The sequence below is a fragment of the Athene noctua genome, chromosome 12 (assembly GCF_965140245.1).
Source record: "Athene noctua chromosome 12, bAthNoc1.hap1.1, whole genome shotgun sequence".
Taxonomy (NCBI): Eukaryota; Metazoa; Chordata; class Aves; order Strigiformes; family Strigidae; genus Athene; species Athene noctua.
In genome coordinates this window covers 20,466,076-20,608,257 of record NC_134048.1, presented here as the reverse complement: position 1 = coordinate 20,608,257, position 142,182 = coordinate 20,466,076, and the positions used below count along the sequence as shown (strand labels likewise).

Here is a 142,182-nt window from a genome sequence, read left to right as displayed (position 1 = left end):
GACTACTGGAAAAGGCAAAACAGGGGAACACTGTGGGCACACAAAGAAAGAAAAATCCTGGAAAAAATTATGGCAACGAACAAATCTTCTGGTACCTATTAAAAGGTAATAATTCCAACCAAAGGAAGGGGGATTTTCCCATTGTGAAATGAAATAAGCATTTGTAAATGATTTGTGTGTGCGTTTAAATTTAAATTTAGAATTTTATTAAGTAAATTGTTCAAAGGCCCTTTTCTTCCCAGGGTAGTTTGGTTACGATCTTCTTTTAAGAAAGAAAAAAATCTCTGCAAAGAACACAGCCTCTGAAGCTCGCTTTGCTCTGCCCTCACCATGCAAATAACACCACGCTGTGATATTTGGCAGCAGATCTTTCACTCTTTTAATTACTGCTGTGGTCCTGGTTAGATGCACAGCATCTCAGAGTAGAGTTTTGAGAGTTTCTGTCACAGGTTTGTGCCACAAATAACTATGGATAGTCGTGGGGCAGGTGAGGGAGATCCCTGCCCGATGCCCTGCCATGGGGCTGGGGGATTTCCAGGTCGGAGGATGCTCAGCATCCACCTTTCAGACCAGTTTTCCATTCCAAATGATGCCGCAGCTCTCCTGGCTTTGTCATTTTGAGGCTGATTTGAGTCTTCCGAGGGTGCTGTAAGCAGCCATGTGAATGCCCAACCTGCACCACGCCAGCAGCAGAGCTGGAGTGACACCAGCTCGCCCTGCCCTGTCTCCTGGGGTGCTCAGGCAGTCCCTGTGCTTTGCTGAGTTTTTTTTCCCTGTCTAAACCATATTATTGCAAATGAAGTGCCCAAGGGCTTTTCATTTAAGCCTAAATCCAAAAACTTCTGTGATGTATTCCTCTTAGGAGGTAGGATCTCAGACAAAGCTGTCTGTATGGCAGCACTTAAGCTGGATACAGGTTTTTGAAATAGCCACAGCATTTTTTTGTCCAACAGTATTTAAGAAGCTATTGCAAGCTAGTTATTTATGAAAGACAAGCTAGCACATAGACACGGTCTTTTATGTTGCTTGCTCCTTGATTAAAAAAGGTACTTTTGTCCATCTTGAAATGCTTTCCTGAGTAGAGAGGAACTTACACCAAAACACGTGTGTGTCGTGCTTTGAGGCAGTAAGGCTGCGGTCCCTGCAATTAAAAAGAAAGTACCATTTGTTAAAATGTTTGCTTTTGCTGAGCACAATGAAGACTCTGTGCTGTTATTAGACTGGCAAAAGTAGCCATTAATATTATCCTGGCCTCACTCCAAGAGTAAAATCAGCTGAAGTCTGTGTCGCTAACTCAATAACTTTGTCATCAGAGTAATTGCTAGGATCTCAGTTTTTTTCCTATTCTGCACAAATCTCTGAGTTTTAATATTCAGGTACATTAGGCTGCAATTTCCTATTGATTTTTACACTGGGAAGGTGAAGAGATGTAATTTTAAGAAGTGTTTTCAGTTATTTGTTTAAATTAATTGCTCCCCTTCGCATACAGTAGTCACATAATATCCTTAATTTGACAGTAGCGTGAAGGTGTTGTCTGTATTTTTGAACTCTGCTTGCCTGCATGGTGTGTCCTCACCCTTCCCCTCTCAGAAGTGTGGTGGCTGTTCTGTAAGAGGTGGTGGGGATGTGGAGGCCAGCTTTCATTTAGGCTGTGAGGATTAAACATTTACTCTTCGCAGAGGAATTAAGTGGTAAAATGAAAGCCAGACAGCAAACCAGCTCCTGTTCATTGACTCTTTCGGAATGAATAACATCTTTCCATAAAATCTGTGTAGGCATCTGGGTTCTACTGGGTCTAGTAGTGCTGGTTTTATTGGCAGACCTGACTTACTGGGTAACTTGGTGCTCAGAACAAAGTGCTCTGCAGCCTTGGGCACATCTTCAGGAAAAAAAAATAAAAAAATTTTAAAAAAAGGGCAAATTCCTAGTTGTTTGCTCTTGCTAGCACATGCCTGTGCAGCTCTTCCAATTCTCCCTCCATGAAGGATTTCTTAAGGCATTTGTTAATGTCAAATGTCCTGAATGTTGGGATTAGTATAATGTGCTAAGAAGCCTGGTGGAGTAACACTTGTCCTGTCCCTAATTAGCTCATTTAGTTGCTTGATTGAAAAATTGCAGAGCACTTTCTGCCTTCTGCAAACAGATTAAAGCATTTTTTTCTGCAAAAGCAGTCACGTAAAATGTTTTCCTGAAATAAGTTCAAAAATAAGTTACTCTTTAATAAAACGAATAGAAACTATTCTTTATTGAAAACAGCTAGTGCTGCATAACTTACCTTGAGCATTTTTCATCCACATATTTCAAGGTGCTTTGGAAAAAAAATGAAAGATTATGTGGGGGAAGATCATGCAATGATTTGTGGAGTTGTTCTCAAGGCACTGATAGCACAGGGAACAGATCCTAAACGTCACAAGGTCTAGTCCAAATTCCTATTGACAACGTTCCTGCCTGTGGTCCATACTCCAGTGGACCCGTTGGAGACTTCTTCCACTGAACAACACAGTATTTTAATCATACATGAGCTTTCATCTCTTTAGATAGCCCCATTAATAATGCAGTTTCTCTCTTTATTTCCTCCATAGATTCGCTGTGCTGACAGGGAAGAATCTGAGTTACCTTCGCCTATAAACTCCTTTGGCACGTGGACTCGCATCAAGTTCACTCATGTGAAATCCCCCTGGAAATTCCAGCTGGGGGGGCTGGCAGCGTAACCGTGGTCCCAGCCCTCTGCGGACAACCATCTCGTGTCATCTGAAATGCAATGTAACCTCAGAAATGAAAGCTTGGCCCCACTGATCAGGATCCAGATGGGTAAATTCAAGCTGGGGGCCCAGTTTTGACCCATGTCTGATTTAAATGCAAAGTATCATAAATTGTTTAAAGCCATTCCCGCATGTGTTTAAGCTTACCCATGCAAGCAGTCCCATTGAAGTCAATTATGAACAATGGCATTTCTTTCCTCTTTATTCACTGCTGATTTCTGGTACAGGGTGTAAATGAGTCTTTTATTGCCTTTGACACCAAAGTCCCTTAGCCAGCCACTAAAGAGGCATCATACTAATTGATAAATGCGGCTTGATTGGAGGGCGTTTAATTTTATAATCCTATTAAAAATGATAGATATGTCAAATCTTTGTGCCTAATGGACAGAACATATTATATTGCTCTAAGGTTTCCAGTTTAATTTTTTTGTAAGCAATTGGGCAGAACCGCTGATGTAAGACAAACAGATGCTCTTCAGCTGTACTTTTCCATAAATGATTTTGTTCTGTTGGTTTTTTTTGTTTTTTTTTTTTGTTCCCCTACCAGGCATATCAAGTTCAAAAGAAAATGTTGCCTCTCACTAATGAGAAGATTAATCGCATTCACATATGCAGCAGACTTTGACAATTCTGTTGAAAGTTTGATGACCTTTAAGAGACAAAGTTTTAGTGTGCCCAAAATAAATAATTCATCCTTCACAGATTTGCCCTCTGTATCCATCTGCTTAAATCTGAAGCATGCTGATTAAAGTGCCTGAGTGCAATTATCTTCAAAACTCATTGAGATAAAAATCTCTATTTTCCTATTGTACTTCAAAGCACAATTGCTCTTTTAAAGATATCAACAATCTGATATACGTGGGGTCCTTTTTTGTTCTGATTTATGTCCAGCTCTCCATAGCATCCTTCAAAAATCTCACAAAAAGCTCTGAATTTCTCTTTTCCATACAAGTTCCTTTTTCCAGCACTGAAAGCTGAAATGTGTAACTAATCCTCTTGCAAAATCTCTGAAATTGTCATCTTCAAACGCAACCGGGAAATTCATCTTTGTTCTCACGTACAGGGAGAAAAATGTCATCTAGGCAAGTGGCAAGATGTGATTTACTTTGATTAGTGCAATTATTGACACCGCCAGGCTCCTTCCATCTATGAAGGCTGCAGGCAGCTAATTGCCAAGAAAACCCGTTGCCCCCTTCTCTCCCCCTTGCAATGTCCACTTAGCTGATTTCTCCCCCACCTGTTGCCCTTTTGGGTCTCAGCCCAGCGTTATTTGCAATTGCATCATTGCAAATAATGATGCGTGCAAATAACATCAGCTGCGAGCGCAGCCGAAGGGACTACTCATGGGGTGGAACACGCAGGGTGGATGCTGGTCCTCGTCCCAAAGAGCACGAGGACATCGCGGCTCCCCTCCAGCCATCGGCTTCAGGGGGCATGTTTGAAGCCTCCTGCAGTGACCACATGCAGATAAAGAAGCTGATTATAAAATAGCCAAGCAGATGGTCTCTTTTGTTGCTACCTGTGAAAATAAGTACGTTCCCTCTATTTCCCTGGGAGGAAGGAAACAACTCAGCAGACATCATGCAGCTCTTAGTTTATTTAGGACACTCTCCGAAGGAAATGGTGAATGAATATTGCAGCCGTTTAAATGAATCTTTCCTGGCCTCACATGAAATTTGACTGAACTGGCACCATGTCACCTTGTTACTAGAGAGAACAAATATTCCTCTTGGAAAAAATCCTACTTCAGGCTTGAAAAAATGTGGTTTTTTTCATGCAGAAATTGAAATCGGTCTTAAATGCTCTCTGGATTTAACGTTGCTTGTTATAGATGAAGCAATGAAAATGAAAGAGAAAATAATAAGGGATTGTTGGGTTTTTAAAGGTGATTTACAGACGAAAGGAAATCCTAGAGATTAGGAAGTTGTTTAAATACCAGCAACAGTCAAATATGGAAACATTCCAAAATCATAGATTAGGAAAAAAAAAAAAAAAAAAAAGATATGAACTGCAAAGAACAAAGCCATGAAGGAAGGGCAGGTATATTCAAAAAGAAAGAAAAAAAAAATCCAGACAAAGGAAAACAAAAAGCCTCTTAAACCCAGAAACAAAACACCTGCTTTTCTGGCAGTTACCAGCAGCAAGGAGGACTCCACCTGCCAAACCCAATTTTTAACATCGGTAAATCACCATGTGGATAAAGTAACAGGATGTTGGAAAGGAAATTATCTCCACTAATTAGCGTATCGGATACCACCACCACACACTCAGCACTCACACTGTTGAGCAAGAACTCAGCGTTTGCTCCGACTTGGTGGGGAAAACCTCTTTTCTGGGTCAAATGGCACACGTGCCGTTGCCTGGAGGTTGCAGGGTGGGGTTGGATCCCATGGGGAGGGAGTGGGATGCAGTTGCCCATGAACCAGTGTGACTTTCTGGGACCCTCCACCTTGGCTATCAGCTGAGGGACCGGTGTGAGCACTGCATCAGTGACAGCACAGGGAAAGCTGGATGAGAAGAAGGGTCTTGAGATGCTGAAGCCTGTCCTTTCTCAGCAGTGAAAAGGAAATTTTAAATATTGGAGAAGGAGTAATCAAATCTGTTGAAAAAAAAAAAAAAAAAGAGCAGTTTGGTTGTACAAAGACCAGTGCTATTAGCATATCATATAAACTCATGCTCTAAAATATTTAACAGCTGAGCGCAGAGTGTATATGAACTGAAACTCAACAGGACATTAATGGAGTTATGCTACGGGGGAATATGTCATAAAATAAATCACCTAAATTGAAAGCTGAATTTTGGGCCTCTGGATCATCTTAAAGTCTGTGATGTGTGTGGAGAGTCGGTCTCATGGCTTCTGTTAAATTTAGTGGGAGTGTTATAGCTGAAATCCCTTACACTGCCTTGGAAATGCATCTCATGGTGTCAAGGTTGTTTCATGGAAACAATTGATGCTCAGTGGTTTTGTTTTTAACATCACAAAAATACTATTTGGTACACTTTTGGCCTGTGATATTTGCTTGCGTGATGTGGAGAAATAACCCAGAGGCTGTGGCAAACTCTAGGATTTTGGAAGGAGGGCAGGAGACCCCTTAGTTTTGCAATCTTTGAGTATCTGAATTGTTTGCCAGCATTGAGTTAATTTATGAAAAGCAAGATTAGATGAAATAGAACCTAATCACAGTCACGTGCTAATGTTATGTGGATGTAAATTTGGTGAAGGTGCCTAGTGAGAATTATAACTGAAATCTGTGGTTAAGATACCCTTCAAATAAATGCATAAAAAATGAAGTAGATCTCAAAAGTATGTGTAAGGGAATGGCTCTCTGAATGATTATTTCTGGACACGATACTGTCCTTCTCTGATAGCCCATGTCGGGATGAACCAGGCAGAGAGCCAAGGTCTTTTGCTTTTAGTGATAAGTGACACTAACCTCACCACACAGTTCTTGCCTCAGTGAACTTGTGCCTTGATGTTTTAATTGACTCATCAGAGCCAAGCCTCGGAGAGGTATCAAGGGCCCTCTGTCTCTTTGATCAGGGATCAGGATCCCCTCAATGTATGTCATTCCTGTATATCATCAGAGTTATAGTAAAGACCATATGAAAACTATAGCCCAGTTAATACATATTAAATAGTGTTTCTTTAATACATGGGAAACCATAAACTATTTCCTAAGGTCCATAAACAAAAAGAGCATTTTGCAGCTTTGACATCTTAATAGGGTATGATGAATAGTTTGGCATCATGATAATATCTTTGTCAAGACAGGGAGCTTTGAGATGTAATTGCTCTTTGAAAGAGTTATTTAGTAGCTTTCCTATCTGAGGCTATATTATATGGTTTATGGAGGACAGTGGAAGGTCTTGTTAGGGAAGTTTATCTGACTTGGCTCTTGGGGCTTTATCCTGTTACCAAGATCATTACCATGATACCTTTCATGTGATTCAACTTTGTTCTTCTATTTTTTCATACAAAACCAATGTCTGACTCATATCCCACAAATAACATCAGGACAACAGGGGAAGGGTTTAGCTGTGTGGTGGAGAAAAGACCTGTTAGCTTCTTTTATATTGGTTAAGTTGTTTTCTGTAATACCAATCTGGTAAAGTGTAACTACCTGGGGAAAAAAAAAAAAAAAAAAAAAAAAAAGGTTGTAATTGCCTACTGTTCACCAATAATTGCTTAAAATCAGTGTCAAGAATAAATCTTTGAAAATGAGGCTCTACATATGTATATGATTACTCCTATGCCTGTTTGCAGGCTGCAACTGAAATAAGCAGTGATTCATCACGAATGAAGTTTGAATTAATTAGAGAATCCCTGGTTTGTGATGGCCACCCTGTTTTCTCTAGACGTTCGATGGTTTTGGAAATATAATGGCTATTGGCACATACAATGGTGCAATAGACCCATAACCAGGTTTTTCCACTTTCCCTAGAGACGAACACTGTGTTGCAACACCGCAGAGTGTCGTAATACGGAGAAGCCCCAAGAATGTGGATGGGATGTTTTTAATAATGCAGTTTCCATCCTGCCATCTTTCAGTTATTAATTGCAATTTTCAGTGTAAACAGAGATATATATGGACCAAGGCTTGGCACAGTTTGGCTGCTTACATCTTGTATCTCAGCAAATTAAAAAAAAAAAAAACAAAACAGCCCCAGAAAGCTCAACGGGGCTGCAGGTGGTGGCAAGCAGAGGCGGGTGTTCAGTGGCCTAAATGAGATACCGTATACATGTCTGTAGGGATGCTCAGGACCACAGTTAAGCAGAAGAAGGTCAATGGCCTTAATCAAGCATGATCAGAGCTCAGAGCCTGCCCATACCCTGCTCCTCCATGTAACATCAAGCAGATACAGTCCCTCCTGGGAAGGGGAAAGCAGAAAACAAGAAATAGTCATGCGGCTCAGGCTTTAGGTACCATTCCCCTGTGCATCCATAATAATCCTTGAAACTTCTGTCTTGGTAATAATCTAGCAATTAAAGGAAAATATTGGTATTTAATTAAACTTGTCAATCAGCGAGAAATGAGTTTTTCTTATCGAGAGGAGCTGGATTTGATTTTGCCACTTGGAAACGGACGTTAAAGACTCTTGTAGAGTAAAACTTTAATTAAGAAAATAGATTTGGATTAACATGTGAGGCAGAGAGAGAATGAAAGGTCCTTGAAAATCATCTGAGTATGATTCACAGGAGGAGAGGAACCTAAATATGGGAACAGATTTTTTTTTTTTTTTTAAGAAAAGAAAAGCTATATGGTGTTAAAGCTCATGGGTAGAAGAGGAACAGGAGGAATTTTTATGAGGCTAGGATGTCTCTATTCAATCTACTTTCCTGCTCTTGATATTTAGTCATTTCAGATCTTCAAAGTCTGGTCAGAAAGTGTGTACACTGTGGGGCATTAGCAAATCCTAGGGGTTTCATAAATCTAGATAGCAGAGGAACAAATGGCTCTTTTGGAAGCTTTGAAAAATCCACTTTTGGTCACTTTTTGGCTTTGCTGGTGACACGGAGGATGCTGCTCACCTGTATCTCCTGCCTAAGCCCACAGAGCCCTTGTCCTGCCCTGGTACATCCATGCCAGGAACTGCCCTGAGTGCCCAGGACTGTCCCCTAATAAATCTCAACATGCTAAACTCAATGTTCAGCCCTGCATTTATTTATTTTTTTTTTTCAGATACATTCTCAAGAAACATTGATTTTTCTGGCATTGACTCTTTATCCTTGGATGGCTTCTTCATTCCGACTCAGGTAGGTCTCCAAAGGTTGGTGTCTTGGGGATTTGCAGTAAAATCACTTTGCATTTTTATTTTCTTTTAGGTATTGCACAAAAGCCAGCCTGTTCTAAAGGTGTCTGAACCATTTCAGCTGAAACTAAAAAAAAAAAAAAAAAAAAGTCACCAAGGCTCAGGCATACAACACAGAAAATGTTCAGCACAAAAATGAAAGTTGGGAAATCAGATAGATAACAAACAAAGGGCATGGCCATGGAGGTCAGTTCATGAGAGCTTTCTCCTGACATCTGCTGACTTTGGATCGGGCCCTCAGAAAGGAAGTTTGTGGTGAGAGTAATTTCATCATTTCTCCAATAAAAAAGATCCCAAAATCTGAAGTCTTTGCTGTAAGCAACCACTTGGGCAGACTCCATTTTACAGGCTGCTGTCTCCTATCTCAAGCCTAATTTAAGAATTCGTCCTGTTCCTGCTCCCCAGTCACTAATGAGATTTATAGGTGAGGGACTGGGGAGGAGATAGCCTTGCTACAGCAACCTTGAGGGAAGGATCTGTTAATTTTCATCCAAATGAAGTTTGAGAAAGGTTTAGTTTGTGTAGTTACGATTTTTTGACATGCAAAAAAATACCACTGAGGAATTTCTGGTCTTTTCCCTTAAGAAGAAGGTAGTTTTTTCTGTTTCTTTGACTCATATGTGTAAGTTACTGAAGTTGACTTAAATGAAGCCTTGACTCTCCACCCCAAACCCCACTTGTAGGTGCTTGAACACTTTGGTGTTTCATTACCTGTCTGCATAAGTACTGGTGAACAGACAGAAAAGGATGAAATGATTTTAGTTGGATACATCACTTGTGACAGTCGTAATCCAGTTTAAACACAGACACCCAGGTTCATCACCGGCCTTAGTCTTTGAGGAGAAATTTTTATTTGGCGAGGGAGGGTGCCTGAGCAAACGCCAGGAACGAGGTATTTGGAGAAATGATGAACGGCACTTAAAAGTTGTTTTTCTTTCATGAGTGAAAATTATTGGTTTCCCTGTAAGCCACCACTGAAGTGAGTCCAGGCTCTGGAAATTTCAGTGAATTAGGCACTGGTGGTCTAATAGAACACAGGGCTTGTTGGAGGGATACAAGCTGTGACGCCCAGAACCACTGGGCTGGATAGGGAAATGGGACCAGATGCTGGACATCTGGGAATACTCCTTCTCTGATGCTGCTCCAGTCTGCGACTTCCTTACAACACCACTTGTTTCAGGGGAAATCGGAAAATGTTGAAAATAGACTCAAGAGAAATCAGAATTTGTGAGACTATGCTCTGCTCTGTGCAGTAACTCAGAACAGCAGGGGTTTCCAGTAGGTAAAAGATAAAATAAATTGTATTAGCATAAAGAAGGTGCAATCCAACCATGATTTTTATTTTATTTTTTTTTTTTTAAGTTTGATTCTGCTAAATAACTTCCCACCCAGTTTAGGTTAGTCTGCATCTGATGTGCTCTGTGGCAATCTGAGTTTGGATCCCGGGTGAGTATCTGTCTTGTGCCCTCACAAGCATCAGACTTGATGCACAGAAATGCAGGATTACACCTGGGCTGGCTTTCAGCTCCAGTGTTTGATGTTGTGTCAGAAACAGCCTCAAGCTGGACGTAGGGAGATGTTGGCTGTAGGAGGGCGATTCAGCTCACCGCGTAGACTGGAAAACAGATCTGCTGTCACTCCAAAATTCTTCCAGTTAGTGGATGTTGAAATCTATGTTCTGAATTCTTGGATATTTCTAACAGCCTGCCCAAAAATATAGTTTTCCATGGAGCAAACTTGCAAATATCACAAGGCAAACCAAAATTTCATAAGAATGTACTGAATGGCCAACATCAATGGAAAAGTACTTTATAGATTGCCAGAGATATTTTGGGGCAGAAATAAAGAAAAAGAAGAAAATATCCCAACTTCCCAACCAAATAATTTCCTATCCACTTATAGTTTCTTAATGCTTCCCTCTGAAAAATTACAGGAATCGAAATGAACGGATATAATTAAACCCATATCAGTAATATGGGAAAATGCTGCCGGAGCAGGCAGTGGTCGATGTACGACCCAGCCCACTGAACAGCGTGAAGCTGGGCTGTGAGGTTTCTGCTAGTTTGAGAACCTGCTTTTAAACTTTCTTCTTGCAGTATTCTTGTGCTCAGTAGTTGGTTTCTCCACTGAGTGACTTCCCCCCACAAAAATCACATTTTTTCCTCATCTGTCTGCCTGGACATGTTTCTGGATATTGTATCACCAGTGATCGGTACAAAATTTGCCCATCAAAAATCTACGTGAAATATTCGGCTTTATAGCTGAGAAAAATGTTTGTCATTCGCTGTGATCGAACCTGGAAGAAGGAATTTTTCCCTGCAGAAATTGCACTTTAAAGTCTGTCACAATATTTTGATGGGGTTTGTGGAGACCTTAGCCCAGACCTTAGCCCAGTTTGTGGAGTGCCTTAGCCCAGCACTCATGCAGGGGATACAGCCTGCTCCTTAATTCCCTCCACACCAGAGACCTCTGGCTTGAGGAACAGACACTTGATTTTTTTTTTTTTTTTGGTTATGGTGCTCACAATTTACCTTGCTGCTGGCAGTTTTTACAATGTACCAAGACACAGGAGGGCTGTGGGGTTGGCTTTTCGAAGCTCGAGGCACTTCGCTCTGGTTCACCAGCCAACAAAGTGGGGTTGTGGGAAGCTCTCCCAGGCTAGAGGGAACAGCAGCTTCTCTCTGTCTTCAGCAGGAGAAGCAACACTCAACACTCCCTTTGTGGCCACTTGTACGTTCAGCTCTGTTCCTCTTGTTAGGTGTTGCTTTGTCAGATGCAAAATCTGGAAGTTAATCGCAGAGCCTAGACCAGCCAGCCATCAGTCTGCAGGCACATATAGACTTTCCTTCTCAGGTCACATGTTGTTTTATTTTGATAATCGTTTTAGATGCATCTGTGTTTGCTTTAGGACCCAGATCAGAGCTATGTACTCTTCAGCAGACACTGGGGCTTATCCTGAGGTCTTCCATGTGTTGTTTTCATTAGCATCCGGGTTGTATCCTAGAGAGAAAAACAATCCAGTGTTGGAAATACCATGTGGCCAACAGGATCGTACATTTGTATTATACAACCCAACAGCGGGGTTCCCCTTTTCTGGGAATTCTTTGTTCTGGAAAAGTAGCGCCAAGGCAGTGAGATTGATTTATGTCACCAAGAGAAACCAAACACTCATCGCAGCATTTCACAAACAGAGAACAGCTCCAAGGGCTTTGGTATGGAGGTGACTAATGCTGCGGTCCTCGCGCCCCACAGCTCCCTCCCTCTGCGACTGGCCACAGGGAACCAAGCCTGGACGTGCTGTGCTGCCCTACACGGGGTTAGTTACCAGGTTGGGCTGGTTATCCTACCTGTGAGTCACCCTTCTGAGCACACTGGTGCCCCAAGATGTTTTTAGGAAGCAGAGGAACACAACAGAGCAACAGATGATGGAGTTTTAAAATAAAATAATTAAAAAATACCCTGCCTGCAAGCTGGGAAAGTAAACCAGGGGGTCATGCACTCACCTTGTTCCTTCAGTCTGGTCTCTGTGGTCCGAGACGTGTGGTGTTGGCCACAGCTGACCACAGGCTCCCAGGGTAGTTAAATCTTCAGTCTGGCCCACTGTAGCCTTTCCTATACTTTTACATTAATCCATTTGTCTTACTGCCAGCTGAGATACATTTTCCCCATCCTGGTTCTCCTCATCCTGGCTGTTCAGTCTTCAGAGTCCTGTATAGTCCCTATTTTCTTTACCTATATGAAGGGACTTCATGCAAGACTTGGTGTTTTCACCTCCTGCCATCTATCCCAATCCACATGCATGGGAAAAAACTTTGCAAGTCTAAAGTGCCTGCACATATATCGCAGCAAATGGCTCTGCACCACGAGAGAGGATCATATCAAAGTTCACATCCTGCTCCAGGAGGCTCCTTCCCAACTTGCTGCTCGTATAGACACTGTGTATAGACACTGAGCCCTACCTAATTCCATCAAGATGTGGTGTCTGCATCATGCATCTCTGAGAACACCACATGTGTTTGTTTTGTTTAATACGGTCACATCTTAACTTAACAATATTAGGGATCAAAATAGTCTAGGTGATCACAGAGCAGCAAGAAGAAGCTGTTTACTCACTGGTTTCCGTTCCCTCTGCTGAGCGGCGTCTGTTGTGCGGCCAGGTCTGACATCCGCGCTCCCCAGAGCCTCAGCTCCGCAGATGAAAGGGGCAGGCAGGGCTGTCTGCAACCCGGCATCAGCCAGATCAAAGCCCCACGCACATCTGCTGGGGGCGGGGGGGGGGTGGGTGTCAGCACAGCCCCCCTCTTCCAGGCACCAGCGCTCGGCCAAGGTGCGAGCTCCGTCTGCCACGACGGAAGGCAGCCGCAAACCCGGCCGCGCATTTCAGGCATCAGGAAGATATTCCTGAGATGAAAAACATAAGGATTAAGCAACAGGTGTTCACTGGGGAAGCATTATACAAGCAAAACTTCAGAACACAAAGAAGTATCTTTCCTTTGTCGGTACTTAGATTTCAACTTATTTTTTGAGATCTGAAATTAAAGCAAAATTTTCTACTGGAAACACAGTGGTGAAAGAACAGCACCTAAATAATCAATTTTGTTTGCTATCCTGACATAGAGGTTGAGGAAGTGTCATAACATGATCTAACTCACTGGATGGTGTGACTGCCGTGACTATAATAATTATTATATAATGCCAGCAGTGGATGTAAGTTATTAACAACGCCAAGGTAGGAAATCCAGGGATCATGAGTTAAGTGACTGTATTAAACATTTTATTTAAGGTTCAGATGTCACATGGAAGAACACAGAGCCTTGAAATGAGATCCAGACCATCTGGTGACACCAGTTTGCACGCTCCTAGAACCAGACTGATTTGCACCAACGGGGAACCTGGCACATACAGATGTGGTTGCAGGAAAGGAAAATAGCTGTTGCAAGAGATGCATATTCAGCATTTCTGGTCAGAACAGTGTGAAAAGAACAGATTTCTTCTTACACACCCGCCTCAAAAGAGCTAAAGTGGCTTTTGCAAAATGCTCAACCAAGAAGCCTGCAGAGAGAAATCCAGCTCGAGAGAAAATCGACAGAGGAAAATCATGACCCAGTAAAGGGAAACAGGTAGTAAAAAGAAGGTGTACTCGAGCACCATTCACTTCTAATGGGGGTGGCAATGTTGCACCCTCGTGTGCCAGAGGCTTTTCTTCATTTCTGAATCAGCAAAAGGAGTTTTCGCATCCTCTGACACTAGTTGAAAATGTATCAGTGGCTGAAAGCAACGTTAGCTCTGGGTCTTGAGACATTTCCTCTGCCTCAAATGTAATTGTAATAAAAACTGAAACACTGAAATAGATGTTAGACCATTTAAAAATCATAAAGCCTTCCCCGTTTCTACTTTTCTTCTGTAATAAATTAAATCATGACAAATTTCACCCAAAGACACAAACATTATGAAATCGTTTGGCAAATTACTTTTTTTTCAAGCCTGGCATCTCTAGCCTGGGGAGAGCTTTGGAAAGGTCACAGAAATTTGTCCCATGAATGGCCTCTCTTCAAGCCTAGGGGGGGTAAATCTGTGGATCTGGGGCACCATGATGCTGGCCTGAGGAGGACAAGATGCCAGCTTTTAGGGAACTTGATTATTTGCCAGGTGAACTGTGCCACTTCCTCACCATCATCGTGTGCATAGATATCTTTGCTCAAGGAGGCACCTGAGCGTGTGTTTAAGTCTCATTTCAAAGGAGTCTGAGTCCTTTCCTAGAGATGCTTTCCTGGACGGCGGCCAGAAGAGGTGACATAAGTTATTATATTGACTTGGGTAGAGACACGAGCACACCATGAGCTCCAGGAAGCCTGATATTGCCAGCAAGTCTGGACCCTCAGGCTCTCGTGCTTTGAGGATGGACAGACTCTGCCCAGCAGGTCAGAAGGAGGCAGCAGGTTTTGCACTCTGCCTTCTCGGCGTACAACCCACAGATCACAGCGTCAGCCTTGGCAAGTTCCCCTTCAGCAGGAGAAATTGGGATATGCAGAACAGACAAGAACCAAGATGTTCAAACCTCACATTTGGCATGCTGCATGGAGATTGTAGAGCTCATCTTTAGGCGCCTGAGTTTATAAAAACCCGACAATTCTGTGTGTACAATAATTTCTTCTGAGAAGCAGAAGGTCTCTCCCATTTCAGTCCATATGCTCTGTGTCAGAGGGATCTGTGCAGCTCCTGCATCTTTGTGCCTCTAAATTGTTTCTCTCTCGCAATATAAGTAGGGAATGCAGCAATATACACATTTTTATCTTTATTTCTTACAGGTGCCAAGCCAAGGACCCAAGAGTGCTGTGGTTCATGCAAGATCAAGTGTTGCAGTGCAAGGAATCAAGTACCCAACCCTAATACATTGCTTATTGCCCGCTTCTTGTTGCTGGCTCTTTATTGTTGTTGCCAGACATTAAAATGCTGCTGTATTTCTACCCTATTCAGAATTGGTATCCCTCAGTTAGAGTCCTAAAGGCATGTGGAGTTCCCTGTGTTGAGTGAATTTTTTTTTAATGGGCAAAGTATTAAGAAAAAGTATTATGTGTCCAGCCACCAGAAAGAATATTATATGCCCATAATGAAAAAAGCAACCATTTCAAAGAAACATTTACCAAACTTTGTATCATCCACAAAGCCACACATTCTCTGTGGGATGAGGGTGAAACCATAATCCCCCTGTGAATGACAAGTATGGCCTTCCCATGGCATGCAAACATGGGCCCAAGTTTCCTAAAAGCTGTCTGTTTTGCCATTTGTGGCTTAATGTGAGCTAGAAAAAATGTTGTAACAAGCAGTTTTCATCCCTGTGGACAGTGCCTTGCTCTACCACGTGCCTTGGGAGGAGGACCCCTGCGAGGCTGGGGCTGGGAGCCAGGGGGTGGCACCAGGGCTGCCCGTGGTGGCCACCAAGCAAAGCAGCAAGGTGGAAAATCTTCCTGTAACCACCAAGCTTTGAGGACTTTTTTCTTTTTTTTTTTTTTTTTCCCCCCAGGGAGGAGCTGCAAGTCTCAGCATCACACTGGGTGCAACACACTGAAACGTCCTCCCCAGCAGACAAGGTGCAGGGTGATCCAGTCCAGATGTGATGTGGGCTTTGAACCCTCATTGCTTAGGATGAAGGATGACCTCCCTTGTTGCCTAAACAGAACAAAACCAAGCAAAACCAGTGAGTTTCCATCTGGGCAGAAAACCCCTGGTCCCCACTGCAGGTGGAAGTGTTACCGTCCCACGAGACATTGCAGAAAACAGACAGCACCTTTCAGGTCCAAAAATGCCTTTTATTTTGTGGTGGAGCAAGATGGAACCGAGTGTCTGTGCAACAGGAGAGTGAAATGATGTTTCAGCACAAGCTAGTTTTATATCCATTCACACTAAAGATTCAAGTTCAGCCAAGGTCATCTTCTGGCTCTCTAACAGGGAGATTTCCACTCAGGGAGAACAAATAGGCCTTTGCTCATCGTAAGAAGAATCATGGCTCTGTCTTTTCTTGAGTGACTTTGCCACAAATGAGCCAGAGGGAGAGAGCTAAAGCTTGCGATGGAGATAACTCTCATCAAGAACAAGTGCTCAAGGGGCTTAGAAATGTGATTTTATTAACTTTCTGTCAATGTTCAGTGTAGGATAAATGTCTTTTTAAGAGCATTAGCGATGCATTCCCTCAGAAGAAACATTTGCAGGACCTATCCCTTCCCAATCTTCTCACCAGCTGCTCAACTCTCTTTGAAAGGGCGAAAGAATGAGCAGTTGGAAGGGCTCTGAAAGGATGCAAGTGGAGGCAACACGCACAAAACCCGTCAAAGGCTGCAGTTCAGCTCCTTCTGCACAGAGTCTGCAGCAGCCAACACTCGGAGCAGGAAGAGGAACAGCGGTTGGAGGACTGTGAAACGTCCCAGTGACGAACAGGTACTTCCTTGACATTCCAAATTATTTGTTTTGAAAAGGAAGTGAATGTCTTCCTCTGACCCTCTGCTCCTGTGGCGGCAGGAGCCTTGTTTGTACACCAGGGATGCAGCATCCCGCGAACAGGAGTGCAGATTTTGGCACAGCACAGAGACAGCTCCTGCAGTAACAAGAGCCATGTGTGATGAAAAAATGCTTTTAACAGGCTAAGCTTAACACTGCTTAGTTAGAGCATGCGTTGAAGCTCACTGAGAGTCTTTCTGAATGCTGGTAGATAGGGAGAGTCTGTTCCATGTTGTGTATGTAATCGATTCATTTCCTGGCTGAAGATATATCAAAATGGGACCTGGACCCCTCTTGGGGCTTCTGGGTGCTGTAACTGACCTCAGCATTCAGGACTGTCAGCGTGAAGACTGTGACATCCGTCTGTAAAATTTACAGGCAAGGGGACATGATGGTGGCCTGGGCAAGGGTGAAACGTCTCCTGGGCAAAGGTGAAATGTCTCCTTGCAGCATCTTTTGAGGCAGGATCTGGAAGACCTTGTCGAAGCACCTGGTGGCCTCCCATCCCACAGTCAGTGCGTCAGGAGGTCTTCTCTTGGCACTGACTTCATAGCCCCAACTCCTCTCAGCAGCAGAGGTTTTGTTTTCCTAGATGTCCCTGTAGGATATACATCTTTGCTAAATTCCCAGTGTCCAGCAGCCAGCAAGGAAGAGCTTTAGTTCCTAATGCCAGAGCACAGAGAAATACGGGAACATGCTGTGTCAAGCCATGAAATCTTTTAAGATCCCTTCAGAGACTGCAGGAGAAGTGTGTGTCCCTGAGCCCACCACGATGGGAGCACCGGCGCTGTGGGGAGAGGACGAGCCGTGGTCCCATCTGTCCCCACACAGGGACCACAGTGCAGAGGGGAGGGAGGGCTGTAACCCTCCAAACTCCCTTCTGCCCTGCTAAAACACCCTGCTTTTGAAACACTTTTCTGACGTTCACACCCCTTCATCTGTTTGTTTTTAACAGCTAACATTTTCTAAACTTAAATGTCAGCTCAGCTGTATTCCCAGGGCTTCATTCATTCTGGTCCCATAACCATTCTTCTATGCTTACAGCATATATTTTGAATTAGCTAAATTAGATTTCACTCTGTTGTCATGATGCTTTTGACTTTCAGTTGCAAAATGCATGCAGGTTCGAGAGGCAGCACAGTAATCTGATGTTTGAAGCATGAATTCGACTTTTAATAGACAACAAAAAATGCTAGGAAGATGGGACTTATAAATGACTTTAGACATGCGGCCATAATTATTACATGCATTTGATTTCTGTATACATATATAGGGATTTTTAGGAGGCTGGTTGCTGTGGTAACTTCTTTACTGCATGGTCCATATGTTGCTTCTGAGATTCTTTTTCCTTAATGGAAAATTACATCCATGGACACGGATGGCATTTGTAAATCTCCTAAAAAATCAACAGTTTTCCTTTTCTTACTAAATGTCATCAGCTGTGCAACGGAAGCCTTTGAAGTTCGATGCTCCCCCTTGTCAGTTCACCAAGCAAGAGACGTGAACTGCATCCAAACCTTCCCTTCTCTGCCTCCAAACCTTTCCTTTGCCTTGCCAGAAACCTGCCTTATAGGAAATGCCCTGACTTTTTCATGGGACGGGGTCAGAAAAAGCGTTAAAAAATCACTGTGTCCCCAGGTGACAGCTGGAAGTGTAGGCAGGTTAGCAAGAGAGGAGAGCTTGGATGCCCATCCCAGTGTGAACTCCGTTCTCAGGCTGTGAATGCATTTGGATTTTCTGTCTACAAATCAAACCAGATGATTGAATGTTTGGTTTTGTTTGATTTTGTTGTTTGGTTTTTTTTTTTTTACTTTTCCTAGGGAGAAAAAGAAAAAAATTGCAGGTTGCAAAAGGCCTTTTATGAGCACACACATCAACGCTGCAACTGTAGCACTGAAAGAAAGGCCCGTGGTTTCCACAGTGAGGTTCCATACCTCTCCTTTGGGACCAGGGCTCGCTGGCTCTGCTCCATCTCACCGCAGAGAGGAGGAACTAGGGTGAGTTCCTGACTCTGAACCATTCCTGGACCGTCTCCATCCCCCGGTTTGCCAAAGCAAGTGACCAGTGCATGCTGTGCTGCGTGGCTCCTTGGGACAGGCAGGTTGGCTGCTGCTCCCCGCCGTGGTGGTTACATCATTGCCAGGGACTTAGGAGGACCAGTTTTCCCACGTTCTGCCTGAATAAGGGTGAAAGGAAAGTAGTATTTTTGAATGCAGAACAAAAAGGGGTTCAAAAAATTGCCGCGGAGCAGAATTATTGTCTTCCATGTGTCTCAGTATGATGTCACTTGTACAAAAACCAAATGAAAAGCTGAAAAGCAGAATAAGCTCAGCTCCAGGTGTGTGCACAGCTGGGAACACGGTGGGCTTTTGGCTGCTGCACCATTCTCCACGCTCGGGGTGGACAGGACAGCAAATTAGAGCTATCCATAGGCACACTGCTATTCTGATGCGGGTTTTGGTGGCTTTTAACCTCTAAACAGCTCTTTTGAGGCAGTGGCCTTTCTTTATTCACCTACTGGGGCTGGGGGAAAAAAAAACCAAACCCAACTACCTGCACTGGTGCAATCAATTGCTTTGCCTGGTCTGTTTATGAAGTTTAAGACAAGGGATTAGAAATCCACAATGGAAAACTTCAGCACTGGGGCTGATGGAGCAATTCCATGAGCCGAGAGCCAGGCTGGACTGTCTGGCATATCCATGCTCATACTGCACCTCAGCATTTCATTGCTGCCATCAGCCATGAAGATATGTAAAATATGGATTTCAGTGAGGCTGGATTAGGGCTTGATTTAACTCTGTGTGTCTGAAGTTTACGAAAAACCCTGAACAATTTAAATATATTTTTTTACCTTATTTTTTCCCAGCAGTTTTTATTAATGGCTGTGGCTTGGAAGGAACCACCTTTATGTACCTAAGGAATCTGTGAATGTTGGCTTTTCAGAAACCTTTCTCGGCGCCTTACACAGCTGCACTTCTGTTTTACATTGGAAAGGTTTGACACCTTAGCAGTATAAAGTTATAGGTTTTATCCCTAAAACTTCCCAAATGCAGTTTCCATTATTAACACAATTGTGACAGCTATAGTTTGTTTATATTACTTCACCTGGGGCACATAAACTTAAAGGACTGAAAATACCTCCATGCCATAAAAGAATTTTATATAATTGCTACCTCTTGCTGTAAGGGACAGCTGGCCTTTGAAAGTTGGGAACTCATTTACGTCATTGAAGTAAAATGTAAGCCTGGGGTTTAAATGACTCTAATTTATGTTTCTGAAGCTCAAAACACAAATATGGCTGTCCAAAGGGCAAATACCTTTCCAAACAAATACTCATAATTCAACTTGCAGAGTATGTATGTCTATGGTCCCGTGATAGGAGGCTGTCAGGGGCTGTCCAGCATTGCTGCTTTCTTCTGATAGTATTCTTTTATTATCTCTGGTTTGTTAACCCAAATTTTAAATTTTCTATGGACAGCTTCCTAATTTAAATGGTTCCCAGTCTGCTGTGCAAGGCTGTGCCACATCCCTGTGCAGTCATCGGGGACATCCCGAAGCTGCCACCCGCTGTCACTGGGGGCTCTGAGGGGTCCAGCCCACCATGCAGATGTGGCAGTGGCTGTGCCATCGAAGCATCTCTCATCACTGAGAATGGCTAATTCCTTGTGCCTGGAAAAAATCAGCATCCTGCGAGCAGAATAGCTAGAAATCACCCTGCAGCTCTTGCGCTGAGCATTTTCTTGTCACTGGCTCTAAGCATACGTCTGAACACCATTTATATACTTTGGGTTTAGGGCCCAGTTCCAAACAGCTGTTGCTTGTTTAGCTTTTTAACTTTTTTTTTTTTTTTTTTTAGTTTTTAATTTATAGCACTGAAAATCTCTCTGGAATGGGCTGACACCCAAAATGTTTGTTCTAGCTCTCGGATGAAAGCACCCACCCGTGGTCCATGCTTTTATGATTTGCAAATTCACCAACACTTATTATGGCGTAGCAAAACAACAGTGACAAAAAGAAATTCAACCACAGCTCCCTCGGAGCAAATTCCAGGCTCAGAGCTCTGCTATAAGTTTGCAAGCCCATCATCAGAGGGCAGCCTGGATCGAGTTAGATGGTATATTTCCAAATTTCACTTCTCGCATGGTATTGCTCTGCCTTGGCTCCCTCCAACATTTGTCACTTGCTTTTAATATATATGCAGATGTTTCTGTGACTTGAAAATAATTAATCTCATTTTCGTAATTTTCAAAAGTTCGGTTGTGCTGCCCAGTATAGCTCAGCGGAGAAGAGTGAATGGCAGATTTTCTTATTCTTGGATTGTGTAAGCGTGAATATTGAAACCAGGTTTCACAAGAAGACCATGGAAAGAGAATTCAAATTCCACCTGTGTAGGTGAACTCCGATTCCTTCCCTTAAAGCACCTCTTTGTGCAAAAGTGAGCATAACTTTGGACAGAGCATATCCAGCTCAAATGAGGGTGGGTATTCAGGTCCTGCTCTACCTGCCCTCCTTGCCGTAGTGACCACGAACGTGCTGAGAAGGTGAGGACACAGCCCGGTGGGTGTCCTGCTGATCCACATCACCCCCTTTCCATCTCGGGTGGGCTGGGACAGCGGGAGGTTGAAGCTGGGCACATCCTCCTTCCATGTTACTGGAGTTTTATTTAATGTGTCAGCCTAGTGTCTGGGAGTGCCGTGGCTCACTGGGGTCCCCATGTTAGCTGCTGTGGGACAAAATATCCCTTCTTTTCCCCCGACACGGGCAGATGTGGGCACACACACATGGAGGGAGTGAGGCAGGGGGGGACCCTGGCTGTGCCACGAGCTCTTGGCAGTTTGCAGGCTAAACCATGGCTTATGGGTTATTTTTCCTTCAGAATCACAGTGGAAGTATTGAGAAGGGAATTTGGGAAAAACACAAAGTGGCTTTAGAAAATGTGTTCGGACTCCTGCTCCCGAGAGAGAAGAGGAGCCTGAAAGCAAGCCCAGTCCTTCCTTCCCAGCACAAGTGCAGCCCCCGGGCCCCCGGGATGTGCCGTCATGTCCCGGGAATGTGTTTCCTGGACATGCTGCATCCACCTTCCTCCACTTGCCCGTCCTGCCGAGACGGGCCTCCCTCGCTCCTCTGGCCACTGGGGACCAGGGGAGTCACAGAAGGACCAGTACCAAAGGGCAGGACCTTCTTTTCACCCATTTTTTGGAGGAGCACAGCTGCCTGCAGCTGCAGTAAATAGTGAGTATGGATCAGACACCCGCGTTAAAAACCCACAGCGTGAAACTATCTCGGACTGCACCAAGGGCAGTTGTGGACCTGCTTTCCAGCTGCACCATCGAAAGTTTGCCAGAGGCAAACCAGCTGAAGCTTGAGCGAATGCAAAGCTGGAGAGCTGCTGCACCCATGAGTCGCTCCCTGGTAGGAAAGAGTCTCAGATGCCAAATGAAGAATATATTCCCTAAAACAAACTGAATCGTGAACTGGATCATCAGGTATGAACTACCGGTCACTGCCACGTGTGTGTGGAGGTGGCAGTGGGGCTGGCAACTCAAAGAGCATTTTCCTTTTTCCTCCCCTTTCAGGGCTGGATGTCACAGGATGGAAATTTAACGTGTTTCTAAGAGGACACTATAATGAGGAGGTTTGCTGCCAAGCAGGGGCTCATCCCTTCCTGGGCTCTGATGGAGGTGATTGCTGTGGTCAAGGACTCCTCTCAGGGTCCAGTCAATTCTTTCCAGTCCTACCCCTGTGTCATTGGTACCTTTTCTTCTCTACCTGCTCAGAAACAGCTGCAGAGCTGAGAATTTAAAGCCTAGTCCTTAAGATCTATCATGGCTGAAATGTCTATAAACACCTTGAGTCTCTTTAGAGATCGCTGTTCTTGCCAAACTCTGCAGCTTACTAGTATGTCTCATTATACGTGGTGCTTTTCCCCCTCCCGCAGCCTGTGATTAGGTGAGAACTGCAGGAAAAATGAGTTTAAAGACTTCAGTACATCCTCGATGCCTAAACTGAAAAAGTAGATGAAGAAACTCTAAATTAGTTAAAAAGTTAAAAAACTGTTAATAGTATTTAAGATGACCTCAAGACTTGGAGCCTGTCTGCAGCTTTTTTTTTTTTTTTTTTTTTTTCCCCAGCATTGGCAGTTATCAATATTGAAATACTATCAGAAAAAGTTTTCCCCTTTTTTTAAAATGTATTAACCTAACATCACATATTGCTCAGCTGAAATCTGCTAAATATTAATCACCAGATTCTGTGTTTTGTGGCTGAAATAAATCTGATTAGAAAACAGCACAAAAAATCAGTAAAGCTAGTGGCATGACTTGCCCTACCCTCGCTGACTGAAATAGGTTGCTTACAGAAGTCAGATTTTGTTTTCAAGGATTTTGACTGTAAGAGAAGCTGCATTTTCTCTTCCTTTTCAGGGCTGGGAATCATGCAGTATGGTTTGGGGGGTGCAGAGCTTGCATGGCATCATCCATCACAGGATTGCATTGAGCTGTACCCACATATATTTCCATAAGGGTTGTCATCAGGATCAGAAATTTTGAAGCAAATATCCCAACCATCTCCATTTATGGCAGTTCAGTTTGCTCTGTGGAGGAGTGAACTGGATGGCTTTTGGAGGACGTGAGGCCAGATGATGTGCTCCAGCTCACCTAAACTCAGTACCAGGACCAATCCCCTGCTGCAAACCCTTAGTATGAACACTTGCTTCTCATACCTGCCTGCCAAAGCTAATGCAGATGTAGCACTAACCAGCAGTAACCAGTCCCCAGCTCACGGTGATCCTGTTCACCTTCCTAGAGTGAGGTTATTCCCATCAATACTGAACAAGAAGAGACATTTATCACTTTAGGGACTTTCCACCATTTATCTTCCCATCCCCTCTCTCCTCCCCACAGGTGCACACTTTATAGAGTCACTTTTCTTCAGGGAAAGAACCTGATTTTGTGGCAAATAGGAATGCTGACCCACTTGCCTTCTGTTGCAAGCATCCATCAAACCCAGCCTCTCTGTCCCCTGGAGTCTTAATTTTCCTCTTGACAGCAAAGACAAATGACTCCCCCAGGGCTGTTTGCTCACGTCTACTCAAGGTTTCTAAGATGTTTCTTGAAAATGACCCGATTTTTAAACACACAATTAGTTTTCTTTCCGCTGCCGCCACCTACCAGTGCGAAGGCAGAGATAGATCTGTTTTAAGAAAATGTTATGGTGTCAATTCCTCACACATCCTCCCTCTCTGCTCTAGGCTTCTGGTTCCTAGATGCTGCTAGCTGTAATAATTTCCCCCCATTTGGGGTTGTCCTGCACAGATATGGCGATGTTTTTATTTGAGGTGGAACAACCAAAAGAAAATAGAATTTCCAGTGTTTTTCTGATCCACCATTTTTCCAATCCACCATTTCTCCAGTTCACTGTGAAATCTCCCAAATAGTGGGAATATTCCCCATAGGAAAATTCTTCTATCTCTGGAATTATCCCCACACTGACCACCACTGATACTCCAGGAATCTGCAGCTTGAGAGGCTGGGAGCTGCTGTTCGAATCATCAGCCCGAAGGAAAGGAATCATTTGTGTGTTGCTTAGGATGATGGTTTCACTGGGTTGTGAAACAGTGCCTTGAAAACAGTTCTCCTCCTCTCCAGCCACACGGAATGAACCTGAACTCTGCACGCCACGGCTTGCTGCAGACCTGGGCAGGCAGGCAGGCAATGCAAGGAAACAGGAGCTGGTCTTGTTATTAAAATCTGCACGATGAGGCACGGAGAGAAATAGTGACAAAGCAACTTCAGTTCCTCAGTTTTCTAATTTTGGAGAGTTTGTCTTTGCCTTATAGCTTTTTAATTACATCCTTGGCAAAAATGTCCTTCCGTTTATTTCCCTCCTACCAGAATACACAAACCCACCCTGCAGTATCATATGCAGAGTAGCCTGGTCTTGCACTGGGAAATACCAAACACCCTTATTTGTAAGGAACGCTGCCAGCCTTGGCTATGATTAAACCCCCATAAAAACGGAGGAACTTTCTAATCAGATTCATCTGGGTGTTGAAAGAGAAAGAATGTGGTTGCCACTTTCCAGTTTCCCTTGGCACGAGGATTTTCCAGTCAGCCAGGACATCCCAAGGATGGGAAACGGCGCCGGACCACCTGCGTGCTGGCTGTGCTCCGCGGCCAGCGAGTCCCTCCGCCCACCAGTGTTTCCATGCACAGCAGAGCAGCCCTGAGGTTACACAAAATCTTTTTTGATCCCACTTCAGTGAGCCCAGGGCTACAAATGTTGCTGCAGGACCTTCTTCTGCACTGGAACGAGCTCCTTGTTCACATGAAAACCATGCAACACAAACCCTCCTTGGCCACCGAATGCAAGAATCCCGTACTAGATATTATAAATTACTGTGCAAAGGGGAAAGGCCTTTCTGAAACCTGCTGCTTTGACCTTTTATCACTTGTGTATGTAGCTGCTTAATATATATTGAATAATTTAAACAATCCACATGCCTTAACATGCCCCCAAATGCTGAGCTGAGTGTCCCCAAATTTGTTTTGCATGTTTATCCTTCCATTCGTTAGGAACGTAAATGTTCTTTGACTTTGCCCTGTGCCTTTCAGCATTATTTTATGGAAATTCCAATTTCCTGCCCTGAAAGAAACCCTGATGATAATGAGAGGCTTGAAGCTTTTCAAACAAAAAAAGCAGTTTGAGTCAATTCTGCATTTTGTTCTTAATCAAAACTAGTTGTGCGCATTTGCATCGACAATGAGCTCAGCACACAATGCCCCATATGGGCTTGGCTGCTGGCATTCAGTGAATGGCAGGAGCCACTGAAAAAGCTCCCTGGTTTTCAAACGTTTGGGGATGACCTTGCAAAAGTGTCATTTGTCACTGCCTTGCCCAGAATTGCTCGAAAAATCCCTGGAAACACGCTATGGAATCACAGAGTCCAACTCTTGCATTGACAAAGCAGCACTTACCTACAGAGAGACAGTGAGAAATAAGAAACTGGAAGATTTTAAGGGAGCCCCAAAAGATTTTTGTCTTGATGGATATTTGTCTTCCACTTCAGATGTTATTCATTTTTCAGACACACTATTTCAACACAGTTTATACCGAGTCTACAATAAATATGAACGCAAACAAGTTACGGTCCATTAATCTGGACACCTATTTGCAATTCTGAAGCGTCTAAACCACTTGGAAACAGCCCACAAACTTTTACTGTTCCCCAGCTCAGACTTGATCTCTCAGAACCCCCTTCACACTAATTCCAGTTGAGTTACACCCAGGAGGGGGTATCCATGTACGTGCAATTTTAGGAGCAGGTCCCCATTTTTGAGCACATTAATAGCACCCAGAAGGGCCGTGGCACACAGACTTTGAGGGTCTGTTCTGCAGAGCATGAACAATTAAGAGAAATAGGGATGGCGAGTCGCACAAGCATCCCTGGATGTGCTGTTGTGAGTGGCTGGACAAGTTCTGCTCAGAAAGGATTTATTTCCACTCATTTTGGTCTTGCGGCTGTGAGAGGCTTGCAAAACCTTTCACCTTCTTTCCCTGGAGTCATATATATTTTATGAGAAATTTAAGAATTACCTCTTATTAAAATGGGGATAGTGTAATTACCAATAAAAAGCAGATGTTATGGCATGACTAATGCTTGAAAATGCATATGAAGCAAGCACAGCATACCAGCACATCCAGGCTTTTCAGTAAGATAATAAAAGTTGTCTTTGTTGAAACTAACTGGCCAAGTCGCAGAGGTCTGAAAGGATTACAGAAAATGCTGAAAGGCTCCACGAAAGGGCAGCTTTGCTTCCACCTATCTCAGCAGCAAAAATGTAACTCCAGAAGGTTGAAATGGAAAAGGATGTCCCTGTTCACCTTGTCCACATCAGGAAGTGTCTGAAAAGGTGTCCTGCTAAAGCTCCCTGCCTCGCCGTGCTGAGAGCATCCTTCCCCTACAAGCCATTAATGAGCTGTAATTAGTGAACTCCCTGACACCTCCGGCACCTCTCGGGGGGTCCATAACCCACCTGCAAGAGTCAAGATCATTCCCTTGGATCAGTCCCAAGTATTTTGGCAAGGCGTATCTGGAGCGATCCGCGTAGGTTGATTTTTGAAAGAGGAATGCACAAACATCATGTAAATGGGGTTGTTCAGCAAATCTGCTCAGGCAGTCCCGGGGTTCACAAACTTCATCTGCGGTTGCAAATTCCTCTCCCTTCCTTCCTGGAAAATTGCATTTATCACTTTTCACCACAAAAGCATCTTTAAAGCAACACTCAGTTTTGCAAAAGAGCACTTGCAGCTTGGAGAGAGGGTCTGGTCTTCTGGGTGCGGGTATGAATTTGGGGGCATAGGGAGGATTTGGGCCTCGGGGCAGAAGGGCTGGGACACCTCAGCAGCCATGGGCTGGTGCTCAGCCTTGCCTTCTGTCTTCAAAGCCCAGGTCTTTGAGTCCTTCTCTGGCCCAAACCCTATGCCTTGCCTAAAGCCTGGTAATTTGGGGTGCCTTGGAGGCAGCAGAGACCTCCCCGTCTTTTCCTTAAGACGCTCCCATACTCCGTCATTATTTCCTCTGCACATAAATGCCACATTTCAATTAAAAAAAAAAAAAAAAAAAAAATCCAAATTCTCAGACTATTCTTGGCCCTGCAGGAGTGTCAGCTCATTGGAGAAACCTCCTGCAATGTGCTGGGGTGTGTTATAGGCTGGAGGGTTTTTTATGTTGGTTGGTTTGAACCAGCATTAGCTCTGTCATTTTGTGAAATGAAACTAAGACATATGCATAAGCAGCCTTGACAGCAATTAGTTCTGGCAGAATCTTTGTAGTAATGAATTTCAATGAAGCTGGGGTTTTGGGTGCCTGAACACTTCATTAGCTGCCGGTATATCATACTGATGCAGTTGAGAAATCACATTATAATAAACCACTTTTTTACTGCAGGCAGCAACCAGGATAATAAATGGGATGAATAATAATATAGTCCATTCAAAATCATTCCTGTGCTTTAGAGCTCTGGAATTTCAGTAAATAGATCAAATACTACGCAGGACTGAATCTTATTCTGAATTTCTCTGTTACCTAGGTATTTATGAGCATTTAAAATGTATTGTCAGGGGAGCTGCTTCAGTTACGCTTACTAGTTATACACTGAAATACATATATGTTGAAGCATCTGTCATTTAGAAAGAAATATTTTAAGCCCGAATGGAGGAAAATAGTTGAAAACTATTTCAATGTGAAATATCAGGAAGTCTTTGTCTGTTTCTATATATTTACAGCATAAATTCTTTTTTTTTTAAATTATGGAAATACATGGCTTTGAAAATGCCTTAAAAGGCACAACCGAGGCATTCCCGTGCTTTCTTCTATGTTTATAAACCAGAGAGAGATCCATTATTATGTCACGGTAAAGTGAAATTTTTACTTATCCCTGTCTTTGGAGCCGTTAGTATGAAAATGAAAAAAATGCATTAATCTGTTGCTACTTCTGTTGAAATTTTTCCTTTTGAATTTGTCACTTTGGCTGCTGGTTGCTTGGTTGGGAGTCCATCCAACAGGCTCTTCCGTGCCAGTGAAGAACAAGGTGGAGGAAGGGGTTGGCTGGTTTATTAGGGGTTACCTCAGTAGTTCGTTACCTCACTGACAGGCTGTGAGCATCCCAGTAAACCCAGGATGTCCACAAGTCCATACTGGGGAGGAGGAAGGGAGTGGCTCTGCCAGCAGGGAGCTGAGGGGGTGGGAGGGGTGTCCCCCTCCTTTGTGACGTCGCCCTGGAACCCCGTCACCAAGGGAGACAGGACTCGGCAGCACAGGGATGATGCACTCCTCACTGGTTTCCCCTTCTGGGATGCTTCTTGGGGACTTGGTAACTACAAAAATATCCTTTTTCTCACCCCGGTGAACAGATGGGTTGCAGTTATGTTACCCGATGTGTAGGTTCAGGCGGATTTGAATGAGATATTTGTAAGATATCCTTAAAATGCAAAAAACCTTTTTGATAAGAAAAAAGCAGAATGGACGGGGAATTAACAGCACCAGAGTAGCAAACAGCCAAGGGGCAGACAATTCTTCTAGTAACAAAATATATGTGTGTGTTTATCTGTAACAGCATGATGACCTCTTTTTTTTTTTTTTTTTTTTTTCCAATGAAACAGTATCTTATAATAGTGGTGATCTGATAAATTTCAAATAAAGACAGAGATAAAACTGGAGTTGAATTGAAACGTCAAGTACAAACTCTTTTAAAGACTTGAAATGCATATGCTAGTTTTGGTTGTATAGAAAACTCAAAAAAGAAAATATCTGGAGGAGAAGAGGGTTCTACAGACTTTTGTTTTTTTTCAGGCTCTACCCAAATTTTTACGTTCTTCAATTTCCAGACTGCTCACAAGCACCTCTGATCTACCAAGATTTTCAGGATGCCATAAATTGCCCTAAGCAGCCCAAGACTACGTGAGTCCCGTTTCTTTGGAATTGGAATTCTTGGCTTGGAATCTGCCAAGACAGCTCATGCAGTCAGATGTAAGTTCAACCTCGAATCAGGTACAAACACTGTCTCTGCGGACCATGGTTTCATACAGTGACAAACAGTAGTTTCTAAAAAATCAGGTAGCAGGGCACGGAGACTGGGGTTTTATTTCTGAGGGCTGGTTATTGCTGCTCTTCATCAACACATGGAAAACATGAAATTTCATATTTTTCCTGTGAACTACTGAAGATTGCTTGAGAGCATAGGAACTAACTTGGGATTTAAATATAAATGAAAACCCTGCATGAGAAACCATTTCAAATCTCAGAAAGAAAGAGCTGAAAGATAATGTCAAATCCTTACAATCCTCAGTCATCTAACTGGCCTCATTATCTCTTTGCAGCGGCCAAAGTGCCATGCCCTGGGTGGAGAGCAGAACCGATTAACATTGGTGACTGATATTTTACTGGCTCTGGCCCATTGATAGCATAATTTTATCATATTTGATTTTTTTCAGGAGCTTCCAGGAGATCTGGAGGCAGGGGATAAAGCCACTCCCCCACTGCCCAGCCCGGGCGTCTTGGAGCATGTCCTGCTGACCAGGGACAGCCCTGAAGACTTGCAAACCAAACTCCTGCTTTGCAGTGACCAGTCGTTCCCAGATGACCCAGCGTTTGCTCTTGTGCACCCGCCCTACTACAGAACATCTCACGGCTTTACCAGCCCATCGTCCCTTGCTGCATCACACACCAGCACAGAAGCAGAAGAAAGGTTCGGTGAAGGCAGGGTTAACACTAAGCAGGATGAGAAAGTGAGTTATTCAGCTGTCTCCACAGGATATTTTCCATATTACAGAACATATGAAGAGCTGCTTGGCCAGCCACTCACATGTGGATTAAATGCAGAGGGAAGAAAAGCCTGATAATGATGGGAAAGATGAAAGTGAAGGAGATGTTGAGGCAGTTAAGTTGCAAGGGTAATTGCTAAATTACTCCTGAGATTGCACAGTCAGAGAACGCTCCGTCTGCCAAGAGTGGGAGCACCGACACCACCAGCCTTGGTGCCTCCCGCTTGCGCTGGGGCTTTGCTGGTCCTTGCCCTGGCATGTGGAGACGTGCTTGGCCCAAGTATTGCCACTGCGCTTCCCTTTAGCTGAGGTCATGCCCAAAGAAATGCAGAATTCGTGCAGACAGTGCCTTGGCATGAGCACGTATATTCAGGGCAGGAGGAGACTTAACCGGGGAAAAAAGCAAATAAACTAAGCCCAAGGTGAGCGTGGGAGCCCTTGCAGCTGCCTTTAGGTGTGTGCAGTGGGATGTCCCTCCTGCACCTTGGCTCCCTCTATCATTAAGCTGCCTCTTAGGAGTGCTTGTCACCCTGCACAGACTCTTTCAAAGCCTACCTGGTTAAAATGGGTTTAACCACCTGCAAATTAGGTGAGGTGAAACTCACCTTTAAAGATTCTGAAAGGGGTAGGAATGGAGGAAGAGAGGTGGGTACATCTCACACCATGCTGTTCCCCAGAATTAGGCCCTTAAGAACAAAATAATGAATTGTGCTCTGAAAATAGAATGCAGGAGCAGAGGTATCTGCAAGGAGGAGATGCCTGAGGCAGCCCTGGCCAGGCCCCTCTCCTCTGAAACAACCTCATGGACACTGGACTCCTTTCTGTGTGGGCACGCTGTTGGCTCTGGACGAGATCTGTCCCACTGCTGGGGGGGCTGCTGTGTCCCCAAAGGCAGTGCAGTTTCCAATGTGTCATCCACGCTTTTTTATGCAGTTGAGACCTTAGCTTTTGGTCCTGTACATGTTGTTTTTCAGACAACCCCACCAAGTTTAGAGCTGGACAAGAGGGCACTTTCTTCTACAACCGATGAAGAGCCACCAGCCCACCAGCTCCTAAGAGACAGCGCCCCTGAACGCCGCCTGTCTAAAATCTCCCTCCCCAGTGGGCTTCTGGGTCTGAACCAGCCCTTTTCCTCCAGTGGGTACTTTCCTTACTACAGGACAGAAGGAGAGCTCTGCATTGGCCCAGGTCTAGGAGACAAGTTCTTCACTGAGAAAGAAGGTTTGGAGAGCAAAGAGGAAGGACAAGGGAGAGAAACAAGTATTTTCAGCCTCAGCGCCAGCTGCTTGGTGTGCTGAGAACAAAGGAGGGGGGTTGTCTTTGTCAGCAAAATATTAAGTCAACACAGGCATGAATGAGAACTTTTTAAACCCTACAGCAACGTGAAAATCTGCATTAATATGGAGTAAAAATACTCCTCCGCTCAAATAAAACAACAAGTGATAACTCAGACTGTGTAATGAGAGCAGAAAGCAGCAGAGAGGGAAATGCCTGATTTGGAGGAATCCAGATAAACTTGCTCTAGAAAACATCCCAAAGGAGGAGGGTGAGGAAGAGACCTGTGTTTTACTGTGGCTAATCCCAAAGCCTAGACGTACAGTTGAGGGATGTGCAGCTATGGGAAATGACCAATGGGAAAAAAAATAAGAATTATTTCAATCTAAGCTGCTTGGAGGAATTAAGCAGAGACATAATTTCCAGTAGGGATTGGGAAATACATTTCCTCTCCCCTCCACTACAATCCTTCCATTGTATTAATGGCATCTGTTAGACCTGGTTACTGTGCACAAGTCATACACAGGAGAGAAAAAAGAAAAAAGACATTTTTATTTAAATTCTTCATCAATAAAATTTTTTGAACACATTTCCATTATGTCTGTCTTCATTTCACTTGCACAGTCAGTAATGAAAATACTCCTGATTACTTTAATATGTGCAACTATGAGCTTCTAAAAAACACCAGTTTTTGACTCTGGAAAACCGGGCAACAGCATCCAGGAACAACTTGACTTTGGTGAATCTTGACCAATTTACACCACATGAGGATCTGACCAAAAAAAAAGTCATCTCGGTGTTTCCTTTGCAATTGTGAAATCTTGCAACACACTCTCCTTACTGCCAACGGCGTCACCTCTTTGAGACACCACACAAGTCGATGAAACATGGCTCTTTCCCATTCCTGCTCTGTGCGTAGACACTTTCTGTTCAAAATAGATGTGTTTACTCCCACCATTTAGCTAATCTTTGAGTGCTTCTCGAAGGTTACACGTTGGTACTGATAGCCTGCAGCTAAATGTACCAGTGTTACCTATTTTAGCGATCGCAGAAGCAAAACGCATCATATTTAGATAGTTCACATCTCCATAGTTAGAGCAGTTTTTCCTGTGGGTAAGCGTGACAGTGAGACCAGGAAGGCTACAGCCATCTAAAGTACATGAAGATTTGGATAATGATTTCAGGCCACACTACACTTAAGTGTTTTTGACTAGAGGGTCAAAACCTTAGGGAAGGGTTTTTGGCTAGATGCTGGCACTCAGCAGAGGACAGGAGCTTTGATCACGCTCTTCTTGCTAGGAACTGCTGAGGATGAAGTGATGCATCACCCCCTGTTTCAGGAAACTTAGTTTCAGCCAAGATGGTGAAAATTCATCCCAACGTCCACGTGCAGCTGCCCTGGCTGGAAACAGGAATGTGATTAGAGCAGCCGAGGTGCCTTCTGCATCCCCGCGGGCACCTCAGTGTCATTCTGCCACCTTCTCACTGAAAAACAAGATGAATCAGACTCTGGATGAACTGAGTCAGGCTGTATGAACTGCTGATTTTAAGCATGAAGAAGGCCTATGTTTTGGGCACGTTGAAAGAAAGCCATGCAAAATATAGTGAGATTATCCAAACTCAAGGGATCAGGCCAGAGGAGGGAGGGAGTTCTGTCTGAAAAGCAGGTGTGATTTGTTCTGAGAATATTAATTTCAGCATTTCCATAAATTCAGCATATTAAAATAGTTTAAACTACATAGTATCAAATGCACAAATCTGCCTCATTTTCACTAGGTAGAAATTAGCTGCTTTCTATTGGCTGTGCTTGATAATTTATGGGAATAATGAACGTCAGAAATCAAGGATTTGGGAGATGAGAATATTACAAGCTTTACCCTTATGGATGTGAAAAGCCTGATTTTAATGAAAACCCAGCAAATATCATATCATATGTTGCCATCTGGAAATTGGAGCTGAAGAAAACTCATGATTTTAATATATTTTCCATACAGTCTTGCTCAGAGGTAAAAAGGAAAGGATGGAAGGTGGAGCTGGAAGCTTCTGTGTTTCTCTTGAAGGCTTACGCTGCTATATTACTTTTCCACATAGTTACCATCCTGTACACAGACAGCAAATGATTTTTCTCAAACTTCTCCGTGGATCAGATTGCTACCTTAGAGAGGACATCATGTACCTTTACCCCAAGAGAGGTCCCAGTCAGCTGGAAATAACAAACAGTTCAGTTCAGCCTCGTGTACTGATAATGTATTTCCTTTCATCTCTCTATTTGAAAAATTCATAATTATTGCTCTAAACCCTTAGTACTTCAGTACTAGTGGTCCTCTGGAGTTTGAAAAACAATCTGCAATTACTTTGATGCATGCTGTGTAGTCTTCATTGATCCCATTTAAGCTTTTAATCTCATGAATTCACAAACTTTATTCATAAAACAAACCAAACAAACCACAGCAAAATATGCCCTTTAATAACAAAAGAGGTGATGACCATCACTGTCTTCAGGGATTTCTTATAATGCAGGTTCTTCTTGCTCAAGGGCTGATGTTAGATTTCATTAAGATATGGAGGAAAAGGATTTAGTCATAATATTTGTTAATCTGTGCTCCCCTAGGGAAAAACCTACTTCAAAGTTGATAGAAAGGTTCACACAGACATTGCAGGGCATGGAATTTAGTAGAGTAATCCAGGCCTTAAGATCTAGACCCCAAACACCCTAAAAATCAAGAAGAAAACTCCCTCAGCCTCAGCAAGGCTGGGTTTGGGCCTCCAGTCTCCCCATCTGGTGCAGAGCAGAAGGCTGAAATCCTCCCTCACTACAAACCTGAACCTCACCAAATGCTGTTTTGGGGAGAAAATCAGCTCACACAAATTTAGCTGTACTGGTGACAACCCACCCCAAGGACTGTGATTAGCTAAGTTCTCCTTTCTCTCCCAAATCCTGATTACGTTGACGTATATGACTTAATAACTTTGAACACCGTCAGAAACGAAGCTTTTGGCAAGTAGCACTTATCGCGGAGGAGCAGAACCCAGCGTTAAACAAAGACGCTTAAGCAGGTCCCTTCCCCACAGTGTGACAGGGAGGAAAGGAAGAGATTCATTAATATGAAACGACCTGGCTTCCATTCAGAACCGTGTGTGCAGTGAGTGATTAGATACCTTAAATATACCCCCCCACACACAAATACTGGCACACGCGCACGGCCGGGTAAGCCCACTGACGGGGAACCACACATCCTCCTCCTGAGACAGGCTGCTTCGTTTTGCCACTGCAATTTAGGAACCACATCAGACATCAGGAACCGTGTTTGGCAGAGCAGGGATAGGTTGAAGGTAGCGCCTGAGGGCTGTGCTGAACGCTGATCACCAGCAGGAATAAATGGAAATACGAAGGAATGAAGAAGTGAGGGATACGAGCTCCCTGATCTACGTGGAAGCTGGTGCATCAGGAGAGGAAGCAGCTGTGCTCCCCATCACACCTGGACCAGAGTTGATTAGTCTATCCTGACACACAGATGTATATCTGAATCTACCCAGAGCTATATCTTAATTCTCACCAGAACAAATGTGTGTGGAACCCAAGTGAAGTATCTGCCCAGAGCAAGCATTGCCCAAAACACAAAGAAAAAAGCTGGGCTGGGATGAAGGCACAGGCTGGAACTGTCTGTAATCCTTTCTCAGTTAATAAAACAGGTGGGAACGGATGATGAAAAAGCAAATAGCCCACTGACCTACATAATCCCCCGTAAATCAATATCTGTCCCTATCCCAGCGCTACCAGTTCTCATTAAGTCCCTCCAGGCTGCTGCGGGCACTTTTGCTTTTCCCCGGGATGGGAGCTGATGGGATTTGCAGGTGTGGGGGTAAGGCAGAAATGCTAGCACCTGATCCAGGCTATGTAGTCTTTATTCGGACTTCTGCAGCAAGCATTAGAGCCTCACATGTGGAAAAATGCATGTGCTGTATATTTTAGTTAGCAGTCTTTTATCAAGGCTGGTGTCCTTGGGCTAGTTTCTGCTACTGGTAAAAATAAATGGAGAAACAAATTCCCCACGACAGCCTTACAGCAGGATCACCTGAGCTGTGGGACTCCTCCAAGCTAATGTTTGAAAGATATATATTGTGTAGGGGAAGGACTGTCTTTCCAGCTCTGCTTCTCTGAGCACCTACCACGGTGTTATTGTGCATCAGCTGTTGCATGGGGCACAGCACCCTGCCTGGTGACTGCTTGCTGTCCGGGGTGTGGGGAGGAAACTGGGGCACCTTCTCGTGCTATTAGCTGAGAAAAAAATCCTGCCCAAGACTAGAGGTGGTGTGAAACTGCTTCTGTTGCAATAGCATAAAGGAACAAGCACACTGGGATGGCTTAATACTGAGCAAAATTATCAAATGCAAGCAGCTAAACTGGAAATTCTTGCTGGAGCAGGATCTGAATTCAGTGGGCAACACGTGTAATGCAAAAGCCGCGTGGCGGAGCGTGAGGAGTTAAGCTGAACAGGGGGCTGTGAAAATAGACACCAACCTGGCTGGGATCAGCACGGAGGATGCAGTGGCCTCTCTTTCCCACTCGAAAGCTCTGCAATGGCTGAGACATCAAAAACCCCAACACAATATAAACCTGAACAACGGAGCTCTGACAGCTGCAGAGTGTTTGAACAACACGTCAGAGAGGAAAGTTTGTGAAATCTTCTATATCCCACCGGAGCATGGGAGCTGCAGCTTTTCCTGGTTTCTCTGACTGTATTTTCCTTAGAGAGCGGAATTACGGGCAGCGTGTGGGGTGAGCACGGGTGCTGTCAGCAGAGGGGAAAGCAGCGGGCATCACCCCGGCAGTGCGGGGACCACGGCTGCGGTGACGCTGCCTTAAACCAAAGGTCGTGCCCCAGGTCCTCCCCTGTCCCACCACATCCGGGGACCCAACGCACACCCACAGCCACCGAGAGTTGGATTTGCTCCCCCAGTACGTCTCCTCTCGCAGCAATGTGCTTATTGCTTCCTTTGAAGACCTCATTTTCTTACGGCATCCTCACAAATGTGTGTGCTGGGTCAAGGTGACGGCATCTGGCTCCAAGCAGCTGCCCCGTTAGCACCTGATGCTGGATAATAATAATGATTAATGAATCTTAATCTTTCTGTCGCAATTCCCTTTCATTAATATTTATATCTGGCAGATGTACCCCCAAGGGGGAGCTTAAATTGCTAAGTATTAGTCTGCTATGTACAGCCGGTATTTTCTGCAGCAACTTTGAGGACATTCTTCTAAACAGCTTATTATGTGCGATTTTATTTTCAACTCCTTGTTAATGCCGTCACGTGTCAGCCTAGAGAAGGATGTTTATTTTAGGCCCCCTCATCTGATTAAGTAAAAAACCCCCTTAAATACCAATATTTTCAGGAAAAAGGATCTGATGTGAAAGAATGATTACACGCTTAAACAACTGGCATTATCACAGAGGTCAAGCTCAGCTATGGATACACCACTGAGCCTCCTAATTACAACAGAGCGTAATTTAAGGCATCTTTAGCAGCCAGTGATTTTAAACGTGTGCCATTTTCCAGTTAGAGATATGTGTTCAGCTGCTAAAAAAGTCTTGTGCAGCACTTTTGGAAGAATAAACATTCAATTAAATGATCTAGTCGGGTCCTTATAATTGGGCTGAAGTCTGTTTATGACTAATTCATAATACAGAGTCATTACACAAATGATTAATTGGTAATTACGCTATGAAAACAAATTAATCACTGCCTCCCAAACCACTCTCGTCTATCTACAGCATTGCAAACCATTTGGCTCAGGTCTATGATTGTCTTGATTTATTTCTAGTTATCTATTTGAGTCCTGGCTTTTAAATTTGGAGTAATCTCCTCCCGGCTTTAAGTAATGCACTGTCAGCTGCAGCAACAGGCAGCATGAAAAACATTTTCTATTTTTTTAAACTATTTTTTTACCCTCCCCAGACATGCCTGAACCCCTGACAGATGGATGGATGTGATTTCTTTGATTGTGCTCTCACTTGACAGTAGGAACATGAATCTTGTGATTATGTTCAGAAAATCTGCAGGTGAAGATGTAAAATATGGTCAGACTTTGTGCCTGAAACAGCCCTTGTACCTGCAAAGACTTCAACCTTACGGTCAGACTTTCCAAAAGAAGTTGTTAAACCATGTGGGCACAGAGGAAGCACAAGCAGGTTATATGTAAAAAAAAAAAAAAAAAAAAAAAAAAAAGCTGTGTGCACTGTCATGGGTGTTTTTGGGAATTAATTGATGGAAATGCCCCAGTGTATGGAAAAAGGTGGCTAACCACATCCAGCTCAGGGAAATGGTGAGAGGGGACACCTGAGTTCACCTACCACCAGCATCTGCAGCAGCCAGCAACAAGTCTGCTGTGGACAGCAATGGCATGGAAGGAGCTTAACAGTCAAAACAACCTCAAAATAGAAGATTACAGATGGAAAAATAAATCTTCAAATGGGCATTAAATGCCTTTATCTCTGCCCGTTCCCAGAAAGAGAAGGAAAATCAAAAAGGCTTTAAGAGAAAAAGGGTTGGCAGAAAGAGGAGGTGAGCTCTTGGGGAGAGTGCTGGTCATCTGGAGAAGAACAAGCCCCACAGGGCATCAGCAGGTAGCACAGAAAACCTGAAGCCCACCAAAATTGAGGGTCACTCTGAATTTCCCAGGTAAAGATTGCAAACGGTGTACTTAAGCAACCACGGCAGGCAGAGAGGGGGGGTGTAAAATCACCCATAGGAGGTGGTTGGCTCCGGGGGATGTCAGGGCTTGGGTCCAATGGAGATGTACCCCACCAGTCCCACACTGAGCCTGTGGTCCCTGAAAAGCACCGTGGCCGAGATTAACCACAGCTGGCAAATCACTGCTGTCTGATGGGTAATTTGCCAAAGAGCCCCCAATTTACCAAAATCAGATCGACCGGAAGCCCCTTGACAATAAGTCAGGTTTTTATCCTCGATTTGTTCCAGCTTTTGAGAAAACCTCAAGCTAAGCTGATTGCTGGAGTAGCCAGAAATTGGGTACAAAGCCCCTCTCTCTGGGTGGTGACCCTACGATAGCACTTCACTGGGTAATTTTTATTAAAAAGGAAGCTGACATTTACAGAAGACACCAGCTTCTTCATGCTCTAGGTATGATTCATAGCAGCTTTAGTATTTTAACAGAGTAAGTAGCTTCAGTGATGTGTTAGAAACAAGGGTCGAGCCTGTTTTTCAGCTCGGATACCCCAGGGACCCTGTGCCGATTGCCAGATTGCTTCCTGGATGAGAGCGTGACTCGGCCATCAAACATTTGTTTTACCCTTTGTATTCAGCTTTATGTACCCAAAGCTGCTCCTAATGGGGTGCAGATGTTTCTCAGACTGAGTTATCACAGAAAATGGACAGGAGAAGGAACTACTGAAAACTCTGGAGGAGCCGAAGGGAAATCACGGCACTCTTGAATCACCAGCAAGGAAGTAGTTGGGTAGAAAACTACAAATGGTCGTTTCCTTGAGCAATAACTGCTGCTGTCTCATGGGGGAATGAAGGGATGGAGATAAGGATGATGCTTCTCATGGATCCTCAAGGAACTCTGAAGATTAATTAAACATAAAAACACGTATAAGGAAACAGAAAGGAGACAACACAAGCGGGGAGCCCAGCGGCAGGTCCGTGCTGGAGATGAGTTGTCAGGAAGCAGCAGCAGCTCAGGTGGCTCAGTCCTGGCCCCAGCACTAACACTGCTAATTGCACTAATTGCACTAAACTCTGTGACTTTGGAGCTCGCAGCATGAGGCCGCAGCACTACCTGTGGCAGCTTTTTCCCTCCAGGCTCCCCAGGACCTTCACTGCTGGAACAGCTCTGCTGATGGAGCTGGGACACCTGAGGAGTGATGGGGATGAAGTCAAAGCACATCCAGACACGGTGCCTACGGGTGCAGATTTGAGGGTTAGGTCACACAGACTAAAGAAAACACCGTGCGGCAGCAAGGAGTTATGGGGTAGTAAAACAAACTGAGGGTTTCTGTTTGCTTTCATGCACAGCAGTTCTGGACTAGTGTTGTATACGATTTCTCACTTGTTTTTCCACTGAGTGGATGGATGATCTTGGGATAATTTGGGAACTAGTTTTCTGATATTTCCTGTAAGTCCCTCACTGGGAGCGTTTTTCTCCCTCTTATCTTTCTTCTCTACCTTTTTACAGCCAAAATGCCTGTGGTTTGAGAGGCAGGGCTGAGCAGGCTGGGTACTACATGCCCTGTCTGAGGGGTGCTGAGGCTGGAAACAGGAGTTTTCTGTCTCCTCCCCACACAGCCCCAGCCTCCCCTTGGGAGGATCTTCACTCTCCAGTGTCTATTCCTCCCCTCATCCTCACGTAGCAGCAGTGACAAAAATTCAATCAGCTTCGGACTGACTCCTCTGACATCCCTCTTCCTGATAGGGATAGGCAGGAAGCCAGAGAAATGATGATGAAACAATTATTTAAAAAAAAAAAAAAAGAAAGAAAACCAACCGCAAAATAAACCAGAAAACCTGAGAAGGTAACAATATTCCATATGTAAAAATGTCACAGTCCCAACTTGAAAGGGCACTCACCACCCTTGGCCCGTTCAGACCAGTCTGTCGGCTGCATCTGCTAGCTGGCACCTGTGTGTACTCACTGAACGGAAAATAATTGTGTAGGTGGCGAGCCAAACGCTGAAAATCACGGTCCTCAAGGTGGTCTGCGGCAGAGCGGAGGCATGGGAGAGCTGCAGCCACCTTTGCTAGAGCAGCAGGACTAGAGGAAACCCAAGAGCAACCAGGAGCAAAACCATGGCAGGATTTTTCAGGGAAAAAAATAACCCCAGCTTTTTAAACCATCGCGTAGTTGATGATGAGCAAGGCATATGCATTTAATGCTGAAATGAAATGGATTTAAAAGCCATCATGAAAAAATGATCTCAGCTGCTGACTCCTGTGAAAGTTCCTCCAGGACGTTTGGAGGCGGGAGAGGGTTCAGGGCCCCCACCATCACCTGCCACCCACATCTGTGTCCTCACCCCTGCCCGGTCCTGGTGCCCCCCTCCCAGGCACCGCAGCAAAACCTCACTCTCAGCCTCTGAAGTAGGGAAAAAACAAAGGAAAGGGGAGAAGGCAGCGTTTGGTAGTGGGAGCGCAGCCTGGTTTAATCATTACTTAGGGTAAGAAGATGCCTTTGAAAACAGAAAATGGAGTTTTGAATCATACCAAAGGGCGAAATACTTTTTACTGCCTCCTGAGATGTGACGCTGCAGGAAAGCTCCTTCTCTCAGCCCTGAGGATACAACTGACACAGCCCAACTGTGCCTGGACCGTTCTGCAGGAACAAATGGGGCAGTTTCAGGTTGATAAAATAAGTAAAAACTGGGCATCGGCAATGAATTTCAGATGTTAGGAAGGGACAAGGATCCTTAGGATGGTGATAAAGGACTATTTTTATACTTCAGCAGTGCAGGGAGGCCAAGCCATGGTTTCCTCATCATCAGATTAAAAAGAAATATGGATACACATCCTCCCCCACCAGCAAAGAAAATACAACTTGTGGGAAGCTCAGTGATCCTTTCTGCTCTGCTCCAAGCAATTACCCTGGTCCCACCGAAGCCAGCTTTATTCCCCTCAAACACACCAGTCTGGGGACACCCAGGGTGTGCCAAGACTCAGCAGGGAGCTGCAAGATCCAGCTACACTCAACAGCAAAACAGAGAACAAGGATTTTCCACACTACGTACTCCAGGCAGCTGGATGGGATGTGCCAACAGGACCCGGCCTTTCGCTGTTGTATTCAGTTAAAGTCTTCAGGTGGGGTTGTAGCAGACAGGTCTGGGCAGAGCCTGAATTGACATCCTAACAGTAAAATTCTTTAATATCCCCCCCCTGGAAGCACACACCGCCTGCAGCAGTCAGCAGGGTCTGTCCTGCTCGGTGGAGTCCCCATTTCAGTGCTGGTGTATGCAGGTTAACAGCACCCTCTGCAGCCACCCTGGCAGTGAAAGCCGGGAAAAAAACAGCCTCAGAGAAGCATTTTAATCCATCTTCCCACATAACTGACTTTGGTTTCTCATTAATTTAAGAGCAACTTGCAGTTGTGGTATCAGCTTGATGTAAAGCACATCGGATGTGAAGTCCCTCATCCCTGTCCGGCAGCTCCAGCTCCAGGCAAACTCTAATATGTTTAATTTCTTGTTGGTAGCACCAGCTTTGAAACAAAACGAGAAAAGTTTTCCACAGAGTTAATCACAAGCAAATAAAGTGTTATTTTGCAGGATATAGGGGAACATGTTACCTAAAAACTCAAAGAATAAGAGTTCTCCATGTGTTGCAATTTAGCAGCCAAGCAAGTTTTTAAGATTGTGCTGTAAAGGGCCGCAAAAATCTTTAGCTGCCAGGCTAAAAAGAAACTCACCCTTAGCTGAACGCCTGAAACACTCATTTCTCAACCCCGGTGCCTCAGGAGGGCTGTGTGTGTTTCTGATGGAGACGGATGCAGGAAGCACCGTTGGAGGAGCTGATGGGGGACCAAAGCAGGGGGCTGTGGAGGGAGTGTAGTCATGGCAACTGCTCGAAAAGCACCCGGCCAAAGGCATTTTTAGGCTGGGTAGTTTATCGCGTTTCCTTTTGGTGGCACTGTCTGCCCAAATATTATCAAATCATCAGCTGCTGTTTGAGGTAGAAATCCTTCCTTGGGGGTTTGGCTTCCTCCAGGTACCAAAACGTGGTTCTTGCTGCTGGGGGAAATATATTGCAGCAAATAGTTTCTGTTGCTTCCACAGGTTTTGGAGGAAAGGTGTTGATCCTTGCAATTAGGTAATCAGCATTGCAACAGCAATAAATATCTGCTAGGCAAACGATGACCAGGCTGGACCTGGAGTTTTTGTGCATGACTTCCTTTCGGTAGTGGTCACACCCACGGGGACTCGGGAGTGACAGCAAGGACACACAGTAATGAGTCATTTGCAAAAATAATACATTTTGAAGGATAAGCACTTCCTTGAGCTTTGGATAGATCCTGCAAAAGCACCACTGGACCACATCTGGGCTCTGAACCATGTACTTCTAAAGGGAAAAGCAGCCACACAAAGAGCCAGCCCCTGCTCTAAGGCCCATCAGCCTTACAAAAGTGGAGCCCAGTGCGGGGACACAAGCGCTGAGACAGCCCCGAGACCCGTGGCAGCACCGAGAAGCAGCAGGAGATGCTGTCCTGCAGGGACGTGACCCTTCACAGCGCCCAGGCCCAGAGACCCAACTGCCGGGATGCGAATGCGACCGTGTGTGACGAGCAATTGGATTTGCCAGCATTACCTTGACTTTATTTTTTTTTCTTTGAAATACTTGTTACAGCTTCACTCTGTTAAAGCTCAGCAGAAGTTCTGGCTCTTTGCTCCAGCATATTTGTTTTCCCTGTTTATCCAGGCAGATGGAGATGGGCAGCTCTTACTTAATCGCCTCTCCCTGAGTGCCAGGGCAGGTCCCACGCGTGTCCAAGGAAAAGGGGTCACATCCAGGCATCAGCGTTTGCAGCATTTCTTGTCTTTGATATCTCATGGATCCAAAATGCACAAGGACACATCCAGCCCCAGCTAAAGGTGGCAGCATTCTTCCCTGCCTTACTGGCCTTTGAGGAGCCTCCAGCGGGACCTTCTAGGAGTCCTGATTTATAAGGTCGGATAATTGTCATGAAGAAGTTTGCAAAAGGTGAATTCCTGGCTCTGGCACAACTATCAGGATTTGTTCAGCAAACCCAAGGCTCCACTCCTCATTTTCCAGTTTTCACTCTGCTGATCTTTCATATTCTCAGCTGCTGTCTTGATTTTCCCTTTCACTAGCCGTGATGCTGCGAGTCCTTCCAGCCAGGATGAGCACAAATTCTTCCTATAGGCTCCACAGTGAATTAATGGAGCTTAAATAGGACATTGTGAGCAGGGAATCAGTGGGACTGAACATGAACAAAGGAAGCTTCTCCATTAACACAAATGAGAAACTGTCTCACTGGGCTTGTTTAATCAAATCCTTGCCCACAAAGAAGTGGTGTTTGCTTCTCTCATGTAAATTTTCCTGCAGCTTTCAAGCACTCTGGTTAGTATTTGCAACTTCGAAGATCTCAGTTTAACTCTCGTTTGCCATTCTTCTTCCCGATGTTATTGATTGCAGAGATGTTTCCATGCAAATAGGAGTGTTTACCTTATAAAATTAGCCTGATCCTCTTTCCCTGATGAGGAGCTTCTACCCCAGCCCAGCTGGGCTTGGCAACCTAACAAAATCCCTTTCCTACAAGAGAATAATAGAAAAAAGGGTGGAAGGAGAGGTAAACATGAAGGAAACTATTTAGCTGAAGACAATCATACACGCACACACCAAAACCCAGTTAAACTAAATTTGAGGACTAAATAATTTCTCAAAATTACTGAAATTTTCAAGGCGATTTACAAAAGCCAAGCTCCAAATTGCCATTTCTTTTTCTAGAGAGTTAGACATCCAGCTTCTACAACCTGAAAAAAAATGGTTTATTCTAATTTTTAGTTGCCATTGGGGTTTGTGTGAGGAACTGTGCATCCACGTGCTGCTATTACAGATGTATTTGGGTTATGAACACAAGAAGGAGGGTTTTGATCACATGATGCTGGAGCTCAAACAGAACTCATCTCACCCGGTGAGTCTCTGTCTCATGTCTGAGTTGATACAAGACCTGAAAGCCAAGAGTGGGAATTATTTTACCTAAAAGTGGATTTTTGTAGTGGAAACGTGTACATCTGAGCTTAGGTTCCCACTGGATCACAAGCCACAGCTCGTCTTAGATGCCTAAGGCTGCTGAGGTGACCAGCTGAGGCAGACAACTGAAAAAGGAAATGCAAAATTCAGAGGGACAAATCCTGTCCCAGATGTTGAGAAGATTCCTCTCCACCATCACCCCTTTCTCCGGGACCTTTTCCCTGCTCAGCCGTGCAGACCTGTGCCTGCCTCCCACCCCAGCCTCCTCTCTGCTCCCCTTTTCTTCTGCTCCTGCTTTGGCTCCAGTCCTCTCAGCTCTCCTCCACTCTCAGAGAGGGCAGGACAACCAGCACAGCTGACAAACACCTCTTAGGGCTAGGACACTTCTTTCAAAGCTTTTTCTGTGTTTCTCCTGTTGTTTTTCAGTAAAAACTGGCTGAGGCTCAGCTTTTCTCATGCATGTGTTTGAGCAAAATTACTTGGTTTTCTGCTTGAAACATTAACCATTGTCCAAGGAATGAAAACACAGAGAGCCTGGGGAATTTCCAAGGGCATTTTAGAAGAACTCTTGTCCATCAGGAGACTGCTGTCAAGGGAGTAACGTATGATGGTCATATCTGAAGTGTTTTGGGGTTTAGAGAGAGACTTTGGGCCGCCTGGGCAGGGCTTTGCCTCTCAATCACAGGCAGGCTGGAGGGCAGCAAATGCACGATCTCTCCTGCAGCTCCTGGAAAAGTGCTCTGAGGTGGCTCTTGCAGATGCCTGGCTGATGGAGCGTGGAGCTCCCTGAGCTTGCAACTTGATTGTAGACTCCGGAGATATTCCTGTCTCTAACCTTGGAGAAAACCTCCTCCTTGCTCAACCGCTTTTTCTACATGCTCCAATTCCCTTTGTGAGAGTGTGGAGGGTCTGGCGTGTAGGAGAACAGGTCATGGGAGTCACCATTTCCTAGAGAGATCTGGGAAAGTATTTTTCCCATGACCGTCACATTGCTATTACACGCAGCACAGCCTGTGCTGTTAAATTCTGCTCTGGTTGAATATCAACCCGTCCCTTGATCTCCTCTTTGGCAGCTCTCTCTCTTCTCTGCCTCTAATAACACTTATATAATGGTGGTGGTGGTGAAAGTGTCCCTTTGACCATGAAGTGTGGTGGGGATGAGTTGAGCACCGCGAACAGGCGGCTGTTGATACACTCCAAGCTTGGAAACTTGTTCATGCCTTTGAGCAAAGTGCTCCACTTAGGCTCATTAGCAGTATAACCACACGTTGCCCTCCCAGTCGCCTCTGCCAGGGAAACTTCCTGCTCTTTCAAGGTCTTATCAATAGCTGCTGTGTCGAAAATGAACCCGGGGGATGGGAGCAGGGAGCATGAGTCACAGCTGGCTGTCTCCTCCTGACAGGACGGAGAAAAATGCCTTTTCTTCCATACTGTGGCCGCCTGTTGCAGCATTGCTCTGCTCTCGGCTTCAAGCTTGTCCCTACCAAGCTGGCTCATCTCAGCCAAAACCTCCTTGGCTTGCAGAAGCATCAGCCTTGTCTGGGTGGGAGTGTGGCTGCAGCTCGCCAGGCTCCAGATGCTGCTGCTTCTCCTGCTCTCCAGAAATTGTGGCAGAGGAAGACCTCGGTACGCCGGAGAGGGCTGCTCATGGCCCTCAAGTGAAGAGGTAGGATGGTGCTAGGGGGCTGCTCATGGAACACTTGCCCTGACTGTTGGGTGGTGCTCAGCCAGGCTGTGATCTGGAGGGATATGTTGGATGCAACTGGGAAATGTCGCAGTCCCTCTAGGCTGAGGGCAGCCTGTCCCGGGAGATCTGCTCCAGCATTATGCAATTGCATCGGTTGAGTCTTGTCTGTAGGTCTGGAGACATATCTTCTCATGGGGCATCAGCTACTTCGGGCTCTTGTCAGAGGTGTTCTCTGTATAAAAGCATAAGCAAATGGGTGATGGGAAGGATTCCCCTCACTGTCTAATTCTTCCTGGGACACTGCTCCTCCAGTAAAACCTACCCATGTTCTGGGCAAGGAAGGGCAAAGAGGACTTTGCATCTGTTCATAGTGGGGCCCCCCATGCCTGTTTCTGGTGTCGTAGTCCCTAATCCATCTTCCACCCACATTCCTGCAGAGAAAGCACTCACATTTTGCTGCTCACAGAAACTAGCTCGTTTGGTAGCTCCTGGAGGGGATAACTATTTCTGCTATGTGGCCCCTGACACGTCTTCCCGCTGCCTGGATCTGTCTGATTGCTGTAGCCCATGAAGCTGTCCTCTTATCACTGCTTGCACATTGCTTCAGGGGGGGTGTGTACGTTGCTTTTTAATTTACTGGCCTCTGCTCATGGGACCCAGCCCCTCAAAGAGACACCAAGCATTGGACCCTGATGGCCCAGTGACTCTGGATGCACAGCAAGGTTTAATGTTGTTTTACTTGTACCTTGCCCAGCAGCTTAAGCCATTATATGTTATTAATAGGTTAATATTTAAAGAGAATTTTTCCCTGGATCAGCTGTATTTTCAGTGAAATGCATTCTAGCCCAGAAATCTTTTACAGCTGGACAAGAAATTTATAATCCCTTTTCATCTCTAGCATACTCTGTCCCTGCCAAGTCATTTCTTTAATTCCCAGAGTGGTTAATTGTGAATCTACCATGAGTTACTGAGTCTGTCCCAGTCCCTGCACTGCAGTGCTCGCCCAGAGAAAATATCCCGGTATGGTGGTGGGATATTTCTTCCCTTTTATCAGTAGCATTATAAGCTGGTCAAAAGAGCATGGTATGGTGAAAAACAAAGCGTTTGTGCTTGAGGAGGAGGCAGAATCGAGAGTGTTCAGGATGACACAATCTCCCTGTTCCTTGTCTTGGCAGGAGGAAGAGGATTCCTCATCCCTAATCGGAACCACACTCCACTCCCTCTGACCAGCACTTGTGAGTGGCTACAAGCCCAGGCTGGGATTCAGAGCAGCAGAACGGATGGATCCCTTCCCAGTTCTCTGCACAGCACTGCTGCCTGGAATGAGGAAAAGGAGATCCTCGTCAGCTGGAGGTGGTGTACGCGCAGGTCCCAACAACCAGCAGTGTATCTGACGCTGCCGGCTGAAGATAAGAGCCACGAGCTTCCCAGCCCATGGGCAGGACTTGGCAGCACACTGGAAAGTATTTTTGAATGCAAAGACACCCCTGCTAGTGCCACTGCCCAAAGCAGGGCAGTTCTGCTTTGCTTTAATGGGTCCCAGTTCACTCCAGTATAACATCAGTTTGGCAAATTCTCCCAGACAGACCAGCAGTGGCACAGGTTTACTTGTGAAGAACTGCTGAGAGGTGCTGCAGTCTGCGTGGAAACGGCTCATCTGCTCACAATCCGGAGCCGACAGTTATGATAAAGTCTCTTTTTAAGTTGCAGCTGCTTCACTTCAGGGGCAAACACACCCCCACAAACCACAGAGGAGCAGGGCACCGAGCGGCCAAACGAGTATGAACCCCTCTGAGGTTGTGTGCAGGTCTCTGCCCGCACCAGGGGTTATTTGTGGGTCTGTGGGCATTGCTAACAGCCGAGGGCAAGAGCCGTAAGCGTCCTGCAGCCCTGCGTGCTGCTGGGGTGAGTGTGCCCACAGGTACAGGGGTGAGTGTGCCCACAGGTACAGCTGCATCTCGGCTCACCTCCTGTGTCCATCCTACCTTCTCTGCCTTCCTCTTCCAGGATAACGAGTTGAGTTCTTTACAATGAAGTCTCCATAACATTTGGTTTCAACTCTTTATTTCAACGTTGCACAAAGACTATTTCCAGTATTTTCCCTGAGTTAGCAGATGTTCTGATTTTGGCGTGGAAATGTGTTACTCACAGTTAAAGAGAATTCATATGATTAATGATTAATGCTGCTATCCGAAAATTACCTCATTGAGCCAGCTTTTCGTTTGGCTTTGCGAGAAAATGTGCATGAAAAACGAGGACAAATCCCCTTTCTGTATTACTGTATGTATGAAATCACGTTTCTTCTAAAAACAAGAAAGCATATTTATTTGAAAAAACAAATAACTGACAAATTTCCACAGCGCCTGTACACACATGTTATCTGCAACATTTACCCAGGACCACAGCCCCCCTGAAACCCACTCTGCACCATTAGAGACCTGATGCTTGAGGAAAAACCCTTCTCATGGAGAACGTGCATTGTTATATACATTGAAAAATCTAGAGTTTCAGGCGTAGATTATCTGAGCTGATAACCATGCACCTCATATCAAATTTCTATAGGCAGTTTCTAGACAAAAGCTCCCTTCAGCCAACTCGGTGATAAGGTTTCTTGTGTGTATGTGCATGCACATAAGGGGACATTGTTTTAAGGTCTTTTTGTGGAAAATATGCAATTATCAATGGAAATTAAATTACTAATTATTTAAGCAACATTTTAACGTATCTATATTTTCAGCCAGTATTTTAGTGTTCAGGATTTCTTGTTTGCGAACTTATTCTGTAGTCACCACAATATGTAGATAAAATACACTTCAGCAAAACTCAGTCTAGTATTCCAGGAAGGCAACGTAGCAAACCTGATGCCAATCTTTTTAGAAAGCCTCCAAAACTGATCCAAGGAACTGTTATCTGCAGAAATCTGACCTCTGTAGAACAAAATTCCCTTTGGGCTGTAGTAAACCGGAGCCAGATGAGACAGATGTGTATGTACGGCAGTGAAGGACCATCGCATCTTTAGCAGAGCAAAGTTATACCCCTGAAGTCCAAGAGGAGTTTTCTGGTGGAGTCGGTGAGCGCAAGGATATCGGTGACCTGGAGAAGGACCAGAAGGGTGTCCTCCTGTTGAGTGGCTGGGTGCTGTTCAGGTATAAAACATTAGATTTACTAATTGAAAGTGCCGCACAGGAGACACAACAGTCTGGGCACAAAATCAGGTATTTACCGTTTGAGAAAGAGAGCTCAGTCTCCAGCATCGATCAGAGAGGCATGTTAGGAATTGCCAGAAAAGAGTTTGAGATCAAAACAGAAAATACCTTTATGCTGCTGAGTGTCTGGTTCATCCCTATCACTTGCGGTTCTGGTTGCCCAGTTCAAAGGCTTAAAAAACCAAAGTGAGTGAGGAGGGTGAAAAGGAGCATCTTGCATGAAAGGGGAACTAAACAGACCTGGGTTTGTGACTCTGGGCAAGACAGGACTGAGGGAGAAGCAGGTAGCAGAGGTATAAGAAAATTTTGAACGCTATGGAGAAGGAAGGGGGTAGGGAGCAATTGTTCATTGCTTGCCGAAGTATAGAAATTGAGGGTATCTCCTGAAGAGATAACACTGAAATTGAGGGTATCTCCTGAAAAGAGAATACAGCAGTTGGGGATATCTCCTGAAAAGATAATGCAGAAGTTGGGGGTATCTCCTCATAAGAGATAATACAGAAATTGAAGGTATTTCCTGAAAAGAAAATCCAGAAACTGGGGATATCTCCACAAAAGTTAATATGGAAATTGGGGGTATCTCTGGAAAAGAGAACCAGAAATTGGGGATATCTCCTCATAAGAGATAATACAGAAATTGAAGGTATCTCCTGAAAAGCGAATGCAGAAGTTGGGGGTATCTCCAGAAGAGATAACACAGAAATGGGGGCTGTGTCCTCCTAAGAGAATACAGAAATTAAATCGATCTCCTGAAAAGATGAGGCAGTGTAATTTCAATGAGTTACACACTTCCATCTTTAATTTAAGCGCTCATAGCATTCTTCCCCCCAGATCCCTGCTTCCCCCCTCACAGAGAGCCCCCCATGCCCTGCTGCTGCCCCTCCCGCTGCCCCCTGCGCCCACCCCCGGCGCCCTGCCCCGACCCCCGCTGCCTGACCGCCGCCGTCAGCACCCGCGCTGTCCCCGCCGTCACCCCCCGCCTGACCGGGACATCCCCCCCACACCCCCCTCCCCGGGCCCGGGTGTCTCCCCGCCGCCGGCCCCTGTGCGGCGCCTTTAAGCCCCGGTGCGTGATGTCAGCGCGGCCGGGAGAGGCTGCGGCGGGCGGCGGGGCTGCGCGGGGAGCGGGGCCCGGCGGGGACCCCCCTGCTCGGTGGGGACCCCCTGCCCGTTGGGGACCCCCCCCTTTTCCCGTGGGGACCCCCCTTTTCCCTCGAGGATCCTCTTCCCGTTGAGGATCGCTGCCCCGTGGGGACCCCCTGCCCCGCGGGGACCCCCTTTTCCCGTGGGAACTCCCTTTCCCGTGGGAACCCCCTTTCCCGTGGGAACCCCCTTTCCCGTGGGGGACCCCCTGCCCTGCCGGCGGGACAAGGTGACGGCTCATCATGGGCAGCCTCCAGCTGCAGGACTTCGCGGCGGGCTGGGTGGGCGGTAAGTGGCGGTGCCGTGGGTTAAGGGGGGTGGGAGGGTGGGAAAAGGCAGCGAAGGGGGGACAGGAGCGTGCGTGGGAAAAAAAAATCCTCGGTGTCACCTACGGTGTGTGCCTCCCGCCGGCGTGGTCGTACCGGCGGACGTGCCGGTGGCTTCGCTTTGGCTCAGAAGTGCAGTTTAATCCCGTTTCCACGGGCGGGATACTTAAAATTGAAGTATCGGCGGGTGTGATGCTGCCGTGAGCCCAGGGAGGGGAGAGGGGGTGTGTGGGGGGGTGGCTGCCAGAGCTCCCCCGCACACCCCCGGCTCTCCCTTCCCTGCTCCCACGGCTGGAAGCACCGCTGGGCTCGCAGGGGAGTAGCTGGGGCTCGCAGTAGCCAACCCGGGATCCCCCGGCCGCGCACACCCCCGGGGTGAGGCACCGCTTGGCCTTGACCCCGCGATCCCGACATGGCAAACAGGCTGATGGCCAGGGCGGCGATGCTGGGCAGAGGGGGGTATTGACCCGCTCTGCTGAAAACGCTGATCGCAAACTCCAGGAACAGAGATACCGTGATGGAAAAGGCAAGGGGAGCGCCTGTAGAGGTGCCAGGAATACAGTACAGTCTTACAAAACTGAAAGTTCCCCCTGGGTTTAACAGCTGACGGGGTGCACGGTGAAGCTGCCCCACTGCCAGGGGGGGCTGCAGGGCCACAGGGGCAACCGTGGTGCTGGCCACCGCAGAGCAGAGCTCTGCCCAGGCTGCTGCTCAGGCCAGGCTCAGGAAGGGGCTGTGAGATGGGTCACGGACCCTGACCGGCCAGACGAGGTTGATAGGTTAGGTGACTAAAAAACCCAGACCCTCTGCCGAAAGGTGACACGAGCAGCTGGGTTTTGGATGGTTGCAGCCTGCGGAGGCTGTGCTGGACGCAGTCTCTCCCCGCTGACCCTGTGCTACCGCCGCACACCCCCGGGAGCGGGGCAGGACGTCTGGGGGTGAACAGCCACCAGCACTCGGTGGCAGCGGCCAGTTCTCGTGCATAGCACTGGACCACCGGTCTTGGGTTAAGGTCCAGGGGGAGAAGGGATATTTTATAGTACATTTCTGAGTGAAGTCTTGACGTCTTCATCAAGGACACGATGGTTTTATCATCCCTAATCCACTCCAAGTGAGAAATCCCATGTAGTCTCTAAAGCACTTGGGGATACCAGTTTGCACGGAGACTTGCAGATGGGGAAGCAGCACAAATTGTCTCCACAAACACCCTAAAAACTGCCAGTGTTGTTTGCAACAAGCATGTAAAACCATATCCTGGCCATGGCACGTGGGTCACTGCTCCCCAGAGAAGGGAGAAACCGAGCCGTGCTCTGCCTTGCCACGGGGGCTTCTGTCAGTGAGTGGCATGGGCAGGATGGTCACGGGGAATGGGCTGGTTTCTTCCAGAAAGCCACAGGGAATGAGGCTGGATGGGGCTGTAGAGATTGATACAGAGCAGGATCCTCTTTATCAGAATCATCCCTGGCAGTATCTCTATAAACTGCTCATAAAATGGCAAAGGATGGAGGTTCACAGTTCCCACCAGCAGTCATCTCTAGGGCCTCTCTGTCTGACCCAGGAGAAAGCATTTCCTTGTGTCTAACCTGAGTCTCATAATTTTGAGGCTAAAAGATTTTATGAGCTTACAAGAGAGCAAGAGGGGTTGTTCATGGACAGGACATACAAATACAACACCTCCTCCTCTTGCTCAGATGTAACGTTGATGGACTTCAGGAGAGTATTCAAGGAAAGATGTCCAAGCATTTCTGCCCAGCTTCTACCTGGCTCTGGCTGGGCCCAGTACAACTGCTTCTATGGAAATGTCTCCCCGCCCCCCCAAACCCATTTCTTCCTGTCCCATCACAAAAGCTTCTTCGATGTTTTGTGTAATACTTTGCTTTCATCCCCAGGAGCTGCCAGCGTGGTTGTGGGCCACCCCCTGGACACGATCAAGGTAAAACATTTTGAACCATGCTCCCACCTCACCACCCAAAACCCACCGACGGGGAGGTGGCCTCTCTCTAGATGATGTTTCAAAGGACCTTCAGTTCTCCTGTCACCCCAAGGGGGAATTTAGCCTGGGTAGAAATGTTTTCATAGACCTTCTTCCTGTCCAATGCTAATTTTGAATGAGAAACTAAAAGAACTGGCTGATACATGGGAGTTCCTCCAGTGAGGATTAATGCTGAAAATTAAACCTGTCTTTACTTAATGTATGGTTTACCAAACAGTTGTGCCGATGTTTTATTGAACTTTGCCACAGACAAGTATTCAAAGGGCAGCAGAGGAACTATATTTGTTTTGTTGCAGGTACATTTTTATGTGTCTTCCTAGTGTTGGCAATGTGGAAGGGCAGTGTGCAGAAATTGTTATCCCAGGGCCATGTGATGCAATATTTACTGTTCCTTCAAGACAATTATTCCTCAGAATGAAGGTTTTAGAGATGTAAGAAGATATTTGCTAGCATGATGCAGACAAGCCCATGCACAGACCAGTACAGCCCAAACCACCAATTTGCCCATCCCTACAGATGCAGAGATACAGAGGAAGATCCGGTTCCCTTCTCTTTTTGTAGTGTGAAAGGCTTCTCTGGCCAGCTTTCACTGCTTCAACCACTCTGCCCACGTGCTCTGGTCTGGTCCAAGGGCGATGGGGAGGAGGCAGGGTCCAGCGTGGCTCACACCACATCCCTTCCCCAGCCATCCTCTTGCCCACAGCTGGCTCTGCGGGGATCAGGAGATGGGCTGACAGCCCTATCCTTTCTGAGCTGCTACAGAGACGGCGGCCCCGGGAGCATCTCCACCGAGGATGGGTGCAGACCCCAGGCGGGAGGAGCTGCAAGGCTGCCCGCAGCATCCCGGCGATGGGCAGGGCCAGGGCACAGGCAGCACAGGCAGGCTCTGCCCAGGTTGCCAAGGCAATCCCCATCTCAGGCCGGCCATCGGGGCGTCATTGCCAGATTGGGGGGAGTTTGGCAACAACCGAGAGAGGATCCTGCTGGGAAGCATCGAGTTTCTGGGTGCCAAGAAAGAGTGAGCCCATCCTTCAGTGCTTACAAAGACAACTGTCAGGCTGACCCCTCTGTTGCCCTTGGCTTTGGACACTGCCTGGGAATACCAAGTAGGCAGACTTGTTACCTTTGCAAATTTAGGGGAAGGGAAGTGGAGAGGAGAGTTTTTATGCAGCACTAAGCCATCAAAGGGGCAGCTCAGCAGCATTTGCAGCGTTCAGAGGACAGGGGATCCTTCCCCACCTGGAGGAGGAGGCAGGACGGAATGTGAGGTTGGATGGGGTATGTGGTGTCCACACCACAGTTCCCATCGAGCAGACCCTCTCCTTCAGCTGGTGCCTTCCCAGCATCGCAGCTTCCATCAGACCCAAGCATCTGTTTTTACCATGGCCTTGTAAAACTAAATAGTTTTACTCACCTTTCATCCTCTACATTGCATTTATTTCCTCAGAACTTTCTTCAGTTTCTGGGTGTCACGCGAGAGCCCTGTTGTACTAATTAAAATGTAACAGAAAGAAGTTTCCTGAGGAATATCCATACTGGTAACAGTTGACAGAGATGCCAGAAGGGATTTCAGTGCCGGGGGTTAACAGCTTAGCTAAGGGGCATGTGTGCAAGAAGCAGTTTGTGAGGACACTCGGTTGCCCTCAGTTACTCAAAAAATGTATTAACTTGAACCTCTGAATACCTGGTTACTGTGTAAAAGAAAAAAAAACAAGCCCATGGAGGCAAAATGGAAATGTCTGAGCTAAGCGTTCAGCTGAAGCCAGGAGGGAACACAGGTCTGTGCACCGCAGTGTCCCTGTCCCGGGGTGCCCAGGGTGCAGGCAGCCTCCCTGCCAGTCCCCCCAGTCCGGGTACCCCCAGTGTGAGTCACGGGGAGCACCGCTCTGCACCCACGGCCCGGGCCTGCCTGCGTTGCACAATGGGTGCTGCGTGAGCCGTAGCCAGCATCTTCACGTACCAGCTTGTTTATAGTAAATATTCTGCTTTTGCTGCCGCCTTCCCCATGGCCTTCAGCCAGGTGTGGAGCGGTGCTCGGTGCACAGAGCAGCCCCGGGGTGAGGGGTGAGCCCAGGCTTCGGTCCTTCTCGCTCCCCAGCCAGGGTCCTGCAGGGACACCCCACTGGAGGGGCTCTTGCAGAGCCCTGGGCCAAAAGATTGTGCCACTCCACCTGCTGTTTTCTGCCCAAAATCCCTCCCCAGGCACGAACTCTGGAGAACATTCACTGCTTTGGGCTTTAATTCCCAAATAAATTTCTTGCTTCACCCTAGTGTAAGTCAGGGCTGAGCACTGGAGGGGACTGGGCACTGTCCCTCCAGCACAGGTTGGCATTGTCCCTCCAAGCTTCATTTTGTCATTCCTACTAGCGGCAATGCTGATGGATATGACCAAAAATACTGTCCCTGTTCCCTAAAACTTCCCCCATAGAGCACGTGTGAGTGTCTTCCTATAAAAAATCATCTCTGGCCTCAGCCAAGATCAGTTGCTGAAGCCCCAGGTCCTGTGAAGCCAAGAGGGGGTCCACTTCCTCACACACCTCTAAGCCCCAAAAATGCATCACTTGTTAGGATTTTTTTATTACAAACCTGTGAGCAGCTTGAGTGAAAGATGATCTAAATATCTGTGTGCATATATATATATATATTTATATAGAGATATGTGAGAGGGGGAAAGCATGTTGAATCATACGGACTTTGTCATGACTTACACGCCATCTCTCACAACTGTTGTAGGCATTTTTTGGAAGATGTATAACCCTTGCTTTCCAGAAACAAAATGTCTTTGCTGGAAATAATGTAAAAATGTATTTTTGAGTGAAGCATGGAGAATTTCTGAGATGGAGCTGAATCATTTTGGGTCCTTTTAGTATTTCTGTCTTAAAATCCACCTTGGATCAGAAGGTCTGGAAGCCTCCTAGGGGACCTCTCCTCTCCATCCTTCAGCAACGCGTCCCAACCTCCCCTGAGATCCCCAAACAGAGGAGACCAGAGCACTCTCCAATTTCCACATAAATCATGAACTTGCCAATGACAACACCGCACACCAGCAGTCCGCTGTGACGCTGTGCTGGGCCAGGGTAGCTGGTTGGGGCTCGAGAGCAATTCGACAGCCATCGATTCCAGATGTTGCAGAAAGCCTCAGACCTCTGAGGTCCCGTTTAGGCCTGCTTCTGGCAAAGTGCAAGGAGGGTGGATCATATATATCTTACTTTATTGCTCTGTTTTCTTTAGAACTAAGGAAGGATTCACTCTCAAAGCAAAGCACACATTGTTGACGTAGCCTGAGCTTTCACTGTGCTGGAAGCATGGGATTTTAATTGCATTTCACGAATGTATTTTGCAGACCCGTTTGCAGGCTGGACAAGGGTATGGAAATACACTCAACTGTGTTCTTACTGTGTACAGAAATGAGTCTGTAAGTACTTTCTTTATCTTACTTAAAATGCGCTGGTAGAAAATGCCAATGGATAAATAGATAAACACATAAAGCAATTCTACAAGATCACTGTTGGCACTAGCAGTTCTATGAAGACCAATAAAGCTGGTGCAATTGAGCCTGCAAATACCTACAACCTTCTCTTGCTTAACTCTAGGTAACTCTCGTGGTTACTTCTATAGGGAAAAGACAGATCCCTGTCACGGAGTGATAAACGACACTGCCCATGTCTGCACATGGGACAGGGTGTTACATCCACAGTGGCTCTTCTGCCCCTGCCTGCTGGCAAAGGTCTCCTGGAGGTATTTTGCTGACTTTGGTGATGCCAGGACAGAAGCTGGCCATAAGAGGGACTTTTATGTGGGTTCCTATGTTTTCAGCATATCCTGCCTTCTGCACAATCTCTAAAAGTCTTTAGTGGCATGAATTAATTTTCATTTCCTCAGCATATGTGAACGGTTGGGTCCAGGAAACATCTGGTACTTGGATTTGTATTTCTGGCCTGATGGACAAGTTGGGGTTTATGCTGCTCAGTCCTACTCACTCTCTTAACTCCAGCTCCCTTCCCCGGGTAGGTGGCTGGCTTCTTCAAAGGCATGTCCTTCCCGCTGGCCAGCATCGCCGTCTACAGCTCCGTGGTGTTCGGCGTCTTCAGCAACACGCAGCGGCTGCTCAGCCAGCTCCGCCACGGAGACCCAGCCCGTGCGCCGGCCCTTGCCGACGTGGCTCTGGCCAGCGTGGTGGCAGGGTTCGTCTCCGTGGGCATCGGCTCCCCCGTGGACCTGGTAAAGATAAGGCTACAGATGCAAACACAGCCATACATCAAAGGTAGGAAGCAAGAGTTTCTTTTTCCTTTCTCTGCCAGTCCTCGGTGTTTACTGAGGGCTTTAGGACAACTTTGCTTCAAGGCCCAGCTCTCTGCTGCCTTGGGCCGCTGCAGTTCCCCAACATTGGACACTTAAGATTCAGCTGGACAGGGTCAAGATTCAGCTGGGCCATTTTGTCTAGACCATGCTTTTGCCAAAACAGGTTGGACCGAATGATCCCTGAGGTCCCTTCCAGCCTGGTATGCTGTGATTCTATGGTATGAATTGAGCTAAAAATGTTTCCTTCTGCCTCAGGATGGACCCCATCCTGCTCAGTTCAAGAGGGGGGAAGGAGTTTATCAGTGACATTGATCAAATCTCTGCTGGCATTTCCAGCTGATTGGGATCTGTAATGAGCACAGGGGCAGGTCTGCTCAGGACCAGGAACCGCAGGAGTCACCTTGCCCACATGGCTGTGGGGCAGGAGCAGCGAGTCCCCAGGGTGTCGGGTCCCCTGGAGATCCCACCCTCAGCACCACAGCTGCCAGCAGTAATGCCAGCTCCCCATCTACTGCTGCACGCTCTCAGTCCCACATGTATTTGCCCATAAATCCCTCTCTGTTGTTCCACCCTCTGTTCAAAAGCAAAAATTTCACACGTACCTTTGAAAACCACTGGCTTATTCGGGGCAGGGCTACAGGGACTCGGGTGCAGGCAGGCTGGGTCAGGAGGGGATGCTGGCAGGATGGCAGTGGGCAGCTGTAACCTCTCCAGAAGCCGTGGGCAGAAGGAGCTGCTTCTGTTCAAGACAACAACTGAACTTCCTCGCAGGCTGCCAGCATGGAGCAAACCCCGCCGGAGCACGGGCAGAGCCAGCGGAGGAGACGGCGCAGGTTCAGAGCTGAACAGCTTGGATTTCAGCAGTTCAACACCTTCCTCATGATTACAGTTGTGGTGTTTAACTGTGAAATATTGACATTTTTATATTGCTTTGATTAAAACAGCATTATGTCCATTTTTAAAAAGCCTCCATGCAGCTTAGCAACCTAATGCCATTTCCAAAAGCAACTTGGTCTACGTGGAAAGGGCCAGACGCTGAAGATGTCAAGGCTTGGCACTAGATGTGGTTAGAATCCATTAAAATTGGGCACAGAGCCTTAAACTCGGTTGGAAATCTCACTGAGCACATACCTATTAGGCGGCATGCAATGCATCTAAGAAAAAACTCTCCTGAAGTGTTTTAACGTCTTTTAAAAATGGATCTAAGTCCTCTTTCTTAGAACTTTTATTTCCCATGCTACAGACTGATCTCAGCAAAAGAAAATGGATGGCAGTGATTTCTGTTCCATGGCAGCGGGCTTTTGAGAGGAGTTCTGTAGCAATATAGCTATTATAACGATTGGTTTTTTTTTTTTTTTTGCAGCCAACATTAAACTACAGCCCGCAGTTCCTGGATTTCCTGTGTACCGAGGCCCAATTCACTGCTTTAGGACAGTGCTAAAGAAAGAGGGTATAGCAGGGATGTACCGAGGCGCAGGAGCAATGCTTCTGAGAGATGTTCCTGGGTACTGCCTCTATTTCATCCCTTACACATTTTTCTGTGGCTGGATTACCCCAGATGGATGCATTTCCCCTAATCCCTCCTCCGTCTGGCTGGCAGGGGGTGTAGCAGGTAAGCACCTTTTTTTTTTCCCCACAACACTGGTAAAACAAGCACAGGATGGTTCCCAGGGCAGATTACGGGGGTGGCTCAGGGGTCACCACATCCTCCTGGTCACCAGGAGAGGTTGTGGGGCTGAATGACCTTCCTCCCCCGGGGCCAGTCCTCTGGCACCACGGCTGCGCTTTATGACTTGACAAACTTAATGGAAGTCGTGTTATCAGATCTTCATCGGGCTCAATGTCAGCGAGAAGGAAAGCAGCCAGCACCTTCCTCTCCCGGGATGTCTCACAGCAGCCTGTGTATCACACAGCCAGTGATACACGGGGCCAAGAATGCCTCCAGAGGAGGACTTCAACCTGTTGGCTGCCCACCAGGAGGGTGTGCACCTTACTCGCACGCAGCAGACGCAGAGTTGACTGTTCTTCTTCTTTTTTTTTCCCTGTGTACACCTGCCTGTAAGCCTGGCACATGCGTCCCCCACCATCCCTACACGTGTCACCCCTACACCCGCTGGCCATTTCTAAATTGCAGACCCCTAAATGCAGATCAATCCTTAGCTCAGGTAATGATTACAAAACGCTCTCTCCATTTCTTCTGCAAATAAAAGAGAGCCCTGCTCCACCTGGACAGCTTCTCTAGCATGCCCCAACACACACAGGTCCAGACAAACTCTCGTCTGTCCAACTGGGCCATGTATCTCGGTCGCATGCTGACCTTTCCAGAAAAGCAAACCACCCCACTCAGCTTCGGGCTAATCAATGTAAATAGACAGGTTTTTTTTTTTATAGGAATTATGATGTATTCAGCTGCGTGGAACCTAATCCTGGCTGCATGAGATGAACTTGCCTCTTATTTGCATTCTCAGCTCAGACTTTGCTTTTCAACAGAATTATCTGAGGACTCCGGTTTTTCTGATATCGCCCAAAGCAGCAGCTCCCTGCAGCTCGGGCTCTTCCCACAGCATGTCCAGGCTCCACCAGAAGCACGGCAGAAGATGTATCTGCACCTGGGGGAGCACCTCCGGGGCTGCCTGCATTTGATTACCAGCGTAACCCCCAAAATCTCAATACTTCTTCCAGAAACAGGGAACTTTGCTCCCAGAAATACCGTTGCTGTGCCTCAGCAGGGTGAATGCCCTGAAACGACAGTCCCATGAATGTGATGTGGTAGATGAGAAGTGAATTTCTGAGTTCACTGACCTGCAGCCAAGGAAATATAGAGAAGAAATTGTTCAAATACTTCTACATTTTTCTAGGAGTCATTTCCTGGGGGACTGCTACTCCAATGGATGTTGTGAAAAGTCGACTTCAGGCAGATGGAGTTTATTTAAACAAGTACAAAGGGACCCTTGACTGTATCTTGCAGAGCTACCAGAACGAGGGCTTAAAAGTAAGTGTTATTTGAAGTAAAATCTGGGTATTAGGCATTTAATTTTCCACTGGGAAATACAATGGCTGTTACAAACCTATCTGCAGGATTGAGAGACAGCTAAAGCCAGTTCCTGCTAAATTATAATAATGACAGTAGGTAATTATAGTGCAGATTCTTTCTAAATCTTAATAGTGAGAGTAATAGTGTGCCATACAGCAATGAAAAAAATGAATGACTGGGGGTCACCGTCTGCTGGTGTAATTAACTTAAAATAACACTTCATGTCAGTACATTTAATTGTGAATACGATTTGACTTCTCATAAATCAAAGGCAGAAAATCTTGCCTCTGTGATTGCTTCTACAAAATGCAGAGGTCAAACGTTTCTCATTGACACCGAAATCAATGGGAACTGATTCCAGGGGCCGTGCTGGCACCCTGGGTGCTTTTAGTTGCCTTGAGCAATGCTTTGGTGGAACCGATGCTGCATTTCACACTGCCCACCCTCGTTCTGCACCCAGATAGAGTTGATTGAAAACGTTCTTAAATCAGAATTGCACTGGTATCAAACGTGAATAAGGGCTGTGCGCCAAAAAAAACCCCTTATCTCCTTTTTCTGACTTTGTCAATTAGTGTAATAAAAAATGTTTGTTCTACCTGCAAACTTTGCCTCAGTTAAATGTGAATGGCAGAGGACCAGGGTTTGCAGCTTTATTGCATTGCCAACGCATGGTTATGAGAAGTGACGTCTTCCAATATCTCAATAAATCTGTATTTAAGTTGTCATCAAAACATCATGGGGGCTCTTAGCTCCAAAGTGTTAATTTGCACATTCTGAGGGAAAAGTAACAAGTTATGAAAAGAAGAATAACCTGCAAAATCACAAGTCAGTGTGATTTAAATGTTTGCCAACATGCCACTCTGTTATGCCAGCCGCCTTCGGTTTTTGTCACTGAGTGAAGAAAGCCACATCCACAGGAAGCACAGGCACCTGGAGAGATGCTGAAGACCACGCTCAGATGGTCAGAAGAGAGTCAGGGTGCCCCATACTCTATGTGGGCTACCTGCCCCTTGTGTTTGGCAAGCAGTTTCACACTAAAACACGAGGCAGCTGAAAAGGGAATTTCCATGTGTTGTCCCTTCTCTCCTCATCCTCATCCTCACCCCCTACCCTCCTTGTCCTGCCTGAATATTAACAACTAATTCAGGCAGTTGGGTTTTTTTTTCGTTTGAGGTCCGAGCTGCTTGCAGTTTTTCTGCTGTCGTGCCTGGCACCCGGACCAAAGCAGGCAATAGGATTGAGTAATAGTTGATAAGACTGGATCCTTCTCTCGTAAAGAAAATCTTTTTGTATCTTGGGAGACACACAACTGATAAACGCCAAACCCAGGTCCGGATGTTTGAATTCTGGGACAAAGGAACGGCATTTGCAGTGCTGAAAATAATTGCCCGAGGTACACACACACAAAAAAGTAAATATAGCCTTCTTCTTTCTGCATAGTCAGGTGTGTTCATTCTGATGAGAAAAATTTATACCTCCAGGCTTTTTTTTTCGTAAATCACTATTTAACTTGGCTCTCTTGTGTTACTTTACGGATACTGCAAAAATCTGAATTTCCTCCCAGAAAATTCCATCTTTCCTAACAAAATAAAACACCCCAATAAATCAAGTAATATCCTAAATAGCTCAATATTGCAATTTCACATTGCAAACTCCATCCTAAATTAGGTTGACATAGTTTGATTCTGTCTTGTACAAGACAGCACCATGGACTGGATTTACTGGATACAAGATACAGTGATGTTTAGCAGAGCTCAGTATTTCAGGGGAAATACTGGTTAGGCACTTCAATCTATGGGCTTCTGGTCTTGGAGCTGAGATCTTCTGTGCTTTCTTACAGTAGCTGTGGGAGCTTTGCCTTTGTAAAGCCTGGAAGGGGGCTTGCTTCGCTGATGTTACTTTTCATGTCTATTCTGAACTCCTGGTGTTTAGATTAGTGACCGCAGTGATTAGCCTGGGTGGTTAACGGAGTGATTTTATGAAAAACAGGCCAGCCGAGATACTCCCTCCAACCATCATTTTGTAAATAAGCTCAGCCCAGAGCGAGTGGTTTGTGCACACCCTTGCACATACCAGGAACAGTGTTTGTAGCACTTGGGGGGGGTCAAAGGGGGACAAGCCAACGCCAGAAGCGAGAAGGGCCCCTCTCCACTTCCCAGAAAGCACTCTACTGTTCAAGCACTTAAAAGCCACAGGGTCTTTCACTCTTCTAAGTGCCAGCATCTTTTCAAAAAATATATATTGAGCAAAATGAGGAAGCCTGGCTGTGGGTATTTATTATCTTAATGAAAGAAAATGCTGGGATACATAAGGGCACCAAAGCTTGAACTTAGGAACCCACATGTGAATATATTCTTATGAAATATTTTTTCCCAAAGCTGGTGGTGAGACCTAGTTCTCAGCAAGGTACAGAGTAACTCTAGTTTTCCATTGATTGAGAAATTCTCTCTGTGCTCAAAGGTGAAACCTGCAAAATAGTCCACATGGCACAGTGCCCACATCGGCTGGGGTGGCTCGCGGCCACGCTGCTCCCTCTCTGCTTCCCAAATGTCTTCTGCACCCATAGACCCACCCTGAGGAGTCAGAGAATTTGCTGTATGAAAGCAACAGCCAGTTGTGCCCTGGGGTCTGCACAACCCCCATACGTTCCTGTCTGCAAAGGGAAGGAGGGACCATAGCTAGGTAGGGCAACACTGGAAGACATTTTATGTTTCTTGCTTTCTGCTCTACACCAGTGCCATGAGACCATTTTTTTACCCATTACCTCTTGCAGCTCTTGCTGGCAGACACAGATGGAGGTTCACGGGGAGCATGGAGCACAGTGATACCAAACCAGTGATTTTTTGCGATTGCGTTTCCGTTCTCCAGCACAGACTTCAGCAAAGACCAGCAGTGAGAGGGTATCTTCTGAGCAAACCAAGATCTGGTTCTTCAGAATCCCACCATAACTTCATTCAATGTTTTCTTCTTCTTCTAATAGCCAGTTTATTCCTATGCTCTAACCTTTCTCCATCCCCAACAGGTCTTTTTTAGGGGCATCACGGTCAATGCAGTGCGAGGATTCCCAGTGAGTTCAGCCATGTTTCTTGGCTATGAACTTTCCCTCAAAGCAATGAAAAGAGACCAAACTGAGACCAATCCTTAACTTCCAGGTCAGCTCATAAAGACCCTCTAGCTTTATTAAAATTTGAGAATTAATCTTTGAATCAAATGGAGTTGCAATTGTATAGATCTTCTGAAAGTCAGATAACTTACATGGGTACCTGCATCTGAATAGTCAAACACTTTCCAAATTTGGGTCTGTGGGATTTGGAGCAGAAAATAGATGTGCTGATGGATTTTTGGTTTCATTCCAGATCTCCTGGAATTTCACTGCAATCTGTTGCGATTGTTTTGATTAGTATGAATCAGAAAAGAAAAACCGAGAGTATTCTCTAACATTTTATAAGTTTTGAAACACCATTCTCACTAAAATCCCTGCACAGTATCCTTTCCTCCCTTGATCCATCCACAAAGACCTGAAATTAAACCCTTCCAAAGTGTCTTGACTATCAACTCACAGTTTTACTCTTTCACTCATAAACCTAGGGTTGCATAAAGGAGCAGCATTAAAAATACCTGATTAAAGAAACTTTTTTAGCAGTTAAATACTCAAGAATATTCTTGGCAGTCTTTGCTGTTTTCTGCAGTACTTCATAAACCTCCTTCCTTCTTATTTCAAAAGCGTCGCCAGGAAGACCTGAAAGTCTCCTACTTTCCTGAGCCAAATCAGCAGTGTGGTGTTGGTGAGGGCTCCGCTGCTCTGACCGAAGACTCCAGTCCTGCACCCACAGCATCTGCTTTCTCTTCTGCCACAGACTTAGTCCCTGGAGGACTCAAAAAACTGCACCAGCTCAATCAAATCCAAAGACCATTTTCTTATCAAATCTCTGTTGTCTAAGAGCACCTTAATAATTCCCATGGCAGTGTTGGGCTTTTTCACCGATGACGTTTTTCCCATTGAGCCGAGAGAACAACTTACTTCCCTCACCCACACGGGTGAGATCATACCCAAACGCAGCCCACCCGACATCAGCCAAGGGAGCGTCTTTTGTACAACGCTGTGTCTAATGCTCCTCTTTTTTGTGAGCAAGGAAAGGAGGAGGTGTGGTGGGTATGCGGGTGCTTTTCGTGTAGAAAGGTCGGGACGCCCACAAAATCCTAGCTTGCTCTCAGGATCAAAGACATAGATGACTCCACCTGTACAGATACTCGTGTTTTACATCACAGAACTCTCCTGTTTGCCACAATTCATCACGCTATCATGAAAAAAAAAAATAATGCGAAGGGCTTCAACAACTTCAGTTTGTTATCCGAGTTATAAGTTAAATTGGGAAAGAAGACAATGTTAAATTCAGAGACTAAACTGCTCTTTTTCTTCAAAAAACAATAAAGCAAGTCTGCACTGCATATAGATGGCTGCCTACTCACCTTGTGTAGCCCTCCAGGGACCTGCTAGCGGTATCTCGTTAGACCTTCTGATCTCCCTGGCTTGCCAACTGCCAAATCCTGCAGACATCACTTTGCAGCCTTGAGAGACCATCACCAAAGGATGTCTCTTTAAGGGATGCAGAGTTTAAGCCAAAATATTCTCTAAACTACACGAGCCAGCTTCAGACCCCCAGCTCTTTGCTGCAATCCCACTGAGACAAGTGGGGCAGACCCAGGTCTCTCTTTGCTCTACCTCAGCCTTTCAATTATTCCAAGATCTTTTACATTGTGATTATTTGTTTATGCTTTTAAGTATCTCCACGCTTTATTTTCTAAGCGTGGAGCTTCTGATGCCAAAACCCAAGAAGAACCAGCTCTGCTGGGACAAGAGGACTCTTGTGGCACCGTCAGGAGAGGCTGAGAGATAACAGCCCATGTGACATGGGGGACAGTCTGGGACAACACTGTCCTCTGATTCATGTGTGGTTACCCCCATCTTCACCTGGAGAAAAAAAAGCCCAGCAACAGCAGTTTTAGCAGATGGCCTTAACAGAAGTTTCTGAAGGCAACCAGGAGCAGCTGTGCAGCCTTCCTCCATAAAAGGAGAAGGAAAGAGAAACTCCTGTGTCTTCTTCCCTGAATGAATGGAGGAATTGGTGATAAAACTTGAAGACCTCAGTAGAAAGTGCCTAAAAACTTGGGTCTGGAGCAGCACTCAGAAATGGGGTCCCCAACCTTGGGCTCCTCTTCACTGGGGCCCAAATTAAGAACAGAAGTGTGGCTTCCCCCAGAACTGGCCTTAAAAAGTGGGAGAAACAGCTGGTGTTACTTCATCTCAGGACTTGCAGGTGAGGAGGCTCACAGTGCCTTTGAGCTTGGAAAGAACACAGGGAACCGTTTCTGATAAACAGTATGGCTAGAATTGATGAGCCTTCACACAAGTATTTGTTGCTGGCTGCATTTAAGGATTCATCCTTTCCATGTTGTCTGTTTTAATACATATACGTCAAACATGTTCTTTAGATGCGTAATATCATATGTCTCCAGGGATAATACTGGGGGAGACTCATTTTTCAGTGCAAATAAATGATGTTGCTTATCTGCCTGCATTATGTAAAATGCACCATGAATTAATTAAACTGATAAGGTTTGCAACAAGCTGTGTATCTGAATGATCCTGCCCTCACAGTGCCCAGGTTTGGTCTGTTTAGTGCTCCCCGGGGCATAAAGCCCTGAGATCCATGTAGGAGTTTCGTGGTGATTTTTTTTCTGAGGTTCTTCATCCAGTTAAACCAGTTTTGAGATGGATGCCCAGGATTTACTTGCATAAAACTCTTGTGTAACGCACACCTGCCAGAAGGAGCTGTCGGGGAGAGCTGTGGACTACCTGGTGGTAGAAAGGGAGCAGAGGACAGGAAGTTTTTAATATAAAAACATGAAAAGTGGGAAGTAAATAAAAAGCTTTGGCCACATGATGGCATCCTTGTCCGTGGCAGGGCATGGCCATGTGCTGCTCGCTGGAGCTGCCAGACAATTTCTTTCTGTCTTGCTCCATTCAACGCCGAGTCCAGGTTTGCTGCCAGACCAGCACATGCTCCCTTCCCAACAGCAGCCCCACGCTGGGCAGCGTGCAGGGGATTTTGGGGTACCCCTGCCTGGCAGAGTGGGAGGCAAGCCCTGGATGCACTGGCTCATCAGTGTATCACCCCGTCAGCATTCATGGACAAACCACGAGCGAGGCAAAGCAACGCTGGGCTGGAGCACGAGGGTTTCGTGGGTGACAGCAGCCCTGGCTGCTGTGCAGGTCGGGCTGATGCTGGGTCGGGCACAGCAGGGCTGGGTAACGCGGGTTTTGGGGCACAGCACTTTGTGTTACGGTTGTACTCGTTGCTGTGATTGATCACAGTGGATCCCTGCACGCAGAGCCCGATAAATAATTTAGTCTTGTTTTTGAAGTAGTGAGCGAGTGGCTGCGTCACCGAGGAACGAGGCCCAGTGGTGGGGTTGGGTGATGCTGCAGGGGTCAGCCCCATGTCTTAGAGATGAGGGATGGCAATTACAATTTATGCACAGAGAGACATGACAGGTCTATGTCTTCTGAATGATTTTCTTTATGATACATCAAATGCATCAATTTTCAGAGATACTATCAGTATCACTATTCATTGACAGACGTTAAGATCTCTAAGGGATTCTCTTTGGGCACCTGGTGATGGGAGTTTAAAACACTGCCTTGCCCGGCAGGCAAACAGCTTGATTCAAAAATACAGCTGATTCAAATCCCTTCTATAGGGCACTGATTGCACATGTTGGTGATTTTGTCCCTGAATTACAAAAAAGAAAAATCCTCCATGTCAACAGAACTCAGGATACAGACCTGCTCCTCTGTCGGTGCTGTGGCCGTAGTGACCTGCCATCAGTGGCACATTCCCCAGCACCATGCACACTGGAGTGGAAGAAGCCATCTGCTTGATAGCTTCTCTACAGATGCCCACAGAGCCCCACATTTCTAAGATAATTGCAGGAAATCCTGAAATTGGTAACAAATGCAAAGGGAGACCAGAAGGACCAGGGATACCTACTTCTACGTTATTCTTGCCTGGAATATGAAAGCATAGATCAGACCTGTCATGCCTCAAGTAAGTCTGTAATTGCTTGATTCTCATGTTGCTGATGGTGTTCCAGCTCTTACAACACCCCATATTACTTAATGAGGCTGTGCAGCTGTTTTTCCCTGTTTATACACAGTGAAGTGCTATGGAAGGAAAAAAAGATAACAGTAGCTTATTTCCCCATTTGGAAAAAAAAAAAAAAAAAAAAAAAAAGAACAAACGGGAATCAATTTTCCAGTGAAAAGCTATTTTTCTGGAAAACAGCCCTGACCTGGAGGAAGGTCTTTGATGCTGGGAGAAGCTTTGTGATGCCCATGGGGTGTGAGGTGGGAGCAGGCTGGGAGTGCCCTCTGGCCAGGAGGCAAGGAGAGGGCTACCTCACCTCCCTGCTTCTGCATCCCCGCTGCTGCTGGGCACCCATAATGTCCCTGAGTCCTTCTCCCAGGCAGGGTGCAGCTGCCATCCTGTGCAGGAGCTCACTCCCAGCAGCCTGAGTGCCTGCTGACGCCCTGCCCATGATGGCTCCGGGCCAGGCTGACATTTTCTCACGCCTTGGGAATCCCTGCCTGGTGTGTCCACGTCTTGGGGAAGGTGAGATCACCCATCTCGGTTTCTCTTTTTCTGTTGTACTCTAAGACAGAGGAGTAGGTGATGCCCTTGCAGACATTAAGATATGTATCTTATTGGTTTATCTAAAGCTCACTGTTTTATTATAGTAGAGATTTCTCTCCTAGACATTGCATTCATGTAAGCCAAGAAGGCCAATGCCAGTCTTGTACCTGTGAACAAAAAGGTGGAGTCAGAAGAGATGGTGAGATCCAAGGAGACAAGTGGGAAGAAGTTTGAGTTGCTAAATTGAATATAAACTGCACAAGAATAGCTTCCTTTAAAGTCATCTTCTTCCTATATATGCTCTTATAATGATTCATAGACAGATCACTGCCAACTTAGTTAAGTAGCGTGTAAAGTTTCCTTCCAGAGCTAAGGAATTAAGCTATGCAGTGAGGGGAAATTTAAGTAGTCAGTGCTTTTCAAAGCAGTTTTCCTAAACTGTAGATCCTGTGAGCTCCAGAATCAGACACTAGTGGAACAACCGACCTGTTAAGAGCCATACATGCAGCAGAAGGAAAGGATCTTTTTAAGGGGGTATCAGAGGTCGCGTATGAGGTTTCACTGTAAGATATAAAATGCTGGATATATCAAGAAATCTTTTCTTAGTATAGGTGGAATACTATGGCTACTGGACTGTAGAACACCAAATCTCTGCAGAGAATATGAAGACTCTCTTGAGTGATGGAGGAAGCAATGGATAACCTTGGGTCACAAGGAGAAACATCTGGAGAAAGAAGAACCTTGCAGCTGGGGAAGCACAGGCTGAGACTGCCCTGCTACCAACACCCGGTGCTTCAGCACTGGCACCTACATGGCTTCGCCTGCTGTAAAAGCACCAGGACTTATGTTGTTCATCTTCACAGATTGGACCGGCTCAGGGTCTATTCCCCATGTCTCATAACATTTTAGCACGAGCGTAGCCTACTTTACACATCGCATAGATAATCCTGCCAACTCTTATGGAAGAGGGCCAACCATTCTTACTCATGCAACTAGGTGTGAACCAATATCCGTGCTTATTTTGTTATTAAATTGTGATTACCATCTTCCAATCAAGCAGTCTGCAGGTGGTTTTTCAATGCTTACAGCATGGAAAACAAGCCGCAGCGCGGGTCTGGCTGGTGGAGGGCACTAACGCAGCCACGGAGTGAATGCCTTGCGCCGTCTGTCTGTCCTGCATGCCCAACCTTCCTCTGTGTGCTGTGCTGCGAGGGAAACCTCACAGTGGGATAAGCAAGGCAGGGTGAGTGGGCTTATGATCTGAGAGCTCTGTAACGTGTCTCTTTTCCTGTGTGCAAGCGGTCAGGCTCACAGAAGAGGATGTTGAAGTGAAAGCAATGGCATCAGGAAAACCTTAAAATACAAGAGAACTGGTGACCTTTGTGGACAATTCCCATTTTCTTCTGCTTACTTCTGGGGACTGTTGGTACTAAGACGCACTTGCAATATGTGGAACACCCAGCATGGCTGGCATGTTGCTGTCAGGGCTTTTTGCTTTTAGATGCCGCAGCTCTTGCTAAATATCATTGCAACACGGAAAGCTTGGCTCCCCTGCTAGAAAACCCAGGAAAGCTCTGGTGACTGTACTGTTGCATGAAACAAGGATGACTTGCAGCTCTGAAGGTCCCTCTCAGACGTGCTCCCCCATCTCACAGCTCCTGAGCACCACTAGTTGGCTAGTTTAAATTAAATTAAAACTCTTCAGAAAGTAGTAGGAGCTCCATTACCTAGAGGAGCTGACATGAGTCCTGAGGACATCCCGTGGTCCATCTGCTAGGACAGAGCAGAGCACGCAGCTGTTAGGAGGTGCCGTTGCCCTCTTCAAGCTGTCACGTGAAACGTTCCCTCTGTTCATCTGGATTTTACAGCTTTCTGTCATAGGCAATCTCGCTATTACTATGCAGTGGTCTACCCTTCTGTGAAGGAATGAGAATGACCCTATTTTCCTTTATTTTACACTAGCGTATGTCATCTTTATCTAAAAGAAAGGGGAAAAAAAATACTCCAAGCCATCTTATCTCTGGAAAATTAAACTACCAATAGCATCTCTTCATTTGTGGTTTTGCAAGCCCTTACATCTTGATCTATACAGCACATGTAAAACAAGCTGATATGTTATCTTGGTGTTTCTCTTCTACAGGGAGTCTTTCTTCCTACATTAAAAAAACCCCAAACCGTACAAAGTTTCTTGGAAACACTACAGTGAGATGCAAATTCTCTCAATGAGAATGCAGATTCTCTCATGAGAACTCAGAAGATCTGGAGGTTTATGCTAACCGGGTTAAAATACTGATGTGGAAATTGGATGTTTGTGAAGCATTTTCAATCAAACTATCATCAGAATGGGTGCATTAGAAGAGAATATATCCCAAAGTATTTACACATAAACCAAAAACGTACAGGATATTCGATGAGGATTTCCAGAGGAGCCAGAGGGAACTGCCTGTAGGAGACTACAGAAATATACCGGGAGAGGGTTTTTTTGTGTTCACCTTTTCTAAATACCTGTTCTGGGCTGTAATCTTACAATTCTGTCACTTGAAATTGTGATGTTGAACCCGGCACACCCAAGGGATGTGCTGCCCTGGTGTTGGCAGTACCCCTGGCTGATGGAACTCTCTGCCTCCTTCCGTCCTCTGCTCATCCACTGCACCCTTTAGCGTGTAGAAAGTGATAGGAAGAGCGGGGACATACGATCTGCTGAAGTATGGTCCATGCCCAGGCCGACCACAGGCAGTTTCCCCACTCAGGTTTCCCAACGGCAATGTAGGGGATGTTTCTATGGGTTCATGCAGCCGCTACCTTTCAGCTTGGCGACCTGTATTAAAAATCCTGGGTTTCAGTTCTTTGTTTTGTGTCTGATTTTTCCAGCCAGAAATCTTTAAAGGGAACAAAAAAACCCTCAGAAAGACCAGACTTAGCATTGGTGGCTCTCCACTTTGACAGTCAGCCTTATGATGCTTGAGGGTTTGTGACCTCAGAGGGAAGTGAACTCACACAGTTGCCTTCCTACCTACTGCCATTTGGCTACTGAATTTATTATTAATTTATTTCAGGGTTTTTTTGAGTGATGGTTGAAGAACCTCTATGTCCTTTCTACATTTTGGCCTGCGTTGCTTTAAGGGAAAAGAACAAAGGGAGATCAGATACCTAGACATGAGGACAAAAAATAAACTGCTGATTGCATTTAACACACAAATGACAACGTATCTGTGAAAATATCTTGCTGCAGCTGGTCTTTTATATAAATTACATTAAATTAAGACTTTTAAAATATCAAAACTAAGTATTTAAAGATTATATAAAAAAGCTGGTCTTTTTGCTGGGATGGCAGCAAATATTAATTCTCATGGTCTCTGGATCAGCCTCTAAATGCCAGAATAGAGCCTAAACTCTCCAAAGAGAAGCCATAACCGGTGCCACTCACTTCTGTGCCCGATCCACTGCTGCTCTAACCAATACATGGAAAGTTCTTTCTCTGGCAGTTTGATTTCTGGTGATATCTGATTCACTGTAAACTGAATAGAGCTTCTCCGGTGACCTACTTGCCCTGGAGCAACAACAACATTAGACAGATCTCATTAAGCAATCAAATAGAAATTAAAAGACATAGAGATAGTGCTGGCACCCCTGGCAGATAGAGACTGCGAGGAGGAACCACAGGCTCGGGGAGCAGCTCTGGAAGCTCTGCTATTCTGATTTTCAACTCGTAACAAAAATACAGCTCTTGTCCCTTTGGGCTATAGGCCTGGGAAGAAGTTACCTGCTCTGTTCACTGTCCAGTGAACATAATTACATCTCATGCATGGAAATGTCCTAATTATGTATCTTGCATACAATTTATGCCACCAATCGCTTTCGCTTACAGAACACAGCAGCTGCATTGAGACATCATTCCTTAGGTGAAGAGGCCCTAGAGACCCTGTTAAGGTTATCAGATTCTGTAAAATCCTTGCAAAGTCATAGCGTAGCAGCTATTGGGCAAAATGGGATTCCTAATGAACCTATTTTTCTTAAAAACAAGAAGCAGCAGAAACTCCTGGCTGTCACGAAAACGTCCCCATGGCACATTACCACATTTCTTGCACAACCTTGGCTAAATCAAAGACACTTGTGAATTCTTTCCCTTTAAAGCCATGCAAAATAATTTTTTTCAAGCATCGGAGAAACCAAGCTTCCCATAGATGTTACAGATCATTTATTTCCTTCAGGAATTTATGCTTCGAACCAATTGTTCTAGTTCTTGCTGTGGGGCTTTGCTGGCTGAAGAAACAGAGAGTAGCACACCCATTGCTTTGCTTGAGCACAAAGCTGTTTCCTCAAGGGAGACCTACCTGTCATGGAAGTCTCTTTATTGCTTTTTAGGGAATCTTAGGCTCTTGATCACAAATCAATGATTTTAGCCCTTCTCTAACCGCCCAGAGCCTTGGAAGATGCCACTGCCTGGCTCATGAACACCATCCCTCCCCACAGCATGCTTTTGTGCATCTGTTGATCATAATGTAGCCTGCTGCCAGCTTTAACTTGCCAAGGGAGGATCTCTGGCTTTTTCTAGGTGTTCCCTGGGGCCTGCGTCAAAGCTGTATCTGTCTAATGGGATGTACACTCCTCACACTAAATCAACCAGGGACAAACCTCAAAGAAAAAGCAGGGAGCATCCGCCCCAGCCCCGAGCTGGTGCTCGGTGTGCAGGCAGCGAGGCAGGGGCAGGAGCAGCAGGCAGGTCCTCCTCTGCTCCCCTTGGCGTGCGGGCAGGCAGGGGAGCTGCACTCAGCCAGATAAATCCCTTGGTGGTAGGCAAATGCCAGAGAAAAAACAGCAAATTGAAACCTGATGTTTTCTCTTTTCAGGACAGTTTCCAGCAGGATTGCACTCATCCTTCAGCCAGGCTGACCAGCAGAAGGCTCAAGCTTCTGGAGAAGATCTTGGAGGCATAACAGGATTTGAGGTGTAACAGGAGGGAAGCCTAAAAGTCAACACTGGGGATCTAAAAGAAATCTGAGGGGCTGCCACTTGCTCTGCCAAGGTGTGCAACTTGAAAAGAAGGAAACCTCTGTGGCCAGAGAAAGCTCTAGCAGACATTCAACCCAATTTGGAGACTCCATCTGAGAGCATTTCCAAGTCAATACCATTTTGGTCACCTAGGACTGCTTTTGCATCCTCTTTTTTTCTGCTTAGAAGGGGACGAGGTGTGACATTGCAGTCAGTGTTTGCAGCCGGAGGGCCCAATCTGAGCCTGCACCTGCACTCGGCAGAGGTGGGATCACAGTCAAGGACTATGGGATCACTCTCTGGATGCAACAGCTGTAATTCAGCATGACAGCTTCTCCAGGCAACTCCGTCCGTTTGTCTGTCTGCTCACCAAACCCCTGCAACCTTACTGTCTTTCCTTGAGAAAAGTCCTGCTTTGAATCCAAGGGGAAGCCACTTTGCAGCCTGTCAGTGTGTTTTCTCAGGAGTTTTGGCAATGCTGAACATTATTGTCTCTTTGCTTTCATGGAACTATAATTTACATAAGCACAGGAGACAAACGCCACATCTGAAAAAAAAATGCTTTCGTAGATTTTTAACCATTGTTTCCTGTTGGGGTGTAATATCATAATGTTCAAATTAATCACTTCTGAGGAGCAGTTGTGAATTTCCGCAGTACCAAAGAAAAGTCACTGCAGTAGGTGACTCAATTCCACGTTTGATTTCTCTAAAATGCTGTCCAAGCTAGTGGGAAAAAATAGTGGGCACCCGGTATCAGTTTTATAATTGGGTTTTTCCATATTAGAATGGGAATTTTGTGAAGACTCAATTAAAAGGAGTGTCCTCCTATTCTTCTGTCACCCATCAGACTGAGTTGTACATGAATGCCAGCATGCTGTCATACATTCTCTTCTCTTGTTTGCTGCTCTCTGTGCAAGCACAGAATTGCAGCGTCCGTGAAATTATCCGGCATACAGAACGTCTGCTTGTAAGTGGCTGTTTAGCACTTTAATTCTGTAAAAATGCATGCTTATAAATCATGAATACTGATTTCTCACTTGTTATTCTTTCAGATGGAAAGTTCTGTAAGTTGTCCATGTAGGGAGACAGCTGTCAGTGTGAGTACACCAATTTTGAGAATATGATGAAACTAAACAGAAATGTACTTGTGTGTTGAATGCTAACAATGCTGGATTTTAACGCTCACTCTTTTCATTTTCAGTCATGTTCATGTCTTCCCATTGCTGAGGTAATTTTTTTTTTTTTTTTTAAGCTATTGTAGGTGTTAAAGAAGTTTGGTATTAACTGAGTTTAAGTTTGTTCATTTTGTTCCTTATCTAACTTTTGCTTTCGGTTATGAAGAAGATTTCAATACACTAGCAGCAGCAAAACTGATCTTGATGAATAGTGATGGGGAGGGAAGCAGAAGTCCTCCCATTATCAGTGCAATCAGAAGCAAGCCTGGAGTCAGACAAAAGTCCTCTGTGGGCTTGCCTTACAAATCAAAAGATACAGGTTCTTGCTTTGAAAATCTCTGCAAGACCTTGTTTTATGATTGGGTACCTAAATACTGAGTGAACCCGGGCCGGAGATGTCAGGTCTCGGCTGCTTAGCTCTAGCTGTATCCAACACTATTTAATTTTTGTAAGTCTCCTCAGATATGGTGAAATCCAGCTTTAGCTGAAAGTATACTTCAGAGAGGTTATTTTTACAGTTTGAGGTTTTCTGAGAGATGTGACAGGTGTTTCTTATGGCATATATGATGATTGAGTGTTTTACAACCCTACCCCCAAATTCTTCTACCAGTGTTCAGTAGAATCCAAAATGTTACATTTAACTGTGACATGCTGCCACGTTTAGGAATACCTATTTCTTCTTTCTGTAGATAAACACAAAATGAACTCTAGCTTTTTCTCACGCCTTCTTCGTTTAACAGCCTGGCCACGAATTGGCGTGCTTTGTGGAAGGAACTGAACACATGCTGAAGAACAACGTATCTTCAAACACAGTAATCGAAAGGCTTAATCGAACCTTTCAGACTCAACTGGATAGAAACCTCTGCAAAGTAAGATCTTCCTTACTTTAGATCTGTCTTTCACAAAAGAAAGGATTTTTATATATATATATAATTTAAACGCTTTTAGATGTCTCATTAATTTTGAATGTGTTTTAAATACTCGTTTTCTGCAGGAGCCAGATATGATAGCTGCCACGTGCGTGAGGCAATGGAAAGCTATTAGAACTGGCAGAGGGAGCAGGGACACGGGTTCTGCCCCACTGTGCCCTTGCCCTTCTCCAAACCCCTTTAGCATGAGGACCTTTAAACACAGATCTCTGAGAGAGGAGCTTTACTTAAATTGCTTTTCTATTGTCCTTTCTCAAAATGTGTTTCTACATTCAATCGGAATGGTATAAAACCAGAGAGTAGATGTGCGGAAGCTTCCTGGCTGGGGACAAGCAGGCAGAGGCATCCTTCTCTCCTGCAGCATTAATTCTACTTAAGCTGCAGTTTCTTCAAGGATGCCTGGGCATGAAATACTGCTGTGACCTGCAGCATCTTCAGACTTGAGATGATGCTCAGGAAGACTCCTGGATCCCCGGATGCCTTTGCTGAGGCAGTGAAACATCCTAGAATGGCACTGCAACACCGGGCAGACCCACTGCACTAGTCTTACCCCGCTTCTCAAACTGCTCTGCCCGCCCTGTTTTCCATGTTGGAACAGCCTAGTTTAAATTACTTCAGCTGTAACAATATGACAGTCCACTTGTCACCTTCTTAGTCAGCATGAAAAACCACTTTGACACTCACTGCTCGAGGAATGGTTCTTTAGGAATTGTTTTTGAAATCTCTGCTTAGCTCCAAAGAATGTGTATTTTAACTGTTTTGTCTAAGTCATTTCTTTTTATAAAATCCGTGCTAACCCCATCTTTGTTCTTTCTTCCATCACAGAGCCTGGCACGTGGGAAGCAGTGCCAATACAAGACCAAGGGAAATGTGATGGAATTTTTGAATAAAATCCTGAGAACCTATCAAGCAATCAATAAACTTAGAGCTTAAAAAAACCCCCATAAATTAAAAAGCTTTAAAAAAACCCCAAAACTCTTCAATAAGAAGGGGGAACAGAAAAGTTATTTATTGTATTTATTATCCATCTGAAGTATAAAAAGTAGGAATAACAACTACTAAACCAATAAAACTATAATTTACCTGAGCATCAAAAGTATTCAAGAGTCTTTATTTTGTATGTTCTGTACTTGGTGAAAGGGTTGAACATCCTGTTTTCATACCAGTGGGTGTGCAAAGCTGCATTCCAACAATTTCATTCACATGAGATGCTACAGCAAAATGCATAATCTGACCACTGTATAGCAGTAGAAATATTTGTGGATTTGAGAGTCAAACAGAAATTCTGTCTTTTCTTTCTGCATCACATTTATTTTTTAATATCTACACACTATGAGTAAGTCACTTAGGTTCTTTCTTGCAAGGCTGCAGATTTTCCTGCCCAAAACCTCATTAACATCTTAACATACAAAAGCAAGACCATACCTAGGGTTAATTACAAATTCTTAATGGGCTTGTGTATTTGGAACATGTTGTGGACGGCTGTTTCTTTCTCAGGACGTATTTAACAGTGGGTTTGAAGAACACCTTTCTGTAGTGCCATGAGCTCGGATATGCTTCTCTATCACCCCTCCACTCAGCTCAACAGAAAGAAAAGAGACAAAAAAGGAGCTTTGCTGGAAAAAATAAAACATATAAGGGGAGAGGCTTATCTCAGCCACCTATTCCAGCCTTACTAGTGTCTTCTTAGATCTCTTCACACAAGGGAAATTCCCGAACAGGTGAGAGGTCAGATTTCACCTCCTTTGTGCCTCAGACAGGAACAAAAGAGATGAGGCACTGTATCAGGGCTGGCCTTTGAGATGGAGGATCTTAAACGACCTCCAATGACATCATTTCTCCACCACCTCCACTGGAGCATGGTGGATTTTTCAGACTTCAAGGAACAGACACGGGCATCTGATTTCCTTTCTTTTTTAAGCATCAAGTGTGATATTGATGGGATGAACACATTTCTAGGATCAAAAGCATGATGGAAACATTCATCAACTCTATGATTGATCAACTTGATTCATCAACTCTCAACTCTTATTATTCTTAAGGTTTCCATTAGTATGGGCTTGCGGGAAAAGACAGAACTAGACTGTAGAAAATGCACCTGATACAACTATATAAAAGGAGTTAAACTTATGTAATATTTATCGCATCAAATGCATTTTCTTGATGTGAGTCTGCCACCTGCTTCAAATACAATCAAAAGATAATAACTATTAAAATACAAAAGACTATTTCTGTGGTAACACCTACGCAAATGAAACCAAGAAGTAAAACAACTACTTTGCCTTTCTCACATTTTCATATCTTCCTACATTTTCTACTCCAAGTTCAGCTCAGGCAGCTTTCTCCTAAATAACCATTTTTCTTGGATTTCAGTGCAAAGAAAAATCATCCACATTGCTGACCAATCAGTAGAATGCTTATGCATGCTCCTGGCCTTGAACAGAAGAAAAAGGCTCATTAACATCCACAGATCTTATTGCATCTACGATGTCAGATCTCAAATTTCCAAATATCACCTCACCAAATACTGATATTCAATCTTGTTAATATTTACCAGGTGTAACTCCAAGCTATTTCGTTGTTTCCATGATGCTTTGCTTTTCCTGTCTTTGTGTGTGCAGCTCACCAGCATTGTGTCTAGTCATTATCTGTAGTAAGCATAAAATGTGAAAAATGTTGATTCATTTTTTTAGATGAGCAAAAGACTTCCCAGGTCCTAGGACTGCAGACAGCTGTTCTAACTTGTGATTTCAGCAGCTGCAAGGAAAAAGAAAATTCTTTGTTTAATACTTTTACCCTCCAAACAACTTAATTAGATTTATGAAATAGATATAATAATTGTGAAATCGTGGCACAAGCAAAAGACAATAAATTCAGTTCTACCTAACATAAGCTGGCAGGAGTCAAATGCAGTCAGCCAGCTTCCAGTTAAATAACTTCTGCAAGACAGTAATAGGAAACTTGAACAGACTTTGAAAAAAAAACAACCAAACTTACTAAACTGCAGAAGATACATCTGCAAAATATCTACTCATCTGATGCCTCGGTTCGGAATCCGTGTGAGAGAAATGACTGTTGTGTGCTTAAAGCATTCAGTGCAGAACTGTGCAAGCTGAAATCGGTGTCTCCACTGTTGTCTGTCATTGTACACGTACCCCTTGCATCTGTGAGCTGATGGCAAGTGTTTTCTTGCTCTGGTGACCTCCCCCAAGCCCCCTTCGATCCAGAGTCCAAGAAAGGTGGTAGTCCTCCATCCTCGAGGATTTTAGCCCTCTGCCCCCCCACAGGGGTATTCAGATCTTCTGTGTGAGACTCGAACAACCTGTGAGGCTTTGCAATCCCCAGGGCACTCCTGGTGGGAAAGGCTGGATGTCCCTTGGTGGGAGCAAACACCCCTTCAGCCAGCCCTGGGCCACCCCTGAGCAGATGTGGGACCCAGCGGCTCATGGGACTCTTCATTCTCTCTGGAGTGTGGTTCACAATAGAACTGTAAAACTGCCAGATGAAAACAAAAGGAAACTAATCCACTGAGTTACTTACTGTGACAATTACCTTTTTCTTTTATCTCTATTATCTTTCTCTAGCAGCTCTCTAGCAGGACCTGTCATGCTACACCCTGATGGAGAGGATGTGGCATAGGGCAGGGGGCACAGAGGAGATGAAGAAGGTCAGACATTTGGTATACAAGATGACTTGCCTGCACAAGTCGATTATATCGTGGAATACATTTACAATGGGGGATTGATAACCAACCATGGTTTTAGGAAAGAGCCCTTCTTCCGACCTGCCCAGGTGTCCATGGCAAGACGTGCTTGTGTTTTCAGGTTTGTACAGTTCCACACTTGCCTCACTTCTATGACTCACATCAGGAAAAGGAGGCTCTGAACACTATTTGTTTTATGATTTCTGAGACAGAAACCCTTGATATCTGAGGATGCAGGGCAGGAGTGGCTACTTTCTGCAAACTGAGTAACACCGTTATCTCTGTACGTAGCACCTCTTTCTTCAGCAATGTCTGTCTCACGAGAGTTAAAGGTTGGGAATGTACAGACCAAATCCACACCACAACTATATGATTTTTTCCCATTAGCATGAAGTAATGCTAAACTGTATGCTATGAGTGACCCAAAGGCACTTCAGAAGCTACTTTACTCTTCAGCACGGAAGAACTGTCCCAGTCCTGCTACACCAGCCAGCACACATCCCTTTCTTTGAGAGGTTTTGATGTCAACAGCAGCCAGCCAGAGACCCATTCACAAGATCTGCAGTCCCACGGGAGTATTCTCTTAGTTCGGACCTCCATTTAGTAGCATGGCTATTACAGAACTTCTAGTGTTGTCTTCAGAAACCTGGCTAGGACAGCTTTATATGCTTGCCTCTCTGCTAGGATGCTTATAAAGGCAGAAGTACAGCAGCAGAGCCAAAGCTCTTGTGCTCCAGTCCACTATCCCTGACTTTACATAACTCCATGACCTGCTGCAGGACAAGCCCAAGCCCTAAGCAGTGTCAACAATCTAATAAGAAGCTGTCTCCAATGACATATAGGCGAACACTGGTTTAGAAGGTATTTTTGGAGGGACTAGAGCTGCCCCAGTGCATCTGTTATGTTCTTGTTTTTTCCTGAGTCTCTTGCACCCCTGTAAGAACAAGTCTGCTATATGCCATGCTATGGGAAGGAGAGGCACTGGGCTGCCATTCAAGTGCTTTCCAGTCATAAATCACACTCTATTTAAAAGCAGTTTCACATATTTGTATAAGAAAGCTGATCTTATCTGGCTAATCCTCACAACACCCTCCTGAGGCATGTGGACAAGCCTCACTCTCCTAGTTTTACAGAAAATTAAGGAAACAAGAGTTTGGTGAGAGGGATAACTCATTTCTCCCCCAACACTCTGCATTTTACAATTGTCTGAAGACTGATAGCACTTGCTTGCAGAGCTCAACACACACCAGGGTTTAACACCACCAAGACACCAATGACAGCACACACGATATCGGGTGGTGCTACTGAGAAGACTAAAGCCAGAAGAACTATCATTTCCAGTCTGTTTTTTCCTCAGATAAGCCTACATGTGCCCACAACTGGTTATAGATCCCTTCCCATCTTCTTTATTGGTCTCCCACCTTTGATGTGATCAGCTGAAAAACCTTTAAAAGTTAGAACTAAAAATTCCCAAGACTTTTACATACATCTCTCATGGAAGTAACCACAGTGATCTATGAGTTACAGCATCTTCATGAACACGCTGTAGGGTAAGTTGCACACCAAGCACCAGCTCAAACAGCAGTCTTTTGTCATCTTAGATGAACTCTTGTAAATAATCCTGAATGTTCACACTACTGTTATGAGATACAAGATAAATGTTTTCTTCTTCCTGCAGCAGCAGCAGAGCTCAGGCAACCAAATGAGTGAAAGGGCTGGAAAGAGAAGGCGAAATGCTTCACTAACACAACACCTAGGTCACCATGATGGTCTTTTTTCCTAATTCCCATACAGGCTTTAAAAATCAAAGATGCTTACAAATGAGCAATATGTCTGAATTGTTTCTGCTACCTTAAATCTACTAGTGTAATAATACACGGAACAATCCTAAATTTATATCAGGTTATAATCTAGAAAAAGTGACAGTAAGTAAGAAACTACATTAAAGATATTTTTTCACGTAAAATATCAGTGACATTTCTTTTTTATTTATGTCAGAAACAACATCATCAAGAGGCTTCACAAGAAAACAGATGCCCTTGATTTGTTTATTGCATTCATATTGCTAGTTTTTAATTTGATAACTTTAAGGCTAAATAAATATTTTCCAGGGGTAATAGGTCAACAAAAAGCCCAGGAGTGAGGGGAGTTTCCCCTGACTCCCCACAAAATTGGATTTGTAAAAGAGAAAAATAAGAGGGAAATCATGACTTAAGAGATGCAGATAATGATCAGCTTAGTTCTGACTTTGCAAGCAGCCTGTGGGAGAGAAGAGAGATGTTCTGTCCGACATCAACTTCAGGCAGGATATAAATCAGCCATTGAGATATAAGATTGTTCCACGGTGGCTGAAAAAATTTCTCACTCTCATTTTGCTGTGCTTCCATACACCTGACATGATACTATTACGTAAAACACAACAGAAAGCATGAAGACTTAAAGATCCCCATTGACCACAAGGCATTTTCAGTAATAAATAAAAGCTATGGTGTTCACAAAGAAGGAAAAGTGTAAAAATGCATGCAATTCTTATCATCTATTCAGAGGCAAGCACCCCTGAAGACTAGTTGCTTTAGCACATTTCACAATGATTTAAAACAGGGGTTTAGGACCCAACTACCCCCTTCACTGGTGGCTGACGGAGGCAGCAAAAGTTGTGGAACAGTTTTGGGGTACAGGGAAGGGAAATTTAGGTGTTTTAAAGTATGGTCTCCCTGCTCCTTGCAAACTCTGTGATATGGAGGACAAGATGGCCAGGCAAAGGGTAATTTAATGCAGCTTTCACCATTCCAACAATCCTCTTACTGATCTGTGTACTATTAAAAAAAGCTATGTGTATATAGCACATATTCTGCATATTTTGATATAATGCCCCCACTTACATGGGGCACAAAGATGAGAAAAAAAAGTGTCAAGAATCTAGCAGACTTCTTGGGTTAGGTGGGAGCTGCCACTCAGTGTGGCTGTGGGAGATGTTCTTGCCACCCTCCACCAGCTCAGCTTTGTGTCAAACCTTGGGACAGACCAGAACTCCAGAAGATCCCGATGACTGCTGAAAATTTTGTTCCCTGCTAGTTGCCTCCTGGAGTGGTCCAGTGGATGGAAAATGTTTGGGCATTGGAACAACCTGGCTGTGAGGAACCAGAGTTTCCCAAGGCAGTAAACTGAGAAATCCCTTGTGTGAGGGAAAACCACCAGGGAAGTGGAGCAGTGTGGGTGAAGCAGGGGCAAGAGCACGTATGGCCTCACGACTGCAGACAGCAAGGCAATACCACCTACAGAAAGGAACAGGGGATTTTATCTGTTATTTTATACTTAGTTGATATAAGGAAGAGGAACTATTAGAAAAAGAATGAGGAGAACCTCTGTCTAAATGTATATGTGAGAGATGCATCAGGAAGTGGCCAGCAGAGGCTTAGGGAAGCCTAGTCCGATACTTGTTTGATACTAGAGAAATTTTATCAAAATTACATGTCCTAGCAGAAGTCATTCTCTTGAATACAAATACCTTATGAAGACATTTAAAATGTACGGAGTCAAAATACAGACTGAATTTCTGCCATAAGCAAAGTAACTGAAGGTACTGGCAAGTAGACTGACTATAACAGTAACAGAAGGTTCAAAAATTCTCCAGGGAAGTGGTGGTTAGAAGATCCTGACCGGTGCTGACAGCTCTGCTACCTGCTGTCCCCAGGAGGTGATCCAGCAACTAGAAAATAACTGGGGCTTTGGAACAACCTGGCCATGCTAAAGAACTTCCTACGCAGGAATCATGGGGCTTTGCGGGATGGAGAAGTGTCCAACCTAAAAATAATCCTTCCTTTTCCATCCAACTCTTCATACAGCTGGGAGAGGGCGAAGAAGAACGGGACTGGGTGCTCTCACTTAAGTAAGTTTAGGCATAGCATGAACTTGTACTTGGACAAGTTGTCAGTTTTTCTGTTCACAAAGAAAAATTCTAAGTGTGTTCATTAAAGGTACCTTTTCAATCAACACTCAGGTAAGTATTCATGGCAACATGCTTCATCCTGTTCAGATTTATCAATAATGAAATGAAACCTGGCATAACTATGATGCCTTACAAGTCTTGTCTGACATGGAAAATATAATAGATGGATCTATAATTAATTCTTACAAGATCTAACTGAATCTTTTTCATACTACATGTATGATCTAAATATCTGCGTCCTCAAAACAAATATTTTCAAGCAATATATATATCTATTCATGCTCTCACTGAAAACTTACGGAAATGTTTTTTCAACAACTGAAAACTAAGGAAAAACTATTTTTGAATAAGGTGTTCTGAGAAAACCTTAGGAGAATTAATAATAAAGACTGAATGCTTTTTGATCCCATTCAATTCTTCCTCAAAGTTTCTTGGAATGAACCAAACACTGCCACATGGTTCTACAGCTGGCATTCTTCTGGCTCCATTATGAAATTAAGTTCAGTTATGGTCATGCTTTTACTTTATACTTTGCTAACTATATATTTGCAGTCACCCCTATCAAAATTGCTGATCAAGCTGGAAGACCAGTTATTGCAGGTTAATCCACAAGGATTAGATTGGCTAGAGCCCAGACTCACAGAATAACAACAGTATCCTATCACATACTCTCTTCCAAGGACGGCCATCCAGTCCTGTAATTTGGCTAGGTTTATAACAAAGACACATATACACTAGTAAAGGGCATCTAAAAATATATCAAGACACAAAGTCCAGAATCACCAACAGCACACAAAAATATAGCGGTTAAAGGATACAGTCTTGAGAGGGTCTTTGCTTTTCTGACGGTGTTCGTGCTTACACCCAGGTTGTGGTACCACCGGATAAGTCCTAACAGCATGAGACATGTTCATGACTGTACACCTGCCTTGGGGTCTAACCTTATTATTTGTAATTTTCTTGGACTAATTCCAGACTTTCAAGATCTTCAAAATTAGATTGTGCAAACTTTCTTATCCCACCAACTTAAACAAACAGAACAATGGTATGCAGGTGTGGTGCAACTAAGCTAAATAATAGATTGTTTAATTAATCAGATATGCAGATTATAGATAATGATTAGTTATGTGTAAATTTCTCTTAGAAGTTTCAAGGCCAGCAGCCCTACCATCTATCAAAACTGACAGATATCCATGTGATACCACAGTTCAGTAAGCAAACCCAGCTTAGGAAAGCTGCCTTCTCCGATCTAAAGTGTCTTTCATTGCATAAACAAAAATCAGCTTCACAGAATCCACTCTGTGCTTCTTGAAACGTGCACATCTCTCCACACATCTGCTCCCAGATCCCAAACAAAATACGCAGCAGTTCTTCTAGGAATCAGCACTACGGTGCGGGATACCTTCTCTTTTCTGAAGGGTCCCGTATTTATTGCAACACATCACAGATATGTGGCTCAACATCCACTGCGCCTGCAGCAGTGCCACGGCCACGGTGGGGATGTCCTGCATGTACCGTATTCGAAGGGTAGTGGTTGCACTGGAAGGAAACTTGAAGGGAACTAAGGAACTCACAAGGCCAGAGGACAAACGGGAAAATGTGCAAAACAGACATGGTACATCTAAAAAAAAAAAAAAACAAACCCAAACCAGGACTGCAAGCTGCAACTACGACCCTGTTATGTAGCTGATGCTGGCACGGTGCAGTGGGTTCACAGCCGTGGGATAAGCTAAAGGGCCGCTACAATTTGTGCTGGAGACAGAAGTGCTTAAGGAATCTGTGTGAGGGACTAACCAGACACACAAGGTAGTTCATTTCCACACAGGAAGGCTGCTACCGATTCCTAGGAAACCAGCCACCCTGAGCTCCTAAAACTCAAATATCAACAAATCCAGCTACTGAACTCTCAGGGGTTATCCTGGAAGCTGTGCATGGGCTGTCTTTAGCAGCTGGGCAGAAACAGCAGCAACGATCCAAGAAAAGTTCCCACACTGTGTTCAGTTTATTGAGGGCATTTGTTATGTGTTTTCTTGAAGGGACTTGCAAATACATTAACAGGATTGGGGGCCAATTGCTTGACCAGTGGGAAAGGAACATCAGTATAGGAAGATATGAGACACCAAGTTCTGAGAATAATGTTAATTCTCAGGTTAGAAAGCTCTGAGTTTATATGTTTGTTTATTTTAGAAAAATGAGCCTCGAGCAGCTTGGATACGATACATGCTGCTGCCACTGGCACCTAGCAGAAATGGAAAATTAATTAGTGTTTGAGTCTTCTCCTTTAAAGAACAGAGCTAACAATCAAACAATATGCATGTACATTCAATACTTTGAATTCTGGGACAGATCCCAAGTCCAATCAAGTTCTGGCTGGCAAAGGACCTTCTGCAAAGGTGAAAGATGATCCTGGGCTCAGAACAGAAAGTTAAAACAAAGGGCTGCTCAAAACTATTGGTGAGAGTAATCCCTGCTGGTCAGGCTTTGCTGGGAGGGAGCATGTTCTGCTCCGTCTGTGTCCTGATACTGTAAGTTAATAATAGTTTTGAGATTTACAGAGCTGCAGTGTGGGAACACAGATAAGCCACAACCCATGAGCATATACCTGGAGTATAAGAACGCTATTTCTGGGCCATTCTAAAGCTCTTTTCTGCTTTCATACCTGCTCAGGTTATTGCTCTTTATTTCTATGAATGGTTTACTCCTTGATAACTAAAAGGTGTGGGTATATAAATATATATTGATTTATATATGCACACTTACATGTCTCACACACATGCATAACCCTAACATATTCTCTTTATTAGTCTGCTGAGTCCTCAGTTTTAATATTAAAAAAAAAAAAAAAATCATACAGACTGATATGTGAGTTCCCTCTTGTGACCAAGCAATGCTATAGCAACACTTGAAAGTAAACACAAAATATGTGTTTAAAAAACAGACATTTCGAGAACAAGGAAACAATTCAAATTGCAGAGAACATATCAGTTCTGCATATTTTTGTTCACTGGCCATTGATCTAACATTAAAAAAAAATAAAATGTTTACACCCTCTGTGCATAGTATAGAAAAGAATTAACAGAAGCGTGTCTCTGGAAAAGGTTGTCACAAACGTGAATCAAAGAGGGAGATAAGGTTGCTAAAGCTAAAGCATTATTTTATCTATGCATGAATCCTAGGCCCCACAGACAAAATCCAAAGAGGGTGGAGGAAACTGGTCAAAGCCCCTTTTGTAAGCTTTATCATTCTTACAGTTTTCCTTCCTAGCAGAGGAACTGCAACAAACCCACTTCCTCCTCCTGCCAACAGGGTGAACAGATTTTCTTAAAACTGTGAAAAAATGGGCACTTGCCAGTAGCAGAAACAGGAGATACGGACATAAAAAAAGCATGAATGACTGAAAGATAGGATTGAAGGGGAGCTTAAACGGTCACTGAATCTCCTCCTTTGCTCTGAGGCAGAGTTTTGTATGTCTACACAATCCTTGACCAAAATCTTGCCTGCTTGGAAATCTTCCAAAGAACATTCTGCAGCCTCCGTAGGTAGCCTGTCTGAGTTATAACTCTGATAAAAAAAACCCTACAGAAGCTTCTTCTAGTATTAAAACTCAAAAACTCAGCTACTAACATTATCAGTTATTTCTATTATCAGCTATTTTTTCTGATGAAATCAAATCTTCAGCTGGCCATTTTGGACAGTCTTACTCCTCTAAGGTTGGTGTTCTCTTCAGCGTGGAGGGCATGTATTTGTTAAAGCAGGTAATCAGACCGGCAGTTATTACAGATGACATCTTAAAATACAATTTATTGTGTGCTCAACTCAAAGATATTTATCAGAACCTAAGTGGATAGAGCCATTTCTGAGGATTTCATTACTTACTGTGGCATTTACCAAACAGCTTATGACATAAAAAATCTGAATCAGAGAATTTTTCTCTTTTTTTTTTCCCCAGAATGGCAACCTATATATCAACAGCAGTAAACAGAAGTTGAATTAGCTGGCAATTTATTTTTAATGTTGCTCAGGTAATAGTCAATCAGAGGACCAAATAATCTGTGTTTTATGGATTAGTGGGGATAGTTACGTATCGAAAGTGTCAGGGCACTAATACATTAATACCCTAATATGTATTAATGGCCCTGAGCAGCCTCACCTGGGGCCTCACCCACACCCTTGCCCAGGGCCCCAGGTGCCCGTTTAAGCTCAGCCTTGGCCCTTCAATCCCTCCCTGCGCAATGCCAGAGGCGTGCTGGTCTGCAGCCACTGCTGCCTCTGTGTCTGGCCAGGGACCCTGACCTGGCTTGACCCTGGACCTGCCTCACCTCCAGGGACTTGCCCGATGATGTGGACTCTTGGATGAACCCGGCTGCCATCTCGGGTCCTGCCTTCCTGAGCTGGTTGGTGAGGTCCCTGCCCAGGTGGCTACTGTACCCCGGTGGCTCCCAGCCATCCCTCATGATGCCCTGACTGAAAACTTAATCAAAAAGTTAATGATTGAATAATTGGTACAGTTAGAAATTATATATATAAATTTATAGATTAAAACACATGGTTCCAATGGGATTTTAATAACATTCCTAGAGTATGCCACAGAAGTACAGCATCTCTACATAAATTATTTTCAAATAACTTAAAAACTATTAACATGCCTTTGTGGTGGCTCTTTCCACAAAAAGTATCTGTATCAATAATTTTCTTAGATTTGTTTTGCAGTTTAATGGGCACTGTTAACAGTACCTATTAACAATGTTGTCTGTAAGATATATGCCTAGCATATATATAAACCAACTGTAATATGTCATCTTATATACTCACACCATCAAACAAAAGGATAGGATTACAACATACTTGGAGTTACTCCCTTTAGGCATTCATATTTATTTCTGGAGAGATAATATTGGACTGTTATTGCATTTCTTAAAATGTTGATATCATCTCATAAAGATTTGTCCATTTAAACCCACATTTTAACTCCTTTTTTATAAAGGAAGGCACTGGCAAACAGGCGTGCAAATAAGCTACTCTTTTCACTACTTTTATTTCGGTTTCAGTGTGGATTATAGAAACTTTTGTAAAAGAACTTGGGTGATTTCTGTTCCTAAAACAGGTTGTTTCTGGTTGCGTGCCCATGCAGCAGCTGGTGTCTAGCAGAGCAGCTCACAAGCCTCCAGCAAACGTAACACACTAACCTACTTTCTGGGCACGATCGTCATTTGCTGCTCTAGTCTGCCCAGTTAAGTTTTAAATCCTTAGAGCTGCAGTGTTTGATCACAAGGTTTGAGTATTTGGGTTTTAAATTAAGAATGACCGTATGTCACTGTGTTTTCAGTACTGTTTGTGAAATATATGGTTCTCTCTAAAATTAAGCTTTTAAAAGAAGATACAACACAGTACTTATTTGGCTTAGCACACTGACACAAATGCAACTACTTTCAGAGAGAAGCTAGACTGACTTGGAGTATCATTCAGCATGGAAATGATGGTGCCTGAGTGAAACTTTGGGCAAAGCTGAGATCCACTGGCCTCCCCTGTGATCCTTCAAGAGTTTAAGACAGCAAGTGAGCATACATGAGTATCCTTTGGTTATGTGGATTTGTCAGAATCCTGGTCAGGATGAAAATGAAGCAGTCTTACATTAAAATGTAGAAGTGCTATAATGAAATTCAGTTATGCCACAGTTAGCATATCAAAAAAGTTGTGATTTCTTTTTGTGAGAACTATCTGCACGACCTGCTGTTGTACAGCACAATATACTGCATGGTTCCCTACTCGACCTGACAATAAACGTCCTTGACTTTATTTCCTTCAATTTTTATTCCAATTTTTACCTCTCACTTCTGGAGCCCTTCTGTTAAAAACTAGTTAAGAAATGGCCAATAATCTCAAGAGACTTGTCTTTAACTTTTCACACAGTTCTTGTAAATCTTCCAAGTGCATGGCATACTGATTCTGAACTGACACATGTTCATTCTTCAGTCTCAGGAAACTTCTGATTTCCCTAAAGTTTTCTTATCCTGATTAACTCATGGGTTTACTCAAATTTTTCTTGATTGCTACTTCAAAGCTCAATGATAAAAATTGTGAATATCACTCAATCAAAGTACAGAAAAAGTATATTATGAAACCTGTGTGAAGACTACAGCAAAATATTCCTGTAACCAACACAAAGATTAGACATAAGTATTATATCTCTTTCTGTAAATCTGTCTCCAGGAGAGACAACAACAGAAGAAGGCTAAGCTTGACTTTGAGTGTCTGGATGACGTGGGCAGCCCATAGTATATGGGTTAGATAAGGAGGGCTTATATCCAGCGGTGCAGTTTGCCTTCAGCTCTTTGCATCTTGCATATGAGATGAGAGATCTGGAGATACAAGCAGCAGGTCTGTGCCAGGCACCTATCTGATACCTGGAAGATGAGTAAAAGATAGAAGCTCCTGGTGTGTGCCCATGTTTGTGCTTATTTCCTTCCAGTACTGGCAAATCCACAGCTGATATTTTTTGTTCATATATAATTGTATTTTAAAACAGTAATGAATATAGCTATAAAGTGCACAGAATTCTTCTATTCTAGACTTTTCCATTTTGTTAGGTATACAATGTGCCTCTGCTAGACTAGATCAAAAGATGAAACTCCTCTATACAGAAAACCTCAGAGATTAGTCTATATTCTAAAGTATATTTGAACCTGTTCCTGTACAGAAGCCCAAAGGTTATTGGCAGTGAACCAAAGAAACTCATGACTGGTGGATTTAGATAGTAGCTGCAAATCTGCACTAATCTCTGTTTACAATCTATGGTCTATTACTGTTGACAGATAGTAGCTTCTAAGTTAAAGGTGGTTTTTGTAGCAGTATTTACTGAAAAAAAGCGTTTAAAAACATGTATCGGGAACAAAAGACTTGCAAAAATTACCTGCAACTTTATCTCTACTTCCTTTAGGGTCTGAATGAAACAGTCGAGAACCATATAGATAAGAGTGGTTTTGGTAGATTTTCTCAACTAAGTGTGCAGTGTATTTTGTCATTCTGTTTGAGAAAGGTGTGTACTTTGGAAGTGTCACTGTCACTGTATCATAAATATTCCTTTCAGTTTGTTTCATTAGCATGCTCATTCTCTAGTTTTTCAAATCTGCACGGGAGAATCTCTGTTTTGATGTCACACAAATAATTGCATTTTGCCAGCTTTGCTTTTATATGGGGCAGATACAATCTACCACTGCAGCGCTTCGCGTTTACTATTATCTCTTCATAAAAAGATGCTATAAAGGCTTGTTATTGGTTAATTATTCTATATGCAAGAGCCAGGAAATCTGTGGTTGTGTTTTGTAGCAGTTGGCAATAAAACCTCAATTGTTCAGATATAAATAAAATCATAAACACTGACTAGGGATGAGCTGTTATGCAGTATATCTGCATAGGTAAAATCTGCAATTTTTCTTTATTATGCTTTAGGTCGTAAATTAGCGGTATATTTTTGGCATCCCCAGTTTGGACAGAATGGGGCCATTTTTGGCCAACGGGTAGCTAAAAATCAATAAAAGCTGCTTGTACTCCCTGTCCTTTTGAAGTGTAAGCTGGGGACTGACCAGCCTGGGCTGGCTGAGCCTTCCCTCGAGGGGGGCAGAAGCGCAAGGCTGCAGAGAGGATGTTGCTCCCCAATCTGCTCTGAGCCCCCAGGCCAGAGCTCCATCCCTGTAGCACCAAAAAGCTGCTTCCCAGAGGCCTGGCTCCAACGGGAGGGACAGGGCAAGGCTGTGCCTGGAGGCAACAGCCTCCTGAAGAGGCTCAGGGCACAGTTTCCAAAGGCCAAGGCTGCCCCAGCTCAAGGAAGATACAGGGTTACAGGTACTTCTGATCAGGAAATTGAAACAAAAACATTGACTTGACAGTATTTTTTTTTTTAATATTGTTAAGCAGGTATTCTTTATTAGCAGCACCCTGGGGATTCTCCCCCACAAGGGCTCCCAAGAATTAGTAAGGGACATCGGTTTACACACACAAATCATATATAGCCATTAGATTTCCTAGAAACGGGTGTCTTATGAGTTCCTGGAATTCACTTACATAGTCAAAGCATGTGTAGTGTAAAATAGGGTGAGGGTCTTTGGTGGTTAAGGGCAGAAGTAAGCAGTCTTCTTCACAGTGTTCGCTGGTTGATCTTCTTTCCTGTGAAGGAAAGTCCTGGTGCCTCCTTCCTAAATCATCAGAATCATCCTCCCTGTAACAGGGTCTCTGTGTCTCTTTGTTTGAGCCCCCCTTTATCCTAGTTTTCCTATTCTAGGAGCTGAAGGCCTTGAGTCTGCTCCCAGTGATTTACCTCGGGAGCCTGAGGAGCGTTCCAATCTGAACAGACAAGGGGACCGCAGGGAACAGTTGAGTCAGGAATCATTGAGAAACAGGTGAAGCAAAGCACGAGGAAGGCTTTTCATACATCACCTCACAGCACAGTTTAGTCTTAATAACTGTCAGAAGTTCATTTGTTTGAGCCCTTTCAAAAGGCGAGGGATGGATGGGGCAGAAATGAGGGGCAGACAGCCTGTGGGAAGGGCCGGAGGAGGCCTGGGCAGGGCGGGCAACTGGCCCCGCTGCTCTGGGGAGGGAAAGGGGAGCGCAGACGGCCCGGGGCGGGATCCCGGGGTCTCTCCCCGCCTGCCAGCGGGACGCAGGCGGCTCCGGAGCCGCAGGCCTCGCCCGGTCCCCCCACCCCATATTAGCCGCGGGGCGAGGCCCGGCCTGGGCGCGAAATGGCGGCGGGCGCCACATGCCGCCGCCTCCCCGAGGCGCGGGGCCGGGGCCTCGCACAGCGCCTGCGCGCTGGGGCGGCGGCGGGACGGGGCCGGGGCCGGGGCCGGGGCCGGTTCCTTCCCCCGCCCCGCGGGCGGCGGCGCTGTGGCGGCGGGCAGGGCGCTCGGCGGGCCGGGAGGCTTCGGGGCTCTGCGCGGTGCCGCCCTCCCCGCTCCAGCGCTGCGAGGGAGCCGCGCCCAGGCGGCGGTGAGCGCCGGGGGGGTGTGGGGGGGGATCAGCCCAGGCGCGGGGTGGCGGCCCCGGAGGGGACGGGAGGGCGATGCGGGGCCAGACAGAGACGCACGTCCCGCCTGGAGACCTTAATTCTCCCTGAGCCGTGAGGTAGTCCGAGCTCAGCAGGGCTCCCGCGTACGTGGGGCTTTCGTAAACCCCCGCCCTCGGCCTGAGCCGGGTCACAGCCCCGCGCTGCCGCCGCGGCCGCGCTCCCTCCCTCGCCTCAAGAAGGGCTGCCAGCGCCCCTGCGGGAGAGGTGACGCCCGGAGCCGCCGGGGGCTGCGCGGGCATCAGGTGAAAGAAGCTTCAAACCTCTCGGCGCAGGAAAGGTTTGACGGATTTTTGCTGTCGGTTTGTGCCCTCGCGTAAATCACGCGGCGGTCCCCGCGCAGGCGGAATAACTGGAGAGGGACGTGGCGGGGAGCGCGTCCGAGCGAGCGGGGGGCTCGGGGCCGGCGGTGGAAGCTTTTTTTCTAACGTAAAGGCTTGAAAGTCGGGTCAGCACATTTCTAGAAACCCTGTAGAAAGAATGCGGTTTGTTCGTTCGTTCGTTCTTTTTTTTTTTTTTTTTTTTTTCCCTGTCGTGTAGTGTTTGTATAAGCTGTCAAGAAAACTTTTTTTTAAAACAAAGCTGTGGAGCTTCAAATGTGTCATTTAGTGAAACGAGGGGAGTCTTGGGTGATTTTCGTAGGCTAAAGGCTATTCAGGTGGAGGGAGCTTTTTTTCGAAGAATAGTGCAGCAGTAGAACATGAATTTTGTCGCCTAAGTAACACTGAAAGTAGCAGTGCGTTTGTGTTTACTCAGTTAAAACTAATGCAAGCATGAGTTATTTTTAGGTCTCCGAGGTTTTGTCAGAAACGTACTAAAAATGTGATACATCCCTTGAGAGGCTCAGAGGCTCAGTTTTGAGAAAAGTGAGGATTGTTTTTTTTTTAAAAAAAATTTTAAAATCCTGTTCAGAAGCAAAAATGCCACCTATTAAAAGATCACTGTGCCCTAAATGAAGAAAAATCTTAATCTTGGAGCTCATCATCCTGCAGGACTAGATGTTCTGAGACTTAAGCTTTAAAATGCTTTTTTGATCTATGTTTTGAAACGTACTCAGCAATTGAATTTGAGGCTCTAATCAGGGGTTGCAACAGCTTTGCAGCGCTGCTTTTCTTGTGTGCAGCATCTGCTGTTCTCCTTCCCCAGATGGAGTCTGAATTCCTTCCCGTCGTGAGTGAGTGACCTTGATACTATCACTGAACTGTGATTTCTTAAAGACACTATGATTAACGTGACAAGGATTTCAGCTGTTAAAGGCAAATTCATAAGCATTCATTTCCAAGCGTTGGAAAGTTTAATTATTGTGATGCCCGCTTTATCACAGTGGATTTCCAAGCTCAGTTATTTGAAAGGTATTTTATTTCTCAGGAACTTTATTTCAGTTCGATTTGTTTTCGTTTGGGTGGTTTTTTACTGTCTCTATTAGCAACCTGATTTTATGGTGTTTAATTTTACTAATTCCTGCTGAGTCCTGGTGTTGAGAACTGAAAGGGGAATTTACAAATCGGAGGAAACAGTTATTACTTTGTGGCTTGAATCTGTCATATGTTGGTACTAAAACCTCTTTTTTTGCAAGTGACATTATTGCGCAGGAGGTAGTGAGCAGCTGCTGGCATAACTGAGCAGCTACTGACCACTTCTCAGAATCCCCCATGGAGAGATTTTAACATCTTAATTTTAGTGGAAGTTTACAGTTCTGTTACTGGGATAAGCTGTGGAAACGGTTATTTAACTTGCATTTTTCTGGATCGCTGTTCTTTTTTTCTGGATTCGAGTTTGAGTAGCATAACATGCAGCTGTGCAAAGTACTTGATCACAGGACTTTGAGGTCAAAGAGCGTATAGAGGCAAAAAGCTGTATAGGGTAGTGAGCCAATATTTGATGCTTTGCTTTACACGATTGAGGATGTGACTAGATTTGATAAACCCCATCGGTTATCAAAGTGTTTTTTCAACGACTGTGTTGCTTCTGTTTACCTTTGATGATAATTTGGGTAACTCTACCTTAGGCTAACAACTCACTGTTATTTGCATAACAAGCTTGTATTTGGTTGCATCTCTGATAACACTATTTTTATTATAAACATTTCTGTTTACATAAGTTGATGTGACTTAAGCTTGTGGCGTTGGACACTTAAAGGAAGCATCATTAAGTTGTACACCTGATTTTATTTTATTTTTTCAGTAACTTTTTAAATGTATCTAAAATTTTGCTACTTTTGTCTGCAATGTACAAAACTTCTGCACTGAGGGGTTCTAGGACGGGTCTGTGAAAGAAGCTTGTTTCATCAGGAGGTGATCTATGGTTAGGAGGGAGTATAGAGCTGTTACAGGTAACTTGTCCGAACCTTTGTAAAATTCAGAAGCCTGCTGAACGTTGTAGCTAGTCTTTATCGACTATGTTAATTAATAGAACTATGTTTAATACATTTCCTACTATAAAAGGATATTACTGTCCTTTTCTTAATTTTCAGATGTTATTTTATTATTAACTACTTTGCTTGCAGCCACACTGAGAAGTGTTAGGAAGAATACTGAAATCCTGAGTTCAGAACAGTTGGAAGGGTATACTTTTCCCCCTGCCACCCCATGATAGGCAGATAAAAGTTTATCATAAGGAAGAATTTGGTTATTTGGTGTGTTTTTATAAAAGCAAACATATTCTTGAGGGTAAAGCTTTGCATGATTACTTATGGTGGAAGGCACTGAAACACAAACTTATTTAGGTAATATTAAAAGAAAATAGTGTGGAGGGAGGTAGGGGATTTTTAACCTAATGCCCCTTGATGTGGTAGCTTGTGATACACTTTCCAGGTTGTACAGACTGTCAGCTGCTTCCTGGGAGCTCACAGACAGGGGGGAGGCTGCCGGCTGGTTGTTGGCTGTTGAAGGGCCACAGCTCCTGTCCTGCTCCTGGCGGTGTGATGGAGTGTCCAGGGCTGGTGACTTAAGGCTGCGGCAGGTTTGATGGTAGGAAGCTGTGCCATGTGGCCTCTGTGTTCTGATCATCCCTCTCACAGTTCCTTAGGCCAACAGACAGCTGCTAGAGAGGGAAAGAGACAGGAAAAAGAATGTTGTTTTTTTTTCCCCCGTGTTTTCCATGATTCTTAGATTACATTCATAGTTATAGTAAAGTTTGGTAAACAACACTGTCTACTAATGATAATGCAAATATTGAATAACTTACTGTTTACGTTGTGCCGTTGGCCAGTTTGGTGTAAACACAGCTGCAACACCTGTTTCACATCAGTTTTACACTTAATCTGACCTCACATTTCTATCAGTGACATGGTATTTGCGGTGTGGGATTTGCCACCTTGTGTTAAGATGCTGTCCTCAAGCTCCTTTACTACAGCAAGAAAACATATAAATTGATGTCATCGTATTTTCCTATCATTTTTGCATGGGATGTAATACAGGGGGTTATTTTTTTTTCAAAACTAATAAAGGTTTTTGTGACATTTTATCTGGACAGGAGGGGGAAGCAGACAGATGCTTGTGAGTGCCCCATGGCTGCAGCTGCCTCAGTTCATTCATTTATTGCCAATTGTAACTTGGAAGCATTCTTTAGGTAAGAAAGCCACTTCAGACTAAGTTTTGCCATTTATAAACTTAATATACTTCTATGTTGAATCTTTAAATTGCATCTCCATGTTTTGTTCTCTCAATTATTTCTCTCTCTCTCTCTCTTATTTATGTGTTCCATTATGAGTTAGAAACTGCCAGCACCTTTGCAAATTAATTTTATGTGCCATGCAGTGTAGGCAAAGGGATGGGCTGCTCGCTTCACAGAAGAACATGTAATACTTGTAGGCTGTGTGCAATACAAGGCCTCCATAAATTCTGGACTTACTCAGATGCCATCTATGACCAGAGTTACTAATGTATATCAACTTTCTAATTATGGACAAGCATGACTTCAGCTCTTAAATGTTCAGGTGTGTGAGCTGAGCAGCAACATTACGTGCACAGATTTCTGTGCTCTAGTTTGATTTTACTTTGGGATAGGGGCAACTTCTCTTGTATTTGTAATAAACACACATACTACACCTGTGTTAAACTTTACAACTATAGAGCTAATCTTAACTGGGTAGTTTTTCAAAATACGATGATATGATCCAGGAGAGTGTAAAGCTTCATGTCTCCCATCTTTTAAATAAAAATAAAAATGTTCAGCGTTACAAGGTTTCTAAAGATGTTATTACTAGTTGAATACAATACTTTGTAAACATCCTAAAGTTGTCATGTAATTCAGTTTCTAAAACTAGTTTTTCATTTCAAAAGTGTCATAATTTAGCAAGATGTGTATTGCTGTTCCCATAGCTTTCCATTAAACCATCTTCAAATACTGCAAAATAGGTGACTGAATTTGGAGGGTTTGGGTGTGCTTTCTTACAGCTGACCAAGATACTCCTTCTACTAAGATACAGGGTAGTTTTTTTCATATTAGTATATGGGAGCATATTCACACATCATTGCTATCTTTTTTTTTCCCAGATAGAGTTTAATGAGCCAAAATAGTTTGTTTACTGTCAAGATTATCATGATGCAGTAAGCATATTTTTGGAGTAAAAGTGAGTAATGTTTAAACCCAAGAATCCTTAAATTTTAAAATATTAAAGGTCATATGTAACTACTTTGATTCATGTGGTTTTGGTATACGGTGAACTGAAAAAAAATTAACGCTTCTTATCCAGGTTCTTAATTTCTCCAAGTGATAGTCAGGAATCCAGAGGCGCATCTGTGTTGCATAAGAGCACTGTTGTGATTAAAATTGTAGGTGATGCAAAAACTAGATATGTGCCAACACTTACCCCGTCCCATTAATTAAATCATAGTTTTCAGATAATAACATTTGGTAAAACTAATTTGCTTGTCACATTCCGTTGTTCTGCTTCCACAGCTGAGTTGCAGCACAGAATGTACTTTAATCTCAGTCTTTGTTCCAAAACTGAGTCTAGTCCCTCCTGTGGGTCTCTAAGACGTGACAGAACAGTTTTTATTTGGTCGGTGGCTTCGCAGGTCAGTTCATCTTCTGGGACCCGTCCCTGCCTTCTGGTTAAGGAATCCATGCACACATACAGGATGACTCAACAGTGGGATGGATGTTCAGATACCAGAAAGGTGCTGGTAACTTGACAGGACCTTCCACATTCTTTGGAGGTATGTGTGCACGTAAACCTGTCATTGAATACTACCTGGATTATATCACATAGCACTATAATTTAGTTAACTTCAGTTGTGTGTTAAAATAGATACTGGTCGTAGTTAAAGTATTCACATTTTCACAGTAAATATTAGGGCTTCATGTTTGGTAAAAACTTGATGACATGGAACCTTTTTTTGGCTTTTTGTGCCACAGTGAGTAATTTAATGTAATTTTGCTAAAGTCCTGCAATATAGAATACAAAAAATAGGAGTTCTAGGGTTATCAGTTTTACAGGGATGTAGCAACAAGACCAAGTTATGGCCACGTTCCACCAGCGAGAGCTGATCCTGCCTACGCTGTGCGTGCCCTGTCCCCATCTCTTTGTGCCTCTGGATTGAATACTCTGTGTCTGGTCCACAGCCTGCCCTGTTGGTGAAGGGAATGCCCTTATCAGTAGTTCTCAGATGCCAAAGCTTTGTGGGAACCAGGACAGCACCCATGAAGCTTAAATAAGTTTCAAATTAGAAAGTGAAAATTTTCATCAGAAAACATACATTTTTACCAAGATGTTGCAGATTTGCATGAGAATAGCAAAAGCATAGAGAAGGTTCTCAGACAACAGCATTTGCTCAATATCATTTTTCTATCTGGATTTCTGTTTTAGGAAACGGCTGAATTTGTAATTCTTCCCAAGGAGGGAAGTCATTTGACCCAAAAGGTATTTTAGCCTTTGCTAAATTTAGCAAGGCCATGAGCAAATGGAAGAGAGAGTTATGTAATGGTTAATTACTACATCCACAAATAATCCTTTGGAATGCCCATTCATTGTGTGATTTAAAGCACTCAAAAGTTGCAAAACATGGTTGTGTGGATGATAATTTGATAAAATGGCCTAGGAGCAAAATGCTTATTCATGCTGAGCTTGCATCTTCATTACATTAGTAACACTAATGTGTTGCTTAGAAATACTGCTTTGTTTTGGAGCATATTGTACTTTGTTCTCTTTGACTTGCTGCCTTTGCTTGTTAATGCAAGGCAAGTGTTTATTCAGGGAAGAAAAACTTCTGTTATTAAACATAAAGAGTGTTACTAGCTTATGCTCCTGCATATATCACCTATCACTATCATAAATGGAACTTTAAAAAGACTGAAGATTTCTGAAGACTACTAGACTAAATTCCTTGGTTGTTGAGACTATTTGTCAGGAGGACAAACAGTAGTGAAGCTGATCATACAAACAGCTCCTGATTAATTGGCTAGGTTGTTCTTTCCCACTTCTCAAAGAATCCACATGCTTTCTTTTCATGAAAATGGAGTTACACTTGTGTATCAGACACCTCATTAGCCATACAGGTCAGGTTTTGTAAGTTGGGGAAAATGCCAGATGAGTTTTTGATAGGATAGTCTGAATTTTGGCAGCTCTTTCTGAATTTTGTTTTCTCTGCAATGAATATATTATGGAAAATTTTCAGTCCAGAAGGAGCATACTCTGGGGGCTGCTGTGGAAGATTGTTCAGTAAAAGCAGATAACATGTTCTGTTTGTTCTTGAAGAATACATGGTTGCTTTGAAAATTGTAGCTTCAGACTGGTTAGGAAGAGGTAAGATTTGGCTGAACATCTAATGAGTAGGACATTTGAGAAGGGGCCTCAGCCCACTGTAAAATGAAGTGGCATTTGAAACAGTTAAGATAGTTGTTGAGAACTGACTGAACAACAGAATTCAGTCTGGAATGGACTTCAGTAAATTGCACTGTTTCAGCATGTGAAAGCAGGGCTTTTCCTTACGCTGCTCTTTTCTGAACTCTGGCTCATGTGGCAAATGTTCCTTAGTGAAGGAGATTCGTGCAGTTTGCTGTATTCCAGGGTCACTGACCTTTTCTACTGAAAACCAGCATGTGAACCTTACTTACTTTGCCCTGTTTTGATAAGTGGCCTCTGAAGTTTTTTGTTGTTAGTTGCACCAATGTTTTTCCTCTGCCTGGCATGATTTAAAAAACCAAATGAAAACAAAAAAAACAACAAAGCAAAGCAGTGGGGAAGGCAGGCAAAGCTTTTGAATCTGATTCATCTGAACAAGTCTGTTCCAAGTTCATTAGTGTTTAAAAAGGGAGTTTATGAATTGGGTTCTGTAGTTGATAAAATTCTTCTAGAAATCACGCGTAGATTACGTAGTTTGCTGAGTTTAAATTTAAACGTACACAATTTGCTACTGCTGAACTAAATTGCTGTTAAATATTTTTTTTTTTTCTACAAAGTGCTTTATATACTATGAAGTATTAACACATGAAGCTACACTTGGTAAATTAACAAACCCAAGTTCTCCAGATTCAAGTTGTACAAAATAGAAGCATCAAGAAAGAAGGTCCTTGCTAATGTCCGTGCACTGGATATCGACATACGGACATACCTTTTATCATAGTGATGTGCTGTATTTAAATTTTACTAACTTTATTATCTCTTACTGTGTTTCCACTGCCTTGTTTCTCTTCCCCCCCTAATCCTCTGTATTTTTCTAGAGACCTACTGCATGTGAGACCTTTCAGGAAACTGCACAACAGTTTGAATACGTTGGATCGTTCCAGTACCTAAAACTTTCACGATGAAGAGAGCTGGGCAGAAAGTTGTGGTTGAAAATGAAGCTCCTCGAACATCACAGAAAAGCAAAAAACAAAAAACTTGTTTATATGGCTCAGTGTTTGCTGAATCTGACTTGCATGCCTCCATGGACTGGGGAAGCCTTCCACACCATGTTATTCTGCGTATTTTTCAGTTTCTGTCTTTAGTAGATCGAGCCAGGGCATCTTCTGTTTGTCGAAGGTGGAATGAAATTTTTCACATCCCAGATCTCTGGAGGAGATTTGAATTTGAACTGAGCCAGCCAGCTACTTCTTACTTAAAGTCTACGCATCCTGATCTCATTCAGCAGATTATCAAGAGGCATGCTGATCATCTGCAGTACGTCAGCTTCAAGGTAAGTCTGGGCTGAACGGAGCCTTGTTCTGTTGCTTTCCTGTGTGGCAGCTACTGCAACAACTCATTTCCGCACATGCACACAGTTTCCCTCAATTTTCTACCCTCTTAAATTCTACAAAGTAAAGAAAGTGCTAATGTCATGCAATACAGTGCTGAAGACTGAATGATACGTCTTCAGAATATACAGAATACATAGTTTCTGTGAATCACTGGCAATCTGAGTCCTCAGCGGATTATTGTGCAGATAAGTATTTCTTACACGTAGAAGCATTTGAGGAAATAAGTTTGTGTGTATAATTTATTTACAAAATAAGGCTATACAGTGAAGAAGAATGCCTTGAAATTTTAGAACCGTGCTTTGAAAAAGTGTGGGAGTAAGGGAGAAAGATGCTGTGCCCATATATTCAGGTGATTGACAGATAAGGGCATAATTAAGTAGCAGCGAACTTGAGTTAAATAAAGGCTGTGATTGTAGTGAGAATTGCATTAACATGGACTTCTTTCACTTGAATACCTGATACAGTTTACTCTGTTTATCCAAGAGGGACCGTATTTGGAGTTATGGGTGCTTTGTTCGCTTTTTTGCAGTCACTTCTCAGAAGATGTCATAGTTCTAAGCTGTGAAGGAAAAGCAGAAAAAAGGATTGATACTAAAGCTAGGATCAACACCAGAAGCTTTTTTTCCTCGACACTGGTAGCAGTTTTACGTTCGGAGACATGATTTGGTTGCACAGCAGTTCATGGATAATCAGTTATTAAATACCTGTAACTTCTGCACTTCTTACAACCAGTTGTAATGAATTGGCTTTATAATGTCTTAATGTGACTTTTATGCTTTTTCAGCTACTCTTTTATCATCTCAGCTACTACAGAGGAGGAAGGTGAGATGAAATAGTGATTTGTCCAAAGTTAGTCATCAGACTTATAGATGAATTGAGAATCAGTTCATTAATCCAGATGCAAAGGTGTTGTCCCTGCAGGTAAATGGATTAGCTTGCTGGAGTATATCTAGGCTTTGTCAAGTCTTTTTGGCTTTAAGAGTCTAGAATTGGCATTTTAAAAAAGAATGCATACATAATGCTAGTCTGTCATACCTAACACCAATCTGGTCTGTCATAACACCAATACTAATTACAGTTGTTTGGGAAGGCATGAGGTTATTTGAAGAGAAAGCTTAGATTTAAGCTCTCTGTTCATACTAGAAATACCCAGCAGTTATACTTGGGAAAATTTTCTAATAGTAACTCTCCTGAACATTTTCTTGTCTTGAAATTTCTAATTAATGTTGCACTTTGTCCTTGTGGTAAATGCAGTCTGGTGCAGTACAACTCAGTAGGTGTGGAGCTTGCAGTCTTGGGTTTCCATGATGCTGTTGTCTTAATAAAGAATGACTTCATTGTTTTTAAATTGCTTTTATAGGTTGATAGCAGTACTGAGTCAGCTGAAGCAGCCTGTGACATCCTTTCTCAGTTGGTGAACTGTTCTATCAAGACACTGGGTTTGATTTCTACTGCAAAACCAAGCTTCATGAATGTCTCTAAGGTAATGTTCTACAAACTATAGTTAGAGTGACTTAATTCACTCTTAAACCACTTCATCTTTCTTACTGTGCTGCTATTCAGTTGATGGTAATTTTTATGAAACAATCTGTGTTTATTGGCATATCTTCCTTAATTTGTGACATCCATTAGTATTAGAGAAATAGTTAAACGCTGACTCCATTTATTAAATTTAGTAGTATTGATACTTCATGGCATAGTGGTGGAGAATAACTTAGAAGGCTCAAGTTTCCTCATTTAGAGTAAAAGATACGAGGCAATGTATTGTTAAAATATTTGGGGAATTTTTTTTCTTTGTTTACTTTCTGGAAAATGAAACAAATGCCATTTCCTTTTTTTCTGCGGATAAATTCTAGATACTTCAGACTCATCTCTGTGTCTGCCTGCCCCTGTTTTATTACAGTGAAAGGGTAAATCAGAGTGGATGAGTTAACTACTGAGTGTAAAGTTAATTTTTATCACATGCAGCAGCGTATTTTTAAACAAAGGAGATTACCTATTTTCGCATTCAAATAAGCCTTTCTTTGTTACACAAGAAAGGGGATGCCTAAGAAGTTACATTCATGCTTTCCGTGCATGCAAAACCTGAGGTTTAGATGCTGAAGTTCTGTCTGTCTTTTCGTAAGATTTTTTTTTTTTCCCTCCTTCAATTTCTCCAAACAGGCTCACTTTGCTTCAGCACTGACAGTAGTTTTTGTAAACTCCAAGTCATTATCATCAATCAAGATAGATGACACACCACTTGATGATCCTTCCTTGAAGGTTCTTGTTGCTAACAATAGCGATACTCTAAAGCTGTTAAAAATGAGCAGCTGTCCTCATGTATCACCTGCTGGTGAGTAGTGAATATATATGAAAAATGTAGCAGCAAACTATCATAAAACAATAGTCAAGATTTAGTTTGAAACAAGATACTCATAAAACTTCTAGTGCTCTTCTGAGTCTCTTAGCCAGAGGCCTTTTATTGTCCTAGTCTTGGCTTGGGACAGTTGGAAGGGGAAGGAGAATAATGTCTTTGTGTTACTGAATGATTGGATTAGTGAAGGTGGAGGTACTCCTTGCCTGAATGCATCTTCCAGAATCCCGGGGATTTTTTTTCTACCTTCTCAGCTGCTTCAGTACTTCTGATAATAGGCCTTGAGGAGGAAAAGCCTCCAACATTAGTGCAAGCTTTTAACACATGTTCAAAGGACTTGGTGTTCAGTGTTAGCTCTGTGTAAGGGCAACTGAATGTGTGTTGCTTAATGTCTGCAGCTTTGTAAAACTTAGCTAGCTACCTGGTGTTCTGGGGGAACACACATGCAAAATCCCCAACCCCTGAATCAGCTACTGGTCGGTGGGTTAAAGAAGATGAAGCAGTTGTCAGTAACTTACACAAGGTGCTGTGAGTTTAACTTACTTAGCAAAAGTGTTAACGCTTTGAAGTTACATTAACAAAACCCATGGAGTGTGTACAGATTTCAGAAACTAGGAGTGTAAGATGGAGAGTCTTTAAATTTCTGTAGTGCCCTCGTGTGTCCAGATCTGGTAGCATGAACTTGCTCATTTTACTGTTGGTTGGTGAAGGGCTCACTCCCATTAAAATACAGGGCTCGTCGGAAAATTCAGAGGGCTTTGGGGTCCTTTCTCACTTACCTTTCATGTGAAACCTTGGTGACAGGGAAGGGGAATCCTGGTTTGGTCTCTTTCCTATTTTCCAGAGTCCACAAAAGGTGATTGAATCTGTGTACTTTGTATTCCAACAGATTAAGTGCAGTTAATGCTGTTTATGTCTTACAGGGAAGGGTCTGTTAAACTAGGTTGCTGGTGATTGTTTAAACAGAATGCTTAGGTGAATGCTGAAGGAAGGTTAGGGAAGGGAACCGTGGGAACTTCAGCTGAATGTTGCATTTCAGTTGCTTCCTCAAGTTGAGGAAATTCTGCACAGGGAAGGGCAAAGAGGAAGAAAGATACACAGATGCAAGATGAATGTGACTAGTTAGACTTGCTTCTTTTACTGCTAAGTGGTTTTGGCCAGAACCCTGTAAAAGGAAGTGGATATCTAGAACTTTATGGTATTTCATGGGTTTTGGATATAAACATGAATACTTGAGCCAACAGAATGAGTACTTGCTTGAGCTTTACAGCAAACAACCGTGCTTGTATTTTCATTTTACATGAATTTACAAATTTTTGTTGCTCCTCAGGAATTCTTTGTGTTGCTGACCAGTGTCATGGACTTAAGGAGCTGGCTTTGAACTACTACATATTAAGTGATGAACTGCTTCTGGCTCTTTCAAGTGAAAAACATGTTGATCTTGAACACCTTCGCATAGACGTTGTGAGTGAAAATCCCGGACAAGTTGAATTTCACACTATTAAAAAACAAAGTTGGGATGCTCTTGTTAAACACTCCCCCAACGTCAACATTGTGATGTATTTCTTCTTATATGAAGAAGAATTTGATACTTTCTTCAGAGAGGAAACCCCTGTTACCCACCTTTACTTCGGTCGTGCAGTAAGCAAAGCAATGTTGGGTCGTATTGGCATGAATTGCCCGAGGTTAATTGAGTTGGTTGTGTGTGCTAATGGGCTTCAACCTTTGGATGATGAACTAATTCGGATTGCTGAGCGCTGTAAGAACTTAACCGCAATGGGACTTGGTGAATGTGAAGTAACTTGCAGAGGTTTTATCGAATTTGTAAAGATGTGTGGGGGCAGGCTTACCCAGCTTTCTATAATGGAGGAGGTGCTGATTCCAGATAATGATTACAGCTTAGATAGACTTCATTTGGAAGTCTCCAAACACCTTGGAAGAATGTGGTTTCCTGATATGATGCCAACATGGTAAATTCTCTACATTTGTGGGTAAAAATGGTAGAATCAGGGTATTGCTTTCTATGCAAATAAAGAATTTAAAAATGGAATGTGAAAACTTTTTTCCGGATTTGAGTTTTTCTACCTTAAGAACCTCTAGTAGTGTAACAGCAAAACATTCTAGAACGTCAGTGGTATATTGAAATAGAAAATAGATTAAGTGTACTTAACACTTCTGAAAGTCTGTCTGTGGCTTACAGGTGCTTCAAACTTCAGTGAACTTTGGCTTCGCTGAGCTTCAGTTTAAATGTTCGTTCACATCAAAGTTTTTTTGGGTTTTTTCATGTCTGTTTAGTCTTTCTGATGTAGTCAGAAGAGGACTAGAGAAACATTTTTTCTTTAGCAAATCTGTGCGAAGTTGGATACAACTTGGAGTTCAGTATTATTTGTTGTGATGTTTTACACAGCTGTTTTTTCAAAACATGTTGTAAAAGCTTGTATATTAAAATACTTGCACTGGCCCAGGTTACTCAAATATAATCTTATCTTAACCTCATGCCAGTATATTAATGTTGTGATAAATAAGCTTATGCTTACAAAAAACAACTTTCCAGTTTTAAATTGCACTTTAAGTAATTTTGTCACGTTAGGTAAACTGTAGAGACTGTGTTACACAGTATGTTGTATTTCTGTTTTATACATCGAGTGGGTGGGAAAGAGACCTTACTGAAATTAATGAATTTGAAGGTTTGTATGTAGATTGATTTCTTGGGTGAATGACAAAACACTTTGGAAATTGCTAGAAGGAAGAACTTCTGGATTTGGGAGAGTTCAAGTCTGTAATCAAAGACTGATGTCTGAATGCTGTTCATGCTTTCATTATTAAGAGATAAGAAGGATCTCCTCAGTGGTTAGTGAGAAGGAAGGATCAAATGAATGCAGTTGTCTTTGATCACTTTCTCTGTATAATCAAGGATTTAGAGCACTTAAATTATTTGCCTGTTAGAGGCCAAAATGGCCTGTAAAATCTTGCCTGTATCTTGCAGAGCTGTGCTGTAAGCCCCGATTTCTAGAGTAAGGGTTGTTGGAGATGATCCTGAAATTTTTAATTCAGGACTGTTTAATACTTGTAGCTGTGAATTGGGTTTTGAGGAAGAAGATATGTTTTTTTATTTATTTTCTTTAAAGGGGAAAGGAATGGTGAATTGATGTGAATTAGAGTATGTATTTTTGTGTTGACATTTTGCACATTGTAAACGGAAAAGCATTGTATACAAATTTTGCTGTAATTATTTTCATGCTGTGGTTGTTTTCTTATTTATGAGTCTACATTTGTTAGTGGTATTTGTCACATCGGATAAATGTCAGTTTCTTCCTTCTTTACTGCAAAAATAATAACATCTAAGGGGTTAAGCCACTGTTGTCTTGGACAGACTGGTTCCCAGTTGCAAGTTGAAGGATTTAAGGTAACATATAAAGCCTGTCTCAGTCAGTGATGGGTTAGTTAAGGAGCATCTGACTCTGGTTACTAGCACCGTTCACCCAAGCACTTGCTTCTGTAATCAAGAGGATTATAATTGTCTTTTCAACAAAAGACTGGAATGTTTCTAAGCAGTACTTGGTTTAAGATGTGTGGTTTGCTTTAAATGTAAATGTAATAAAGTGATTTAATATGTGCACTGATACTAGGTTCTTATCCATCTGTTACACCACGTCCTGTTAGGCAGAGGTCTGTCCTGTTAGAAACCATATCCTTGACAAACCTGGGGAGAGGCAGGGGAAATGTTTAACTCTTGGATTACAGCAAATTAGTCATTGTCATCTCGTGTTCGTGCCTCAAACCTGGGAATTTTTGACATGCTGAAACTGTAAAATGGCATGTGGACACATCTTGTAGGTGGTGGGCAAGTCCCAGCGTCCTTTCCTGTCTCTCTGGCTGATGAAGCAGCATTAATGAAGTATCAAACGCTGGTGGGTGTGTACAGAAATACAGTTCAGGAGGAAACTGTGAAAATGCTTTGAATATTGTCCCTTTCTCTGTCCCTCTTACTAAAGCAGCTTTTCCATCAAGCCATAATTGTTAGCTTGCTCCAGCTCCAAGCTTCTAGAAAAATAGGCCTGCGTTTATTAATATTGTGATTTTTGATGCGATTTTTTTTTTTTTTTGTGCGTTCACTCTGCTAACTAATCTTAACAGGTAGGACCTATTGATACTTGAGTGAATAACTAAACGTTAACAGAATTGATACATCAGTCTCAATGCGAAATACTTCACTGGTAGAGTGAGGAGCTAATTTTAATTGAAACCTAACTTCTGACATAAGGTTAATGTTGAATTTTGTAGTTTTAGTGTCAGATTTGTTCAGTGTCATGTGTTGATGCTATGTACGTGCATTGTGCTTTGGGGAGGAATGTCCAAAACACTGCCCTGAGTAAAGCAGCATCAGTTCTTTTCCTTCTTTTCCTGAATCACTGCAGTGGAGCTATCGCACTTGGCAGGAACCTGTAGGCAGCTGCCTGCTGCCTGTACTTCCTCCTATCCCTTGAGTAGCCTCTGCTTCAGAGCTCTGCCTTGTCCTAGCTAAGGCAACTTTTGTCTGTTTACTGTTTTTTCCTAGTTTTGCTGCCCTGCAAAGGTTTTCTAAAACCCCATCTCTAAAGTGTATAAGGCAATAATACAGTTTGTTAGCATAACTAAAACCCTCAAAATAAAGTACAGAATTTAGACCAGACACACTAAAGAGGTTTGTAGGGTCACTAAAAAGTCCACGTTACAGTGAGAAGCTAACAGTAATGCACCCTTTCTGCCACGTGAGGGGGTGAGCTAGTGTTCACGCTCACTGATTTTTCAGACTCTTTGAGAAAGCTTGTAATTAGCTGTTCCTAATTTCCCAGTTCTCTTGTATATGCAAATTCCAACAAAAACTTGACTCTTTTTTTCCTTGTCTGGAGTCCCTTTTGCCATGCAAAGGAAACACTGGTTGTTCTGGCATGACAACTCCAAACAGCATCTTTTATGCCTCGGGGAGTGTTTCAATAAATTTCCTTCTAGTTTTCCTCACTTCAGGTGCCTTCAAAATCTAAAGTAATCTTGTTTGCCGTGTGAAGTTCTTCAATTAGCCTAAAATACAATGTTGACAACTCTAGGTACTTAAAAAACTGTATCTAATCTGTACCTGGAAAGTATATTAATGTTAGCACCTTGTAATATTATTAGGGCTCAAAATATTGAATCAGTAGTAATATAAACTGTTACTGTTCATGAGGAAAAAAACCCAACAACTTTTGGATGCTGAGATGAATTTATTTGGAATTTACCACATTTCCATTTCACACTCTTTGCCCTTTCCCCCTTTCAAGATTGCTGGTAGGATCTGAGCGATCACAGTTCTCAACATGAATATGAGATGTGATCCCAGGAAATACTCTTTGCATTGGCAACATTTTCCCAAGGACTTGTCCCTTGGAAATTGTTCCGCTGTATTTGATCGGGTGGATGCAGACCAGTTTTACGCAGAATTCTGGTGAAAACAAGAGGAGGGAAAACATGTACTAATTCTCTTTCAGAAATACTCACATTTTCTCTCTTGTCTTTTCCACTGAGATAGCAATGGTGGAAATACCAAATAAGGAATAACAGTGGTCATAAAAAATAGAGACAGTGGTCGGAGTTGGCTTGGTGGAGGAGGGAAGATGGGAGTCAGGGAGAAGGTAGGAATTCCTGCTGTGGTAAAGATAAGACATCCTACAGAACTCAGTTATTTGCATTTTAAGACAAATGAAAAATAGCTATTTACCTGCTCCATGGATTTGGACTCCATCATCGATGGCGTTTCCGTTGTGGAAGAATTTAATGGGTCCAGAGAGTGTGCCAGAAAAGGGAGCATAAACCGTTGCTCCATCAGCACAGATGACATCCACACCTCTGTGCTGTCCTTTACCATTGGATCTGAAAACAAACGTGTAAATAGAGAAGTTTCATGTCAGGCTTAACCTACAGAGATAGATTGAGTTAGTATGCTTCAAGGTCTGGAAATGGGTTGTTTGTAGTGAGACAGTGTTGACATAGTTGACTGGCTGAAGAATCTATAAAAGCTTTTTGGTGTAGATGTAATGCTGTGTACAGTTAGGGTTGGGGTTTTGTGAACTGGAGGAAAAAAAGAAAAGCCTTTCTTTCACACCTTTAAATAAATCTCTAGAGTCACAGAAATGTTGGTTGGCAGGTACCTGTGGAAGACACCAAGTATAACCTTCCACTTGAGTCAAGACTCTTCCCAACACCAGGTCAGGTCTGGCACAGCTTAGTCTGAGTTGTAAAAACCCCCAAGCACAAAGGTTTTATTGAACAATGTGGGCAGCCTGATGCTGCGTTACCCCTTGTAGTGAAAGCATTGCCTCATGTCCAGCCTAAACCTTCTAAGCTGTAATTCTGAAATGGCTTAAACAGAGTTCAGCTCTGTTGCAGTGGAGCAGCAACACATCGCCACGTGTTCCACTTACACTACCTTGGAGCTCCGTAGTATCCACAGCCGTATCTGTCACAGCCTCTTATCTCATTTGTAGGATTCCCAGAGCACACTGTTGCCCAGCGTCTGTCTTGTTGTGAGAATGGTGGAACAACTTGGAAATACAGAAACACAGCACATCAAAGTTACCTTTAGGTTCTAAGTATTGCATGTTTGTAACTACTATGTTTTAATTTTAGTTAGGTAGGAACATACTGGAATTACACCCAACGCATGTAGTTGGATGTCTCCTCCACAAAATTTATCATCCTTAATGTAAATAGAATGTACACTTAAGACTGGATTGTAGTGTTCCTAGATTAGGATTATCTCATATAGGAAACTTGCTGTAAAGACAAAAATTCAGAGTGTGTCACGGTTCCTAGAGTCTACTGAGGGATAGGAAAAGACTCAATTTAGTTTCCTATTCCGTGCCCAGGCTGATGGGACTGGACTCCTCAAGTCCTCTTCTCCATTACTACCAATGTAATATTTGACTTGCAAAGAATCATCCCAAAGTCTGCTAAAATATGTTACTGAAAACATTGCTCATAATTGACAGGGTACAAACAAAAGAGATGCCTGACTTGTTTTACTGCTGAGACTTGCTGCTGTGTCTTAGGGGGGCAAGAAACACAACTTGATAAGCGGATATATTGTCCTTTAACACTGACTGCAGTCCTGTTACGCTGTGTTTATAATGTGTGTTTTCTTTCTTTCAGCTGTTGCTGTCAAGGAGAACCTACGGACTATTGCTATTTGATACTGTTGTCCTTATTTAAAATTAATTAATTTCCATTCATTATACTACTTGGGGGCTGTGTGTGTGTTTTACCAGGTTTAAGTAGATGAGTGGGATCAGAGTGGTCACAGTTCTCCACGTGGATGTGAGAGACAATGCCAGGAAATACTCTTTGCATGGGCAGCATTATCCCGAGGCGTTGCCCTCTCTGGATATGGCCCTGGTACCGGATGGGGTGAATACAGACGAGCTTCACACAGTGACCTGGAAGAGAGGGGAGAGGAAGCGAGGTCAAGAAACATCAGCTGCCCCTGGTCTTGGGTGAGCAAGAAAAAGTCCGTGCTAGCCTTTTACTGGAGACTGTAATGATGAAGCAAAATTGTAGCCAAGGTACCAACAATCTTTAAATCAAAATTACCTGGATTACTGTGGAAAACAGGAAAAGAGGGAATTGAAAAATAGGGACAGGAAAACATCATTTTAGCAAAATTGAGGGCCTATTTCTCACACCTTATTTTTACTGTTTGTTGTTTTTTTTTTCATTTAGGGCGGTTATTTTTCTGCTACCTGTTTTTCAACTCCCTTCTTCCCTCCTCTCCAAGAAAAGCATAGGAAAAGGGCTAGTTGTGTGCTTCAGTGTAGGAACTAGACAGCGTGTAATCAACACTGCTTGAATTGGAGCCACAGCAACCTTACTCAAGTAAAGTGATTGCTTGTGCAGGCCTCACACGTTTCTGCTGTTATTACTTGCCTGATCCCCTGATTTGCACTCCATCGTCGATGGCATTTCCATTATGAAAGAATCGAATGGGTCCGGAGAGCTGGCCACTGAAAGGAGCGTACACTGTCGCTCCGTCAGCACAGATGACATCCACACCCACATGCTTTCCCTTACCACTCTGCCTGAAAACATAAATGTGTAATTAGAGAACTCTGTCAGGCTTAACATTATGTGTAGATAGATCAGTTAACACAGTATGATACCTGCAGCTCGTCTCACAACGTTTTTGCATCTGCAATGAAATTGGAAAGAAATAGCGGCTTTGATCCATCTTTTTTTTTATTGCAAACTGTTTGTATTACTCTGACCTTTTTTAAAGAGGGATGAGATTTCAAATTTAAAGTGTATCTTTAATTTTCCCAAGTTCGTGGCGTATTTCAAGCTGTTACAGAAAAGTACCCCTGTTTAACCCAAAATACCTCTTGTGCTGGTGTAAAAGAGAATCTTATATTTGGCACTTTTTAATGTAGAAATTCAGAAGTTGCATGATGAGGATGGACACTTCTTATAGCTCCTGGGGAGAGGAGATGACAGGAAAATGCAGGGGAGGGCAGGAGTAAAAGCATTTTTTTGGGAAATACAACCTGCTCCGTTATGAGGCACCTACTTAAAGATAACGATGCTGGCAGACCTTTAGCTCATGTAAATCGATCTGCTTAGCTTCCTGTGAGCTGTTGAATTTTAGCTATATATCTCGTCTGTAAGCAATAGGAATAAATGACAAATCCTTGAAATACTTTCCCTTTCCTTTCCTCTGGCTGCTAATTCATGTAATGGTCTCACTTCTTCCCCCATCCATCAGTAGCAGTGGTATTACGGTATTACTGCACTTTTGTGAGGTTCAAGTAACGTCCCCAAAATGGGTAAGAGGTTCCCACAGACAACCATCTTCTCTCATTCTAAGTCTCAGCTGTGGTTAAACTCTACTCTTTCTCCTGTGTGAACATCTCATTTAGGAAAGCAACAGCAAACCCCACTGCTCCAGACTCCCGCTGTCCCTCTGCGTTACCTGTCGGCACCGTATTGGCCGCAGCCGTATTTATCGCAGCCCCGGATTCTGTTGGTGGGATTTCCCGCGCAGATCGCTGCCCAGTGTCTGTGTTGTTGTTGGGGCGGGTGTGTGTCCAACTGGTTGGCAAAAACTTCACGTGCAAAAGGCAAAAACAGGGAAAATTCAACCACGTTCTTAGTATGGTACAACAGAAAGCGTTAAGGAGCAAAATAGGCTGTTTCAAGTGGAAGACGTGAGCTCATGGGAGTTAATTTTAGAAACTGTAGGTAGAAGAACATTGAACAACCTGCTATGTAGATTTGCTTCCTTTTTCTTGAGGTCTTATTTTAAGGTACACACACTAAAAGCAAAGCTGCAGATAAATAATATTAGTTTGTGAAACAAGTCAAACTACTTTCACTATATGAAACTTCTAAACACTTCAATATAGAGTAAATGCACACCTAATTCTGTATTTTATGTCATAATTCTGCACGTTACCATAATTCCTCATAAAACTAGATTGAAAAAATTTAGCATTATTTATGTTTGAGTGAGTTTCAGTAATTCCTTAGTCTCTGCCTAAAACCAGCCAAGACCAACTGCCGTATAGCAATCTCAACTCACCAGTGGACACCAAGCTGACCAGGGCGATCAGCTTCAGAGCTGTCATTTTGTGGAGTTTCACCGGTGTTCTTTGATCGAATCAAAGACGTTGAGCAGTAGCTGCCTGGGGTATTTATGTGTTTTTGAAAGTGCAAGTCTTGGCCAATCAGTCTTGAGCAAAGTATTACAGCTCCGGGCAGACGGTGTTGCCATATTAGGCACCGAGGATGTCTAGAAACTCTTAACAGTTGTTAGAGCTGGTTGGGAAAGAGGGATAGAATAATTGGTCTCTTAGCACACAGTAACAGGTGGAAACGAATAATCCCACATTTCAGGAAGCTCTGGTTGAGCTGTTTCTTAATACTTTTTTTTTTTTTTTCCCCCCTCCTGAAGCAAGGGCACACCTAGGCCAAAAAATGGTAGGAACTAAGAACGTGGTCCAGTGAGTCGAGTTGAAGGGAAAACATGGGCTAAACTCCACTGTGGATGTAACCAGTTTGTCCTTTACTGCTCATTCCAGTGCCTCCTCCCAGGTGTATGTGCCCATCAGTGCTTCCTAACGGAGGGACAGAGAACGCATGAAGTGTAAAGTTTAGTGTACCATGAGTATACACTTAGGCAAAGAATACAGATGCTTTTGCATGGAAACATGGCTTTTTTTTTTTTTTTTTTTCTCGTTCAGCTGAAACTATCACTTAGGCTGGGCTTAAATCCATGAAGTCTTTCCATTGAAACCCTAGGTTTTAACACCTAAATCCTTACTAAAACATCTTCAAGCTCTGAAACAAACAGCTGCAAACCCAAGCTGCGTGACATAACCAGCATGGAGTTAAGACATTCTAGGTTTTAAAATTATTCATTTAGTATCTGCTTGATTTCAGCTATTGTACAATTAAGCAGGGTCCTTAGTGTCTGTTTAATCCTTCAGTGTGGTTTTTCTGCACTACTTTCAGAAAAGCATTAGATTTTCTTTACGGACCTGTCTTAGATAATAGGAAATTAAAATGAGTCATGGTGCTTTCACATAAAATATCTGATATTCCAAGTTACAGAAACCTCTGGAATTCCTGCAGGTTTTACTCAGAGGAGAAGCAGATGTCTCTGCCTCACTTCTAGTTTAAAAAAAAAAAGCATCTGTACATTGTGTTTTTGGAAAATCTCTGTGGAACAAGCAGCTGGAGACAAATTTTTTGCTTGTGGTTCCAAGCTTTTTTTACAGCCACTACTTAACCCCCAAACAATCTTTTAGGCCTCCCTGGGGTTATTATAAGTAGCTTTGCTGATTTTTACCCTTGCTGCTGCTTCCCCTCATCCTGCCAGAAAGAACTGCTGATTTTCACGCTTGTAGCCACCAAACAAATATTTATATAAACATTATGTCCCCTCAGTCTAGTTTTTATGGGACTTTTTGTTGTAAGTTGTTCAGTATAATGGAGTCAAGGCTTACAAATGACACAAGGTGCTGGTAAGAGCTCCTCAGTGGATATTCAGGGTTTGGGGATGCTGCTTACCCCTGGAGTGAAAGGTGGGGTGTGGGGGTTTGTGTGACCCTTGCCAAAAGCAGCCTTTGTTGCTACGAGCTGGGAGAGCTCGTGTAATGATCCTTCCAGCTTTCCAGGCTTGTTCAGCTTCATTTGGCACAAGCTCTCTGCAAACCCCCTCAGCTCTCCATAGCAGAGAGAATCAGCCAGGGAGGTGCTATGGGTGGCATCTTTCAGTGAAGATTTCATTGCATAGAGGTAGTAAAGTATTTCTGAGCTTGGCTAGCTTGGTACTAGTTGCCGTAAGCTTTTTCCCCTTCTGGAAACAAAGCCACCTAAAAAATAAAGATTTTATTTGGGTGGTGCCTAGCCATTCCCAGTTGAGGAGTCTCCAGAGGGGTTTCTGCAATAATGATCTCTCTCAACTAGATTTTATTTCTGATTTATTTCTGAGTGCTGGTTTGCACTAGTAGAGTTTTAAATATCTCATTATATAAATTTTACCTAGGGCAGACCTGCCTTGAAAAAACTAATGGCTTTTATAGACTTCTGTGAACTCACATGCTCCTCGTTTTAACAAGGAAGGAATTGCAGCGCCTCAATCTACTTTACAAAGTCTTGTGAAGGAAAGGCTGGGTGTAAAGCCAGCCAAGCCAGTAGGCATGAGGAGAGAAGTACAACTGTGTTATAGGTGCACTGTAGAAGCTTTCCTCTGAGTCCTCTTTTGCAGTCTGGTACTTTGTAAAATGGCTCTAAGCTACCTGCTCTTTACAACTTTTTCCATCTCATTTGTGTTACAGAGCTGACTCCAAATTTCTCGTAGCTGTGTACATTTATTTATTTTTTTAATAGTTTCTCCATGAGAGATTTTAACAGCATTATATCTTGCTCTGTTCTTTCTAAAACATGTCAAAATGTCATTTGCTGCAATAATATATCTAATGCACTTCTGGTAAAGTATTCTTAATACAACAGTTTTCAAGTGCATGATACTGCAGTTGAGATTTCTCAGTGCGTTCCCCATCTGTCCTGGATGGGCTGGAAGGTGCAGATCTCTCCCCTTGGGCATGACGAAGCTCTGAACCAAAGTTGGTGGGATTCCTGCGTTGGGCAACGGAGATGTTAGTAGAACAGTTGGGAGGTGCAGTTGTGCAAGGCATGAACTGGCCACTTAGCACACACGAACAGGAGGATCTGGAACAACGGGCCGGCGTTGCACAGCCCCCAGGAGCTGCCGTTGCAGCATTTCCTTCCCTGTGGCGGGGAGCGGGCAAGGGGATGGAGAGGAGGTGGGCTGGCTTGGGAAATGCTGACTTCTTTCTCTTGCGTGAACGGTGCAAGTTCCCTGTTTTGCCCGTTTTACAGCAGAAGTCAGTTCTCTGGCTGTGTAAGTCCCTTCAAGGTGGACTTATGGACTGAACGAGAGTGCGGTGGGCATAGGCGAGTGTTTGGGCTGGTATCAACAGGCAGGGAGTGAGTTAAGCCTGGTGCTGCCCAGGAGAAATCCCTACTTTGCTGTTCAGCCTTTCTAAAGATATTGCAACTCTGCTGTGTAAGTTACTTAGTGTTTCAGGAGTGCCCGCTACCAGTTAGCAGGGCTTTGGATAGGTGGTACCTGCCATGTATGTGTCTATAAACCTTGAAAATGTTAGACTAGGCCCTCTTAACATATTAATTATCTTAACATTGTCTCTTAATGAGAAAAGTCAGATGGTAAAATGATGGAATAAGGCTTTTGGAGGAAGATGCCAGAAAACTGTGAGACACACCTGGGCAATGGTAGTAGAACCTTTGAACAGAAACATCAGCAAAAGGCAGGGCCAAATCCTGAGCCAGAGCAAATCCAACCCCCAGGCAAGGCCTGCAGTTCCCTTCCAGCTGCGCTGCCATCCTCCTTTGGTTGCCCACCAGCGAGGGCTGGTTTCTCCATCATTTCTTTTACACATGTTTCAGCTCACTAGTGTTCAACAAACATCCAAAACCTGATGAATTGGTCCATAAAGCCCTTCCTCTTCTCCACCGCTGTGGGGCTGCACCCCAGTGAATTGGATAAATGAGAGCTGCACATCTTATTTCTTGGTAACGTTACAGTATCAGAACTGTAGGTTTGCCAGGCTTGTTAGCAGGCAATTGAAAAGGTAAATCCTCTTCCTAGATAAATCTTACAGAACAACTGGCTTTGTCCTTCTTGGCTAGCCTGGCTTGTTCAGTGTGGGAACAAGTCAAGGCCGAGCATTCATCTCCCAGCTGCTCTGTGTACAATATCTTATTAAAAAAACCTTAAAAGCTGTTTCTCTGAAAATTGAATACTATTCTTTGTACTAATCATTATAAAACAAAAATATGTGTTAAAAATTCCCTGTAGAAGAATTTACTTGTGCAATTAGCAGCACAGGCTTTCACGATGGAAACCAAGCTGGCACAGCGTAAACCAAATTGCACATTGCTATTTATTCAGGCTTCTGATCACTTGACGATGCTGAGATAAGAGGAATTTTGCCATAACGATTAATTAAGATTTCTGTACACTGCTTACAGTGTAGTATCGCTGGAAAATCAGCAGGTTGCGCTAGCTGATCAGCCAAAAGGAATGGTTGGGCACGTCTTGTTTGAAGCAGATAGGAGATCTGAGTCTGCTGCCTTTCTTCTTGGCAGCTGAAGTTGTGCTGGTGTACGGTTCTGATTGAAGACTCCATCTGGAATTTAATTTGCCTTTATTAACATACTTGCTAAGCCTGAGTTAGGCAGGTTTTAATGAGGACGATTGAGGAACACAAAATCTTTTTTTTTTGAGACCTATGACCTATCTCATGAGGAGGACAAGGCTCTGGCTGAATCCCCCATTAATGCTCAGGGAAAGAGAAGAGTATAACATAATTTTGGGTTGCAGCCTTAGGCTGTTCGTTTGACACCTTGTGGTACAAACTTATGAAATAACAGGGATAGCAAGGAAAATGATCCCTGCAGAACTGGTGCAGAAACAAAGCCATTCTCCATGGCTCGAGTTTGCTCTTTCCTGGGAAGCCGTTGCCCCTGTTACTTCCCTCAGCACCCTTTCCCCTCACCTAGAATATTTTTAGAACCACATATTTTGCCAGCCCTTTATTTCCTTCACAGAGCCAGTTACAAATTGTACTTTCCCTTTACTGCCTGTTATTTTCTTTTACTAGACTAAAAAGATAAAGCTGGATTTACTTACCCTGTTTACCCCAACTGCTCTGTAACCCAAAATAGAAAGTGCTTTTTACTGTTTCTTCTCTGCTGCTCACGACAGCCTCAGCTAAAACTGGAGGTTTTAGCATTTGCCCTGTACCTCTGTCAGGCACCTGCAGGAGCATCCCACATCCCTGCACCAAAGCACTGCACTTCCCTGTGCTGCTGGAAAAATTCAGATTGAATAATAGCTGCCTGAAAAGGTTTGTGAAACCAGTCTGTGGGGACACGCCAGAAAAGTGCTGAGCTGTTGTCATTAATGTGTAGGTGAAAATGTTGCTTGTAGAGGAGCAAAGCTGGTGTGTTGGCTGGAGGCTGAGTCCTGCCCAGTCAGCTCGGTCTTTCCTTAGGATTTGCATGGAGAAGTGGGGGCTTGGTTGAGACCTTCCCTTTTCAAATGTGAGAAGCTGATAACTGGCTTAAAACCTGGGATTTTAACCAAGTGAAACTTAAGCATGAGTCTTTTCTGCAGGCAGCCACCTTCATGCCAAAAATTTTAAAAATTGGCTAAAACTGGAGAACGCTGTGGACTTTTGCTGAAACGTTTCTGCTTTCAGTGTAAGGAAAAGGTTTTTTTCGCAGCAAACTCAACTGCCTTGACTCGCCTTCAATGTCTGGCTGCTATCTGCCCCTGCAGATTTGGGCTGTATATTTATACGGACGTGCTGATTTTTCATTCGTGGCAAAATGAAAGTGGTTCCTGGGGAAGGTGAATGGGACACAGCAGGTTAAGCACTTTTCACAGATGTGGGGAATAACTTTCTGTAGTTTTTCAGAAAAAAAACAAATGTGCTGTCAGGACAGAGGCAGCTCCCACTGAAGCAGCTTCCCTGCTTAGCCGAGGCTGCAGTTGCCTTGGTAAATACGTGAGCCTGCAGCACTTGCAGAGCACTTGAGACTCCCAGTAGCACACTGGTAGCCTTGGCCTGAAGAGCCCTGTCCTGTTAACAAGAGCGTGTTGTCCCGGGAAAGTTTTCAGCTGATTTTACTGATGGAAAAAAATGCCTCACTTGGACAAAAAGAAACCTGGGTGTGCCAAGGCAATCCTGAAGCAGGAGTCTGGGGAAGAGGAATGAGTTACTTCATTAATGTTGTTTTATGTTTTTGGTGATGGGCCCCAGGAAAGATTTCGGTTTCAGCTTTAGGCAGTTTTGTTTGTTTTTTTTTCTCCCCAGCTGCATTAAAAAAGCAGAACCCAGCCCAAACTCTGTGACAGCACCAAAGAAATTCAAAGCGATTTGTAGAGAAGCAGCCCTTTAATAACGTGATTTTCCATGTGCAAGCACAAGTGAAATTTCTGGCTTATTGAAGAAATCTTTGTGTTTGGCTGCAAAGAGAGCAGAGGAGTCCAGGACGAGTGATCTGCAGCACAGCTGACTGTAGTGCTGCTGAGCATGGAGGATCCACCTCCTCCCAGCCCTTCCCCACGGCTTCAGCCCTCATCCACCAGTGCAGGGATGTGCAGGACACAGTAACAGCTTTAACACGTGTTATACCTTACTCCGAGTCTCTTTACGTTCGGATAAACACCAGCATTTTGTTCTTGGATACTTTTCAGGTGGAACAACTGTTTGAGGCTCAGTGGCTTCCATTTTACTAGTGACTACCTATGCCTAAGCAATTTAATGAATACACAAGTGAGGGGCTGAAAGCTTTGCTCCTGATGTGCAGCCACCCGTTTACAGGTTGGAAGTAGGATCTGTTAAGTCCCAGTTCTGGATATGGACATGGGATATAATTCCTTGGTAGAGCCTTTGCATGGGCAGCATGACGCCGATTTTCTCTCCCTTCTTGACAAGGCCGCTGTACTTCAAGGGTTTGCTGTAAAACATCTTAATGCAGAAGCCCGTTAACAGGGGAGAGAGGAGAAGGGGAAGCTGTTGCTGCTGTGAAATGGTTTGAAAGCCTGACAAAGTCATAATGTTCAGTAGCAAAATACAAATTACAATAAAATGGTAAGAGATTCAGCAGCAGAAAAAGTTATCGAAAATGCTGTGATGCTCCTATAGTATCAAGAATAGGAAAATAAATAAATTAATATGGAGGAGGGTGGGGAAGGGGGTTAGGGTGGGTAAAACTTCATGAGCAAGTCAGAGGTTGTTCCCTTAATTATCCAAAATGTGCAAAGGGACCAGCTTCATCCTTTGCTTTTTTAAATAGAGGTGGAATGCTGTAATCCTTTCCGTCCATCTTTCTGCATTAACAGAACCTGGTTAGCCCGCGGTGGAGCACCTTGCCTGCTAGAAACCCTCCTCTCGCCTGTTTTTTCATGCTTATTTTTATTTTAAGAAAGTTTCAAGCACAACCATCTCCCATCATCCCAGCCCAGGACCTTGGGGTCGTTGTATCCACCACAGCCCCAGGAGTCGCAGCCTCTGATTTTGTTTGCAGGTTGACTTGAGCAGATTTTCGCCCATTGTTCTGCAGTAGCTAGAAAAGAAAAAAAGAGAAGAACAAAAGATGAAAACCAGAAGCTAGAAAAGGGATTTCCCAGCTCGTGTTGTTTAATCAGTAAGATCCCTTTGGACTTTGCTGTAACCATGGATCAGGCTTCAGGGAAAGAGAAAGTTGTTCATCTTTTAATGCAAGTGAATTATAGGGATGCAGTGAAGCAGCTTTTTTGTTGTTGTTTTATGCTTTGCCCAGTGATGTTTGAGGGTACCTAAAGCAGTGACTTCAAAGTAAAAACACAGAACAAATAGATCTGGAGGGGACATCACGGGGTGACCATCTCTCCCATGGCAGATGTGCTGATCTGTGTTCACGTGGCAGACGTGGGGCTGGAGGTGTGGGGTGCCTCTGCCTGGAAGGTGACCTGGGCCACCCAGGATCTCGGGATACCGAGCTGTAGCTGTACAAAACAGGGCTGAGAGACCCAGCAAGTCCATTCCTATTCCCTAATGCTGGATCCAGTCAAAAATACAAGCTGTCATCTACCTTTTACTAACTGCATTTTCTATCTCCCAGTGTTTCTCTATTACTCTTTCAAAGTAGCAGCCAGTAGAGTAGCATCCTCATATTTTTTATTCCAGATTCTGGCTATCATCACCCACAGTCAAAGCCATGCTGATCCTATGGCCCCAGCAATGATCCTACAGCCCTGGTGATGTCTGAGAGGAAAGACATTTCTAGGGGAGAAGGGTTGAAAGGCAACCCCTGTCTTGGTAACTTCTACAAGCCTCTAACAGCCCTGCTCCCCCCACCAAAACTACTGGGGTTTCCCATGGGATGCTTTAGTAAGAACAGGGATGGTCTAGCAAGAAGCAACGAGTTGAGGGTTTATTCGCTTGTGGGAACAGCTCGGCTGGCCCCATCCCTCTTGGGCTCTGGGAATATACACAAACAGGGAAAATGATGTGCTGACACTGAAGATCTGGTGCTAAAAAGGTGCAGGAAATCTCTAATGCCTTCCCCAAGCAAAACAGCCCTTTCTTCTAGGTAGTCTTCATTTATTTTAACGAACTGTGTATTCTTTGTGAAATCAAAAATGATGACATTAAACACAGAAATATCTCTGGGAACACTTTATGCTCAGTGGGCTGATCTTTAAATAAAAGGCTTTTAAGAAAGCATGCGTGCTGTTTAGTAATTGATACGCCTCAGCTGATTCTTTCTTATTCAGTCAACATTATTACTCCAACAAAATTTTGCCACAATTCTTTACCATATCTAAAAAAGATTTTTCCTTGGAGGTTTCTATGCGATGCAAGAGGAGTTATTTTCAAAAGCAAAAAATGGCAGGGAACAAATCTGTTCCTAAATCCTTACAGATAACCTTCATTGAAAAAGAAAAAAACAACCCAAAAAACAGAGAAAGAAAAAGAAGACAGGTTACAATGAGCAATGTTTACTAAAATCCAGCTAACTCACCACTGGAGATCGCAATCGCGAGGATGACTGCTGTGACTGTGCATTTTCATGTGCCTTGAGAGCTCTGCTTTCAAAGTGATAGGTCTAAAATACTTTGCTTTCTATTTATACATCCCAACAGAGGCTGTATCCAAATTTTTTCAGCCAATCAGAAAATTTATGTGGCCTCGGTTCTTTTGCTTGCAGATTCTGGCCAACAGCAAGAACTGACAGCAGCCCTCGAGGTGTACCACCAGCCTGGCTAATTGGTGGTGTACAGGCTCCAACTTATTTAGCAATTTTAGCTATGTGGTTTTGGTTTTTGGTTGTTTTTTTTTTTTTTTTTTACAACAAAACTGTGAATAATAAACCCAAATTTTAAGGACAATTTGTGGCTATTCCTGCCTGTTGCATAATCCTGAAGATAACTTGGGTGGAGAAGGGGAACAGTGATCAAATGAAGTTTAAAAACCATCTGGGCAGATGGATACCTTGCCCTCCCACCATGGCTCTTGTTTCATGGAAGGAAGTTCAGCCAGGTGGACACAGCTCTGTGCCATGCATCACACCCAGCCACATGCTGGAAAAATCTGAAGTGAGACCCTTTCACCTCGATTTTATTTGCCAGCTTCCTCAGCGCATCGCAGACATTGCCATGTCGCTGAAGGTGAACCTTCAGCGGTCACAGTGGGAGCGACACGTGTTTACAATCTTCACTGCGCCTGAACGGAAAATGTTATAAACCCTATAATATTGTGGCTGAACAAAATTACAGGAAATCGAAGATGTAGAGAACACTGGAGCACGAACAAGGCCACCTCGAGTGTTGTTTCTGGGAAGGGAGGGAACGCAGTGCCTTGTTTTACAGCCAGGAGCTGCAAGTTGTTTGTCTTCTCAGCTCTGTGGCCGCCTGGTCTGTGCCACCGGGAGCCACTGACCATTTTGTTTCTCTGCGCAATTAAAATTGAGAGCCCGGGTTAGATACAGCTTCAGGTTGTGGCTCTCAGGAGGGGTGCTGTGCCCTTGGTCTCTCTCCTGTGGGGGGTGACTGTGGCCTTACTTTCCAAAGCACCACAAGAGCGGTTCCGCTGCACAGGATTCACAACCCGGTCTTTGCCGGAGATGGAGACGTCAGCTGCTGGTGGACGCCACTGAACAGAAGTTGTATTTCACAGGAAAAGAAAGAGATCCCATCAGAATGTCTTCAAGATGCACATGCTGCCTTCTCCTTTCCCCTCTCCCAGTGAAGTGTCATCCACCTACATCACTTATGTCTGTCATACAGTAACAGTGACAGGGAAATAGCTTGGGCTTGGGCAGAGCCAACACTGGAACCCATTGTTTTGCCAGTTATCAGGCCTAGCATAAAGGACACAGTCAGTGTAAAGATGAACCAATAACCAAATAGTATTTGATACAGAAGGGTCAGTACATGGGTGAGCGCTGGGGGTACAAACAAGTCAGATTATACATAATCGACATCAATCCCACTGACCCCAACAACGACACCGCACGACCAACAACGGGTGGAATAAATGGTGAAGTGCAGTCTCCCATAGAAGGGACGGGAGACAACCAACCAAACACATCAGACCAAGGAAGCCACACACTGAATCTCTGCACAGCCCGCGTTTACAAAAGCCAGACCTGAGTGGAGCCCAGTCCCAGGGAGGCGGGAGGTCCTTCCCCAAGAGGGAACTCTGCACAGGGCACCCACCTCACACACAGACACTGCCCCTCCTGCCAGGGGTCCCAGCTGTTATCCCCGAGTGGGACCCCTGACCTTGGGTCACTCACTGCGGGACCCCTGGGGCTCCTTTACCCCATGGCTCTGTCTGCCAGGCCAGAGCACCCTGGGGGGAAGCCTGAAGGGAAACTCACCCCCCTTTGGGAAGGGCTGTGGGAATCACCCAGATGTCAACCTTAATTTGGGGCTTGGGGTTGAAACCCCAGCGTTTCACCCATCCTGGCTGGAGTGAGCTCCACAGCCTGGTGGAGACCGTGTGAGATGTTTCAGCTCCAGACAGCCCACTGCAAATCAGCGAGACGAGGAGCAGGGTCGTGCTGGTCCTGCTACTTGAGGGGTTTTAAACCTGCCGCTGCCTTCCCACACCCCCATCTGAATCCCTGCGTCATTTTTTTCTCCAGAAGAAACACGCCTGGTTTAATGTTTTCCTGCTCATCAGATGTTATATGTAGAGAGGGGAAAAATCTCTTTGACAGTAACATTTTGCAACAATATGTTTAGACAGAATATGCAGGAAAAAATATGAGAGTAGCGAGCTCTCTGTGCAATGCATGTGCCCAGGGCCCAGCTAAACTAATCCAGATAAAATTGCATTATCTTAAATTCATTTTGTTAATTGCTAATTTTGTTAAGAGACCTACCAATCAAGGTCAAAGAGGAGAAAAGAATGAGTGAAGTAATTCTGTGCATTTCCTCAGAAGCTCAGAAATTTAGCTTTTTTTCCTAATTCTGTTACTAATAAATATCCTGAAGGCCAGATACTTTCTCAGTTTCAAGCTGCACGCTCAGTTGGGAGGTGAATGTACCATGGTGAGATGCAACATGAAAACCCACCAGCTTCAAGGGCATTCTTCAAACACAGGAGTAAGGTCTCTTGGCTGTCGGTCTGTGCCATCTCTGATATTTTTCTGATGCACAAGAGAGCAGCTGCAACAGCTAACTTCTGCTCATGTCCCGAATTGGCAGTGTCACCAATACGCTTGGCCACGTAGAACGTAGAAAATGTACACCCAGTCTTGCGTCACACTGGGAAATTTGGGTTAAGAGTTTTTTGGAAATCTGGATTCCCACGTTGGATATTGATTTTCTCCAGGGTCTTTTAATAAACTACTGCCTTGCTGCCTCTGGTGTGTGGAGGATGGGAAGACTGCTAAGGTCTGCAAGGCATGGCTCCCTGCACCCCTCCGTGACATTTTTGGGCTTTGTTTTGATTTTGCTAACCGAGTTGAAAAGTTTTTACAGAGCTAATTGAGGGAATTAAACCTAGTAAAGACTAAATTATTTGCTGACATTTTACATTATACCCCGAGATAAAGATCAGGGAGGTAAAGAGTGATTAATGTGGATTTTGTGTGAACGGTGCAAGAGCAGCAGATGCTACGCTCGCTTTCTCTGTGCCCACCACACTGCATTTCACGGGGGTTACAGCCTTGTTCTGTGTCTGAACAACATTCCAAGAAGTCAAGCAATGCACATAACCTACCAATTTCTTCACATTTTGCTTGTTGCTAGCTGTAGCCAAAGGTTTCTTTTTTTTCTTGGCAGAAAAACCGGTCACAGAAAGGTGGCAGTGATTGACAGTTACTTAATTTTTCATTGATGGCAGGTGTGTGAAAGAGTTAAAGCAGGACAAGGAGGAACAAAACTGAGGGTAGAGCCTGTGTGGTGCAAGTAATGAAGGGTTCCTTCACTGGGGAGGAGATGAAGAAACAGTGTGGGAGGTAAGTGAGGCAGGACAGGGCTTTTCTTCATCTTACACGGTGCTGGGAGCCACTGAGAAATAGAGGTGAAATGTGTGTGTGTGTGGGAAAGGCAACCCCCTTCAGCAGTAGCTGCAGAGCCTTGGCAGCATGTATGTCTGGAGGGGAAAAAAAATCCCACAAAAAAAACAACCAAAAAACCCAAGCACAGTAGCTTTGTAGGCTTTGCAGGACACCCTGTGATTTATGAACACCCACTGTGCTGTGCTGGGGGGTAACACTGGGGGAGGTGGGTGTCTTGCTTGCAAAGGAGTGAGTAAGTAGCAAAATGGTGAAGTCCTCGTGCAAGTAAACACTGCAGTGCAATCAAATTAAATATAATTCAAATAAGATTAAATGTAAAAGACAATGACATTAAATCCTAGCTCCAAAACTCATCAAACTCACTAAAAGCAATTTCCAAAACCGTAACTGTGCTGGGATTTAATAAAGTTTTCATTAAAGAAGAAGTGTTTGACTCAGCCTGTCACTTAGCAATATAAGTTTTTTGTGGTTTGTTTTTTTTTTTTTCCCCGCTGTGTCAGGGATGCAAATACTGTAATACTTTCTGTTTTACCAAGTGCCAGGGCATGGCTGAGTTTGGTGATGCTCTAAAGGCTGTGAATTCTCAACTAACTTATGCTGAAAATGCTCTTTGCTCCTCCCTCCCACCCTTCAATTTTGAGGTTTTGGTAACACAGGTATGCCGAACCTCCCAGCCTGCTCTGGTTTTTGTTTTACTGAAATTACTCAACAGACAGAAGCCTTCTCGTTTTCTTTTATTCACCAGTTAGTACAACTTGAAACACCCAGATATTCTTAAAAGACCTTCGGATTCCAATAGAGTGAAATCCCTGGGTATGGGTAGATTGCAGTGAAGAAGAGGGGGCACTTTGGTTACCTAGATGTCAGGTTTTGGAAATACCCAGGTGTTGCAAGACTCTAGTTTAATTTCTAATGTGAAATTAAGGGAAGTAAGCTCCGAGGCATGGTAGTGCAGATGTCTATTATCAACATCTTATTTTTCTTCTTTATTTTTTTTTTGGTAGTGGCAAATGCCACGAGCCATTCAACAAGGTGATGAGCTGTAATCCCATGTGCCAGCACGCTTTCCCTCTTGCTGTGCTGGGTTGTGTTGCTTGTGTTTTCTAGAGACAGCTGAGTGCATAAAAGAAAGCCTGAATTAGTCAAAAAGCTGTCTGTGTGGATAAAAACTTATTGCTTCCGTTAATTATGCTTATTAAAAAAAATAAATTGGAAGAACAGGGTATTCTAGAGAACACTCTGGTATCCAAAAGCAGCGGTTTCATCTGCCTCCCCTTCTTTGATAACCTCTTGGACCTTTAAAGAAATATGAACTAGTTTATCACCAAAGAGTCTTTTTTTTAATTATTTCTAATTTTTTTAAGAGAAAAATTTTTTGTTGTTAGCATGTAATGGATTCCTGAAATGCAACATCCAGCTGGTGTAATGGGCACTGAGGGAAAAGATGGTAATGAAACCTAATTTAACTAATGAGTGTAATTTAGAGAGAGACTTTATTGCAGAGTTTTGCAGGAAATACTTTAGAAACATTCAGCCTGTGGAAAAGACGGGTTTTGCGGTTCCTCAAAAAGCCTTGCTTCAATGTGTAGAAACACATAGTGGTTTTTTGTTAGTTAATGCGAGCAACTGAAGATGCTGTGGGGGACCATGACAAGGCACTTGCCTCTCCAGCGCTTCCCCCGCCCATGGGGAGCTGCCTCCAGGCTCTCCCAGGAGATGCTCCTCCGAGCCCAGGCAGGATGCTCTTTGTGACGCTTTGCACCCAGTATTTAATTTAGCCCATACTTAGCTTTAAACCCTGCAGTTTACTGTGTACAGCTGCTCTTGCAGAAAGTAATTTCTTTGGGGGTCTCAGGTCCCCACCAGCATGGCGGGGTGCAATGGGGATGAAGTGCACAGTCCCGTGTTCCTTCCTCCCTGCTGCCGTGCGTCAGCCCCGAGATGTCCCTCGTGTCCCAGGGTAATGGTCGCTCTCTGTGTATTCTCCATCTTGTCTCTGCTCTTATTTTGTTGCTGGGTTTGGGAGGATGTTTTTTTTTTTTTTCTTACAGAAAACCTATTGAGCAAGAGCTCATCTTGGCCACAGCTGGGTTCATCTAGGAGAAGCCTGTGGAAACCTGGTCCCAGCCAGGCTTTGGTTTTGGACACTTGCAAAACAGGGAAGGGCAGCACCCATCCTCCAGAGTGAGCGTAGAGGTGGTCAGGAGACGAGATGGACTGTGCAGGGGATGGTGAAGAAGCCTGGGCTGCCTCTGCCCTCTGATGGAAAGCAGGGAAATGCAGTCCTGCAGAGCAGCCTGTCCTGATCCCCCTGGATCTTCAAATCTGTGTATATAGATAGAGGGGAAAAACCATCTCTCTGTGTATATACATTTGCCACCTGTAGTGCTCCTTCTCTGATTAAGGGAAGCCCAGCTGCAGTTTATGGGGACCATAAAACCCAGCTGGAGTTTATGGGGATGCTCATCAGCATCTACTCACTGGGACTGGGATGAACTGGTGTTGCCTGTGTGTGCAGCCATTGCCTGCTCAGATGCCCCGTGATCTTTTTTTCTTTCTTTTTCTGCTTTGCATGTACAATCCCTCCCATGCCTGTGTGCTGAGGAAGGGGGGTGTAGTGCAGAATGATTCCCTTGCCTCCTCTGGGGTCATGCTTTTTATCTGGTATGAAATGCTGACCTGATAGCTGCTATTAGTGGAAATTCATGGACAGACATGGAAAAGTTGCTTTGCTTTTTGATTGCGACATCTGTTTGTCCCCATACCTCCTGCTATCCAAGGTTATGCTCCAGCACCTTTGATTTCATTTGTAAGGAGGAAGAAAGACATTTCTCTTGCTTCAAATAGTTTAATTCAAAATCCCAAATCTGGCCTTGTGGTGCCCAGGATCCCAAATCTCCCCTGTCCAAGTACCCCAGCCTCCAGGATCAGCCCACAAACAACTTCTCAGTACTTCAGCACTGGCAGCATCGAGAACTGCAATATATGAACTGTATTTTTAAATATGAAAGCACATAAAGATGACTATAACAATAAGTGATACAGCTGTTGTGGTGATTGTTACTCTTTTGTGTTCAGCAGATACTTTATTTTTTTTTTTTTACACTTTAAAGGACCCGTTGTTGGATTTTAAAAAGCTGCAGACTGAGAATGTGGTGCAGGAGTTGAGGCTGGTTTTGCTGATAGGCAAAGGCAGATATCGCCTATCCCCCTTACCCTCGGGCTGGCAGAGCCCTGCCCTCACTAAAATACTGTGTGGGACTGGCCCCTTGGCAGGTCCCTGAATGGAAACCATATAATTATAAACCACTGTCTAGCCTAAAGTACTGCTGAGCGTTTAAGCTATCGTATTTCCATGGCTCTTTCAAGGGTATTTTTAGTGTTGGTGGGAAAAGTTGCTGACTCTAGGTCAAGTAATCCTTCCTAAAGTCTATGGTCCTGATTCAGGAAAATTAACCGTTTGCTTAAATGTTTGTTATGATGAAGCCTCTCTCCCTTCCTCTGCCCAAGCCTTGCCATGAAAAAGGATTGGGCCTGGAGTACAGACATGGAGAAAGACCGGCTTGCATTAACATTGAAAGTAGAAAAGTCTGCTACTGCTAAAATGTAGATATTTCTCTAAATATCATTTATCTTAGATACTTCCATTGCACATACCTGCTTTTGCCGGAGTGGAGGCAAGCAGCGGAGGAGCTGCTTCCACAGACAGTGCCTTTGCCAAGGCTGTTCATTGCTCAGAATCCAGCTGTGCAGCAGAGCTGGCTCAAGAGCTTTGATTTGTTTGTTTTTAACACAAGTCTCTTGGTAATGATGGGAAGGCATCGTTAAACTGTTGCTCGCCCGGCAAAGAATAAAACCAGAAGTTGGAGGTTTTTGTGGTATTTGTTATCCTGTTAGCGTGTTTGGTCATTTATTGCTCTGTGGTCGTGGCTGATGGTCTCCATCATGCCGCTCTGGTCCCTCGTGCTCAGGGCTGTGGGACATCCCACTGAAGGAGACCTGCACACAGGGTGAGTGAGCTGGACCTGCAGGAGTGTGAAAGCAGCAAAGAGACCACACTGGCCAGAGGGATGGGCGAAGGGCTTAGCCTGCTTTTTCATAGGTGGTGTGGAGGAACAAATTGCCAGGGGACATCTGAGGAGGGTCTTTGCGTGATGGAGAAGATCTCTTCTGCATGCAGCCAAGCTGGGGACAGGGCAGGGGACCGCTGGGGAGTTGGCTGTTGGCAGCGGAGGTGAGCGATGCTGGCAGATTGGAGGTGGGCGCTGATGACTTGACAGCACGTGGGAGATGGCCAGTGCAGGGATGAGCTGTGCTGAGCCTTGAGATGGAGCTGAATCGACATGTTTGACATGAGAGGGGGAGCCATGGAGGGAGGAGTGATGTGGTTCTGCTGACAAGCCAGAAAATGAGCCTCAAACACTGGAGCCAGAGTGGACTGTTGAAGTAACCCAAATTATTTCTAGTTCAAACTAGAGAAATCGTCCCATTTCATTTAAACACTGCCAATGAGGATCCATCAGCAAGTCTTCCAGGCAATTAACCTCAGAGTTGAAGACATGAGCGTGTCCAGGGTCCCTTTGAGGCATCTGAGGTGTCACAGCAGCTTGGTGAAACTTTAAATACCACTTCCAGTATCAGCCCCCCACTGCTGAACGTGTACTTCAGGTTTGATAACTATGCTGCACCATTAAGAGAGGGTTTGTAACTAACTCCTCGTTGCACCGTTAAATCCACAGTTCATTCCCTGCCCTTGTATTTTATCGCTTGGGTCACTGATAACTTTTCTGTATGGTTTCTCCTGGAAAAAGAGTCTTTCCCACTAAGCATTTCCTTCTGTTGTTGCATGAGGGTTAATTAAAACCTCCCTAGGATTTGTTGCTTTGATGCAATGAGGGCTAGGAAAGCTTTTTGGTTTGGTTTTTTTTTTTTCCTTTTAAGAAACACTCAAGTGTCTGCAGGTAGTCTGCATGCTCCCGCAGCTCTGATAAGAAATTCCTGCTTGTTTGCAAGGTTCTTCTTAGACACACAGCTTTAGTGGGTTGTATTCTGAATGGGGGAGACCTGTGGCTCTGGAAAACCTCATGGATGGTTTGTTATGGAAAACCCAGAGCGTTTTATCTCAGGCCATGGTTATCCGTCCTGGAAGGTGGATGATGCCTCTCAGTTTTGTCCTGTTGCCCCACAGAAGTAGAGCATGTCCCACCAAGAGCTGTGGGGTGAGTCTAGCTCACACAGGGCTGTGGATCCCCAAAACCTGGTGTAGGGGGGATGCCCTGGGCTGTTTCTGCTGGCTGGTGGGTGCTCCTTGGGCAGCGAGAGGTTCTTGGCCCCTCTCTGGTGTTTTGGACCCAGACATGCTCAGACCAGGAGTGTTGGATGCATCTCCTCTGTTTGCTCCTGGATGCTGCTGGAAGGCTGTCCCCTGAGCTGCTTTAGATACCTAGGCTAAAAGGTGTTTAATTATTGCTGGAAGAAAATTTGTCAGCTGCCCATTCGCTCCTACTCGTGGCTGATGCTGGGTTTATCATTCCTGGTGCCCAGAACGCAGTTGACACCACTGGTCATCCCAAACTGGAGTGAGAGCTGCTTTGAGGCGTGTTGTGTTTTCATCTGCACTGTACAATTGGAAAGACATCTTCAGGAAAAATTAATTTCTCTTGTACAGGACAACATAACACATATGCAGCTTGTTTGTCTAAAGGGACTCCTCTTGGCAGTCTCCGGCAGAGGGTGCAGTAGCTTTTCGTGTCTGCACAGCTGATTTTCAGGGAAAGGATGTCTTCATCGCTTCTGTTCATGCTTTTTTTTTTTTTTTTTTTAAAGGGAGAAAGGGATTGAAGAGGCCTTTTTCTGGCTGAAAACTGCCCATATCAAAATATTATTTTGATTATGTATAAAACAATATATCCAAATATTATTTTTATATGTTTAATGCCCATATAAAAACCAATCTCTATGAAATTTTAGAGAAAAGCATAGCAGTTTTACAGTTCATTCAGAAAACACTCTGATATCCAACTATGTGAAACGTCTGTCAGTAGGCAACGGGCGGGAATTCTGTAAGTTTTCTTCTCTATTTAATTTTATATGCTTTTATGAAGTCTTTATGTATCAAATTGTGTCGGGGTAGTTTAAATTTTGTAATGCTTCTTGGGGTGTGCTGTTCCCAGCGTTTGTAGCAAGGGCAGGGTATTGCCTTCCCCGTGTCACAAGTTCTTGGCATCACAGATGCCACAAGAAAGTGTTACCTGGTGGGTAGCTTGAACCTTTAGACTTTTGCTTTCAAAATGCCGATAATGTGCATAATCATCTCTCCTTTAAATCAAGTATGGGTCCTCTCCCAGTGCTGCCCCTTCTAGTGTCTGTATAGACTGACATGAGCTTTTTCCCCTGGAATAACAAGCCTTCAAAACTGTCGGCACAATACATACAGTCGAGCAGAAGGAATTCAATGCCACAATTATGAAGCTTTTCTTTGTAGGACTGGGTTCAGAAGTCGCTTGATCCTCATATCAACCAGTCGTGAATAATTTCTCAGCCACCAAGGGTCAGCCAAACAGCACCGGAGAATTGCCAGGGATCAAGCAGTTGCTTTGGGCAGCAAAGTCTGTTTTAAAAATTAAAAAAAAAAAAAAAAATCAAAGCAAACAAACCCTCAAACACCAGTCCTACAAAAACCCAGCAGGCATTTTTCCCCTGTCTGGGCAGGAGCAGTGCTGGTGAGAGTCAGGCAGCCTCGCTACGTGCCTGCCTGGGCACGGTGCTGCCTTTGTACGCCGGCGCCTGGTGAGAAGTGGCAGAGGATAACTTCACTAGATTGCAGACCAGAGGTTGATGCTGCAGGCTGAACTGATCAAGGCCTTGTTATTTTCATAGCAGTGGGCTTTTGTGCTGAGTTCACCCACTGGCAAACAGTGCAACACGAGTGCCAGGTCTCCAGAAGGTTCCCAACCCCTTGGTAGCAGTATGGGGATTTATTTATTTTATAATGCCAGTTATGATTGACAGAAATTGGCATGGGGATAATGAGGACTACTGCAAAAGTTATCTGAGGGTTTGCAAAATTCGCTCTTTGCAAGCATCCAGTGTGTAAACTGTACATCTCAAATGGGACTGGGTTTTTGTGGTCTCTTTAAGACCTGGACCCTTGCAATTCAGCGAAGCCTAACTGGATTCAGCCTCCTAATTCAAGTCCATACTATCTCCACAATGAGCTACAGAACTTACGAAGATTATTGATGGGATATTGATGAGTGTGTTGTGAGCAATGTGCCAAATTTATTCCTCTTGCAGAGGAAGAGAGTGCCAAGAGCTCGGCAATGCTGTGTGCTGGCTGCACCCCGGCAGAGCACCCCTCATCGCCTCGACTACTCCGACAGCCGTGTGCATTAATCTAATGAGAGCCAAAAAGTGATCTAATTCCTGCAGGAACTGCACTGAGGAATTCAGCTCCCATATCCAGACCTGCTGCGCCCATTTAGGGCCATGCTGAGGACTGGGTTCTCTCCTGCTCAGGGCTGTTTGATTTATCTATTTATTTTGAGCTGTCTTTAGACAGCACTAACAGGCTGGCTAATGTGTTTGAAAAGCCTATTATTTCTCTAAAAGGAGAAAATTTCCTCATTTAAATGTAACACTTCGTTGTGTTTATATGTGCCAACATGATCCTTGTTGTTACACCAGGACTTGGACAGCTTCCACCAAACCTGCTTAGATGTGTTGGGCTCAGATTTGGCTGCAAGTAAGAGGCACAAATTCAGCAGCTCCTTGACGCTGTTCTGGTAGAAAGAGAAAACAAAGAATTTCTGCTTCCTCCTTTCCTTCCCAATGAATGGGCTGAGAGCTTCCCACATCTCTGAAAGAGGAAACCAGCCAGGTGCTGGTCAGTATTCCTGCTTCCCCATTACTTGTGCTGTGAGTCAAAGCTGACCCAATAGGAAGTGGCAGTATTTTCATTTTTCTGGTCATTTCTCCATAGAACAGCTGTGAGCCCTCCCTTTGCTGTTGAGGATGTCCCAGAAAGCTGGGGCAGAGCATTACAGAGGAATCTGGTCTCTGTAGGAACATGGCATCAAAGAATGTTGGGATAATTTGTTGGGAAGGGCAAAATGAGATAATTTCACCTATTTCTCAAATTAAACACTTCTTTCCCTTCTTCCTGGTCTCCCATGGCCCCTCGGTTCAGAGTGAGGCCATGGTGTGCGAGTGCCTCAGCAACTCTTTCCACAAATGCCCCACGGGATGCTCTGTGTGATTTGATCTTCAGTGGCATTTCCAATGGGGGAAGGAACCCAAAAGAGTAGGGAGGCCCCTGAGAAACCTTCCCATGAGATTCTTTAGTCTTAAGGAAACTCAAAATCTTATTCAGCCATGCAGGGAAGAGGAGGGGAATTGCTAGGGCTCTTCTGCTATAAACTGGAGGTGTGAGCTTGCCCCAGGCAAAAGGCTGCCCACTGCTCAGTTCTGGTGATAAACCGTCCCGAATAACCTTCAGCCAACTCTTGCTGTAATTAAAAGGTGACTAATTAATACTTGTAGGTTGGAGTCCATAGCTTCCCTAACGACCAAACTGTGGCATGCAAGCACGCTGGCTGAGCTGCATCCTGTGCTCTCCGTCCCTTCAGGGAAGGAAGCCTCGTTCCACCAGCTCGCCATGCTTCCTAGCAAAAAGGTCAAATTGTAACTCAACTGTATATGTTTTCTTCAAAAATGATGAAGCAATGTTTTCCTACTGAAACGTTATTCCACCCCTCCCTGCATGCGAGCCTTCTTTTTTTTTTTTTTTTTTTGTTCTCTTTGAAAAACATACATCTTGTTTCAGCTTTGTCCTGGTCTCAATCTTTTGCATTTGCAGTTAATTTCCTACTTCAAAGCGAAACAGAAAAGTCTTTGATTTACTAGATTGGCTAAATTCAATATCTTTCCCAGAAACAGTGGCTCAGTGTTTCCTAACAATAAGTTCAAATGTTTGAATGATATAATTTCCTCACTTCTGACACTCATCAAAATCAGCATATTGTATCCAATTTGGTCTCCTTCATATCCCCGTGGCAAGCTTAGCATAAATTTCATCCACTTTAAACAATAGTTGTGTTTGCCACACAGTGTCCTAAAGCTGCAAGGTCTGATTCGTGATACGAATAACATGCACAGTTGGACACCTACATTAAGTATGTATGATGAGATCACTTCCAGTAAGATCTTGAAATGCAGTAATGCGAAAAACATCTGGTTGTTGTGCGTTTGATTTAAAGTTGGAAGTCTTGGACAAAGGGACTATACATTTATTAATGAGTTTTGTGTTTTATGGAGGTTTCCATGCAATTTACTCATTAGACTTCAAAAGCAGGAAATTATACCACCTCTTGATTGAAATTAGCTTATTAGACATCAAAAGTAGGAAAATATATGATCTCTTGGTGGAAATTAATTATTGCATTGAGCTTTTTTTAAAAAAAAAATAAAAATCAGAATTTAACATAGCAATTGCCTCCTATGAGCCCACCACCGATGTTATACGTGTGTCTGTGTTTATGCACGTGTGTGCCAAATGCAAAACAGGGAAAAAGGTTTGGCTGTTGGGAGTTGGCCACACAAAGACATGTTGATTCCTTAGCCAGAGACGCTGGTGCATGTACAAAGGGGTAAAGCCAGAAGAGGGGATCCAGGGCTTCCCACAGCACAATCCTTTAGCCCGTGACAAATGTTTAAAGCTGTGTGGGGTGGCTGCGTGATGTCTCTTCCCCAGAGCAATGAGAAGCGAGGATGAAGCACCAACTCTCCCATCACCCCTCACCTGGGTTAGTCCCTGCTGTCACCTTTGTGCCCCTGGCAGGGCCTGGCGTGGAGCTCAGCTGCAGCCCTCTGCTCCGGGCAGTCGTGCAGGAATGACTCGGTGTCTGTGTCTCCCCAACAAAAAATGTACAGTATGTTTGAGGCGTATCAGTAGCGAGCCCTGGTAACCATGGAAATCCAGCTGTTTAGCAAATTGTAGAGAGGAAAATTCAACAGAGATGGCCAAGGGGATGAATTAGAGCTGCCCATTGGCAAGCACGGCATAGGAACTAGTGTGGGGGGGGTATTTTTATTTTTTAAAAAAACCCAACATGTACGCATTCGAAATTTCTCATTTTTCATTCATCACTGACTGTCTGCTCTGAGATGTGGAAAGTATTTGCAGGGGAGTTGCAGCGTCTCCTCCGTTTCATTTGCGGTCCCTCCTCCCCTTGCACTGTGGGTGCTGCCATGGCAGGGTGTCCCTCTGCCCCCTCCCTCCCACAGAAATGTGCTCTTGGCAGCCCCAAATTCACATGCTCTGAGGGTAGATCCCCAAACAGGGGGAAAAAGTTGCTCAAAATGCTGCCAAGGTCCAAACCAGCATGCAGAGGGCCTGAGGGTGCCAGACCCCTTTGTTCGCCTCTTTCTGTACACAAATCTTTGCATTTGACCTCTCTGTTGGTCTCCCATTGTGCTCAGTTCCTCACAAACCTCCAGTTATGGTGTGTTGATCATTTTTTCAAATGTGGGAGCTGTGATGGCAGATTAACTTTAGACCAAAAAAAAAAAAATCTAAGAAATGCAGATTTTTAAGAGATATCAGCGTGTCTGAAATTTTGTTGTATATTTTCTCTGCTGCATAAAGGTTCATTTGTTTCTGGATTTTATTTGGTGCTGATGAGGATCTTGCTTCATTAATCCTTAGTTTCTTATAAATTTATATTTATATGGTGTATTATGATTTTAGTCCCTATAACCTCTGCTGTAGGGAAATATTGATGGCAAAGTGATAAAGCTCTGCAGCAGTCACTGCGTTGTCTTTAGAAATACAGGCAGCCAACCCAGCATAATTTAAGCAGTTTCTTCTAAAGAACAAGTTATTTTGATCTTCCCTCAGGCTGCCTTTTGGGGATGCAGATACACAAATCCCTTGACTTGGGCACAGTGGGGATAAATAGGACCAGTTTCTACCCGAAGTGCAGTTCCCCACCAGAAACAAAGGTGTAAACCTCAGTTTTGTAAACCTCTTTCTGACCCGTCATTGTTTACTCAGTCTGTTCTGGCTTTTTAGCTTTTGGGTCCAGGAGTGTTTCAAATGTGGCCAAGGTTCAACTTGCTGCATCCCTGCACATGGGCTGGGGAAATGGCTGAAAAAAATCTGGATGTGCAGACAATTACCAATGACCAATTACTGGAAAATATTCTTCTAGTGAAACCGTCTGTATACAGTCTGACTCATCTAAAAGCAGACTAAGAACACAAGTCACCTCTCACATTTAAGAAAACTAGGTTAGCCCCATGTATAAATACTCTTTTCAAGTAGCCCCATTACTATATACGTAAGGCATGTTCTGCTGAGCCTGCTGTGGGTCGGTTCCCATGAAAGCACAACCAAGGCACAATAATCCCAGGTACTACAGAACATCTGCTCGACGTTTTCACATAATTTATGGTAACGTGTTGCAAACATATGCATTTGTGTGTGTGTGTGTGTATATATGAAAGAATAATACATTAGCACTGATCAAAACCCCTGCTTGTTACTCTAATGCCAACAAATGTATTTTTTCCATTTCACAAACCATTTGTTGTCCAAATTCCTACACGGTGTACTTGCATAATAAAATAAAAAGAAAACAGCAACTCCACTGATCTTCAAAACCAACTGCACTTTATTTTTCTAATCGAAAAGACCATGAACAGATTTATATACAATATTTTTTTTTTAAATTCCGACATTTACCCAAGACTAAGGGACTTAGCAGGAGTACGGATCAGCTTTGGACTATATGGAATCATTTATCTTTGTGTAATACCAACGAAGGTCTCTAATGATTTAAGAGCTTACAGGGTTTACATTAGCTCAGATTCCTCACATTAGGCTCTTCATTTGCTTTTTATTCTGAGAAACATGGTAGCCCTTGGAATAAAGGGAAATGGTTTTTTTCTAGGTAAAGACAACTCTGAACTATGACTTGGCAGGAAAGTTTTTTGATGACTGTCTTGCAGGCTAGATTTCACGATTTTTAGGTTTCTGGGTTTGTCTTTTTTTTTTTTTTTTTTTAAATGGGAAGGACTTTTTCTTCCTCCTCTTCTACTTTTTACAGCCTAAGCAGAACATGAGGCAATAGCACCAGGGACTAATGTTAGTGCCAGACTTTTCCCAGTGGGCAGACAAAATGGAAGAGTCAAATTCAAACTGTAAAAAATGAAAAATCCTCAGTGAAAGATGCTCAAGGGTCTAAGGCAGACACTTGGGCCTGGTACTCAGCTACCATCAGTGCATATGGATTGGTGAGCGCCAGCGAGGCGTCTCCATTTCAGGGCGCTCCTGGTTCCTTAGCGTTGGTGTTACCCTGGGATTTATGGTCTGGTGAACCTGCTCGTAGGGGCCCTGTGCTTGTAGGTGACAATTTGATGTAATAGGTTAATTCCAGATATTGCATGGCAATAAGCAGCTGTGATATTTTCCCCTCTCCTCTCACCGTTCTTGCTAACCATGATGATTTCATCCTCCCACATGTAATAACCCAGAGCCGCAGCCTCGGGTCCCCTCCACGCCTCCGCCGGCGGCTGGGAATGTGAAGCAGCCCTCGACAGCAGCAAGGAGCCTACTGTAGGTACTGGGATGTGGATGAATCATGGCCTGCAATTATGTCAGACTCCGCAATATGTTTCTCATTTGCTGAACTAAGGCTTTTATGAGACAATAGTGCAGTGTGTGCTATGTAAAAGGCAGGAGAGCTGAAGGACAGTGGGGAAACCAGAGCAACAAGAAATAAATAGCCCATGGTAGGTATGGACCCTGCTTCCTTTTCTAGTTTTTAGTTTAAATTCAGTCACTTAAGTGGCATTGGACTTATTGTCCTGGTAAAATCAGTATTGCCACATGTCCCGCTTTCTTCCTTCAGGCTACTTAGAGCCTTCTAATGTTTAGGAAAAAAAAAAATAATTCGTATTTAATTTATTATTCTTTAAAAATAATTGGCAACTATGTAATGGAGTTGTTCACTAACCCATTAATCAGAATACATGGGAAGATCAGGCTCTTGCTGCTACAACCAAGGAATACAAAACGTTGGCTCGGTGGAGGTCATTCGCCCCGTTTCCAGTCCTGGGCATGTGCCGAGGCACGGTACAAATCTGGGGGGGGCTGTGGCCAGGCCTCCCCTGGGGCTGTCGCTCCTGGGGTCCCCATTTCAGGCTGTCCCCAGGTCACGGAGCAGTCGCAGCCACCGCAGGACTCCCCACACATGGGGGCTCTGATATTAACACCTCGTGTAAACCCTCAAGTGCTTGCAATGCCATTTTTTTGTGCTGACTATTTTGGTTAAGGACAGTATAAAGTTACTGGAAAATGAATAATCACTGTTACAAGTGTCAAAGCAAAACATCTGCAGAGAGCTCTGCTCCCTGGTTTCACCTGTCTCATTTTTCACTCTGGTTTTCTGTCCTTTCATCCCCAAACTGGAGCCAGTGCCTGGAGGGTGCTACATTTTCTGGACCAGCTGTATCACTTACTGGAAAATTGCATGGTTTTGTCTGTTGTGGGGAGGAATAAGGTTACGTTTGTGTTTTCCACCATACTTGTCTGCACCTCAGGAGAAAACTGGGTTGCTGTCAGGCTTTGAGATATTTGCTTTCCATCACTGAGATGAGCTGTGGGAGGAAGAGGAGGAGGCGGCAGCCTGAGGTGTACAGGAGGGAGCAACGGGGAGGTATTTGGTAGTGGGAATGGGTGGGTGCAGGCTTGGGGATGTACAGGGCTCAAGGGAAAGGAGAAGTGCTGGTATATTAACACAGGGGGATCCCAATATTGCAGTTTTGTGGGGGTTTGCTGAGATTTTCTGTATGTCCTCTTGCTTTAAGGAACAATTTCCAGGAGAGGCATCCCTCCTAGGGCACTGGGGAAGTGAACAAGGAGCATGGGGCATGGCTGTGGGAAGGAGAAATGATCCCCACAGGTGGGGAGAGGAGAAAGAAGGCTCTGGGACACGGGTTTCTCCAAATCTCCTGGGGGAAAACATGAAGCACCCTACTTCTGAGTGCCTGGCGAATGTGTTAACATTCTTGTTATCAGGTCTTGTTTTGGGGAGAGCTAGCAGTCCTTTCCCAGGGTCAAGGATGAGATAGTAGTGGAGGGAAAAAAAGGAAATAAATCATCCCTGGGAACTGTGCGAGAGGCAACGAGCTGAGTCAGCACTTGTGGGTTCACTGTTGAACAGAACTGCATCTTCTAGTGGTTTTATCTGGGGAAATTTGAGGCCTGGTTCTCAAGCCAGCCATGGGCTGGCCATGGTGGGCTCACATGGATGACCTGAATCTGGGGAAGGATTCAGCTTCCAGCTGCTTTTCAAAGGGGTGTGATGTGAGCAAAATCCTCTGCAAAACTGGTGGGTTTGACTTAAAATGAGGCGTTAATGTCTTGGAGGTGGTATCTGTATGCTCTTTTATACCACACATTTGTGTTGTTTTGCAACCAGACCTCCTTGTTTAGGATTTTTGCTGAGTTGCTCTATTTTCTGCTTCACCCATTTACCGTTTGTTGCTGTGGAAGTGGTGTTTATGCTGAAGCTGGTTTCACACCAGAACATCTCACAAGAGCTCTGCAGCATAAAGAGGTGAGCAAGGTCTCACTCTCAGGTTTATCTAGCAAATATCTGATGTTGGTTCTGAGGCTGTGCTCAGGAGCACAGTTTCCAGAGGTATTTTCTAACTTTCCCTGGTGCTTTGGGTGTCCAGATCAGGCACCTTGTACCTGAGCACTGAGGGTCCTGCTGAGCAGGGATGGGAGCCTCCAACCCATCCTGCACTGGTCAGTGTTGAACCCATAAACAAGAAATAAAGGTCAAGGAGTTGAACCTTTCATCCTGTCAACCTGGGAGAGATTTGCCCAGATGACTTACATTAATTTTAATGGAAATTGTGTGCAGAAACCACAAGCTTAAATCAAGAAGATTATGTCAAAAGAGCAGACTTTACATTCATAAATCCAAATGACAGACTCCAAGTGGGTTTTTCTGCTCAGTGCAAAGAACCCATCGCTATTTTCAGCTTCTTAAAGCTGACACGATGCCCAGCCTTCATGGGGATCAAGTTTTGAAATGGTTTTTGTAATTCAAAGGATAAAGGAAGAAATCTCCCCAAGTAGGGTAATGTTAATAAGCAGCTACATTAAAAGAGCAGTTCTCAGAGGCTTCAGCACAAGTTTTGGCTTGGCATCTCACCGCAGCCTCTGTGCCAAGGTGGGATGAGCTGCTGAATGTCATTTCCTTGCGGTGAGGTGGCTGGGAGCATGGTGAAGGATGTTGCATCAATCCATCCCGCCTGCCCATCCCAGCAAGGAGACCGGCATTTTCCATGGAAGAAACAGCCTTTCCTGCCCAGCTGCACTTTTTTTTAAAAATTCTATCCATCAACGGAGATGAAAGGAGGGGAAAATACAAATGACGGGAATCTCCACAATGAATAGTACTGATTTTTCTGAGGATACTTTTAGCTTGGAAAAGTACCTCCTGAGCTTGCGAGGAGCTGGGGCTATAAGAAAATCCAACATAGCAATCACAGACTGATCAAAATGCACTCGAAGAAGGGTGTGAAATCTAACGTATTGCAACAGGTTGAGAAAACCTTGACGTGTCTTTGGGCAAGGAGAAAGGAAAGGACCTGCCTTACAGGTTTGGAATTAAAATCTCATTGCATCCTGTGCCTGAGAGACCCCCTTGATGCACAGGTCCTGTCCTTCTCTGTTAGCAAGACAGGAACATCACCACGTGGCACTCTGCTTGGAAAAAAGAAATTGCCAGATGATTTTCCTCTCTTCTATCTTGAACTGCTCCCAGAAATCCCTCCCACCTGCTTGTTTTTTCCAAAGCCATCCTGACCTTGGCATCTGCCTGAGTTCATACCTGGCTTCTTGGGACTGGCAACATCAACACAGTAAAAGCACTGTCTAATGCCACCAAGCATTTGAAGAACCTCATGGCCTGGGGTTTGTCAAACTCCACTGGCTGCATCCAGGTCTGGCACGTGTTCCTTCTCTGCAGATCCTGAAATGCCTCCGCAATGTGGTGCTTGTGCCCGTTTTTCTGGCGGCAGCACTGGGGAAGCTAAGAGCAGCTCTTGACAGCAGTCGGACTGGGGAGCATCTTGTGAGCCATCAGATACCAGCCCTGGTTCTGGGGAAGGAGAAAAAAACCCTCCCTGAAAAACCTGATTTCAGAGTTTTCTTGGGGGGAGGAAAAAAAATCTTTTCTGCCAGGAAACAGTAGCCATCGCTAACGAACAGGGAGCAACTTGTCATTAGGCTCTTGTCAATGACTGACATGTTTGTAGCTCTGGACATCTGGAAGGGATTTAGCAGAAAGATCTGGTTCCTGTGACACCGCTAATCTCCCTGGCTGGTGGATTCAAAGGGAATGAGGTAGAAGGAGAAAAGAAAACTGAAGATCCAAGGGCTGATTCTTGCCACATGTGAAATAAATAAAGGACCTGCTCAGGAAAGAGGGTAAACATCCCAGCTCTGCAGCTTCAACCGCTTTCTCTTGCTTCTCCCTTCTCCTGTTATTTGTCGGAGGTGACTACAACGTGCTGAAGATGAACCATGCTCAGCCCTGCAGGGTAGTGGGGGGCTCAGGGACTCTCCTGCTACACTGGCTCCCCGGCCACCTTCCCTTCTTGGACTGAGCGTTTGGGGCTCAGCGATTCTCATCCTGGGGAGGTGGTGAGCAGAGCTTTAAACCCCAAACCACCACCTCGTGCCAACTCTCATCCAGATTTTGTGAATACATTTGAGGCTCAGCCTGTGACCCTGCCTTTGGCCCCACAACCTTGTGCATCTGCTCAATAGCATGACCCAAGCAGACCCCATCACTGACCTGAGACAAGTGTGGGAGTCCTGCTGCTGCTGCAGACGTGGGGGAGAGACATGGAAACCCGGAGGTTTTAATTGTTGGGTTCATTTTGGTGTGACATAAAAACGAAGATTTCTGGAAAAAATGCAGAGGTTTTTTTTTTTTTTTTTTTTTTTTTTTTTTTTTTTTTTTTTTTTTTTTCCCTAAAGCCATATCTGGTGCTTGGTGGTCAGGGCTCGTCTGGGCTGTGGGAGACCCAGCCTCCCCTGTTGGGAATTGCTTGGCTGCAGGTAAATGAGCTGCTCTAGGTTAACCATGCTCAGAAATTACTCAGTCTTACTTAAAATTGCAGAGCCAAAGGCTGGTTCAAAATAAGAGACATGACCTGAATTCCCAACTTCCTTGAATACTTGGCTGTCAGGTTCTTTGGGGAGTCACCCAAATTTCATCTTGTCCAAGGTTTGGGAAATCTTCCAGCTGAAAACACGACGCACAATATGCTGGTTGTGCTCTTTCCCTTGGTTCAGTCCTGCTTGATATAACCTCATCCCTAGACACAGTGCTGCTATACATTGTGTACTGATGAGCAACATATTTATAGAGTTGTTTCACTTAATATCACACAATATTTGAAATACTATCATATGTGTGGCACACATCCCTTTATGTAAGGAGAAAACTGAGGGAATGTAGTCAGTCTGTGTGTTTAACATGCCGTCCTAAAATATGCTGTTGGATGTCTCATGTTTTTGAGATGGTCTTTTTTTAGTACCATTTGGGCTAAAATAATAAGGGTCTGTCCGGGAGCCATGAGCCAGTCTGTTAGCTCAGACCTTGGTAGGATTCAGATACAATTCCTAATTTGGACAATTGCTGATATAAACAGCCCCTGGAGGAAAATAGCCAGGGAATTCCCTGGTTCTTCAGTTTAAAGTCTAAACCACCAAAGGCCACTGAAAGGCTAATCAGCAAACCAAAGATACCTCAACCCCCTAAAAATGTATTCCCAGCAGTAATTAGTTCAGAGGATCTTCTGATGACCTTTAAAAAAATGTTTTATCCTATTATTTTTTCCATTTTCGAGAAGGTTTTTTTTATTTAAAGGAGCTTTCGGGGACTTTGACAATTGGATTTAGACAAGTTCTGAAAACTCAGAGCAACAGGTGACTGGTGTCAGTTGCTGGAAATTTAATGTTGTGCCCCAGAAGCCCTGCTGTGCTCTGGAGCAAGTCCTTGCGTGTGTTTGTGGGTGTGTATTTGCACTTCATGTCCCTAAAACCCTGCAGTTTGCTCTCGGCAAGCCCCAGACAGGGAGAAGTGTGCTCCATCTCCTACCTACCTGATCTGGCCTCTAGAAAAAAACGTACAGTTTGGGATTAAACAACCATGACCTCATTCTGGGAGTTTCACATTGCTGTGAGGATTAGGACCATATGACTGGAAAGCCTGGTCTGATAAATATTTGTTCCTGCTGCTCATGGACGGAACATCTCTCCTGCAGCAGCTGGGGTGAGGGAGCGTTGCCTTCCTCCCAGCTTCGCAGGCACACCGGACTCCTGGCGTAAATTAGCCCATCCCTCCACTACAATAAAAGAAGAAAGCAAACGTGTCCGCTTGCCAGCTTCACAGTCGGAGCATGATGAGTGTGGACGGTGCCAAACCATTGTAAAAAGCAGACTTAGAAGAATTAAAAACTAATAATGAAGAAATTAGTCTGTCTTGATTGTGCTACAACTGCCAGATTAATCCTACTGGAATCCTCCCGGGCCAGAGCATCACTTACTTTCTCAGTAGCTGGCAACTTGCTTTTTAAAAGTATTGGTGGAAACGACTTTGGTTTTAAGAAGCTCGCTATTTGTAGTGAGGTTTTGCTTCATTTGAATTCCAGATTTGCAGGCACTTGGGGCTAATGCTAATACGAAGTCGTATTGTATCACGCTAAAGAAATCACTTTTCTGATTTTTCCCATAAATGCCTAAAGCTGAGTTTCTGTTTACCTTGCCTGAGTGAGAAGCACCACTGAAATCAAGAGGTCAGTTTGCCTAAACAAGAGGAACTGGCTTTGGCCCA

At 44.2% G+C, this 142,182-nt stretch overlaps 5 protein-coding genes across 12 annotated transcripts; 3 read left to right on the top strand and 2 right to left on the bottom strand.

Annotated features, from left to right (window-relative positions):
* Positions 1–49,883: 49,883 nt before the first annotated feature.
* SLC25A48 (solute carrier family 25 member 48) lies at positions 49,884–73,047 on the top strand. Of its 5 annotated transcripts, XM_074916348.1 has the most exons (8): positions 49,884–50,210; positions 52,138–52,181; positions 55,585–55,656; positions 56,253–56,505; positions 57,907–58,155; positions 59,402–59,535; positions 62,600–62,729; positions 63,302–63,440. In XM_074916348.1, the coding sequence occupies exons 1-7, from the start codon at positions 50,165–50,167 to the stop codon at positions 62,720–62,722; spliced, it is 921 nt and encodes a 306-aa protein (XP_074772449.1). In that variant the 5' UTR covers positions 49,884–50,164; the 3' UTR covers positions 62,723–62,729; positions 63,302–63,440. The 5 variants fall into 5 exon arrangements, with proteins under 5 accessions (XP_074772449.1, XP_074772450.1, XP_074772447.1 ...); XM_074916349.1 differs by lacking the exons at positions 62,600–62,729; positions 63,302–63,440 and adding an exon at positions 72,122–73,047; XM_074916346.1 differs by lacking the exon at positions 62,600–62,729 and having other exon boundaries at positions 63,302–65,165.
* A 75-nt stretch (positions 73,048–73,122) lies between these two features.
* On the top strand, positions 73,123–75,327 carry IL9 (interleukin 9). The gene is made up of 5 exons (XM_074916528.1): positions 73,123–73,230; positions 73,316–73,360; positions 73,465–73,491; positions 74,179–74,307; positions 75,193–75,327. Exons 1-5 carry the CDS (start codon positions 73,123–73,125, stop codon positions 75,298–75,300), a joined length of 417 nt encoding a protein of 138 aa, XP_074772629.1. The 3' UTR covers positions 75,301–75,327.
* Positions 75,328–90,863: 15,536 nt separating this feature from the next.
* LOC141965059 (F-box/LRR-repeat protein 21-like) lies at positions 90,864–105,243 on the top strand. 3 transcript variants are annotated; one of them, XM_074916150.1, is made up of 8 exons: positions 91,089–91,363; positions 93,897–94,052; positions 94,558–94,653; positions 96,105–96,245; positions 98,749–99,203; positions 100,625–100,747; positions 101,428–101,599; positions 102,951–105,243. In XM_074916150.1, the coding sequence occupies exons 5-8, from the start codon at positions 98,832–98,834 to the stop codon at positions 103,592–103,594; spliced, it is 1,311 nt and encodes a 436-aa protein (XP_074772251.1). In that variant the 5' UTR covers positions 91,089–91,363; positions 93,897–94,052; positions 94,558–94,653; positions 96,105–96,245; positions 98,749–98,831; the 3' UTR covers positions 103,595–105,243. The 3 variants fall into 3 exon arrangements, with proteins under 3 accessions (XP_074772249.1, XP_074772251.1, XP_074772250.1); XM_074916148.1 differs by lacking the exons at positions 91,089–91,363; positions 93,897–94,052 and adding an exon at positions 90,864–91,007; XM_074916149.1 differs by lacking the exon at positions 93,897–94,052.
* Positions 105,244–106,843: 1,600 nt separating this feature from the next.
* On the bottom strand, positions 106,844–111,280 carry LOC141965015 (myeloid protein 1-like). Of its 2 annotated transcripts, none has more exons than XM_074916053.1 (7): positions 111,207–111,280; positions 110,598–110,730; positions 109,559–109,710; positions 108,874–109,071; positions 108,066–108,180; positions 107,358–107,509; positions 106,844–107,081 (listed from the first exon to the last, which is right to left on the bottom strand). In XM_074916053.1, the coding sequence occupies exons 1-7, from the start codon at positions 111,250–111,252 to the stop codon at positions 106,891–106,893; spliced, it is 987 nt and encodes a 328-aa protein (XP_074772154.1). In that variant the 5' UTR covers positions 111,253–111,280; the 3' UTR covers positions 106,844–106,890. The 2 variants fall into 2 exon arrangements, with proteins under 2 accessions (XP_074772154.1, XP_074772155.1); XM_074916054.1 differs by having other exon boundaries at positions 108,901–109,071.
* Positions 111,281–117,558: 6,278 nt separating this feature from the next.
* On the bottom strand, positions 117,559–119,799 carry LOC141965237 (leukocyte cell-derived chemotaxin-2-like). Its single transcript, XM_074916487.1, is given in 4 exon segments — positions 117,559–117,765; positions 118,212–118,309; positions 119,750–119,787; positions 119,789–119,799. Coding segments are annotated over 4 exon segments (354 nt in total).
* Between the last annotated feature and the right edge of the window lie 22,383 nt (positions 119,800–142,182).

Bases quoted from the DNA above. Each gene is read 5' to 3' on its own strand.
- SLC25A48 (XM_074916346.1), top strand. From the start codon at position 50,165: ATGGGCAGCCTCCAGCTGCAGGACTTCGCGGCGGGCTGGGTGGGCG. The intron at 52,182-55,584 runs GTAAAACATTTT...TGTATTTTGCAG, and splicing joins ACCCCCTGGACACGATCAAG to ACCCGTTTGCAGGCTGGACA. The intron at 55,657-56,252 runs GTAAGTACTTTC...TTCCCCGGGTAG, and splicing joins CTGTGTACAGAAATGAGTCT to GTGGCTGGCTTCTTCAAAGG.
- IL9 (XM_074916528.1), top strand. From the start codon at position 73,123: ATGAATGCCAGCATGCTGTCATACATTCTCTTCTCTTGTTTGCTGCTC. The intron at 73,361-73,464 runs GTGAGTACACCA...TTTCATTTTCAG, and splicing joins GTAGGGAGACAGCTGTCAGT to TCATGTTCATGTCTTCCCAT. The intron at 74,308-75,192 runs GTAAGATCTTCC...CTTCCATCACAG, and splicing joins TGGATAGAAACCTCTGCAAA to AGCCTGGCACGTGGGAAGCA.
- LOC141965059 (XM_074916148.1), top strand. From the start codon at position 98,832: ATGAAGAGAGCTGGGCAGAAAGTTGTGGTTGAAAATGAAGCTCCTCGA. The intron at 99,204-100,624 runs GTAAGTCTGGGC...TTGCTTTTATAG, and splicing joins TGCAGTACGTCAGCTTCAAG to GTTGATAGCAGTACTGAGTC. The intron at 100,748-101,427 runs GTAATGTTCTAC...TTCTCCAAACAG, and splicing joins GCTTCATGAATGTCTCTAAG to GCTCACTTTGCTTCAGCACT.
- LOC141965015 (XM_074916053.1), bottom strand. From the start codon at position 111,252: ATGACAGCTCTGAAGCTGATCGCCCTGGTCAGCTTGGTGTCCACTG. The intron at 110,731-111,206 runs GTGAGTTGAGAT...TTGCACGTGAAG, and splicing joins GGTCAGCTTGGTGTCCACTG to TTTTTGCCAACCAGTTGGAC. The intron at 109,072-109,558 runs GCAAGTAATAAC...CCTCTCTTCCAG, and splicing joins AGTGCAAATCAGGGGATCAG to GTCACTGTGTGAAGCTCGTC.